Source organism: Capra hircus, chromosome 11, assembly GCF_001704415.2.
Source record: "Capra hircus breed San Clemente chromosome 11, ASM170441v1, whole genome shotgun sequence".
Taxonomy (NCBI): Eukaryota; Metazoa; Chordata; class Mammalia; order Artiodactyla; family Bovidae; genus Capra; species Capra hircus.
Genome location: NC_030818.1, coordinates 93,085,933 through 93,230,111, shown reverse-complemented (window position 1 = coordinate 93,230,111; position 144,179 = coordinate 93,085,933). Strand labels below are relative to the sequence as shown.

The 144,179-nt window shown below is 41.0% G+C and overlaps 11 protein-coding genes and 1 pseudogene across 11 annotated transcripts; 8 read left to right on the top strand and 4 right to left on the bottom strand.

Moving 5' to 3' along the window:
* Nucleotides 9,772-10,713, top strand: LOC102171511 (olfactory receptor 1J4-like). Its single transcript, XM_005701981.2, has one exon. The coding sequence runs from the start codon at nt 9,772-9,774 to the stop codon at nt 10,711-10,713; it is 942 nt and encodes a 313-aa protein (XP_005702038.2).
* Nucleotides 26,673-27,614, top strand: LOC108637118 (olfactory receptor 1J4-like). The gene has a single exon (XM_018054784.1). It carries the CDS (start codon nt 26,673-26,675, stop codon nt 27,612-27,614), a length of 942 nt encoding a protein of 313 aa, XP_017910273.1.
* LOC108637117 (olfactory receptor 1J4-like) lies at nt 36,929-37,870 on the top strand. The gene has a single exon (XM_018054783.1). The coding sequence runs from the start codon at nt 36,929-36,931 to the stop codon at nt 37,868-37,870; it is 942 nt and encodes a 313-aa protein (XP_017910272.1).
* On the top strand, nt 48,552-49,493 carry LOC102177863 (olfactory receptor 1J4-like). Its single transcript, XM_005678990.2, has one exon. It carries the CDS (start codon nt 48,552-48,554, stop codon nt 49,491-49,493), a length of 942 nt encoding a protein of 313 aa, XP_005679047.2.
* Nucleotides 57,848-58,789, top strand: LOC108637116 (olfactory receptor 1J4-like). The gene has a single exon (XM_018054781.1). It carries the CDS (start codon nt 57,848-57,850, stop codon nt 58,787-58,789), a length of 942 nt encoding a protein of 313 aa, XP_017910270.1.
* On the top strand, nt 64,467-65,408 carry LOC106502639 (olfactory receptor 1J4-like). Its single transcript, XM_018054780.1, has one exon. The coding sequence runs from the start codon at nt 64,467-64,469 to the stop codon at nt 65,406-65,408; it is 942 nt and encodes a 313-aa protein (XP_017910269.1).
* LOC102170611 (olfactory receptor 1N1) lies at nt 76,776-77,711 on the bottom strand. Its single transcript, XM_013967778.1, has one exon. It carries the CDS (start codon nt 77,709-77,711, stop codon nt 76,776-76,778), a length of 936 nt encoding a protein of 311 aa, XP_013823232.1.
* Nucleotides 96,490-97,449, top strand: LOC106502638 (olfactory receptor 1N2). The gene has a single exon (XM_013967771.2). It carries the CDS (start codon nt 96,496-96,498, stop codon nt 97,447-97,449), a length of 954 nt encoding a protein of 317 aa, XP_013823225.1. The 5' UTR covers nt 96,490-96,495.
* Nucleotides 102,839-103,780, bottom strand: LOC106502637 (olfactory receptor 1J2-like). The gene has a single exon (XM_013967770.2). The coding sequence runs from the start codon at nt 103,778-103,780 to the stop codon at nt 102,839-102,841; it is 942 nt and encodes a 313-aa protein (XP_013823224.2).
* LOC102170881 (olfactory receptor 1J1) lies at nt 116,997-117,938 on the top strand. Its single transcript, XM_013967769.2, has one exon. It carries the CDS (start codon nt 116,997-116,999, stop codon nt 117,936-117,938), a length of 942 nt encoding a protein of 313 aa, XP_013823223.2.
* On the bottom strand, nt 121,131-122,066 carry LOC102171886 (olfactory receptor 50-like). The gene has a single exon (XM_018054732.1). The coding sequence runs from the start codon at nt 122,064-122,066 to the stop codon at nt 121,131-121,133; it is 936 nt and encodes a 311-aa protein (XP_017910221.1).
* LOC106502636 lies at nt 137,810-138,751 on the bottom strand (annotated as a pseudogene).

The following is a 144,179-nucleotide window of genomic DNA, read 5'->3' as shown; positions in this document are numbered from 1 at the left end:
AACGAAGTAAAGAATTGTGGGAAAGAGTGTTTGCAGGAAGTGTAAACAGGGCAGGAGCACATATATTTGGAGAAGCAGAAGGAAGGCAAGTGGGGCTCAAATATGGTAGGTGGAGAGGGGTAGGGGAGGTGGAGAGGGGTAGGAGAAGGGAGAGAGTTGGGAGAGGGGATGAGGGGTGGGAGGGGCATATAGGGGTAGACAGAGCCTGTACACCATGGAGTAAAGATTCCCGGTAACGTTGGAGACCTGCTGGCATGGGTGGCTCTTTAAACAGCTGCTGCTGCCAAGTCGCTTCAGTCGTGTCCGACTCTGTGTGACCCCATAGACGGCACCCCACCAGGCTCCACCATCCCTGGGATTCTCCAGGCAAGAACACTGGAGTGGGTTGCCATTTCCTTCTCCAATGCAGAAAAATGAAAAGTGAAAGTGAAGCCGCTCAGTTGTGTCCGACTCTTCGTGACCCCATGGACTGCAGCCTACCAGGCTTCTCCATCCATGGGATTTTCCAAGCAAGAGTACTGGAGTCGGGTGCCATTGCCTTCTCTGCAGACGGGATCTATCGTGGGATCTGACTGAGGGTGTGGAAGGATCATTCTGCTACTGTGGGGAGAAGGACTGTAGGGGCAAGAATGACTATATAGTACAAGGAGACCAGTTAGAAAATTCAGGGACTTCCCTGATGGTCCAGCGGTTAAGAATCCACCTTGCAATGCAGGGGACAGTGAATTAGACTGCACATGCCTCAAGACAACTGAGCCCCACACGCTGCAATGAAAGATCTCACATGATGCAGCTAAGATCAGAAGCAGCAATAAATAAATAAATAGAGAAGTTGTTGTTTTTTTCTTAAGAGAAAATTCATATAGGACCCAGCCAGGTATAGAGACAGGATGAAGTAGCTGGATTTGGGTGATGATTTAGGGAGTTTAGTGACTTGCCCAAGAAACCAGAAGTGGTAGACAGAGATATGGAGTAGATTAAGGCTTTTCACTCCTATGGCTGCATTCTTAGAGGTACAAGTAGTAAAATTCTCTAAAGTAAACAGGAAAGGATTAAGGGGATTTCTTTTATCAATGGAATCTGTTTAAAAATTATATAGCTTAAAATATCCAAGAAATGGTCTTTCTTTAGAATATTTCTCAAATGGCAAAAATCCCTGTAATGCCCTGGAAACATTAATGGAAATTACCTGTTAGTTTTCTTTGCCCTTCTTGAGAAAATTATTATTGTTACAGTTTAGCCAGCAATATTTACTCTTTTACTCTGTATTTATTTAGTCTCAGCATTTGTCTTTACTGATTGTATTCTCTGAAGCTTTTTAGTTGTATTACTTCTAGTACTTTCTAGTTTTTTAAGGTGATCATTGACTTGTTTTCAAAGTTTGTTTTTTAATTAAATCTTTTAAAGTAAAAAAAAGAAAGAAAGAAAGAAAGAAAAGCAGAGTGCCAGTGATACAGACAACTCTTAATTATTTCCAGAAGAGGGAGAATTAAAAAGGCAAAGGCTTCAGGGACCATTTGCAGGACTGTGGATATATATAGAAATCATTTCTGATGTGTTTCCTATGTGACAATGACGTCTATCATTTAATCCATACAACCTTTATGCCATGCATCTTTACCCTGCACTTCCAGATCAGGAAAGCTCAGAGAGGCTAAGGGATCAGATTAAGATCACGCAGCAATAAGGGAATAAGTCAGTATTCAAACTAAGATCTCTCTTAAACCAAATCTGGAAATTGGTCCATCATGCAATTCTACCTCCTAAGGCAGGCCTTTATTTTCTCATGGGTACTAGAGAGGGACTAAAGTCCCTGATGCTGTTAAAGATTGAGGGCAGAAGGAGGAGACGGTGTCAGAGGTTGAGACGGCTGGATGGAATGACCGATGCAATGGACATGAACTTGAGCAATCTTTGGGAGATGGTGAGGGACAGGGAGGCCTGGTATGCTGCAGTCCATGGGGTCACAAAGAGTCCGACATGACTGGGTGACTAAACACTCACTAGAGATATTTGTTAACTTTGTAATCATGTGAAATAAATCCAACCTTTAAAATACCTCCACAATGGGTCTGGGGAGCCATGTTTGTAATTTTTCATCTATTCAAATATTTATTGATTGTCTACATTACACTAGAAATGCCTCTGGGCATGAGATATTTAAAGTTATTTGAAGCAGGTACAGTCTCTGCATGTACAGTCTGATTGGAGAGACTGACAACAAGCAAATGAACAAGAAAATACATGGTCAAAACTCTGCTGAGTATGAAAAGGAGAGATACAGGGGTGACACTGAGAACATATAATTAGAGGACCTAATTTAGAGAGGAGTTCAGGGAAAACTTCTTTGAGAAAATCAGGAGTAGAAGAAAGAAGAGGAGGGGATGAAAACTTTCCAGCACATGTGGTGGTCTGGAGGAGGGAAAGGGACTCGTCGGTAGAGGAAAAGCAGTGTGACTGGAGGGTAGTGAGCAGGCAATGAGCTGCATGTAATACAACCTCGTTGGCCACAGGTGGTTGAAACATGGAATTGGATGAGTCAAACTGAGTCAGGAGAATTGTCATTTAAAACTCAGAGTTAGTGATACAGAGACTTGAACCATTGGTTTTGGGCTCTGAAAATATAAGTCTCTGTGTGTTCGTGGGTGTGTAAGTCTCTCAGTCTTGTCTGACTATTTTTAACTCTTTTTACTGTAGCCTGCCAGGCTCCTCTGTCCATGGGATTCTCCAGACGATAATACTGGAGTGGGTTGCCATACCCTCCTCTAGGGGATCTTCCTGACCCAGGGATCGAACCCGCTTCTCCTGCGGTTCCTGCATCAGCAGGCAGGTTCTTTACCACTCGTGCCACCACAGATGACGAATGCCCTTGTTGTTGTTGAATTACTGGACAATGTTCTTGGCAAGTGCCAATTTGTAGTTGACATTACACAACATTGTAAAGTAATTATACTCTCAAGAAATATGTTCATCCATCTGGAATTTTCTAGGAAAGAGTATTGGAGCAGGTTGCCATTTTCCACTCCAGGGAATTTTCCCAACCCAGGAATCAAACACCTGTCTCTTGCATCTCCTGCATTGGTAGGCAGATTATTTACCATGCACCACCTGGGAAGCCCATTATATAGGATTCCTTACACAGGACACTGACCAATGGATGTGAGTTTGAGCAAACTCCAGGAGAGAGTGAAGGACAGGGAAGCCTGTTGTACTGCAGTCCACGGGGTCACCAAGAGTCAGACAAGACTTAGGGACTGAGCACATCATTACACTGGAATCATTGACTTAAATCATTGGCCACTGGCTATTCACTCAACCTCCAGCCCCTCCCCTCCACAGAAGGTCACCTGACAACCAGCATCCTACCTCGCTGCTAAGTCACTTCAGTCGTGTCCGACTCTGTGCAACCCCATAGACGGCAGCCCACCAGGCTCCCCCATCCCTGGGATTCTCCAGGCAAGAGTACTGGAGTGGGGTGCCATTTCCTTCTCCAATGCATGAAAGTGAAAAGTGAAAGTGAAGTCGCTCAGTCGTGTCCGACCCTGAGTGACCTCATGGACTGCAGCCTTCCAGGTTCCTCTGTCCATGGGATTTTCCAGGCAAGAGTACTGGAGTGGGGTGCCATTGCCTTCCCCGATCCTACCTTGGATGAGGTCCAAAATTCACCTCATTGACATAATAAAAACACGTTTTCCCAGAGCAGCTGCTTTCTGATGTTCCAGTTTATTTTCACTCTTCTGAGTCTTTCCCACCCCACCCCAACCCTCAACGGGAGGCAGAATGACTTAGTGCTCAAGAGGGCAGACTCTAGTGTAAAATGGACCTGGCAATCGATTTCTTCTCTCATCTGTGAGCCAGGGATAAATTAAAAATATCTCAATGATCACAACAACAGCAATAGCAAGAATAACAAGTATTGATTCATCCTGCCAGACGTTGAACTAAAAGGGCTTTACTTCTCTCACCATGGTATTTTCACTCTGATTAGATGAACTCTCTATTTTTCAGATGAGGAAACTGAGATGTAAAGAGGTAAAGCAATTTGTCCCAGATGAGGTGGCAGGTGAGCAGTAAAACCCAGACTTGAACTGCAGGGTATCTGATTCAACACTTACCCGGCTGATCTCAAGCCAACCTCAGCTGTTACTCAGCACGGGGTTCTGCACTCAAACACTTTCTCCTTGGACAGTGGCAAATTCACATCACAGCCCCATTAGGAGACTCAGCCTCTTCTCCTTGTGTGATGGAAATGAAACCCAGTGTTGTCGGCAACTATGGAGTAGATTTCTAGAATCACAATAAATGAAACTGAGAGGGCCTGAGGGCACTCATGCTGGGAATATTTTCCAGGTTTGGAGACCCTAGTGACCTCATTAGTGGGAATAGAGACTAAGTGTCTCTGAATCCCTAAAGAGAGGAGGAGCACTGCTCTTTCCAGTTGGGATTCCTGTTCTACATGCATGCTCTTAGAGAGCGTTCCTTTTGTCCATCACCTGGGGAGGCAATATTCTGGGCTTGCTACTGTTGCCCTGTTCTCATATCTGTGGTTCAGAGGAAGAACTTGGGTGAACAGTCTGGGCATAACCTAGTTCTTCATTTGGACTTGACACGGTCTTAGCCCAAGTATCTTGACAAATATTTCAACCCTTCTGTATGTTATTATCCTCATCAAGTGCAACTAGGGTGTCTTTTAAGGAACAGAAATTCTTTAGTTTAATGTAGACCAATTTATCAGTATTATTTTATTTTGTTCACCAAATTTATTTTGTTTGTGAGATTCATCACTGTTTAGTGTGTGTTTTGTTTATTCTCATTCTGTTTAGAATTCCATTATACAAATATACTACAATTTTTAATCCATTGTAACATTGATGAAATGCTCCCTGGTGCTCAGATGGTAAAGAATCTGTCTGTCTGTAGTGCAAGAGACCTGGTTTTGATCCCTGGGTTGGTAACAATCCCTGGAGAAGAGAATGGCTACCCACTCCAGTATTCTGGCCTGGAGAATTCCATGGACAGAAGAGCCTGGTGGGCTATAGTCCATGGGGTCGAAAAGAATTGGACATAACTGAGCAACTAACACACACACACACACACACACACACACAATGTAAATGGACATTTAGGATTTTTTTTCCAGTTTGGGACTATTATAAATAGGGCTGCTGTGACATTCTTATAACTATCTGTTAATATGCATATATATGTAATTCTTTGGGGGCACATACCTAGATATGGAAATGCTAGGTTACAGGGTATACATGAAAAGATACCACCCAATGGTAGTCCAGGACTTCCCTGGTGGCTGAGATGGTAAAGCGTCTGCCTACAATGTGGGAGACCTGGGTTCAATCCCTGGGTTGGGAAGATCTCCTAGAGAAGGAAATGGCAAAGAGTCGGACGTGATTGAGCAACTTCACTTTCACTTTCAATGGTAGTCCAGAGGGTCCAGAGTATGTACTCCCACTTGTGGCATACGATGGTTTTAGTTGCTCCACAACCCCAGGAAGACTCAGATTGCTAGTCTTCTAAATTTTAGTCATTCTGATGGGTGTGTAATAGTATCTCATGGGGGTTTTAATTTGTATTTATTTGACATTAAAAATTGAATTTGAACACCTTTTGTTATGAATGTTGTTCATTTGGATAGCTTAAGTGAAGTAGTCATTCAAATATTTTACTTATTTTTCTATTGCATTTTCTCCCCCTTTTTTTCCACTGATATAAAGAATTTTTTATATAGTCTGAATCTGATTTCTTTGTTGAAGAAAGGTAGGTAGCCAGCTATATAGACATGTGGATAGATAGATAGAATCTTCTCCTACTCTGAGTTGCCTTTTAACTATCTAAATGATATATTTTGATGAACAACCGATCATAAATTTAAGGTAATCAAGTTTGTCGATTTGTTCCTTTATGATTTGTACTTTTTGTGTTTTAAAAAATATGGCCAAATATATAAAAATATCCTTGTATATTATTTCTAAGAAGCTTTTAGTTTTTACCTTTCACTTTTAGATCTATAATCTTCTGGAAGCAATTTTTGTCTATGGTGTGAATTATAATTCATTTTTCTTCTCTATGAATATTCAACTACCCTAGCACCCTTTGTTGAAAATCCATCTTTTCTTTGTGGCATTTCAGGATCACCTTTGTCATATGTATCAATATATGAGTATGTGTATAGCTGTGTGGGCTTCCCTGGTAGCTCAGCCGGTAGAGAGTCTGCCTGCATGCAGGAGACCCCACTTCAATTACTGGAGAAGGGATAGGCTACCCACTCCAGTGTTCATGGGCTCTCTGGTGGGTTAGACAGTGAAAAACCTGCCTGCAATGTGGAAGACCTAGACTCAGTCCCTGGGTTGTGAAGTTCCCCTGGAGGAGTGCATGGCAACCCCCTCCAATATTGTTGCCTAGAGAATCCCCATGGACAGAAGAGCCTGGCGGACTACAGTCCATGGTGCTGCGAAGAGTCAGACACAACTGCCTGACTAAACACAGCACAGTAGCACATAGCTGTACATTCAGATCTTTGTGTGAGAAATTTATATTTCTTTTGCATAAATCCCTAAGAGTGGAATTGCAGGGCCAAGGGTGTATTTACTACAGGAGAAACTGACAAACTATTACCTAAACAGTTCTATATTATGCAATACTGCCTGTAATGTATGAGAGTTCTAACATCCTCACTACCACTAGGAATTGCCATTTATCTGAATTTTGGCCATTCTAGTGGGTTTGTTGTCCTATATCATTGTGGTTTTCATTTCCATTAATCTAACGACTAATGACATTGAGTGTCTTTATATACGCTAATTTGCTATATATCTTCCTTTGGTGAGATATCTGTTTAAATTTTTCACATTTTTTTTCAAATAATTGGATTGCTTGTCTTTTGTATATGTTCTGGATTCAAGTCTTTATCAGAAATACATTTTGAGAATATTTTCTGCCAGTCTGAAGCCTGTCTTTCTGTTTTGAATTTCCTTTGTGTTCAGTTCAGTTCAGTTCAGTCACTCAGTTGTGTCCTACTCTTAGTGACCCCATGGGCTGCAACATGTCAGGCTTCCCTGTCCGTCCCCAAATCCCGCAGCTTACTCAAATGCATGTCCATTGAGTTGGTGGTTCCATCCAACCATCTCATCCTCTGTCATCCCCTTCTCCTCCCACCTTCAATCTTTCCCAACATCAGGGTCTTTTCCGATGAGTCAGTTCTTTGCATCAGGTGGCCAAAGTATTGGAGTTTCACCTTCAGCATCAGTCCTTCCCACTTTTTGTGTTAATATATGATATTTGTTTTTCTCTTTCTGACTTAGTTCACTCTGTATGACAGTCTGTAAGTCCATCCATGTCTCCTCATATGGAACAATTTTGTTCCATTTTATGGCTGATTAATATTCCATTGTATATAAGTGCCAAATCTTTATCTACTCCTCTCTTGATGGACATTTACTACTATGTATAAAAAAGATAACTAATGAGAACATACTGCAGATCATAAGGAACTCAGCTCAGTGCTCTATGGTGACCTAAATGGGGAGGAAATCCAAAAACAGAGGGATGTATGTATGCATATGGCTGATTCATTTTCCTGTATAGCAGAAAATAACACAGCATTGTAAAGCAACTGTAGTCCAATAAAATTTTTTTCAAAAGGGTTTGTTTTGAAGAACAGGTGCATTATGTACTGAAATGCATAGAAGTATATGTACAATTATTATAATAAATTACATTAGGAAAAGAAAACTATAAATTACCATATAAAGTAAAGTTCATTTATGGAAATATGTATACCTATGGCTGATTCATGTTGATGTAAGGTGAAAACCATCACAATATTGTAAAGTAATTACCCTCTAATTAAAATAAATTAATTTAAAAAATCATCTTAGAAGGATAAATAATGGATGGGTGAAGTACTTTGACTTTCTCCTTTGTTTTCATGTCTATGTTATTGTATTTGGATTCCCATCATAAAGCAGAATTAATTTTAAAAGCATCAAATCAAAAAGGAATTCCCACTTGGGAGAAAAAAATCCATCCCTATATCCAAGCTATGACCTAACTAGAGGAAACATTAAGCCGTGGGGAAGGGGCAGTAAGGAGATCTTTCCACATCTCCTTTGGGCGCACACCCACAGGGCATCACCCTAATGTTCTTCCTCAGGACAGTGTTTCCTCAATGTCGGCCCTTAGGATCACATGCCTCAGAATTCCCTGGCCCTGGAGCTCATGAATGAGCATCACTGGAGGTGGAGCTGGGATCTTCATCGTTAACAAGCTCCCAAGGGATTCTGGGGAATGTTGAAGTTTAGGGACCACTGCCTGGGAGCATCTTTCCTGAAGGGCGTATAAAGAAAACTGAGTGATTAATAGATGTTTAATGCATGTCTCTAGCCAAGAACTTGGTGCCCAGTCCCTGTGGTCCCCTCCCTGGTGGGCAGAGCATAGTCTTAATATTTCCACTTCTGAAACTGTGGATTGAGGAGTCTGCTTATTTCGCCCTGATGCTGGTGAGAAGTTTGGGACCACAGAAAGTAAGTGAAAGTGAAGTGAAGTCGCTCAGTCATGTCTGACTCTGTGACCCCATAGACTGTAGCCTATGAGGCTCCTCCATCCATGGGATTTTCCAGGCAATAGTACTGGAGTGGATTGCCATTTCCTTCTCCAGGGGATCTTCCCAACCCAGGGCTCGAACCTGGGTCTCCGGCATTGTAGACAGATGCTTTACCATCTGAGCCACCAAGGAAGTCCCTGGTGAGAGGTTTGGGACCACAGATGTGGTGGCTAAATCTGGTCTTGGAGTATCCTATCGAGAAGCTGAAGCCATTTTGTCTGACTCTCTGTGACCCCACTGGCTGTAGCCACCAGGCTTTTCTGTCCATAGAATTCTCCAGGCAAGAATACTGGAGTGGGTTGCCATTCCCTTCTCCAGGGGGTCTTCCCAACCCAGAAATTGAACCTGGGTCTCCCCCATTGGATTGCAGGCAGGTTCTTTACCATCTGAGCCACCAGGAAAGGCCCAGAGAAGCTGAGAAACCAGTCCTTATTCCCTGCAACTAGATCACTTGAGCATAAAGTTCAGAGTAGAACTTAGTCTCTTTCAACAAAAAGCAAGTGTGTGTGTGTGTGTGTGTGTGTGTGTGTATGTGTACAGGTGGTCATCACCTCTTTGTGTTCTTGGCTTATGTCATTTCTTATTATTAGTTTCTAAAGATGGTGGTGGAGGAAAAGACATATCATGGTTTATCTCTTTGACACCTATTGACAACAGCATTTTTTTACTATGAATTGTGGAAGTTCAAGGGGTCATGGGAACTTGTTGGATCAGGAGGAGACTGGAGACTGAAAAATACGAGTACTAGTAAAAAATATGCAACTGCCAGTAATAAGTTTGCTTCATAAAGCAGTGATATTGCAAGACTGAGCTCTAAGGCACTCTGAGTTCAACCAGCAGATAAGCTTCTTTTTCCTTCAATCTTTATACATAATGGAAACTTTGACTATTTATTTTTGATCCACTTTCCTTTGAGAATTTGTTGAAACTTCCTCACTATACTTACTAAAGGATTTTCAAATTTGAAAAGTTCAATATGTCACAACCTAAAGTTCAAACCTTATGACTGTTTTTAAAGGTAGAGAAACAAAATAGAAATGAGGTAGATTTTAACTTAACATCCCTCTGCTATGCTAGGGATTCATTTTGATGTGCCTGATTGTTCGTTTCTGCTTCTTTCACTGTCCTTTCTCCCCAGCAGACAGGAGAGGAGCATGAGGAAGGAGAACCAGAGCAGTGTGTCCGAGTTCCTCCTCCGGGGGCTCCCCATCCGGCCAGAGCAGCAGGGCGCGTTCTTCACCCTGTTCCTGGCCATGTACCTGACCACAGTGCTGGGCAACCTGCTCATCCTCCTGCTCATCAGACTGGATGCTCGCCTCCACACCCCCATGTACTTCTTCCTCAGCCACTTGGCCCTCACTGATATCTCCTTTTCATCTGTCACCGTCCCTAAAATGCTGATAAACATGCAGATTCAGGATCAATCCATCCCCTATGCAGGATGCATAACACAGATGTATTTTTTCATATTTTTTACCGATTTGGACAATTTCCTGCTCACCTCGATGGCCTATGATCGGTATGTGGCCATCTGCCACCCTCTCCGCTACAGCACCGTCATGGGACAGGGGCTGTGCACCTTACTAGTAACTGTGTCCTGGATTCTCTCCTGTGCCAGTGCCCTGTGTCACACCCTCCTCCTGACCCGGCTGTCCTTTTGTGCTGACCACAGCATCCCCCATTTCTTCTGTGACCTTGATGCCCTGCTGAAGCTCTCCTGCTCAGACACATCCCTCAATGAGCTGGCCATTTTCACAGTAGGAGTGGCCGTCATCGTCCTCCCATTAATATGCATCCTGATCTCTTATGGACACATTGGTGCCACCATCCTGAAGGTCCCCTCCACCAAGGGGATCTGCAAAGCATTGTCCACATGTGGCTCCCACCTCTCTGTGGTGTCTCTGTATTATGGAACAATTATTGGACTGTATTTTTTCCCCTCATCCAACACCTCCAGGGACAAGAGCACCATTGCCTCTGTGATGTACACAGTGGTCACTCCACTGCTGAACCCCTTCATTTATAGCCTAAGGAACAGGGACATGAAGGGGGCCCTGGAGAGACTCTTGCACAGGGCAAAACTGTTATCTCAATGACATTTGCTCATCTTATAACAGGCACATGTGTTAACAGAACCCCAGATCCTGGCATGGAATAAATTCTCAGTTAATATTTTATAACTTGGATTGCATCCTATGACAGTTATTGTCTACTTCCTTACAATTCATTGGCATAAATTGTTAATTTTGAGTTGATATTCTTGATTATAAATTTTGTGTATTAAACTGAGAAATTGCACAGCTGGCAGTACTTATGTTTCTCCTCTCATTTACATATTTTATTTAATTTTGTATTTTATTTATTTTTCTTTTTTTCAGATTTTATTTTATTGTTTTTACTTTACATGGAGGATAATTGCTTTAGAATGTTGTGTCGGTTCTGATGTACAGCAACACGAATCAGCTGTAAGTATACATGTATTCCCTCCCTCTTGAGTCTGCCTCTCAGCACCCAGCCTTCTCACCCATCTAGGTCATCACAGTCACTGAGCTAAGTTCCCTGTGTTATATAGCTGCTTCCCACTAGCTGTCTATGTTACACATGGTAGTGTATATGTGTCAATCCTAATATCCCAATTTGTGCCACCCTCTCCTTCCCTGGTGTGTCCATAGGTCTGTTCTCTGCATCTGTTAGCATCTCTATTCCTGACCTAGAAATAGGTTCATCAGTACTGTTTTCCAGATTCCATATATATGCATTAGCATATGATATATTTTTTCTCTTTCTGACTTACTTCACTCTATATTACAGTCTGTAGGTCAGTCTATGTCTCAGAAAATGGCACAATTTGATCCATTTTTTGGATGTGTAATATTCTATTGTGTATATCTGCCACATCTTCATACCTCAAATCCTCTCCTCCCATCTCCCCTCTCCCCATGTCCATAAATCTGTTCTCCATGTCTGTTTCTCCATTGCTGCCCTGCAAATAAATTTTTGGTACCATCTTTCTAGATTCCATATATATGCATTAGTATGTGATATTTATCTTTCTCTTTATGACTTACTTCACTCTGTATAATACGCTCTAGGTTCATCCACCTCATTAGAACTGACTCAACTGTGTTTCTTTTTATGGCTGAGTAATATTCCATTACTGGCTGAGAGGAGCTACCCCATGTCCGAGGTCAGGGGAGGCGGTTGAGAAGAGCAACCCTATGTCCAAGGAGCGGTGGCTGCATGGGCAAGGAGGGGTGAGAGGAGCTACTCCACGTCGAAGGTCAGGAGGGGTGGCAGTGAGGAGATACCCCTCATCCAAGGTAAGGAGCAGTGGCTGTGCTTTGCTGGAGCAGCCGTGAAGAGATACCCCACGTCCAAGGTAAGAGAAACCCAAGTAAGATGGTAGGTGTTGTGAGAGGGCATCAGAGGGCAGACACACTGAAACCAAAATCACAGAAAACTAGCCAATCTAATCACATGGACCACAGCCTTGTCTAACTCAAAAAGCTAAGCCATGCTGTGGGGGGGCCATCCAAGATGGGAGGGTCATGATGGAGAGGTCTGACAGAATGTGGTCCACTGGAGAAGGGAATGGCAAACCACTTCAATATTCTTGCCTTGAGAACCCCATGAACAGTATGAAAAGTTAAAATGATAGGCTACAGAAAGGGGAACTCCCTGGGTCGGTAGGTGCCCAATATGCTACCGGAGATCAGTGGAGAAATAACTCCAGAAGACATAGGTAAGTGGGTGGTGTTATTAACGTGTAAGAATCACAAGGTTCTAAATTTAAATAATGTCTGGTTGAAGGAAAATGACAAGACTTGTCATAATATGGAAAATATTGTTCATTTATAATAAAATTTGATGGAGTTTTAGTAATGTGTTTAAATTAAAAAAAAAAAAAAAGAATGAAGGGATGGAGCCAAAGCAAAAACAATACCCAGTTATGGATGTGACTGGTGATAGAAGCAAGGTCCGATGCTGTAAAGAGCAATATTTATTGCATAGGAACCTGGAATGTTAGGTCCATGAATCAAGACAAATTGGAAGTGGTCAAACAGGAGATGGCAAGAGTGAACACTGACATTTTAGGAATCAACAAACTAAAAGGGACTGGAATGAGTGAATTTAACTCAGATCATCATCATATCTACTACTGCGGGCAGGAATCCCTCAGAAGAAATGGAGTAGCCATCATGGTTAACAAAAGAGTTCGAAATGCAGTACTTGCATGCAATCTCTAAAACGACAGAGTGGTCTCTGTTCGTTCCAGGGCAAACCATTCAATATCAAGGTAATCCAAGCCTATGCCCCAACCAGTAACACTGAAGAAGCTGAAGTTGAACGGTTCTATGAAGACCTACAAGACTTTTTAGAGCTAACACCCAAAAAAGATGTCCTTTTCATTATAGGGGACTGGAATGCAAAAAAAGGAAGTCAAGAAACACCTGGAATAACAGGCAAATTTGGCCTTGAAGTACGGAATGAAGCAGGGCAAAGGCTAACAGAGTTTTGTCAAGAGAATGCACTGGTCATAAAAAACACTCTCTTCCAACAACACAAGAGAAGACTCTACATGTGGACATCACCAGGTGGTTAACACTGAAATCAGATTGATTATATTCTTTGCAGCCAAAGATGGAGAAACTCTATACAGTCAGCGAAAACAAGACCGAGAGCTGACTGTGGCTCAGATCAGAACTCCTTATTGCCAAATTCAGACTTAAATTGAAGAAGGTGGAGAAAACTTCTAGACCATTCGGGTATGACCTAAATAAAATCCCTTATGATTATACAGTGGAAGTGAGAAATAAATTTAAGGGACTAGATCTGACAGACAGAGTGCCTGATGAACTATGGACAGAAGTTCGTGACATTGTACAGGAGACAAGGATCAAGACCATCCCCATGGAAAAGAAATGCAAAAAAGCAAAATGACTGCCTGGGGAGGCCTTACAAATATCCATGAAAAGAAGAGAAGCAAAAAGCAAAGGAGAAAAGGAAAGATATAAGCATCTGAATGCAGAGTTCCAGAGAATAGCAAGGAGACATAAGAAAGCCTTCTTCAGTGATCAATCCAAAGAAATAGAGGCAAACAACAGAATGGGAAAGGCCTGACTTCAGGCTCTACTACAAAGCCACAGTCATCAAGACAGTATGGTATTGGCACAAAGACAGACATATAGATCAATGGAACAAAATAGAAAGCCCAGAGATAAATCCACACACATATGGACACCTTATCTTTGACAAAGGAGGCAAGAATATACAATGGAGTAAAGACAATCTCTTTAACAAGTGGTGCTGGGAAAACTGGTCAACCACTTGTAAAAGAATGAAACTAGATCACTTTCTAACACCGCACACAAAAATAAACTCAAAATGGATTAAAGATCTAAATGTAAGATCAGAAACTATAAAACTCCTAGAGGAGAACATAGGCAAAACACTCTCCGACATAAATCACAGCAGGATCCTCTATGATCCACCTCCCAGAATTCTGAAAATAAAAGCAAAAATAAACAAATGGGATCTAATTAAAATTAAAAGCTTCTGCGCAACAAAGGAAATTATAAGCAAGGTGAAAAGATAGCCTTCTGAATGGGAGAAAATAATAGCAAATGAAGCAACTGACAAACAACTAATCTCAAAAATATACAAGCAACTTCTGCAGCTCAATTCCAGAAAAATAAACGACCCAATCAAAAAATGGGCCAAAGAACTAAACAGACATTTCTCCAAAGAAGACATACAGATGGCTAACAAACACATGAAAAGATGCTCAACATCACTCATTATTAGAGAAATGCAAATCAAAACCACAATGAGGTACCACTTCACACCAGTCAGAATGTCTGCAATCCAAAAATCTGCAAGCAATAAATGCTGGAGAGGGTGTGGAGAAAAGGGAACCCTCCTACACTGTAGGTGGGAATGCAAACTAGTACAGCCACTATGGAGAACAGTGTGGAGATTCCTTAAAAAATTGCAAATAGAACTACCTTATGACCCAGCAATCCCACTTCTGGGCATACACACCGAGGAAACCAGAATTGAAAGAGACACATGTACCCCAATGTTCATCGCAGCACTGTTTATAATAGCCAGGACATGGAAACAACCTAGATGTCCATCAGCAGATGAATGGATAAGAAAGCTGTGGTACATATACACAATGGAGTATTACTCAGCCGTTAAAAAGAATTCATTTGAATCAGTTCTGATGAGATGGATGAAACTGGAGCCAATTATACAGAGTGAAGTAAGCCAGAAAGAAAAACACCAATACAGTATACTAACACATATATATGGAATTTAAGAAGATGGCAATGACGACCCTGTATGCAAGACAGGGAAAAAAGACACAGATGTGTATAACGGACTTTTGGACTCCGAGGGAGAGGGAGAGGGTGGGATGATTTGGTAGAATGGGAATTCTAACATGTATACTGTCATGTAAGAATTGAATCGCCAGTCCATGTCTGACGTAGGGTGCAGCATGCTTGGGGCTGGTGCATGGGGATGACCCAGAGAGATGCTGTGGGGAGGGAGGTGGGAGGGGGGTTCATGTTTGGGAACGCATGTAAGAATTAAAGATTTTAAAATTTAAAAAATAAAAAAAATAAAAATAAAAAAATAAAAAAAAATTAAAAAAAAAGAAAATTAGAGATACCAAGGGAACATTTCATGCAAAGATGGGCTCGATAAAGGACAGAAATGGTATGGACCTAACCAAAGCAGAAGATATTAAGAAGAGGTGGCAAGAATACACAGAAGTGAAGTGAAGTGAAGTTGCTCAGTTGTGTCCAACTCTTTGCGACCCATAGACTGTAGTGTACCAGGCTCCTTTGTCCATGGGATTTTCCAGGCAACAGTACTGGAGTGGATTGCCATTTCCTTCTCCAGGGGATCTTCCCAATCCAGGGCTCGAACCCAGGTCTCCTGCATTGTAGACAGACGCTTTACCATCTGAGCCACCAGGGAAGTCACAGAAGAACTATACAGAAAAGAGCTTCACGACCCAGATAATCATGATGGTGTGATCACTAATCTAGAGCCAGACATCCTGGAATGTGAAGTCAAGTGGGCCTTAGAAAGCATCATTAGGAACAAAGCTAGTGGAGGTGATGGAATTCCAGTTGAGTTATTTCAAATCCTGAAAGATGATTCTGTGAAAGTGCTGCACTCAATATGCCAGCAAATTTGGAAAACTCAGCAGTGGCCACAGGACTGGAAAAGTTCAGTTTTCATTCCAATCCCAAAGAAAAGCAATGCCAAAGAATACTCAAACTACTGCACAATTGCACTCATCTCACACGCTAGTAAAGTAATGCTCAAAATTCTCCAAGCCAGGCTTCAGCAATACGTGAACCATGAACTTCCAGATGTTCAAGCTGGTTTTAGAAAAGGCAGAGGAACCAAAGGTCAAATTGCCAACATCCACTGGATCATGGAAAAAGCAAGAGAGGTCCAGAAAAACATCTATTTCTGCTTTATTGACCATGCCAAAGCCTTTGACTGTGTGGATCACAATAGACTGTGGAAAATTCTGAAAGAGATGGGAATACCAGACCACCTGACCTGCTTGCAGAAACCTGTATGCAGGTCAGGAAGCAACAGTTACAACTGGACATGAAACAACAGACTGGTTTCAAATAGGAAAAGGAGTGTGTCAAGGCTGTATATTGTCACCCTGCTTATTTAACTTCTATGCAGAGTACATCATGAGAAACACTGGACTGGAAGAAATACAAGCTGGAATCAAGATTGCTGGGAGAAATATCAATAACCTCAGATATGCAGATGACACCATTCTTATGGCAGAAAGTGAAGAGCAGCTAAAAAGCCTCTTGATGAAAGTGAGAGAGGAGAGTGAAAAAAGCTCCAATGCTTTGGTCACCGGATGTGAACAGCTAGCTCACTGGAAAAGACCCTGATGCTGAGAAAGACTGAAGGCAGAAGGAGAAGAGTGAGACAAGGGTAAGATGTTTCAATAGCATCACTGATGCAATGGACATGAACTCTGGAAAACTCCAGGAGATAGTGAGAGACAGGGAGGCCTGACATGCTGCAGTCCATGGGGTCACGAAGAGTCAGACATGACTGGGCAACTGAACGACAACAACAGTAAACGTATATGACAGAGGAATAGATAAAAATGTGGCACATAACTGTTAGTGGGAATGTAAATTGATACAGCCACTATGGAAGGTGGTATGGAGATTCCTTAAAAAACTAGGAATAAAACCACCACATGACCCAGCAATCCCACTCCTAGGCATATACCCAAGGGAAACCAAAATTGAAAAAGACATATGTACCCCCAGTGTTCACTGCAGCACTATTTACAATAGCTAGAACATGGAAGCACCCTAGATGTCCATCAACAGATGAATGGACAAAGATGTGGTACATATACACAATGGAATATTCAGTTCAGTTCAGTTCAGTTGCTCAGTCATGTCTGACTCTTTGCAACCCCATGAATCGCAGCATGCCAGGCTTCCCTGTCCATCACCAACTCCCAGAGTTCACTCAAACTTATGTCCATCAAGTCAGTGATGCCATCCAGCCATCTCATCCTCTGTCGTCCCCTTCTCCTTCTGCCCTCAATCCCTCCCAGCATCAGAGTCTTTTCCAATGAGTCAACTCTTCTCATGAGGTGGCCAAAGTACTGGAGTTTCAGCTTCAACATCAGTCCTTCCAATGAACACCCAGGACTGATCTCCTTTAGAATGGACTGGTTGCAGTCCAAGGGACTCTCAAGAGTCTTCTCCAACACCACAGTTCAAAAGCATCAATTCTTAGCCCTCAGCTTTCTTCACAGTCCAACTCTCACATCCATACATGACTACTGGAAAAACCATAACCTTGACTAGACAGACCTTTGTTGGCAAGGTAGTATCTCTGCTTTTCAATATGCTATCTAGGTTGGTCATAACTTTCCTTCCAAGTAATAAGCGTCTTTTAATTTCATGGCTGCAGTCACTATCTGCAGCAATTTTGGAGCCCCCCCAAAATAAAGTCTGACATGGTTTCCACTGTTTCCCCATCTATTTGTCATGAAGTGATGGGTCCAGATGCCATGATTTTAATTTTCTGAATATCGAGCTTTAAGCCAACTTTTTCACTCTCCTCTTTCACTTTCTTCAAGAGGCTTTTTAGTTCCTCTTCAGTTTCTGCCATAAGGGTGATGTCATCTGCATATCTGAGGTTATTGATATTTCTCCAGGCAATCTTGATCTTAGTTTTTTTTAATATTTAGATTTCATCTGGTTTTTCACTCTCCTCCTTCACCTTCATCAAGAGGTTCTTTTTGTTTCTTTTCATTTTCTGCCATTAGAGTGGTATCATCCTCCTATCTGAAATTATTGATGTTTCTCCCACAAATCTTGATTCTAGCATATAACTCATCCAGCCGGCATTTCTCATGGTGTGCTCAGCCCATAAGTTAAATAAACAGGGTGACAATAAGCAACCTTGTCTTACTCCTTTCCTTTCAAACCACCAGGCATTTGTTCTCATTTCCCATGCTAGTAAGATTATTCTCAAAAACCTGCATGCTAGGCTTCAGCATTACATGAACTGAGAACTTCCAGATGTCCATGCTGGGTTTAGAAAAGGCAGAAGAATCAGAGATCAAAAAACAAAAAAAGCAACCAGACATTTAGTACTATGTATTATAAAGATAACTAGTGAGAACTTACTGTATAGCAGAGGGAACTCTTCTCAGTGCTCCGTGGTGACCTAAATGGAAAGGAAATCCACCGCAGAGCGTTGAGAAGAGTTCTCTGTGCTGTACAGCTCCCTGTGCTAAACTGTTATATTTAAATGGGGAGGGAGGAGGGAGAGGGGTTCAGGATGGGGAACACGTGTATACCTGTGGCGGATTCATGTTGATGTATGGCAAAACCAATACAATATCGTAAAGTAATTAACCTCCAATTAAAATAAATAAATTTATATTAAAAAAGAAAAACAAGGTTGGACATATTAAAAAATAATAAAATAAAATATAGTAGTGTTACATTAAATTGTTGTATTTTAATACATAGCAGTGTTGTGTGTTGGGAGAAGGCGATGGCACCCTACTCCAGTGTTCTTGCCTGGAAAATCCCATGGACAGAAGAGCCTGGTGGGCTGCCGTCTATGGGGTTACACAGAGTCAGAGACAACTGAAGTGGCTTAGCAGCAGCAGCAGCATCAGTAATGGGTTGCTGCTGCTAAGTCATTTCAGTCATGTCCGACTCTGTGCGACCCCATAGACGGCAGCCCACCAGGCTCCACCATCCCTGGGACTCTTCAGGCAATAACACTGGAGTGGGTTGCCATTTCCTTCTCCAATGCATGAAAGTGAAAGTGAAGTCTCTCAGTAGTGTCTGACTCTTCACGACCCCATGGACTGCAGCCCACCAGGCTCCTCCGCCCATGGGATTTTCCAGGCAAGAGTCCTGGAGTGGGATGCCATTGCCTTCTCCAAGTATGGTGTTAAATACTACCATATATTAAATAGAAGAGCACTGAGAGATAATAAAGCCTTCCTAAGTAAACAATGCAAAGAAATAGAGGAAAACTACAGAATGGGAAAGACTAGAGATCTCTTCAAGAAAATTAGAAATACCAATGGAACATGTCATACCAAGATGGGCACAATAAAGAACACAAATGGTATGGACTTAACTGAAGAAGAAGATATTCAGAAGAGATGACAAGAATACACAAGAGAACTATACAAAAAAATCTGAATAACCCAGATAACCATGATGGTGTGGTCACTTACCTAGAGCCAGACATCTTGGAGTGCAAAGTCAAGTGGGTCTTAGGAAGCATCACTACAAACAAAGCTAGTGGAGGTGATGGAATTCCAGCTGAGTTATTTCAAATCCTAAAAGATGACGCTGTTAAAGTGCTGAGCTCCATATACCAGCAAATTTGGAAAACTCAGCAATGGCCATAGGAATGGAAAATGTCCGTTTTAATTCCAATTCCAAAGAAGGGCAATGTCAAAGAATTTTCAAACAACTGCACAGTTGCACTCATTTCACATGCTAGCAAAGTAATTCTCAAGATTCTCCAAGCTAGATTGGTTCAACAGTATGTAAACCAAGAACTTAAAAATGTTCAAACTGGATTTAGAAACTGCAGAGGAACCAGAGATCACATTGCCAACATCCGTTCAATCATAGAAAAAGCAAGAGAATTCCAGAAAAATATCTACTTCTGCTTCATTCCCTGGTGGCTCAGAGAGTAAAGCGTCTGCCTGCAATGTGGGAGACCCGGGTTTGATCCCTGGGTCAGGAAGATCCCCTGGAAAAGGAAATGGCAACCCACTCCAATATTCTTGCTTGGAGAATCCCATGGACATAGGAACCTGATAGGCTACAGTCCACAGGGTCTCATAGAGTCGTACATGTCTGAGCGACTTCACTTTCTTTCTACTTTCTTTTCTGTTTCTTTGACTGCGCTAAGGCCTTTGACTGTGTGGATCACAACAAGCTTTGGAAAGTTCTTCAAGAGATGGGAATACCAGACCACCTGACCTGCCTCCTGAGAAACCTGAATGCAGGTCAAGAGGTAACATTTAGAACTGGACTTGGAAAAATGGACTGGCTCCAAATTGGGAAAGGAGTACCTCAAGGCTGTTTATTGTCACCCTGCTTATTTAACTTCTATGCAGAGTACATCATGAGAAATGCCAGTATGGATGAAGCACAAGCTGGAATCAACATTGCCAAGAGGAATATCAATAACCTCAGATGTGTAGATGACACCACCCTTATGGCAGAAAACCAAGAGGAACTAAAGAGCCTCTTGATGAAGGTGAAAAAGGAAAGTGAAAAAGCTGACTTAAAATTCAACATGCAAAAAACCAAGATCATGGCGTTCGGTCCCACCACTACATGGCAAACAGATGGGAAAACAGTGGAAACCAAAACAGACTTTATTTTCTTGGGCTCAAAAATCACTGCAGGTGGTGATTGCAGCCAGGAAATTAAAAGACCCTTACTCCTTGGAAGAAAAGCTATGACCAGCCTAGACAGCATATTAAAAAGCAGAGACATTACTTTGCCAACAAAGATCCATCCAAAGCTATGGTTTTTCCAGTAGTCATACATGGATGTGAGAGTTGGACCATAAAGAAAGCTGAGCCAAAGAATTGACACTTTTGAACTGTGGTGTTGGAGAAGACTCTTGAGAGTCCCTTGGACTGCAAGGAGATCCAACCAGTCCATCCTAAAGGAAATCAATCCTGAATAATCATTGGAAGGACTGATGCTGAAGCTCCAATACTTTGGCCACCTAATATGAAGAGTTGACTCATTGGAAAAGACCTTGATGCTGGGAAAGATTGAAGGCAGGTGAATGGAACAACAGAGGATGAGATGGTTGGATGGCATCATTGACTCAGTGGACATGAGTTTGAGCAAGCTCTGGGAGATAGTAAGGGACAGGAAAGCCTAGCATGCTGCAGTCCATCGGGTCGCAAAGAGTTGATCATGACTGATCAACTGAACAACAACAGAATTGTATACGTATGGCTAATTCACTTTCCTCAAGAGCAGAAACTAATAAACATTGTAATTATATGCCAATAAAAATTTTTAAAGAAGAGTTTCTTTTGAATTGCAGATGCATTTTATTATTACAAAGTCAAGATTACTTTTTTTTTTAAGAGTTCATGACTTCTGTGTCTTATCTACGGAAATGTTGCTTACACCATGGTTTTATACTTATAGGTTTTACACAATTACTCCGTTTCAAGTTATGTTTTGCATGTAGTGCAGCCAAAAGTCCATGTTCACTTAAGACATATTGATACTGAATCACGCTGACATCATTTTCTGAAACAATATCCTTGCCACATGAAATTGCCTTGGTGCATTCATAAACTATTAATTGACCTTGTCTGTATTGACTGATTTCAAAATTATTCACTGTTCTATTGATCTATATTCCCATTCTCACATCAATATTATTATTTTCCTTGCTATGGATTATAAAAGTTTTGAAATTAGGTAAAGTAAGTCTGGCAGTTTTTTTTCTCATTTTAAATTATTATGGTTTCCCTTTCATGTCTGTGTAAAATTAAGAAGTATCTTCAAAAAGTAGGCTGCTAATGTTTTTGGCTTTGATGGCATTGACCTTGTAGGTCAAGTGGGGGAGAGAACCAGCTCTATGATAATATTGAATTATCCAGTCTGTGTGCAAGGTATATCTCTATTTTCATCCTCTTTATTTCACCATAAATATTTTGTGCTTTTTAATGTACTAGTATTGCAGGTATTTTGGTAAATTCATCCATATGTATTTTTCAGTTTTTATACTGTTATAAATAGCATATTAAAACTTTTCAATTCTCCATGCTAGGATATAAAGTGCCATTGATTTTGGGGTTTTGTTCATCAGCTTTGTAATCCTGCTACCTTGCAAAATCACTTAATGCAAACCGATTTGGAGGGAGATTCTTTTTTGTTTTCTTTTCCCTCTTTTTCTGCCTTTTTAAAGATAAGTTTATTTCTTACTTGTTCATTTTATCTCTATTGTTATCTTATTAGGTATATGTCTTTTTTAGCATTGGTTTTTATCCCAGTTCTTCTATGGTGTCATTTGTGTGTGTGCTGGTGCTATGCAAAATGTAATATCTTTACCAACTTTATACATAAACGTAAGACTAAGCAATATGTAACCAGCATCTGGAGTGACATTTAAGTCTGTGGTATGTCCCCAGCTCTAGTCTGTTTGGGTGTAAAGACGGAAATCAAAATGTTGGAAGGAGTTTGATATTTGATACATGTATAGAATATTACAATAGCAAATTACTTTACTGTTTGTTTATTTCATTCTATAAGCTCTGACTTAAGCAATCCCTTAGGTGAATGAAGACAGTCTGGCTTTATTACCTCTCTTTTCACAGATTTCAATTTAATCTTCCATTCTTCATGTATTTTTCCTGGACATTTCAAAGTTAGGTTCTTCTGTTTTCAAAGGAGCATGAAGTTCCTCACGGGCATGGGGGAATCATGATAATGGAGCCTGTAAAACTGGAAGCTTTGGAGATGTGAAAGTAACCTTGATCAGAAAACTGACACAGAGAAGATTTCAAGGCATTGTATAATATTTAGTAAGGTTTAACTTTATTAAAGAATTCAAGATTTTTTATTAAAGAATCACTGAGTTAATTCAACAATTTTGTTGTTGTTTAGTCATTAAGTTGTGTCCAACTCTTTGTGACTCCATGGACTGCAGCATGCCAGGTTTCCCTATCCTTCACCACCTCCTACAGTTGCTCAAACTCTTCCCTGGTAGCTCAGCTGGTAAAGAATCTGCCTGCAATGCAGGAGACACCCGTTCAACTCCTAGGTCAGGAAGATCCACTGGAGAAGGGATAGGATACCCACTCCAGTGTTCTTGCACTTCCCTGGTGGCTCAGATGGTGAAAAATTCACCTGTAATGCAGGGCACTTGGGTCAATACCTGGGTTGGGAAGATCCCCTGGAGAAGGCAACGGCTACCCACTCTAGTATTCTTGCCTGGAGAATTCCATGGACAGAGGAACCTGGCGGGCTATAGTCCATGGCGTCACAAAGAGTTGGACATGACTGAGGGCTTTCACTTGCTTTCACTTTTCATGTCCATTGAGTTGGTGATGCCATCCAACCATCTAGTCCTCTGTCACCCGTTTCACTTCCTGCCCTCAATCTTTCCCAGCATCAGTGTCTTTTGCAATGAGTTGGTTCATCAGAACTATTCAGCAAGAGTGCAGCTAAAATTTTTAAATTTTAAGTAGATTGACATGTTGATGTTATATGTATTCTTTATGTTTATATGCATAGAAGTAGACATGCAAATATTATTGCAATATATTCTTATAGGGAAAGAAAGCTATAAAATACCATATAAAATAAATCCCATTTATGTAAATATAGAATTTCTTGAATAAAATCCACTTTAGAAGGATAAATGAATAACGGAAGGGTGAAGTTCTTTGATGTACTTCTTTCCATTCGTATCTATGTTATTGTATTTGGGTTTCCATCATGAAGAAGAATTAATTTTAAAAGCAGAAAATCATTTTCATTAGTTTCTATGCATATTTTGATTTCTTTTTTGATCTCTTTAACAAGTGGTGCTGGGAAAACTGGTCAACCACTTGTAAAAGAATGAAACTAGATCACTTTCTAACACCGTACACAAAAATAAACTCAAAATGGATTAAAGATCTAAATGTAAGATCAGAAACTATAAAACTCCTAGAGGAGAACATAGGCAAAACACTCTCAGACATAAATCACAGCAGGATCCTCTATGATCCACCTCCCAGAATTCTGGAAATAAAAGCAAAAATAAACAAATGGGATCTAATTAAAATTAAAAGCTTCTGTACAACAAAGGAAAATATAAGCAAGGTGAAAAGACAGCCTTCTGAATGGGAGAAAATAATAGCAAATGAAACAACTGACAAACAACTAATCTCAAAAATATACAAGCAACTTATGCAGCTCAATTCCAGAAAAATAAACGACCCAATCAAAAAATGGGCCAAAGAACTAAATAGACATTTCTCCAAAGAAGACATACGGATGGCTAACAAACACATGAAAAGATGCTCAACATCACTCATTATTAGAGAAATGCAAATCAAAACCACAATGAGGTACCACTTCACACCAGTCAGAATGGCTGCGATCCAAAAATCTGCAAGCAATAAACGCTGGAGAGGGTGTGGAGAAAAGGGAACCCTCCTACACTGTTGGTGGGAATGCAAACTAGTACAGCCACTATGGAGAACAGTGTGGAGATTCCTTAAAAAATTGCAAATAGAACTACCTTATGACCCAGCAATCCCACTGCTGGGCATACACACGGAGGAAACCAGAATTGAAAGAGACACATGTACCCCAATGTTCATCGCAGCACTGTTTATAATAGCCAGGACATGGAAACAACCTAGATGTCCATCAGCAGATGAATGGATAAGAAAGCTGTGGTACATATACACAATGGAGTATTACTCAGCCGTTAAAAAGAATTCATTTGAATCAGTTCTGATGAGATGGATGAAACTGGAGCCAATTATACAGAGTGAAGTAAGCCAGAAAGAAAAACACCAATACAGTATACTAACACATATATATGGAATTTAGGAAGATGGCAATGACGACCCTGTATGCAAGACAGGAAAAAAGACACAGATGTGTATAACGGACTTTTGGACTCAGAGGGAGAGGGAGAGGGTGGGACGATTTGGGAGAATGGGAATTCTAACATGTATACTGTCATGTAAGAATTGAATCGCCAGTCCATGTCTGACGTAGGGTGCAGCTTGCTTGGGGCAGGTGCATGGGGATGACCCAGAGAGATGTTGGGGGGAGGGAGGTGGGAGGGGGGTTCATGTTTGGGAACGCATGTAAGAATTTAAGATTTTAAAATTTAAAAAAAAAAAAAAATTTAAAAAAAAAAAATAAATAAAGTTTAAAAATTAAGCATGAAAAAAAAAAAAAAATAAAAGCAGAAAATCAAAAGGGAATTTCCAGTTGGAAAATAAATCCCTGCTCACATACCAGGCTATGACTTAATTCAGGGAAACATTAAAGGAAGGGTAAGAAGGTCTTTTACATCTTTTGGGGGGCTCATATCCACAGGGCATCACCATGATGTTCTTCCTAAGGACAATGTTTCCTCAAAATCTGCCCTTAGGACCATGTGCATCAGAATTCCCTGGCTGCAGAGTTCAAGAAAGAGCATCACTGGAGGTGGGGCTGGGATCTGCAACTTTAACAAGCTCCCTAGGGGATTCTGTGGCACATCAAAGTTTAGGAACGGCTTCCCGAGGGCATCTGTCTTGGAGAGAGTAAGAAGAAAACTGAGCAATTAATCTTTGTTTAATGCATGTCTCTAACCAGGAGTTTGGGGTCTGTTCCCTTGAGTCTTCTCCCTGTTGGGCAGATGATAGTGTTCACACTCCATTCTGAACTTGGAGATGAACTCCTTGGAGACGAACTCCAAGGCTCATGGATTTTTTCTCTCTGATGCTGGTAAGAGGTTCAGGACCACAGAATTGGCTACACCTGGTCTCCAGGTGTCCTACAGAGAAACTGAGAAACCTGTCCTTACTCTCAGCAGCCAAATCACTTTAGCATAAAGTTCAGAGTGTAGCTGGTTTCCTTTCCCTATAGCAGGTGTGTTTGTGTGTGTGTGTGTGTATGTATGTATGTATGTACACTAGTGGTCTTATTTATGTCAGTTCTCATGCTAGTACCTAAAGACAAGGGGAGAAGGCATATCATGGCTTACCACTTTGACTCTTGATAACAACTCTTTTTATTATGGGTATGCCTATTCATGAGGCCAGGAGAGTTTGTTGGATCAAGAGAAGATTAGATAATGATAAATATGAGTACTAGTAAAAAAAAATATGTGACTGACAGTAATATTTTTACTTTGTAAAGCAGTGATATTGCAAGGCTGAGGTATACGACCCTCTGAGTTCAATCAAGAGATATGATTCTTTTCTCTTCAGCCTTTATACATAATTTAAACTTTGGCAATGTATTTTTGATCCACTTCCCTGTGAGAATTTATTGTTGAAACTTCCTCCCTATACTTTACTTAGGAAAGGATTTTAAAGTCAGATTTCAGAAAAATCATTTTGTCACAATCTGAAAGTCAAACCATAGGATTGTTCTTAAATGTACAGAAACAGAACAGAAATGAGGGAGATTTTAACTTACTATCTATCCCTCTGCTAAGATGCTGTGACATTTTCTCTTTGTTGAAAAGACACAGCTGCAAATTATGACTTAGAGATGGCCCCTCTCCTAGATGATGGAAAAATGCCACGGAGCCAGTTTCTGTTCTGTATCAAACCTCTTCTTGGTTGGTAAATTCCCTGTTTCACATGGTAACGCCATACATTTAAGGGTTTTGCAGGGACATGGCAATGCAGGCAGACACTGACATTCACCAGCAGAAAGGACTCCTTATTTTCTGCCTCTGTAGTGAAAATGTGCTACTTTACTATCCTTTTGTTCACAGCAGACAGGAGAGGAGCATGAAGAGGGAGGAAAATAGCAGCGTGTCTGAGTTCCTCCTCCGGGCGCTCCCCATCCGGCCAGAGCAGCAGGGCGTGTTCTTCACCCTGTTCCTGGGCGTGTACCTGACCACGGTGCTGGGCAACCTGCTCATCCTCCTGCTCATCAGGCTGGACCCTCGCCTCCACACCCCCATGTACTTCTTCCTCAGCCACTTGGCCCTCACTGACGTCTCCTTTTCATCTGTCACCATCCCTAAAATGCTGATAAACATGCAGACTCAGGATCAATCCATCCCCTATGCAGGATGTGTAACACAGATGTATTTCTTCCTCTTTTTTACTGGTCTGGATGATTTCCTGCTCACCTCGATGGCCTATGATCGGTATGTGGCCATCTGCCACCCTCTCCACTACAGCACCGTCATGGGACAGGGGCTGTGCACCTTACTTGTAACTGTGTCCTGGATTCTCTCCTGTGCCAGTGCCCTGTGTCACACGCTCCTCCTGACCCAGCTGTCCTTTTGTGCTGACCACAGCATCCCCCATTTCTTCTGTGACCTTGATGCCCTGCTGAAGCTCTCCTGCTCAGACACATCCCTCAATGAGCTGGCCATTTTCACAGTAGGAGTGGTCGTCATCATCCTCCCATTAACATGTGTCCTGACCTCTTATGGATGCATTGGGGCCACCATCCTGAAGGTCCCCTCCACCAAGGGGATCTGCAAAGCATTGTCCACATGTGGCTCCCACCTCTCTGTGGTGTCTCTGTATTATGGAACAATTATTGGACTGTATTTTTTCCCCTCATCCAATACCTCCAGGGACAAGAGCACCATTGCCTCTGTGATGTACACAGTGGTCACTCCACTGCTGAACCCCTTCATTTATAGCCTAAGGAACAGGGACATGAAGGGGGCCCTGGAGAGACTCTTGCACAGGGCAAAAGTCTTGTCTCAATGACATTTGCTCGTCTTTATAACAGCCATGTGTGTTCACAAAACCTTAGCTCCTATATCCCTAGATTAGATCCCAGCATGGAATGAATACTCAGTTAATGTTTGATAGTTGAATTGCATTCATTTACAATTATTGTCTATTTCCTAACAGTTCATTAGCATAAATTTGGAATTTTGAGTTCATGTTCTTGATTTTTGATCTTGTCTAATAGGCTGAGAATTTATATAGCTGGTAGTACTTATGTCTCTCCTCTTATTTCCTCAGAATTTATTTCTATTTTAAAATGTATTTGATTATTTATTTATTTTTAATTGGAGGATAATTGCTTTACAATATTTTGTTGGTTTTTGCTATGCAGCAACATGAATAAGCTCTAAGTATATGTATATTCTCTCTCTCTTCATCCTCCCTCCAACCCTCCCCATGCTTTGCAGCCCTCTAGGTCATCACAGAGTACCACACTGCGTTTCCTGTGCTATGGAGCAGTTTCTCATTAGCAATCTAATTTACACATGGTAGTGTATGTATGTCAATGGTACTCTCTTAGTTTTTCCCACCCTCTCCTTCCCCCTGAGCAAACTCTGTGAAGGACAGGGGAGAATGGTGTGCTGCAGTCCACAGGCTTGCAAACAGTCAGACGAGACTTAGCAACTGTAACAACAACTACTCCTCCAACAGTGTGCAGAAATGCATTCTCTATGTCTGCCTCTCTATTCTTGCCTGTCAAATCGGTTCATCACTACCATTTTTCTAGATTCCGTACGTAGACATTAAGATGAAATATTTAGTTTTCTTTTTCTGACTTTTTTCACTCTGTGTGTCCGACCCGGACACCATGTAGACCCGTGCACGTCCCGCAGTGGCACAGTCTTGTTTTGCTCGCGGCTGTGTAGTGCTCCACTGCACGTGTGTGCCACACCTTCTGTATCCATCCCTCTGTCAGTGGACATCTCCTGCTGTGCACAAAATAGATGACAGATGAGAATGTGCTGCATAGCACAGCGAACTCTACTCAAAGCTCTGCGGTGACCTAAATGGGAAGGAGATTTTAAAAAGAGGGGCATACATATGTCTCAGTTCAGTTCAGTTCAGTTCAGTCGCTCAGTCGTATCTGACTCTTTGCGACCCTGTGAACTGCAACATGCCAGGCCTCCCTGTCCATCACCAACTCCCGGAGTTTACCCAAACCCATGTCCATCGAGTCAGTGATGCCATCCAGCCATCTCATCCTCTGTCATCCCCTTCTCCTCCTGCCCCCAATCCCTTCCAGCATCAGGGTCTTTTCCAATGAGTCAGCTCTTCACACGAGGTGGCCAAAGTATTGGAGTTTCAGCTTCAGCATCAGTCCTGGCAATGAACACCCAGGACTGATCTTCTTTAGGATGGACTGGTTGGATCTCCTTGCAGTCCAAGGGACTCTCAAGAGTCTTCTCCAACACCACAGTTCAAAAGCATCAATTCTTTGGCACTCAGCTTTCTTCACAGTCCAGCTCTCACATCCATACATGACCAGTGGAAAAACCATAGCCTTGACGTATGGCAAATTCATTTTACTGAGATCAGAAAATAACAAAACATTGTTAAGCAACTATAGTCCAACAACTTATAAAAAAAGTTCTTTGGAGGAGCAAATGCATTTTATTTTTATGAAATCAAGATTCTATCTTTCCTTTTAGTGTTCATGACTTTTGTGTCCTATTTAAGAAAATATTACCTACTGCTGGTGGCCAGCGTGAGGAACTCTGCTCATGGCAAATGTCATGAGGAAGGAGGCTTGGCATACGCAAAGGCGTGATCAAGCCTCAGGAAACCCCCTGTTTCCGAGCATCTAACCCCAAAACCAGAGTCTGTTTTATGCTCTCACCTACACCTCTGACTTTACGGGGGGCTCTCCCCCATAACCGTTTCTCCCGGAGAAGGAATAAACGTGCAGCTCCAAGGCAATAAAAATTCTTGGGCATGACTAGAGTGTTTCAGCTTACAGACTCCTCTGAAGGTTATCTAGCCCAACTGTATAGGTTCGTCCAGCCACATGTGATTGTTTACAGCTTCCCAACCTAACAAGCATGAGATGTTTTAGACTTACTAAAGGCAAATTCTTTGGGGGAGTTAGAAATTATTAGTACAGTGGGTTGGTTAGGAATTATATTGGTGAAGGGTTTTTTCATTTGTTGCGTCAATAATTGCTGCTAATTCCCTCCCCTGGGTGGGACAAGGATGTTTCAGGTCAAACCTCTCTGCTGACAGACTAGCTTGTGTGACAGGATTATCCATACTCCTGCCACTACACACGTGATTGTTTACTACCTCTTAACCATAAACAGCACAGAGAGTTTTGGAGTATTTTGAGAGTCTTAATTAGCATAGGGCTTTTTCTTCTTGCTGAGTCAATGATTGCCGCCAGGCCTCCATATCCTTAGGCACCTGGGAATATATTAATCAATGTATTTGGAACATAGAAAAGGAAATATAGTCGTTTTTAAGGTTAGCAATACTTGACTTTTGAGTTAATGAATTTTCTCTTTTGTAATAGATCACTGTACTTTGTTATAAATCACTGTGTCCTTGCTATGTAAAAATGTAACTTTATCACTATCTTAAGACTAAATAGATCTTAAGGGGAACATTGGTGAAAGGATTTTCATTTGTTGGGCTGATGTTTGCTGCTAAATCTCCATATTCCCTGCCCTTATAATGAATATAACTAGCATATAGGAGAAATAAGCATTAACCTTTAAGTATATAGGAGAAATAAGTATTAACCTTTAAGATTAATCATGTTAACCTTGGGTTAAATAAATTCCTTTCTTGATTGTAACTCACTACACCATCACCCGATAGGAATGTAACTTTATTTGGAGGGTGGTGCCTGGTTTAAGAAAAAACACCCTTGGAAAAAATAAGTTTTCAATTATCAGAAAGAAAGGATCATAAAATCCCTAAGACCTTTTTATGTGAAGCACCTGATTTTGATAAAGGTCAGGACTGCTGACCCCCACGTGACTCTGTATTCATCCCTATGTGTAACAAAAGGTATATAAGCAAACCTACAAATGAAGAAATCGGATCAGTTTCCGGAAAGACTGATTCCCCCATGTCGTTCTTTCTTGCTCCTCGTTTTTCTGGCTGAATTCCCATCTGGAGCATGGATACTATTCCATGTAGACCAAGTTATTCAGCCTCTTTTTCTACACTATCTCCTACTACACTATCCGTTTCTAATCTCTCTCTATATCTGTAATTAAATATGTATTTTTCCAAAGACGCCGACGCCGTCCCCACCTTCGAATTCCCTGGATCCACCGGGGCTGGACCCCGGCAACCTACCTCACTTTTACCAAGATTTTGTCCAATCTTTTCTTCAAAATAGTCTTATAGCTATAGTTCTTACACATTTGACCCATTTTGAGTTATGCTTTGCATGTCATGCGGCTCAAGAATCCATGTTCACTTAAGCCATATTGATACTGAACCATGCTGGTACCATTTATTGAAACACTATGCTTGCCACATTAAATTGCCTTGGTCCACTGTAAACTATTAATTGACCTTATTTGTATTGATCTATTTAAAAATTATTTGCTGTTCTATTGATCTATATTCCCATTCTCATGCAATTATTTTTAATTTTCCTTTTGATGGATTATAAGAAGTTTTTTAAATTTGATAAATTATGGCATTTTGCTTTTCATTTTAAGATTTTTGTCTTCCTTTTGACTTCCATAGAATATTAAGAATCACCTTCTACAAGTAGGCTACTGATATGTTGCCTTTGATTGCACTGACCCTGTAGATCAATTGGAGGAGAGACTTGGCTCCATAACAATATTGAGCTATCCAGTCTATGTGCAAAGTGTATCCCTATTCATTTTCATCCTCTTTAAATTTACCATGAATGAGTTTGTAGTTTTTAATGTACTGGTATTTTGGTAAATTCATCCATATGTATATTTTGCTTTTTAAACTGTTATAAATAGTATATTAAAATTTTCAATTCTCAGTGCTCACTGTTAGGATATAAAGTATCATTGATTTTTGTTCTTTATTGACCAACTTTGTAATGCTGCTACCTTGGAAAACTCACTTATTGCAAATAGATTTGGACAAAGATTGTTTCTTTACTTTTCCCTCTTTATTGGGCTTTTCCAGATTAGTTTGTACTATTCATTTGATCTCTCTTATCAACATAGATATGTCTCTTTTTGAGCATCAGGTTTCCCCTTTTTTCCATCTTGCCCTTTTGTGTGTGTGTATGCCTGCACTATGCAAAATGTAGTATGTTTACCAATATTATACATAAGCACTAATTAAACTAATTCATATGTAACCAGCAGCTGGAGTGACATGGAAGGCTGTGGTAATGTCACAACTCTAGTCTGTTTGAGGTGTAAAGTTGGAAATCACAATATTTTGAAGGACTTTGATATTTCATACATGTATGAAATATCATGATGCAACTTTCCTTTATTATTCATTTATTTCATTCCATAAGCTCTGACTTAGATGATTCCTTAGGTGAATGAAAACAGTCTGGGTTTATTGCCTCCCTTTCCATGGAGTTCAACCTAGACTTCCATTCTTCAAGTATTTTCATGGACATTTTCAAAGTTCGGTTGTTTTCTCTTCAAAGGAGCAAGCCACAGGCACGGGGGAACTAAGACAATACAGCCGGTTAAAATGGATGCTTTGCAGATAATAAAGTAACCTTGATCAGACGACTGACACAGGAGAAAATTTCAGAGTGTACTGTAATATTTAACAAAATTTTACCTTATTGAAGTTTCAAAGATTCTTTGTTAAAGAATCATTCAGTTAATAAAACAAGAGAGCAACTAAAAATTTGAGATTAATATATTGATGTTATATATACTTTATGCACTGATAAGCAAATATATGCACTGATATTGCAAATATTATTGCAATAAATTTAGAAAAAGCTCTAAGATATCATGCAAAATAAATCCCATTTATGTAAATATATCCTAAAAGATGTTGCTGTTAAACAGCTGCATTCAATATGCTAGCAAATTTGGAAGTCTCACCAGTGGCCCCAGGACTAGAAAAAGGCAGTTTATATTTCAATCCCAAAGAAAGGCAAGCCCAAAGAATGTTAAAACTATAGTACAACTGCACTCATTTCACATGCTAGCAAGATTATACTCAAAGCCATTCAAACTAGGCTTCAGCAGTATGTGAACCAAGAACTTCTGGAAGTCCAAGCTAGATTTCGAAAAGGCAGAGGAACCAGAGATCAAATTGCCAACATCTGTTGGATAATAGAAACATCAAGATAATTACAGAAAAACATCTACTCTTCTTTCACTGAGTATGCTAAAACCTTTGACTGTGTAGATCACAACAAACTGTGGAAAATTCTTCAAGAGATGGAAATACCAGAGCACCTTACCTGCCTCCTGAGAAACCTGTGTGCAGGTCAAGAAGCAATAGTTAGCATGGGACATGGAACAATTGACTGGTTCCAAATTTGGAAAAGAGTATATAAAGGCTGTATGTTGTCATCCTGCTTATTTATTTATATACAGAATGCATCACGCGAAATGCTAGACTGGATGAATCACCAGCTGGAATCAAGATTGCTGGGAGAAATATCAACAACCTCACATAAGCAGATGACACCACTTTAAAGGCAGAAAGTGAAGAGGACTAAAGAGCCTCTTGATGAGGGTGGAAGAGGAGAATGAAAAAGCTGGCTTAAAATTCAACATTCACAAAACAAAGATCATGGCACTCTGTTCCGTTGCTCATGGCAAATAGATTGGGGGAAAGTGGAAACAGTGACGGATTTTATTTTCTTGGGTTCAAAATTACTTCATTTGGTAACTGCAGTCATGAAAATAAAAGACACGACCTTGGAAGAAGAGCTATGACATTTCCACACAACCTGTTAAAAAGCAGAAACATTACTTTTCCAACAAAGGTAATTTAGTTAAAACTGTGGTTTTCCTGTAGTCATGTACGGATGTGAGAGTTGGACCAGAAAGAAGACTGAGTGGCAAAATTGATGCTTTCCAAATGTGGTACTGGAGAAGACTCTTGAGAGTCCCTTGAACAGCAAGGAGATCACACCAGTCAATCCTAAAGGAAATCAACCCTGAATATTCATTGGAAGGACTGATGCTGAAGATGAAACTCCAATAATTTAGCCATCTGATGCGAAGAGTCAACTCACTGGAAAAGACCCTGATGCTGGGAAAGATTGAGGGAAGGATATAGAACTAAATAGACATTTCTCCAAAGAAGACATACGGATGGCTAACAAACACATGAAAAGATGCTCAACATCACTCATTATCAGAGAAATGCAAATCAAAACCACAATGAGGTACCACTTCACACCAGTCAGAATGGCTGCGATCCAAAAATCTGCAAGCAATAAATGCTGGAGAGGGTGTGGAGAAAAGGGAACCCTCCTACACTGTTGGTGGGAATGCAAACTAGTACAGCCACTATGGAGAACAGTGTGGAGATTCCTTAAAAAATTGCAAATAGAACTACCTTATGACCCAGCAATCCCACTGCTGGGCATACACACCGAGGAAATCAGAATTGAAAGAGACACATGTACCCCAATGTTCATCGCAGCACTGTTTATAATAGCCAGGACATGGAAACAACCTAGATGTCCATCAGCAGATGAATGGATAAGAAAGCTGTGGTACATATACACAATGGAGTATTACTCAGCCATTAAAAAGAATTCATTTGAATCAGTTCTGATGAGATGGATGAAACTGGAGCCAATTATACAGAGTGAAGTAAGCCAGAAAGAAAAATACCAATACAGTATACTAACACATATATATGGAATTTAAGAAGATGGCAATGACGACCCTGTATGCAAGACAGGAAAAAAGACACAGATGTGTATAACGGACTTTGGACTCCGAGGGAGAGGGAGAGGGTGGGATGATTTGGGAGAATGGCAATCTAACATGTATACTATCGTAAGAATTGAATCGCCAGTCTATGTCTGACGCAGGGTGCAGCATGCTTGGGGCTGGTGCATGGGGATGACCCAGAGAGATGTTGTGGGGAGGGAGGTGGGAGGGGGGTTCATGTTTGGGAACGCATGTAAGAATTAAAGATTTTAAAATTTAAAAAATTTTAAAAAAAACAGAAAATGTAAAATAAATAAATAAATAAAATAAAGTACAAACAGTAAAAAAAAGAAAAAAGGTGATGACAGAGGATGAGATGGTTGGATGGCATTACTGACTTAATGAACTTGAGTTTGAGCAAACTCTAGAAAATAGCAAAAAACAGTGAAGCCTGGCATGTTGCAGTTCATGGGGTCGCAAAGAGTAAGACATGGCTTAGACAGTGAACAACAGCCACTGGAGCTGAACAGCTCCAGTATTCTTGCCTGGAGAATTCCACTGACAGAGGAGCCTGGTGAGCTACAGTCTGTCGGGTTGCAAAAAGTCAGACGTGACTGAGCGACTAACATTTTCATAGAACAACAAATGTAAAGTTTTATGAAGAAAAACCATTTTATAAGTATAAAAAATGAATAAAAGACAGGGGGAATACTTTGACTTTCTCATATTGTATTTGGATTTCTACCATGAAGCAGATTTATTTAAAAGGCAACAAATTAAGAAGGCATCTTGGCTTGGGAGAAAACTCCATCCTCACATCCCAAGCTTTGGCTTAACTAGGGGAAATTTGAAGCTTGTAGGAAGGCTCAATGAGGAGGTCTTTCCACATCTCCTTCAGGCTCACACCCATGGGGCGTCATCATGACGTTCTTCCTAAGGACACTGTTTTCTTAGTGTTGGCCCTTCGGACCATGTACATCAGAATTCTCTTGCTGCAGAGTTCAAGAATGAGCATCAGTGGAGTTGGAGCTGGGATCTGCCTCTTTAATAAACTCCCCAGGGCATTCTAGGGAACATCAAAGTTTAGGAACCACTGCCCTAGGGCATGTGTCCTGAAGGGAGAAAAAAGAAAACTGAGCAATTAATACATGTTTAATGCATGTCTCTAACCAAGAGCTTGGAGCCCTGTCCCCTTGGATCCCCTCCCTGGTGGACAGAGCAGTCTTCACATCTTCATGTCTGAAGCTGGTGAACTGAAGATCAAGCTCTTTTTTCTCTGTTGCTGGTGAGTGGTTCAGGACCACAGTAGTGGATAAGTCTTGTCTCCAGGTGTCTTACAGAGAAGCTGACAAACCAGTTCTTACTCAAGGCAACTGGATCAATCAAGCATAAAGTTCAGAAAAGTACTGGGAATCCTACGGCAATAGCAGGTGTGTATTTGTGTGTGTGTGTGTGTGTGTGTGTGTGTGTATACAGATGTTCAGCATTTCTCTGTGCTCTGGCTACGATACTTTTTTAAACTAGTTCTTAAAGCTGAGTGGAGAAGGCATATCAGGGCGTATCTCTTTGACATCTCTTGGCAGCAACTGTTTTTATTTTGGATTAGGGAACTCTTCAACAAGAGATTTTGTTGAATCAGGAGGATATTGGTGAATGATTAATATGAGTGTTAGTAAAACTATATATATAACTGCCAGTAATATTTTTACTTCATAGAGCATGATATTACAAGATTGAGCTCTTAGAAAATCTGAGTTCAGTTGACAAGTAAGCTTCCTTTTTTTCCTTCAACCTTTATACATAATGGAATCTGGCTATTTAGTTGCTTATTTATTTTTAAAGAATTTTTTGATGTGGATCATTTAAAAAATTCTTTGCTAAATTTATTACCATGTATTTTTGCTTCATGCTTCAGTTTTTAGCTATAAGGCACGTGATTTCTTTATATGTGGAACAGGGATTGAACCCACAACCCCTGATTTGCTACGTGAAGTATTAAACACAGGACTGTCAGGAAATTCCTTGGCTGTGTATTTTTGACCCACTTCACTTTGAGAATTCATTGTTGAACAATCCTCCTTATACTTTACATATGAAAGGACTTTGAAGTCAGATTTCCATAGGTCAATATGTCACAACCTGAAGATGAAACCTTATGATTGTATGTCCAGAAACAGAAGAGAAATTAGGGAGGTCTTTAACTTACTATTTCTCTGCTAAGAAAGTGTGATACTTTCTCTTTACTGAGGTGATGGAAAAATGCCACTGAGCCAGTTTCTCTTTCATATCAAACTCATTTCTTGGTTGGTAATTCCCTCACTATACATGGTAATACCATTCATCTTAGGGGTTTTTGCAGGGCAATACAGACAGACACTAATATATTCACCAAGAGAAAGGACTCACTTATATATGCCTGCTGCAATCAAAATGTGCTTCTTTCACTGTCCTTTCATTCCCAGCAGACAGGAGAGGAGCATGAAGAGGGAAAACCAGAGCAGCGTGTCTGAGTTCCTCCTCCGGGGGCTCCCCATCCGGCCAGAGCAGCAGGGCGTATTCTGCGCCCTGTTCCTGGGCGTGTACCTGACCACAGTTCTGGGCAACCTACTCATCATCCTGCTTATCAGGCTGGACGCTCGCCTCCACACCCCCATGTACTTCTTCCTCAGCCACTTGGCCCTCACTGACGTCTCCTTTTCATCTGTCACCATCCCTAAAATGCTGATAAACATGCAGACTCAGGATCAATCCATCCCCTATGCAGGGTGCGTAACACAGATGTATTTCTTCCTCTTTTTTACTGGTCTGGATGATTTCCTGCTCACCTCGATGGCCTATGATCGGTATGTGGCCATCTGCCACCCTCTCCACTACAGCACCGTCATGGGACAGGGGCTGTGCACCTTACTAGTAACTGCGTCCTGGATTCTCTCCTGTGCCAATGCCCTGTGTCACACCCTCCTCCTGACCCGGCTGTCCTTTTGTGCTGACCACAGCATCCCCCATTTCTTCTGTGACCTTGATGCCCTGCTGAAGCTCTCCTGCTCAGACACATCCCTCAATGAGCTGGCCATTTTCACAGTAGGAGTGGCCGTCATCGTCCTCCCATTAATATGCATCCTGATCTCTTACGGATGCATCGGTGCCACCATCCTGAAGGTCCCCTCCACCAAGGGGATCTGCAAAGCATTGTCCACATGTGGCTCCCACCTCTCTGTGGTGTCTCTGTATTATGGAACAATTATTGGACTGTATTTTTTCCCCTCATCCAGCACCTCCAGGGACAAGAGCACCATTGCCTCTGTGATGTACACAGTGGTCACTCCACTGCTGAACCCCTTCATTTATAGCCTAAGGAACAGAGACATGAAGGGGGCCCTGGAGAGACTCTTGCACAGGGCAAAAGTCTTGTCTCAATGACATTTGCTCATATTTATAACAGCCATGTGTGTTCACAAAACCTCAGATCTTACATCCCTAGATTAGATCCCAGCATGGAATAAATACTCAGTAAATGTTTGATAGTTGAATTGCATTCCTTTGCAATTATTGTCTATTTCCTAACAGTTCATTAGCATAAATTATGAATTTTGAGTTCATGTTCTTGATTTTTGATCGTGTCTATAAGGCTGAGCATTTATATAGCTTGTAGTACTTCATCTCTCCTCTTATTTCCTAGGAATTTATTTCTTTTTAAAAATGTATTTAATTTTTACTTACTTTTTATTGGAAAATCATTGCTTTACAGTATTTCATTGGTTTTTGCTATATAACAATGTGATTCAGCTCTAAGTATACATATATTCTCTCTCTTGATCCTCCCTCCTTACCCCCCCCCATGCTTTGCAGCCCTCTAGGTCAGTCAATAACCTCAGATATGCAGATGACACCACCCTTATGGCAGAGAGTGAAGAGGGACTAAGAAGTCTCTTGATGAAGGTGAAAGAGGAGAGTGAAAAAGTTGGCTTAAAGCTCAAACATTCAGAAAATGAAGATCATGGCATCCAGTCCCATCATTTCATGGGAAATAGATGGGGAAACAGAGGAAACAGTGTCAGACTTAATTTTTGGGGGCTCCAAAATCACTGCAGATAGTGATTGCAGCCATGAAATTAAAAGACGCTTTCTCCTTGGAAGAAAAGTTATGACCAACCTAGATAGCATATTCAAAAGTGGAGACATTACTTTGCTGACTAAGGTCCGTCTAGTCAAGGCTATGGTTTTTCCTGTGGTCATGTATGGATGTGAGAGTTGGACTGTGAAGAAGGCTGAGTGCCGAACTGATGCTTTTGAACTGTGGTGTTGGAGAAGACTCTTGAGAGTCCCTTGGACTGCAAGGAGATCCAACCAATCCATTCAGATCAGCCCTGGGATTTCTTTGGAAGGAATGATGCTAAAGCTGAAACTCCAAACTTTGGCCACCTCATGCGAAGAGTTGACTCATTGGAAAAGACTCTGATGCTGGGAGGGATTGGGGGCAGGAGGAGAAGGGGACGCCAGAGGATGAGATGGCCGGATGGCATCACTGACTCGATGGACATGAGTCTGAGTGAACTCCGGGAATTGGTGATGGACAGGGAGGCTTGGCGTGCTGCGATTCATGGGGTCACAAAGAGTCGGACATGATTGACGGACTGAACTGAACTGAGGTCAGTCAAGGCTATGGTTTTTCCAGTGGTCATGTATGGATGTGAGAGTTGGACTGTGAAGAAAGCTGAGTGCCAAAGAATTGATGCTTTTCAACTGTGGTGCTGGAGAAGACTCTTGAGAGTTCCTTGGAATGCAAGGAGTTCCAACCAGTCCATCCTAAAGGAGACCAGTGCTGAGTGTTCATTGGAAGGACTGATGCTGAGGCTGAAACTCCAATACTTGGCCCCCTCATGTGAAGAACTGACTCATTGGAAAAGACCCTGATGCTTGGAGGGGTTGGTGGCAGGAGGAGAAGGGGACGCCAGAGGATGAGTTGGCTGGATGGCATCACCAACTCGATGCACATGAGTTTGGGTGAACTCTGGGAGTTGGTGATGGACAGGGAGGCCTGGCATGCTGTGATTCATGGGGTTGCAAAGAGTCAGACACAACTTAGCAACTGAGCTGAACTGAAGTGTATAAATGTCAATGGTACTCTCTCAGTTTGTTCCACCTTCTCCTTCTCCCTTAGCAAACTCTGTGAAGGACAGAGCAGCCTGGTATGCTGCACCATGGGCTTGCAAAAAGTCAGACAAGACCTAGTGACTGAATAACAACAACTCCACCTGCAACTGTGTCTAGAAATTCATTCTCTATGTCTGCCTCTCTATTCTTGCCTGCCAAATCGGTTCATCATTACCATTTTTCTAGACTTCATATATAGACATTAACAAACAATATTATTTTTCTCTTTACTCTGTATGTCAGACCCAGACGATATGTAGACCCATCCATGTCCCGGCAATGGCTCACTTTTGTTACCTTTTGTGGCTGTATAATATTCCATTGTATATATGTGCCACCACTTCTGTATCTATTCCTGTGATTGGACATTTACTACTGTGCATAAAAGAAACAACTAATGAGAATCTACTGTATAGCACAGGGAACCCTACTCAAAGCTCTGCGGTGGCCTAAAGGGGAAGGAAATTAAAAAAGGAGGGGTATATGTATACATATGGCAGATTCAGTTTTCTGAAAAGAGAAAATAACACAACACTGTTAAACAACTATAGTCCAATAACTTTTTAAAAAAAAAGTTTCTTTGGAAGAGCAAATGTTTTTTATTTTTATGAAATCAAGATTCTACTCTTTTCCTTTTAGTGTTCATGACTTTTGTGTCCTATTAAGAAAATATTGCCTACCCCACATTTACCAAGATTTATCCAAGTTTTTCTTGAAGATAGTTTTATAGTTATAGATCTTAAACTATTGATCCACTCTGAGTTATGTTTTGCATGTGGTGTGGCACAAGCATCCATGTTCACTTAAGACATATTGATACTGAACCACACTGGTACCATTTACTGAAACACTATCCTTGCCATGTTAAATTGCCTTGGTGCATTGGTAAACTCTTAACTGACCTTATATGTATTGATGTATTTCAAAATTATTCACTGTTCTATTGGTTTATATTTCTATTCTTATGTAATTATTTTTATTTTCCTTGCTTTGGATTATAAAACAGTTTTGAAATTAGGTAAATTAGCTATGGCATTTTGCTTTTCATCTTATCATTTTTTGTCCTCCCCTTTCAGTTCAGTTTGGTTCAGCCACTCAGTTGTGTCTGACTGTTTGTGACCCCATGTACTATGGCATGCCAGGCCTCCCTGTCCATCACCAGCTCCCAGAGTTTAATCAAACTCATGCCCATTGAGTTAGTGATGCCATCCAACCATCTCATCCTCTGTCATCCCCTTCTCCTCCCACATTCAATCTTTCCCAGCAACAGGGTTTTTTCAAATGAGTCAGTTCTTCGCATCAGGTGGCCAAAGTATTGGAGTTTCAGCCTCAGCATCAGTCCTTCAGCGAATATTCAGGACTGATTTTTTTTAGGATGGACTGATTGGATCTCCTTGCAGACCAGGGGACTCGCAAGAGTCTTCTTCAACACAACAGTTCAAAAGCATAATTTCTTTGGTGCTCAGCTTTCTTTATAGTCCAAGCCTCATATCCATACATAACTACTGGAAAAACCATTGCTTTGACTGGATGGACCTTTGTTGGCAAAGTAATGTCTCTGCTTTTTAATATGCTGTCTAGATTGGTCATAGCTTTTCTTCCAAGGAACAAGCATCTTTTAATTTCATGGCTGCAGTTATCATCTGCAGTGATTTTGGAGCCCCCCCCAAAATAAAGTCTGACATGGTTTCCACTGTTTCCCCATCTATTTGTCATGAAGTGATGGGTCCAGATGCCATGATTTTAGTTTTCTGAATATCGAGCTTTAAGCCAACTTTTTCACCCTCCTCTTCCACTTTCTTCAAGAGGCTTTTTGGTTCTTCTTCACTTTCTGCCATAAGGGTGATGTCATCTGCATATCTGAGGTTATTGATATTTCTCCAGGCAATCTTGATCTTAGTTTTTTTTTAATATTTAGATTTCATCTGGTTTTTCACTCTCCCCCTTCACCTTCATCAAGAGGTTCTTTTTGTTCCTTTTCACTTTCTGCCATTAGAGTGGTATCATCCTCCTATCTGAAATTATTGATGTTTCTCCCACCAAGCTTGATTCTAGCATATAACTCATCCAGCCGGTATTTCTCATGATGTGCTCAGCCCATAAGTTAAATAAACAGGGTGACAATAAGCAACCTTGTCTAACTCCTTTCCTTTCAAACCACCAAACATTTGTTCTCATCTCCCATGTTAGTAAGATTATTCTCAAAATCTTGCATGCTAGGTTTCAGCAATACGTGAACTGAGAACTTCCAGATGTCCAAGCTGAGTCTAGAAAAGGCAGAGGAACCAGAGATCAAAAAAAAGAAAAAAAAGCAACCAGACATTTAGTACTATGTATTATAAAGATAAATAATGAGAACTTACTGTATAGCAGAGGGAACTCTTCTCAGTGCTCTGTGGTGACCTAAATGGAAAGGAAATCCACCACAGAGCATTGAGAAGAGTTCTCTGTGCTGTACAGTTCCCTGTGCTAAACTGTTATATTTAAACGGGGAGGGAGGAGGGAGAGGGGTTCAGTCGGAGACAACTGAAGTGGCTTAGCAGCAGCAGCAGCAGCAGCAGCATCAGTAATGTGTTGCTGCTGCTAAGTCACTTCAGTCATGTCCAACTCTGTGTGACCCCATAGACGGCAGCCCACCAGGCTCCACCATCCCTGGGACTCTCCAGGCAAGAACCCTGGAGTGGGTTGCCATTTCCTTCTCCAATGCATGAAAGTGAAAGTGAGGTCACTCAGTCCTGTCTGACTCTTCACGACCCCATGGACTGCAGCCTACCAGGCTCCTCCGCCCATGGGATTTTCCAGGCAAGAGTCCTGGAGTGGGTTGCCATTGCCTTCTCCAAGTATGGTGTTAAATGCTACCATATATTAAACTGAATAGCACTGAGAGATAATAAAGCCTTCCTAAGGAAACAATGCAAAGAAATAGAGGAAAACTACAGAATGGGAAAGACTAGAGATCGCTTCAAGAAAATTAGAAATACCAATGGAACATGTCACGCCAAGATGGGCACAATAAAGAACACAAATGGTATGGACTTAACTGAAGAAGAAGATATTCAGAAGAGATGACAAGAGTACACAAGAGAACTATACAAAAAAATCTGAATAACCCAGATAACCATGATGGTGTGGTCACTTACCTAGAGCCAGACATCTTGGAGTGCAAAGTCAAGTGGGTCTTAGGAAGCATCACTACAAACAAAACTAGTGGAGGTGATGGAATTCCAGCTGAGTTATTTCAAATCCTAAAAGATGACGCTGTTAAAGTGCTGAGCTCCATATACCAGCAAATTTGGAAAACTCAGCAATGGCCATAGGAATGGAAAATGTCCGTCTTCATTCCAGTTCCAAAGAAGGGCAATGTCATAGAATTTTCAAACAACTGCACAGTTGCACTCATTCCACATGCTAGCAAAGTAATTCTCAAGATTCTCCAAGCTATACTGGTTCAACAGTATGTAAAACAAGAACTTAAAAATGTTCAAACTGGATTTAGAAACTGCAGAGGAACCAGAGATCACATTGCCAACATCCGTTCAATCATAGAAAAAGCAAGAGAATTCCAGAAAAATATCTACTTCTGCTTCATTCCCTGGTGGCCTGCAATGTGGAAGACCCGGGTTTGGTCCATGGGTCAGGAAGATCCCCTGGAAAAGGAAATGGCAACCCACTCCAATATTCTTGCTTGGAGAATCCCATGGACATAGGAACTTGATAGGCTACATTCCACAGGGTCTCATAGAGTTGTACATGTCTGAGCGACTTCACTTTCTTTCTGCTTTCTTTTCTGTTTCTTTGACTGCACTAAGGCCTTTGACTATGTGGATCACAACAAGCTTTGGAAAGTTCTTCAAGAGATGGGAATACCAGACCACCTGACCTGCCTCCTGAGAAACCTGAATGCAGGTCAAGAGGTAACATTTAGAACTGGACTTGGAAAAATGGACTGGCTCCAAATTGGGAAAGGAGTACCTCAAGGCTGTTTATTGTCACCCTGCTTATATAACTTCTATGCAGAGTACATCATGAGAAATGCCAGTATGGATGAAGCACAAGCTGGAATCAACATTGCCAAGAGGAATATCAATAACCTCAGATATGCAGATGACACCACCCTTATGGTAGAAAACCAAGAGGAACTAAGGAGCCTCTTGATGAAGGTGAAAAAGGAAAGTGAAAAAGCTGACTTAAAATTCAACATGCAAAAAACTAAGATCATGGCGTTCAGTCCCGCCACTACATGGCAAACAGATGGGAAAACAATGGAAATCATAACAGACTTTATTTTCTTGGGCTCAAAAATCACTGCAGGTGGTGATTGCAGCCAGGAAATTAAAAGACCCTTACTCCTTGGAAGAAAAGCTATGACCAGCCTAGACTGCATATTAAAAAGCAGAGACATTACTTTGCCAACAAAGATCCATCCAAAGCTATGGTTTTTCCAGTAGTCATACATGGATGTGAGAGTTGGACCATAAAGAAAGCTGAGCCAAAGAATTGACACTTTTGAACTGTGGTGTTGGAGAAGACTCTTGAGAGTCCCTTGGACTGCAAGGAGATCCAACCAGTCCATCCTAAAGGAAATCAATCCTGAATAATCATTGGAAGGACTGATGCTAAAGCTCCAATACTTTGGCCACCTAATATGAAGAGTTGACTCATTGGAAAAGACCTTGATGCTGGGAAAGATTGAAGGCAGGAGAATGGAATAACAGAGGATGAGATGGTTGGGTGGCATCATTGACTCAGTGGACATGAGTTTGAGCAAGCTCTGGGAGATGGTAAGGGACAGGGAAGCCTAGCATGCTGCAGTCCATCGGGTCGCAAAGAGTTGGACGTGACTGATCAATTGAACAACAACAGAATTGTATACGTATGGCTAATTCACTTTCCTCAAGAGCAGAAACTAATAAACATTATAATTATACTCCAATAAAAATTTTTAAAGAAGAGTTTCTTTTGAATTGCAGATGCGTTTTATTATTACAAAGTCAAGATTACGTTTTTTTAAAGAGTTCATGACTACTGTGTCTTATATAAGGAAATGTTGCTTACACCATGGTTTTATACTTATAGGTTTTACACAATTACTCCGTTTCAAGTTATGTTTTGCATGTAGTGCAGCCAAAAGTCCATGTTCACTTAAGACATATTGATACTGAATCATGCTGACATCATTTTCTGAAACAATATCCTTGCCACGTGAAATTGCCTTGGTGCATTCATAAACTATTAATTGACCTTGTCTGTATTGACTGATTTCAAAATTATTCACTGTTCTATTGATCTATATTCCCATTTTCACGTCAATATTATTATTTTCCTTGCTATGGATTATAAAAGTTTTGAAATTAGGTAAAGTAAGTCTGGCAGTTTTTTTCTCATTTTAAATTATTATGGTTTCCCTTTCATGTCTGTGTGAAATTAAGAAGTATCTTCAAAAAGTAGGCTGCTAATGTTTTTAGCTTTGATGGCGTTGACCCTGTAGGTCAAATGGGGGAGAGAACCAGCTCTATGATAATATTGAATTATCCAGTCTGTGTGCAAGGTATATCTCTATTTTCGTCTTGTTTATTTCACCATAAATATTTTGTGCTTTTAATGTACTAGTATTGCAGGTATTTTGGGAAATTCATCCATATGTATTTTTCAGTTTTTATACTGTTATAAATAGTGTATTAAAACTTTTCAATTCTCCATGCTAGGATATAAAGTACCATTGATTTTGGGGTTTTGTTTTGTAATCCTGCTACCTTGCAAAATCACTTAATGCAAACCGATTTGGAGGGAGATTCTTTTTTGTTTTCTTTTCCCTCTTTTTCTGCCTTTTAAAAGATAAGTTTATTTCTTACTTGTTCATTTTATCTCTATTATTATCTTATTAGGTATATGTCTTTTCTAGCATTGGTTTTTATCCTAGTCCTTCTATGGTGTCATTTGTGTGTGTGCTGGTGCTATGCAAAATGTAATATCTTTACCAACTTTATACATAAAAGTAAGACTAAGCAATATGTAACCAGCATCTGGAGTGACATTTAAGTCTGTGGTATGTCCCCAGCTCTAGTCTGTTTGGGTGTAAAGAAGGAAATCAAAATGTTGGAAGGAGTTTGATATTTGATACATGTATAGAATATTACAATAGCAAATTACTTCACTGTTTGTTTATTTCATTCTATAAGCTCTGACTTAAGCAATCCCTTAGGTGAATCAAGACAGTCTGGCTTTATTACCTCTCTTTTCACAGAGTTCAATTTAACCTTCCATTCTTCATGTATTTTCCTGGACATTTCAAAGTTAGGTTCTTCTGTTTTCAAAGGAGCATGAAGTTCCTCACGGGCATGGGGGAATCATGATAATGGAGCCTGTAAAACCGGAAGCTTTGGAGATGTGAAAGTAACCTTGATCAGAAAACTGACACAGAGAAGATTTCAAGGCATTGTATAATATTTAGTAAGGTTTAACTTTATTAAAGAATTCAAGATTTTTTATTAAAGAATCACTGAGTTAATTCAACAATTTTGTTGTTGTTTAGTCATTAAGTTGTGTCCAACTCTTTGTGACTCCATGGACTGCAGCATGCCAGGTTTCCCTGTCCTTCACCACCTCCTACAGTTGCTCAAACTCTTCCCTGGTAGCTCAGCTGGTAAAGAATCTGCCTGCAATGCAGGAGACACCTGTTCAACTCCTAGGTCAGGAAGATCCACTGGAGAAGGGATAGGATACCCACTCCAGTGTTCTTGCACTTCCCTGGTGGCTCAGATGGTGAAAAATTCACCTGTAATGCAGGGCACTTGGGTCAATACCTGGGTTGGGAAGATCCCCTGGAGAAGGCAACGGCTACCCACTCTAGTATTCTTGCCTGGAGAATTCCATGGACAGAGGAAACTGGCGAGCTATAGTCCATGGCGTCACAAAGAGTTGGACATGACTGAGGGCTTTCACTTGCTTTCACTTTTCATGTCCATTGAGTTGGTGATGCCATCCAACCATCTAATGCTCTGTCACCCGTTTCACTTCCTGCCCTCAATCTTTCCCAGCATCAGTGTCTTTTGCAATGAGTTGGTTCATCAGAACTATTCAGCAAGAGTGCAGCTAAAATTTTTAAATTTTAAGTAGATTGACATGTTGATGTTATATGTATTCTTTATGTTTATATGCATAGAAGTAGACATGCAAATATTATTGCAATATATTCTTATAGGGAAAGAAAGCTATAAAATACATATAAAATAAATCCCATTTATGTAAATATAGAATTTCTTGAATAAAATCCACTTTAGAAGGATAAATGAATAACGGAAGGGTGAAGTTCTTTGATGTACTTCTTTCCATTCATATCTATGTTATTGTATTTGGGTTTCCATCATGAAGAAGAATTAATTTTAAAAGCAGAAAATCAAAAGGGAATTTCCAGTTGGAAAATAAATCCCTGCTCACATACCAGGCTATGACTTAATTCAGGGAAACATTAAAGGAAGGGTAAGAAGGTCTTTTACATCTTTTGGGGGGCTCATATCCACAGGGCATCACCATGATGTTCTTCTTAAGGACAATGTTTCCTCAAAATCTGCCCTTAGGACCATGTGCATCAGAATTCCCTGGTTGCAGAGTTCAAGAAAGAGCATCACTGGAGGTGGGGCTGGGATCCGCAACTTTAACAAGCTCCCTAGGGGATTCTGTGGCACATCAAAGTTTAGGAACGACTGCCCGAGGGCGTCTGTCTTGAAGAGAGTAAGAAGAAAACTGAGCAATTAATCTTTGTTTAATGCATGTCTCTAACCAGGAGTTTGGGGTCTGTTCCCTTGAGTCTTCTCCCTGTTGGGCAGATGATAGTGTTCACACTCCATTCTGAACTTGGAGATGAACTCCTTGGAGACGAACTCCAAGGCTCATGGATTTTTTTCTCTCTGATGCTGGTAAGAGGTTCAGGACCACAGAATTGGCTACACCTGGCCTCCAGGTGTCCTACAGAGAAACTGAGAAAACTGTCCTTAGTCTCAGCAGCCAAATCATATTAGCATAAAGTTCAGAGCATAGCTGGTTTCCTTTCCCTATAGCAGGTGTGTTTGTGTGTGTGTGTGTGTGTGTATGTATGTATGTATGTACACTAGTGGTCTTATTTATGTCAGTTCTCATGCTAGTACCTAAAGACAAGGGGAGAAGGCATATCATGGCTTATCACTTTGACTCTTGATGACAACTCTATTTATTATGGGTGTGCCTATTCATGAGGCCAGGAGAGTTTGTTGGATCAAGAGAAGATTAGATAATGATAAATATGAGTACTACTAAAAAAAAATATGTGACTGACAGTAATATTTTTACTTTGTAAAGCAGTGATATTGCAAGGCTGAGATATACGACCCTCTGAGTTCAATCAAGAGATATGATTCTTTTCTCTTCAGCCTTTACACATAATTTACACATAATTTAAACTTTGGCAATGTATTTTTGATCCACTTCCCTGTGAGAATTTATTGTTGAAACTTCCTCCCTATACTTTACTTAGGAAAGGATTTTAAAGTCAGATTTCAGAAAAATCATTATGTCACAATCTGAAAGTCAAACCATAGGATTGTTCTTAAATGTACAGAAACAGAATAGAAATGAGGGAGATTTTAACTTACTATCTATCCCTCTACTAAGATGCTGTGACATTTTCTCTTTGTTGAAAAGACACAGCTGCAAATTATGACTTAGAGATGGCCCCTCTCCTAGATGATGGAAAAATGCCACGGAGCCAGTTTCTGTTCTGTATCAAACCTCTTCTTGGTTGGTAAATTCCCTGTTTCACATGGTAACGCCATACATTTAAGGGTTTTGCAGGGACATGGCAATGCAGGCAGACACTGACATTCACCAGCAGAAAGGACTCCTTATTTTCTGCCTCTGTAGTGAAAATGTGCTACTTTACTATCCTTTTGTTCACAGCAGACAGGAGAGGAGCATGAAGAGGGAGGAAAATAGCAGCGTGTCTGAGTTCCTCCTCCGGGGGCTCCCCATCCGGCCAGAGCAGCAGGGCGTGTTCTTCGCCCTGTTCCTGGGCGTGTACCTGACCACGGTGCTGGGCAACCTGCTCATCCTCCTGCTCATCAGGCTGGACCCTCGCCTCCACACCCCCATGTACTTCTTCCTCAGCCACTTGGCCCTCACTGACGTCTCCTTTTCATCTGTCACCATCCCTAAAATGCTGATAAACATGCAGACTCAGGATCAATCCATCCCCTATGCAGGATGTGTAACACAGATGTATTTCTTCCTCTTTTTTACTGATCTGGATGATTTCCTGCTCACCTCGATGGCCTATGATCGGTATGTGGCCATCTGCCACCCTCTCCACTACAGCACCGTCATGGGACAGGGGCTGTGCACCTTACTAGTAACTGCGTCCTGGATTCTCTCCTGTGCCAGTGCCCTGTGTCACACCCTCCTCCTGACCCGGCTGTCCTTTTGTGCTGACCACAGCATCCCCCATTTCTTCTGTGACCTTGATGCCCTGCTGAAGCTCTCCTGCTCAGACACATCCCTCAATGAGCTGGCCATTTTCACAGTAGGAGTGGTCGTCATCATCCTCCCATTAACATGTGTCCTGACCTCTTATGGATGCATTGGGGCCACCATCCTGAAGGTCCCCTCCACCAAGGGGATCTGCAAAGCATTGTCCACATGTGGCTCCCACCTCTCTGTGGTGTCTCTGTATTATGGAACAATTATTGGACTGTATTTTTTCCCCTCATCCAGCACCTCCAGGGACAAGAGCACCATTGCCTCTGTGATGTACACAGTGGTCACTCCACTGCTGAACCCCTTCATTTATAGCCTAAGGAACAGGGACATGAAGGGGGCCCTGGAGAGACTCTTGTACAAGGCAAAAGTCTTGTCTCAATGACGTTTGCTCGTCTTTATAACAGCCATGTGTGTTCACAAAACCTTAGCTCCTATATCCCTAGATTAGGTCCCAGCATGGAATAAATACTCAGTTTATGTTTGATAGTTGAATTGCATTCCTTTACAATTATTGTCTATTTCCTAACAGTTCATTAGCATAAATTTGGAATTTTGAGTTCATGTTCTTGATTTTTGATCTTGTCTATAAGGCTGAGCATTTATATAGCTCTTAGTACTTATGTCTCTCCTCTTATTTCCTCGGAATTTATTTCTATTTTAAAATGTATTTAATTATTCATTTATTTTTAATTGGAGGATAATTGCTTTACAATGTTTTGTTGGTGTTTGCTATACAGCAACATGAATAAGCTCTAAGTATATGTATATTCTCTCTCTCTTCATCCTCCCTCCAACCCTCCCCATGCTTTGCAGCCCTCTAGGTCATCACAGAGTACCACACTGCGTTTCCTGTGCTATGGAGCAGTTTCTCATTAGCAATCTAATTTACACATGGTAGTGTATGTATGTCAATGGTATTCTCTTAGTTTTTCCCACCCTCTCCTTCTCCCTGAGCAAACTCTGTGAAGGACAGGGGAGAATGGTGTGCTGCAGTCCACAGGCTTGCAAACAGTCAGACAAGACTTAGCAACTGTAACAACAACTACTCCTCCAACAGTGTGCAGAAATGCATTCTCTATGTCTGCCTCTCTATTCTTGCCTGTCAAATAGGTTCATCACTACCGTTTTTCTAGATTCCGTACGTAGATATTAATATGAAATATTTTAGCTTTCTCCTTCTGACTTTTTTCACTCTGTGTGTCCGACCCGGACACCACGTAGACCTGTGCGGGTCCCGCACTGCACGGTCTTGTTTCGCTCGCGGCTGTGTAGTGCTCCACTGCACACGGGTGCCACACCTTCTGTATCCATCCCTCTGTCAGTGGACATCTCCTGCTGTGCATAAAATAGATGACAGATGAGAATATGCTGCATAGCACAGCGAACTCTACTCAAAGCTCTGTGGTGACCTAAATGGGAAGGAGATTTTAAAAAGAGGGGCATACATATGTCTCAGTTCAGTTCAGTTCAGTCTCTCAGTCATATCTGACTCTTTGCGACCCTGTGAACTGCAACATGCCAGGCTTCCCTGTCCATCACCAACTTCGGGAGTTTACCCAAACCCATGTCCATCAAATCGGTGATGCCATCCAGCCATCTCATCCTCTGTTGTCCCCTTCTCCTCCTGCCCCCAATCCCTTCCAGTATCAGGGTCTTTTCCAATGAGTCAGCTCGTCACACGAGGTGGCCAAAGTATTGGAGTTTCAGCTTTACCATCAGTCCTTCCAATGAACACCTAGGACTGATCTTTAGAATGGACTGGTTGGATCTCCTTGCAGTCCAAGGGACTCTCAAGAGTCTTCTCCAACACCACAGTTCAAAAGCATCAATCCTTCAGCACTCAGCTTTCTTCACAGTCCAGCTCTCACATCCATACATGACCACTGGAAAAACCATAGCCTTGACATATAGCAAATTCATTTTACTGAGATCAGAAAATAACAAAACATTGTTAAGCAACTATAGTCCAACAACTTATAAAAAAAAGTTCTTTGGAGGAGCAAATGCATTTTATTTTTATGAAATCAAGATTCTATCTTTTCCTTTTAGTGTTCATGACTTTTGTGTCCTATTTAAGAAAATATTACCTACTGCTGGTGGCCAGCGTGAGGAACTCTGCTCATGGCAAATGTCATGAGGAAGGAGGCTTGGCATACGCAAAGGCGTGATCAAGCCTCAGGAAACCCCCTGTTTCCGAGCATCTAACCCCAAAACCAGAGTCTGTTTTATGCTCTCACCTACACCTCTGACTTTACGGGGGGCTCTCCCCCATAACCGTTTCTCCCGGAGAAGGAATAAACGTGCAGCTCCAAGGCAATAAAAATTCTTGGGCATGACTAGAGTGTTTCAGCTTACAGACTCCTCTGAAGGTTATCTAGCCCAACTGTATAGGTTCGTCCAGCCACATGTGATTGTTTACAGCTTCCCAACCTAAGAGGCACGAGATGTTTTAGACTTACTAAAGGCAAATTCTTTGGGGGAGTTAGAAATTATTAGTACAGTGGGTTGGTTAGGAATTATATTGGTGAAGGGTTTTTTCATTTGTTGCGTCAATAATTGCTGCTAATTCCCTCCCCTGGGTGGGACAAGGATGTTTCAGGTCAAACCTCTCTGCTGACAGACTAGCTTGTGTGACAGGATTATCCATACTCCTGCCACTACACACGTGATTGTTTACTACCTCTTAACCATAAACAGCACAGAGAGTTTTGGAGTATTTTGAGAGTCTTAATTAGCATAGGGCTTTTTCTTCTTGCTGAGTCAATGATTGCCGCCAGGCCTCCATATCCTTAGGCACCTGGGAATATATTAATCAATGTATTTGGAACATAGAAAAGGAAATATAGTCGTTTTTAAGGTTAGCAATACTTGACTTTTGAGTTAATGAATTTTCTCTTTTGTAATAGATCACTGTACTTTGTTATAAATCACTGTGTCCTTGCTATGTAAAAATGTAACTTTATCACTATCTTAAGACTAAATAGATCTTAAGGGGAACATTGGTGAAAGGATTTTCATTTGTTGGGCTGATGTTTGCTGCTAAATCTCCATATTCCCTGCCCTTATAATGAATATAACTAGCATATAGGAGAAATAAGCATTAACCTTTAAGTATATAGGAGAAATAAGTATTAACCTTTAAGATTAATCATGTTAACCTTGGGTTAAATAAATTCCTTTCTTGATTGTAACTCACTACACCCTCACCCGATAGGAATGTAACTTTATTTGGAGGGTGGTGCCTGGTTTAAGAAAAAACACCCTTGGAAAAAATAAGTTTTCGATTATCAGAAAGAAAGGATCATAAAATCCCTAAGACCTTTTTATGTGAAGCACCTGATTTTGATAAAGGTCAGGACTGCTGACCCCCGCGTGACTCTGTATTCATCCCTATGTGTAACAAAAGGTATATAAGCAAACCTACAAATAAAGAAATCGGATCAGTTTCTGGAAAGACTGATTGCCCCATGTCGTTCTTTCTTGCTCCTCATTTTTCTGGCTGAATTCCCATCTGGAGCATGGATGCTATTCCATGTAGACCAAGTTATTCAGCCTCTTTTTCTACACTATCTCCTACTACACTATCCGTTTCTAATCTCTCTCTATATCTGTAATTAAATATGTATTTTTCCAAAGATGCCAACGCTGTCCCCACCTTCAAATTCCCTGGATCCACCAGGGCTGGACCCCGGCAACCTACTTCACTTTTACCAAGATTTTGTCCAATCTTTTCTTCAAAATAGTCTTATAGCTATAGTTCTTACACAATTGACCCATTTTGAGTTATGCTTTGCATGTCATGCGGTTCAAGAATCCATGTTCACTTAAGCCATATTGATACTGAACCATGCTGGTACCTTTTTTTGAAACAGTATGCTTGCCACATTACATTGCCTTGGTCCACTGTAAACTATTAATTGACCTTATTTGTATTGATCTATTTAAAAATTATTTGCTGTTCCATTGATCTATATTCCCATTCTCATGCAATTATTTTTAATTTTCCTTTTGATGGATTATAAAAAGTTTTTTAAATTTGATAAATTATGGCATTTTGCTTTTCATTTTAAGATTTTTGTCTTCCCTTTGACTTCCATATAATATTAAGAATCACCTTCTACAAGTAGGCTGCTGATACATTGCCTTTGATTGCACTGACCCTGTAGATCAACGGGAGGAGAGAATTGGCTCCATAACAATATTGAGCTATCCAGTCTATGTGCAAAGTGTATCTATATTCATTTTCATCCTCTTTAAATTTACCATGAATGAGTTTGTAGTTTTTAATGTACTGGTATTTTGGTAAATTCATCCATATGTATATTTTGCTTTTTAAACTGTTATAAATAGTATATTAAAATTTTCAATTCTCAGTGCTCACTGTTAGGATATAAAGTATCATTGATTTTTGTTCTTTATTGACCAACTTTGTAATGCTGCTACCTTGGAAAACTCACTTATTGCAAATAGATTTGGACAAAGATTGTTTCTTTACTTTTCCCTCTTTATTGGGCTTTTCCAGATTAGTTTGTGCTATTGATTTGATCTCTCTTATCAACATAGATATGTCTCTTTTTGAGCATCAGGTTTTTACCCCTTGTTTCCATCTTGCCCTTTTGTGTGTGTGTATGCCTGCACTATGCAAAATGTGGTATGTTTACCAATATTATACATAAGCACTAATTAAACTAATTCATATGTAACCAGCAGCTGGAGTGACATGGAAGGCTGTGGTAATGTCACAACTCTAGTCTGTTTGAGGTGTAAAGTTGGAAATCACAATATTTTGAAGGACTTTGATATTTCATACATGTATAAAATATCATGATGCAACTTTCCTTTATTATTCATTTATTTCATTCCATAAGCTCTGACTTAGATGATTCCTTAGGTGAATGAAATCAGTCTGGCTTTATTGCCTCCCTTTCCATGGAGTTCAACCTAGACTTCCATTCTTCAAGTATTTTCATGGACATTTTCAAAGTTCGGTTGTTTTCTCTTCAAAGGAGCAAGCCACAGGCACGGGGGAACTAAGACAATACAGCCGGTTAAAATGGATGCTTTGCAGATAATAAAGTAACCTTGATCAGACGACTGACACAGGAGAAAATTTCAGAGTGTACTGTAATATTTAACAAAATTTTACCTTATTGAAGTTTCAAAGATTCTTTGTTAAAGAATCATTCAGTTAATAAAACAAGAGAGCAACTAAAAATTTGAGATTAATATATTGATGTTATATATATTTTATGCACTGATAAGCAAATATATGCACTGATATTGCAAATATTATTGCAATAAATTTAGAAAAAGCTCTAAGATATCATGCAAATTAAATCCCGTTTATGTAAATATATCCTAAAAGATGTTGCTGTTAAACAGCTGCATTCAATATGCTAGCAAATTTGGAAGTCTCACCAGTGGCGCCAGGACTAGAAAAAGGCAGTTTATATTTCAATCCCAAAGAAAGGCAAGCCCAAAGAATGTTAAAACTATAGTACAACTGCACTCATTTCACATGCTAGCAAGATTATACTCAAAGCCATTCAAACTAGGCTTCAGCAGTATGTGAACCAAGAACTTCTGGAAGTCCAAGCTAGATTTCGAAAAGGCAGAGGAACCAGAGATCAAATTGGCAACATCTGTTGGATAATAGAAACATCAAGATAATTACAGAAAAACATCTACTCTTCTTTCACTGAGTATGCTAAAACCTTTGACCGTGTAGATCACAACAAACTGGAAAATTCTTCAAGAGATGGAAATACCAGAGCACCTTACCTGCCTCCTGAGAAACCTGTGTGCAGGTCAAGAAGCAATAGTTAGCATGGGACATGGAACAATTGACTGGTTCCAAATTGGGAAAGAAGTACATAAAGGCTGTATATTGTCATCCTGCTTATTTATTTATATACAGAATGCATCATGCGAAATGCTAGACTGGATGAATCACCAGCTGGAATCAAGATTGCTGGGAGAAATATCAATAACCTCACATAAGCAGATGACACCACTCTAATGGCAGAAAGTGAAGAGGAACTAAAGAGCCTCTTGATGAGGGTGGAAGAGGAGAATGAAAAAGCTGGCTTAAAATTCAACATTCACAAAACAAAGATCATGGCACTCTGTTCCGTTGCTCATGGCAAATAGATTGGGGGAAAGTGGAAACAGTGATGGATTTTATTTTCTTGGGTTCAAAATTACTTCATTTGGTAACTGCAGTCATGAAAATAAAAGACACTTGACCTTGGAAGAACAGCTATGACATTTCCACACAACCTGTTAAAAAGCAGAAACATTACTTTTCCAACAAAGGTAATTTAGTTAAAACTGTGGTTTTCCTGTAGTCATGTACGGATGTGAGAGTTGGACCAGAAAGAAGACTGAGTGGCAAAATTGATACTTTCCAAATGTGGTACTGGAGAAGACTCTTGAGAGTCACTTGAACAGCAAGGAGATCACACCAGTCAATCCTAAAGGAAATCAACCCTGAATACTCATTGGAAGGACTGATGCTGAAGATGAAACTCCAATAATTTAGCCATCTGATGCGAAGTGTCAACTCACTGGAAAAGACCTTGATGCTGGGAAAGATTGAGGGAAGGATATAAAGGTGATGACAGAGGATGAGATGGTTGGATGGCATTACTGACTTAATGAACTTGAGTTTGAGCAAACTCTAGAAAATAGCAAAAAACAGTGAAGCCTGGCATGTTGCAGTTCATGGGGTCGCAAAGAGTAAGACATGGCTTAGACAGTGAACAACAGCCACTGGAGCTGAACAACAGCTCCAGTATTCTTGCCTGGAGAATTCCACTGACAGAGGAGCCTGGTGAGCTACAGTCTGTCGGATTGCAAAAAGTCAGATGTGACTGAGCGACTAACATTTTCATAGAACAACAAATGTAAAGTTTTATGAAGAAAAACCATTTTATAAGTATAAAAAATGAATAAAAGACAGGGGGAATACTTTGACTTTCTCATATTGTATTTGGATTTCTACCATGAAGCAGATTTATTTAAAAGGCAACAAATTAAGAAGGCATCTCGGCTTGGGAGAAAACTCCATCCTCACATCCCAAGCTTTGACTTAACTAGGGGAAATTTGAAGCTTGTAGGAAGGGTCAATGAGGAGGTCTTTCCATATCTCCTTCAGGCTCACACCCATGGGGCGTCATCATGACGTTCTTCCTAAGGACACTGTTTTCTTAGTGTTGGCCCTTCGGACCATGTACATCAGAATTCTCTTGCTGCAGAGTTCAAGAATGAGCATCAGAGGAGTTGGAGCTGGGATCTGCCTCTTTAATAAACTCCCCAGGGCATTCTAGGGAACATCAAAGTTTAGGAACCACTGCCCTAGGGAATGTGTCCTGAAGGGAGAAAAAAGAAAACTGAGCAATTAATACATGTTTAATGCATGTCTCTAACCAAGAGCTTGGAGCCCTGTCCCCTTGGATCCCCTCCCTGGTGGACAGAGCAGTCTTCACATCTTCATGTCTGAAGTTGGTGAATTGAAGATCAAGTTCTTTTTTCTCTGATGCTGGTGAGTGGTCCAGGACCACAGTAGTGGATAAGTCTTGTCTCCAGGTGTCTTACAGAGAAGCTGAGAAACCAGTTCTTACTCAAGGCAACTAGATCAATCAAGCATAAAGTTCAGAAAAGTACTGGGTATCCTACGGCAATAGCAGGTGTGTATTTGTGTGTGTGTGTGTGTGTGTGTGTGTGTGTATACAGATGTTCAGCATTTCTCTGTGCTCTGGCTATGATACTTTTTTAAACTAGTTCTTAAAGCTGAGTGGAGAAGGCATAGCAGGGCGTATCTCTTTGACATCTCTTGGCAGTAACTGTTTTTATTTTGGATTAGGGAACTCTTCAACAAGAGATTTTGTTGAATCAGGAGGATATTGGTGAATGATTAATATGAGTGTTAGTAAAACTATATATATAACTGCCAGTAATATTTTTACTTCATAGAGCATGATATTACAAGATTGAGCTCTTAGAAAATCTGAGTTCAGTTGACAAGTAAGCTTCCTTTTTTTCCTTCAACCTTTATACATAATGGAATCTGGCTATTTAGTTGCTTATTTATTTTTAAAGAATTTTTTGATGTGGATCATTTAAAAAATTCTTCGCTGAATTTATTACCATGTATTTTTGCTTCATGCTTCAGTTTTTAGCTATAAGGCATGTGATTTCTTTATATGTGGAACAGGGATTGAACCCACAACCCCTGACTTGCAACGTGAAGTATTAAACACAGGACTGTCAGGAAATTCCTTGGCTGTGTATTTTTGACCCACTTTACTTCGAGAATTCGTTGTTGAACAATCCTCCTTATACTTTACATATGAAAGGACTTTGAAGTCAGATTTCCATAGGTCAATATGTCACAGCCTGAAGGTCAAACCTTATGATTGTATATCAAGAAACAGAAGAGAAATTAGGGGGGTCTTTAACTTACTATTTCTCTGCTAAGAAAGTGTGATACTTTCTCTTTACTGAGGTGATGGAAAAATGCCACTGAGCAAGTTTTTTTTCTGTATCAAACTCAATTCTTGGTTGGTAATTCCCTCACTATACATGGTAATACCATTCATCTTAGGGGTTTTTGCAGGTCAATACAGACAGACACTAACATATTCACCAAGAGAAAGGACTCACTTATATATGCCTGCTGCAATCAAAATGTGCTTCTTTCACTGTCCTTTCATTCCCAGCAGACAGGAGAGGAGCATGAAGAAGGAAAACCAGAGCAGCGTGTCTGAGTTCCTCCTCCGGGGGCTCCCCATCCGGCCAGAGCAGCAGGGCGTATTCTTCACCCTGTTCCTGGGCGTGTACCTGACCACGGTTCTGGGCAACCTGCTCATCCTCCTGCTCATCAGGCTGGACGCTCGCCTCCACACCCCCATGTACTTCTTCCTCAGCCACTTGGCCCTCACTGACGTCTCCTTTTCATCTGTCACCGTCCCTAAAATGCTGATAAACATGCAGACTCAGGATCAATCCATCCCCTATGCAGGATGCATAACACAGATGTTTTTCTTCCTCTTTTTTACTGGTCTGGATGATTTCCTGCTCACCTTGATGGCCTATGATCGGTATGTGGCCATTTGCCACCCTCTCCACTACAGCACCGTCATGGGACAGGGGCTGTGCACCTTACTAGTAACTGTGTCCTGGATTCTCTCCTGTGCCAGTGCCCTGTGTCACACCCTCCTTCTGACCCGGCTGTCCTTTTGTGCTGACCACAGCATCCCCCATTTCTTCTGTGACCTTGATGCCCTGCTGAAGCTCTCCTGCTCAGACACATCCCTCAACGAGCTGGCCATTTTCACAGTAGGAGTGACCTGCATCGTCCTCCCATTAGTGGGCATCCTGATCTCTTATGGACGTATCGGGGCCACCATCCTGAAGGTCCCCTCCACCAAGGGGATCTGCAAAGCATTGTCCACATGTAGCTCCCACCTCTCTGTGGTGTCTCTGTATTATGGAACAATTATTGGACTGTATTTTTTCCCCTCATCCAGCACCTCCAGGGATAAGAGCACCATTGCCTCTGTGATGTACACAGTGGTCACTCCGCTGCTGAACCCCTTCATTTATAGCCTAAGGAACAGGGACATGAAGGGGGCCCTGGAGAGACTCTTGCACAGGGCAAAACTCTTATCTCAATGACATTTGCTCATCTTTATAACAGCCATGAGTATTCACAAAACCTCAGATTCTACATCCCTAGATTTGATCCCAGCATGGAATAAGTACTCAGTAAATGTTTGATAGTTGAATTGTATTCCTTTACAATTATTGTATATTTCCTATCAGTTCATTAGCATAAATTTGGAATTTTGAGTTCAGGTTCTTGATTTTTGATCTTATCTATAAGGCTGAGCATTTTTATAGCTGGTAGTACTTCATCTCTCCTCTTATTTCCTAGGAATTTATTTCTTTTTAAAAATGTATTTAATTTTTTACTTACTTTTTATTGGAAAATCATTACTTTACAATATTTTGTTGGTTTTTGCTATATAACAATGTGATTCAGCTCTAAGTATACATATATTATCTCTCTTGATCCTCCCTCCCTACCCTCCCCATGCTTTGCAACCCTCTAGGTCAGTCAATAACCTCAGATATGCAGATGACACCACCCTTATGGCAGAAAGTAAAGAGGAACTAAAAAGCCTCTTGATGAAGGTGAAAGTGGAGAGTGGAAAAGTTGGCTTAAAGCTCAACATTCAGAAAATGAAGATCATGGCATCCAGTCCCATCACTTCATGGGAAATAGATGGAGAAACAGTGGAAACAGTGTCAGACTTTATGTTTTGGGGCTCCAAAATCACTGCAGATAGTGATTGCAGCCATGAAATTAAAAGATGCTTACTTCTTGGAAGAAAAGTTATGACCAACCTAGACAGCATATCCAAAAGCGGAGACGTTACTTTGCTGACTAAGATCCATCTAGTCAAGGCTATGGTTTTTCCTGTGGTCATGTATGGATGTGAGAGTTGGACTGTGAAGAAGGCTGAGCACCTAATTGGTGCTTTTGAACTGTGGTGTTGGAGAAAACTCTTGGGAGTCCCTTGGACTGCAAGGGAATTCTGCAGTGCACACAAAGTGAGATGGCCCAAATGGAACATGGACTCAAGATTCCATAAAGCATAAACTATATTCAGATCAGCCCTGGGATTTCTTTGGAAGGAATGATGCTAAAGATGAAATTCCAATACTTTGGCCACCTCATGCAAAGAGTTGACTCATTGGAAAAGACTCTGATGCTGGGAGGGATTAGGGGCAGGAGGAGAAGGGGACGCCAGAGGTTGAGATGGCTGGATGGCATCACTGACTCAATGGATGTGAGTTTGAGTGAACTCCGGGAGTTGGTGATGGACAGGGAGGCTTTTGTGCTGCGATTCATGGGGTCACAAAGAGTCAGACACGATTGACCGACTGAACTGAACTGAGGTCAGTCAAGGCTATGGTTTTTCCAGTGGTCATGTATGGATGTGAGAGTTGAACTGTGAAGAAAGCTGAGTGCCAAAGAATTGACGCTTTTCAACTGTGGTGCTGGAGAAGACTCTTGAGAGTCCCTTGGAATGCAAGGAGACCCAACCAGACCATCCTAACGGAGACCAGTCCTGGGTGTTCATTGGAAGGACTGATGCTGAGGCTGAAACTCCAATACTTGGCCCCCTCATGCGAAGAGTTGACTCATTGGAAAAGACCCTGATGCTGGAAGGGATTGGGGCAGGAGGAAAAGGGGACGCCAGAGGATGAGATGGGTGGATGGCCTCACTGACTCGATGCACATGAGTTTGGGTGAACTCTGGGAGTTGGTGATGGACAGGGAGGCCTGGCATGCTGTGATTCATGGGGTTGCAAAGAGTCAGACACAACTGAGCAACTGAACTGAGCTGAACTGAAGTGTATAAATGTCAATGGTACTCTCTCAGTTTGTTCCACCCTCTCCTTCTCCCTTAGCAAACTCTGTGAAGGACAGAGTAGCCTGGTATGCTGCAGTCCATGGGCTTGCAAAAAGTCAGACAAGACCTAGTGACTGAATAACAACAACTCCACCTCCAACTGTGTCTAGAAAGTCATTCTCTATGTCTGCCTCTCTATTCTTGCCTGTCAAATCGGTTCATCACTACCATTTTTCTAGACTTCATATATAGACATTAACAAACAATATGTATTTTTCTCTTTACTTTGTATGTCAGACCCAGACGATATGTAGACCCATCCATGTCCCGGCAATGGCTCACTTTTGTTACCTTTTGTGGCTGTATAATATTCCATTGTATATATGTGCCACCACTTCTGTATCTATTCCTGTGATTGGACATTTACTACTGTGCATAAAAGAAACAACTAATGAGAATCTACTGTATAGCACAGGGAACCCTACTCAAAGCTCTGCGGTGGCCTAAAGGGGAAGGAAATTAAAAAAGGAGGGGTATATGTATACATATGGCAGATTCAGTTTTCTGAAAAGAGAAAATAACACAACACTGTTATACAACTATAGTTCAGTAACTTTTTAAAAAAATTTTTACTTTATTTTACTTTACAATACTGTATTGGTTTTGCCATACATTGACATGAATCCACCACGGGTGTACATGCGTTCCCAAACATGAACCCCCCTCCCACCTCCCTCCCCATAACATCTCTCTGGGTCATCCCCATGCACCAGCCCCAAGCATGCTGTATCCTGCATCGGACATAGACTGGCGATTCGATTCTTACATGGTAGTATACATGTTTCGATGCAATTCCCCCAAATCATCCCACCCTCTCCCTCTCCCTCTGAGTCCAAAAGTCCGTTATACACATCTGTGTCCTTTTTCCTGTCTTGCATACAGGGTCGTCATTGCCATCTTCCTAAATTCCATATATATGTGTTAGTATACTGTATTGGTGTTTTTCTTTCTGGCTTACTTCACTCTGTATAATTGGCTCCAGTTTCATCCATCTCATCAGCACTGATTCAAATGAATTCTTTTTAACGGCTGAGTAATACTCCATTGTGTATATGTACCACAGCTTTCTTATCCATTCATCTGCTGATGGACATCTAGGTTGTTTCCATGTCCTGGCTATTATAAACAGTGCTGCGATGAACATTGGGGTACATGTGTCTCTTTCAATTCTGGTTTCCTCGGTGTGTATGCCCAGCAGTGGGACTGCTGGGTCATTAAAAGCTTCTGCACAACAAAGGAAAATATAAGCAAGGTAAAAAGACAGCCTTCTGAATGGGAGAAAATAATAGCAAATGAAGCAACTGACAAACAACTAATCTCAAAAATATACAAGCAACTTATGCAACTCAATTCCAGAAAAATAAACGACCCAATCAAAAAATGGGCCAAAGAACTAAATAGACATTTCTCCAAAGAAGACATACAGATGGCTAACAAACACATGAAAAGATGCTCAACATCACTCATTATTAGAGAAATGCAAATCAAAACCACAATGAGGTACCACTTCACACCAGTCAGAATGTCTGCGATCCAAAAATCTGCAAGCAATAAATGCTGGAGAGGGTGTGGAGAAAAGGGAACCCTCCTACACTGTTGGTGGGAATGCAAACTAGTACAGCCACTTTGGAGAACAGTGTGGAGATTCCTTAAAAAATTGAACATCAGATTTTTAACCCTATTTTTTTCATGTTGTCCCTTTGTGTGTGTGTGCCTGCACTATGAAAGATGTAATATGTTTACCAAAGTTATGCAGAAACAGAAGACTAATTAGTATGTAACCAGTAGCTGGAGTGACATGCAAGGCTGTGGTGATGTCCACAACTCTAGTCTGAGGTGTAAAGTTGGAAATCACAATATTTTGAAGGAGTTTGATATTTCATACATGTATAAAATCGTATGATGCAACTTTCCTCATTATTCATTTATTTCATTTCATAAGCTCTGACTTAGATGATTCCTGAGGTGAATGAAAACAGTCTGGCTTCTCTTTCCATGGGCTTCCACCTAGACTTCCATTCTTCATATATTTTCATGGACATTTTCAAAGTTCGGTTGTTCTCTCTTCAAAGGAGCAAGCCACAGGCACGAGGGAACTATGACAATGCCGCCGGTTAAAGGCAGCATCTCAGCTTGGGAGAAAACTCCATCCTCACATCCCAAGCTTTGACTTACCTAGGGGAAACATGAAGCCAGTAGGAAGGGTCGGTAAAGAGTTCTTTCCACATCTCCTTCCTGCTCACACCCACTGGGCATCATCATGACATTCTTCCTAAGGACGCTGTTTTCTCAGTGTCGACTCTTAGGACCACATGTGTCAGAATTCCCTGACCACAGAGTTCAAGAATGAGCATTGCTGGAGCTGGAGCTGGGTCTGCATCTTTAATAAACTCCCCAGGGCATTCTAGGGAACATTAAAGTTTAGGAACCACTGCTCTGGGGCCTGTGTCCTGGAGGGAGAAACAAGAAAACTGAGCAATTAATACATGTTTAACATGTCTCTAACCAAGAGCTTGGAGCCCTGTCCCCTTGAGTCCCCTCCCTGTTGGACAGAGCAGTCTTCACGTCTTCATTTCTTTCTTTCTTTCTTTCTTTCTTTTTTTCACGTCTTCATTTCTGAAGCTGGTGAATTGAAGATCAAGCTTTTTTTTCTCTGTTGCTGGTGAGTGGTTCAGGACCACAGAAGTGGATAAATCTTGTCTCCAGGTGCCCTACAGAGAAGCTGAGAAACCAGTTCTTACTCAAGGCAGGTAGATCATTCAAGCATAAAGTTCAGAGAAGAACTCGGTCTCCTATGCCAACAGCAGGGGTGTGTGTGTGTGTGTGTGTGTGTGTGTGTGTGTGTGTGTGCGTGTGTCTGTATACAGGTGTTCAGCACTTCTCTGTGCCCTTGCTTGTGAAACTTTTATTACTAGTTCTTAAAAATGAGGGGAGAACGCATATCAGGGCATATCTCTTTGACACATCTTGGGAGCAACTGCTTTTATTTTGGATTAGGCAACTCTTCAACAAGAGGATTTTGTTGAATCAGGAGGATATTGGAGAATGATAAATATGAGTACTAGTAAAAATACATATAATTGCCAGTAATATTTTTTACTTTGTAGAGCAGTGATATTGCAAGATTGAACTCTGAGATACTCTGAGTTCAGTTGACAGGTAAGCTTCTTTTTTTCTCCAGCCTTTATACATAATTGAACTGGCTATTTATTTGCTTGTTTATTAAAAAAATTTAATGTCAATCATTTTTTAAAATTCTTTGCTGAATTCATTACCATATTGTATTTATTTCATGTTTTGGTTTTTAGCCATAAGGCATGTGATATCTTTATACCTGGAACAGGGATTGAACCCATACATCCTGACTTGGAAGCTGAAGTCTAAGCAGTGGATCACCAGGAAATTCAGTGGCTGTGTATTTTTGATCCACTTTCCTTCAAGAATTCACTGCTGAAACGTCTTCCTTATCCTTAACATATGAGAGGACTTAAAAGTCAGATTTCCGTAGGTCAAGGTGTCACAACCTGAAGGTCAAATCTTATGATTGTATGTCCAGAAATAGAAAAGAAATTAGGGCAGTTTTTATCTTAGTATTTCTCTGCTAAGACACTGTGATAATTTCTCTTTACTGAGATGATGGACAAATGCCACTGAGCCAGTTTTTTTTTTCTGTATCAAACTCTCTTCTTGGTTGGAAAATTCCCTATATATACATGGTAATACCATTTATCTTAGGGGATTCTGCAGAGACATGGCAATGCAGACAGACACTGACATATTCTTCAAGAGAAAGGACTCACTTATATATGCCTGCTGCAATCAAAATGTGCCTCTTTCACTGTCCTTTCATTCCCAGCAGACAGGAGAAGAGCATGAAGAGGGAAAACCAGAGCAGCGTGTCTGAGTTCCTCCTCCGGGGGCTCCCCATCCGGCCAGAGCAGCAGGGCGTGTTCTTCGCCCTGTTCCTGGGCGTGTACCTGACCACGGTTCTGGGCAACCTGCTCATCCTCCTGCTCATCAGGCTGGACGCTCGCCTCCACACCCCCATGTACTTCTTCCTCAGCCACTTGGCCCTCACTGACGTCTCCTTTTCATCTGTCACCATCCCTAAAATGCTGATAAACATGCAGACTCAGGATCAATCCATCCCCTATGCAGGATGTGTAACACAGATATATTTCTTCCTCTTTTTTACTGGTCTGGATGATTTCCTGCTCACCTCGATGGCCTATGATCGGTATGTGGCCATTTGCCACTCTCTCCACTACAGCACCGTCATGGGACAGGGGCTGTGCACCTTACTAGTAACTGTGTCCTGGCTTCTCTCCTGTGCCAGTGCCCTGTGTCACACGCTCCCCCTGACCCGGCTGTCCTTTTGTGCTGACCACAGCATCCCCCATTTCTTCTGTGACCTTGATGCCCTGCTGAAGCTCTCCTGCTCAGACACATCCCTCAATGAGCTGGCCATTTTCACAGTAGGAGTGACCTGCATCGTCCTCCCATTAGTGGGCATCCTGATCTCTTATGGGCGTATCGGGGCCACCATCCTGAAGGTCCCCTCCACCAAGGGGATCTGCAAAGCATTGTCCACATGTGTCTCCCACCTCTCTGTGGTGTCTCTGTATTATGGAACAATTATTGGACTGTATTTTTTCCCCTCATCCAGCACCTCCAGGGACAAGAGCACCATTGCCTCTGTGATGTACACAGTGGTCACTCCACTGCTGAACCCCTTCATTTATAGCCTAAGGAACAGGGACATGAAGGGGGCCCTGGAGAGACTCTTGCACAGGGCAAAAGTCTTGTCTCAATGACATTTGCTCATCTTTGTAAAAGACACTTGTGTTCACAAAACCTCAGATCTTATATCCCTAGATTTGAACCCAGTATAGAATAAATACTCAGTAAATGTTTGATAGTTGAATTGCATTCCTTTACGAATTTGTCTATTTCCTAATAGTTCATTAGCATAAATTGTGAAATTTGAGTTTAGGTTCTTGAATTTTGATATTGTCTGTAAGGCTGGGCATTTATATAGCTGGTAGCATTTCATCTCTCCTCTTATTTCCCGGGAATTTATTTCTTTTTAAAAATGTAATTAATTAATTATTTATTATTTATTGCAGGATAATTGCTCTGCAATACTTTGTTGACTTTTGCTATACAACAATGAGAATCAGCTATATGTACACTTATTTTCTCTCTCTTGATCCTCCCTCCTACCGTCCCCATGCTTTGCAGCCCTCTAGGTCATCACAGAGCACCACACTGAGTCTCCTGTGCTATGTAGCATTTTCTCATTAACAATCTAATTACACATGGTTGTGTATATATGTCAACAATACTCTCTCAGCTTTTTCCACCCTCTCCTTTCCTCTTAGCAAACTATGTGAAGGACAGGGGAGCCTTGTATGCTGCAGTCCATGGGCTTGCAAAAGTCAGACAACACGACTGAATAACAACAACTCATCTTCCAACTGTGTCCAGAAATTCATTCTCTATATCTGCCTCTCTATTCTTGCCTGTCTAATTGGTTCATCACTACCGTTGTTCTAGACTCCATATGTAGACATTAACATACAGTATTTATTTTTCTCTTTACTCTGTATCAGACCCAGAGAATATGTGGACCCTTCCACATCCCAGGAAATGGCACAATTTTGTTACGTTGTGTGGCTGTATAATATTCTATTGTATATATGTGTCAGATAATCTATATCTATTCCTCTGTCAGGGGACATTTAATACTGTATATAAAATAAACTAATGAGAATCTACTGTGTAGAACAGGGAACTCTACTCAAAGCTCTGCAGTGGCCTAAACGGGACCTCTGTGAGGTATATGTTACAGCCTCACCAGAGCAGACATGTGTATGTACCTTGCCTAATGCCATCGGGGCTTTTTGGAACTGTCTTAAAGTAGGGGGTGGTTGTTTTTTCCCCTCAAAGATAGCGCATGTGGGAGGGGGCCCCCATACATAATTTTAAAAGGGGTTAAGTTCAGCTTATAGGGGGTATTACACGCACGGAAGAGAGTGAAGGGAAGGAGAGTCGCCCAGTCCCTGCCAGTCTCTATTGCCAATTTTGCCAAAATTTCTTTTAGAGTCCAATTTATCTTCTCAACCTGTCTTGAGCTCTGGGGATTGTATTCACAATGGAGCTTTCATTTGGTCCCCAGAGCTAAGGCCAGTCCCTGTACAATCTGACTCATAAAGGCAGGCCCGTTATCAGAGCCAATAGTCACTGGCAGCCCAAACCTAGGTACTATTTTTTTAAAGATCTTTTTAGCTACTATCATTGCTGTTTTTCCCTTAGTAGGGAATGCTTTTACCCACCCAGAAAAAGTGTCCACCAAAACTAACAGATAACGGTACCCATACTTGCCTGGTCTTACTTCTGTAAAATCTATCTCCCAGTGTTGCCCTGGCCTCTTTCCCCGGTACCTCATTTCCGTATGCTGTCTTTTTCCTGGCTTCATCATCTGGCATGCTTTGCAGGCCTGGACTATGTCTTGTACAGTCACCTGTTGTCGGGGAAACCGCAAACGTGCTGCCTGTAAGAGGGTTAGAGTCTTTTTTTTCCCTAGATGGGTGGTCAGATGTAGGTGTGTACAGAGATGTTGACCCAAGTTGGTGGGAAGTATCAAGTTGTCATCTTGGTCCCGATACCATCCGTCTTTGCCCTCCTGAGGGCTGGCATTTTTTTGAATCCAATTGAGATCAGAAGAGGAATACTTGGGGGTTGGGGGCAAGGTTCCCATACCTGGGGGTGGCAGCCCCACAGTTAGTATAGGGGCTGTGCAGTCCCTGTTAGCCGCCTCATGAGCCACCATATCAGCGGCTCGGTTGCCTTGAGCCTTGATGTCTCTTCCCTTTTGATGTCCAGGGACATGTACTATTGACACTGCTCGAGGCTGTTGGATGGCTGTTAAGAGTCTGCGGATTTCAGGCAGGTTTTTAACTTTTTTCCCTCGGCTGTCAAAAATCCCCGCTCTTTATATATTGGGCCCTGGATGTGTACGGTGCTGAATGCATACTGACTGTTGGTATAAATAGTGACTCTTTTTTTTTTTTTTTGCCCTCTCCAGAGCCTGTATTAAGGCTATTAGTTCCGCTTTTTGGGCGGAGGTACCCAGGGGAAGGGCTTCAGCCCATATTATCTTTCTAGAGTCATCAACTATTGCAGCTCCAGCCTTTTTTTGTCCATCTTTTATAAAACTGCTTTTATCTGTAAACCATATCAGCTCACTGTTATTTAAAGGCACATCTGTTAGGTCCTTTCATATTGCCATCGTCTCAGCCAATATCTCAGCACAGTCGTGGAGGGGGCTGTCTTCCTCCGGGTTGGGTAAGAGAGTAGCCGGGCTCAGGAAGCAGGGTGTCTGGAAGTGTATCCATGGGGTGTCCAGCAGCAAAGCCTGATAATGGGTCAAACGGGCGTTAGAGATCCATTTATTTGGTGGCTGCTTCAGAATCCCTTTGATGGTATGAGGAGTGTAGACCAGGAGTTGCTGTCCATAAGTCAGCTTGTCAGCATCATGGACCAGGAGGGCAGTAGCAGCAATGATTTGGAGGCAAGGTGGCCACCCCACAGTCACTGGGTCCAGTCGTTTGGATAGGCAGGCCACTGGTCGCCTCCAAGGCCCCCATTGCTGTGTCAAGACTCCTTTTTCTATTTCCCGTCTTTCATCTACGAACAATTGGAAGGGGTTGGACGGGTCAGGGAGAGCAAGGGCTGGGGCTTCCAGCAGAGCCTGTCTGAGTTCTTGAAAAGCCTGTTTTATTGGCTCAGTCCAAGTCCAGTTTTTATTTTTTTTACTTCCTTTATATAGCGGCTGGGCCTTTTTAGCAAATCTCAAGATCCATAGCCGGCAATACCCAATAGTCTCAAGAAATTTTCTCACTTGTCGAGGAGTTGCTGGCTCCGGGATCTGCAATATGGCCTCTTTCATGGCCTGTGTCAGCCATCTCCGTCCTTGTTTTATTTTATACCCTAGCAATTTGGGCCTTCTTTGCACTAGCCCAGTACCCCAAGATCCCCAAAGTTTGAAGGAGGTTGCCTGTTGCTTCTAGGCATGCTTCCTCAGTGGTTGCGGCTAGCATAAGATCATCAACATACTGCAATAGAACAATGTTGGGGTGATTAACCCGGTACTCATGGAGGTCTTTACCCAAAGCCTCCTTGAATAGCGTTGGTGAATTTTTGAAGCCTTGTGGAAGTCGAGTCCAAGTTAGCTGTCCTGAGGTCTGGCTGCCTTTTTCTATCCATTTGAATGCGAAGATCTCTTGGCTCAAGGGGGCCAAGGGTAAACTGAAAAAGGCATCTTTTAAGACCAGGACAGTATACCAGACATAGTCTGGTGGGAGGCCACTCAAAAGGGTGTACAGGTTAGGGACGGTTGGATGTATATCATTCACCCATTTGTTGACTTCACGAAGATCTTGCACCGGCCTAAAGTCCATTCCCCCTGGCTTTTTTAGAGGTAACAAAGGAGTATTTCATGGAGATCGGCACCTTTTAAGAATTTTTGCCTCCAGAAGCCGTTGTATATGTGGTGCGATTCCTCGCCGGGCTTTTAGGCTCAAAGGGTATTGTTTTACCCTGATAGGGGTGGTGTCTGATTTAAGCTCGACAATGATAGGAGGCTTCTGCTTGGCTAGTCCTACCCCCGCAGTTTTTGCCCAGGCTAGAGGGTATTTTTGGACCCAAGGTTGTACACTGGGGTCAATGGCCATGAGCGGCTTTGGCTGATACAGTCTATATTCGTCCCTCAATGCCAGAGACAAAACTTGTATGGGATGTCCGGTCCCACCTAGAACTGATATCTCTCTGTGGTCAAAGTGAATTTGGGCATTGACTTTAAATAGTAAGTCTCTTTCCAACAAGGGTGCTGGGCATTCTGGTATTACAAGAAAAGAGTGAGTCACCTGCTGGGCCCGCAAGTTCACTTGACGTTTAGTAGTCCATCTATATCGTTTAGTCCCGGTGGCCCCTTGTACCCAGCTAGTCTTTTTAGACATCGGTCTGTCTTTCTGGTTCCCCCTTATGTGCCTACACAGCTAAACCCACAGAGCTAACTGGTATTAGATAGATTATCCCAGAGATGGGGGGATGGTAGATCTGCTCACATACTGGTCTAACCCCTTGTTTACACATCTCAATATTCAATCCTAAAAAAGAGTTCTACATCTTGGTGGCAGTTGTGCCAAAAATCCTGTACCACCCTGAAAAGATAATGTACGACTACTGGGCCCCAAAACAAACACCCAGCCAAGTGATACAAGGCAAAACCAAGAGAGAGCCTATTACAGCCATCACCATAACGACCATGTTTGGCCTTGAGATCGCTGGGGCAGGGACTGAGATAGCAGCCTTGTCCCTCCAAGGCCAGGGATTTACTTCATTGTGGGCGGCCATAGATAAAGATATTACCCGCCTAAAAGAGTCAATTAGTCACCTAAAAAAATCGCTGACCTCCCTGTCCGAGATGGTCTTGCAAAACCGAAGAGGGCTAAATCTAATTTTTCTACAACAAGGGGGCCTCTGCGCGGCCCTGAGAAAAAAATGTTGTTTCTACGCAGACCACACTGAGATAATAAAAAAATCTATGGCAAAGGTAAAAAAGACTAGCCCAACAAAAGAGAGAGCCAAAAGCCCAGCAGGAATGGTTTAAATCTTGGTTTCAACAATCTCCATGGCTGACAACATTAATTTCCACCCTGGTGGGACCTCTTATGGTGCTTTTACTAATACTCACCTTTGGCCCATGCATCCTCAATAGGCTCATTACGTTTATAAAAGAGCATATTAATACAGTTCAACTATTTGTGCTTAGACAGCAATATCAAACTGTACCCCCAAACAAAGAAAAGATTCCTCTATATGATCTAAAGACAGGGGGGAATGTTACAACCTCACCAGAGCCATGACAGGCTCAGAGAGGTGCACTAGGCCAAAAATAATCCCTGAGTCATGCTTCTGGGGCTTCCCGGGATGGTAACTCTGGCCAATCAGAGAGATGGTAACTCTGGCCAATCAGAGAGATGATAACTCTGGCCAATCAGAGGGATGATGACTGGCCAATCAGTAAATACCAGGAAACCCCTGCAGCCAATCAGCCCTTGCCAACTCCCTGTCTTTGTTCTAAACTTATAAATACTGCTGTAAATCTGGGCTCGGGGCTCTCGTCAAGACTCCACTGCGCTGGATGAGATGGGAGCCCTGGCTCGAGCTGGCAATAAAACCCCTTTATGCTTTTGCATTGCTGTGGACGTCTTATTCTCTCAGTTTTGGGGACTCGGACTCTGGGCATAACAGTATACAGTGGTCACTCCACTGATGAACCCCTTCATTTATAGCCTAAGGAACAGGGACATGTAGGGGGCCCTGGAGAGACGCTTGCACAGGGCAAAAGTCTTATCTCAGTGTTTGCTCATCTTTGGAACAGCCACGTGTGTTCACACAAACCCCAGATCCTACACTGCTAGATTTGAGCCTGGCAAGAAATGAATACTCAGTGAATGTTTGACCACTTGATTTCATTCTGTTACAGTTCCCTTACAATTTATTAGTATAAATTATGGATTCTGAGTAGATATTCTTGATTTTTGATCTTGTGTATTAGATTGAGAAATTACACAGCTGGTAATACTTATGCCTCTAGTCTTATTTCTCAGGAATTTATTAGTTCTTTTTAAAACATATCTATTGAGCTAAAATTGTCATATACACATTGTAAATATTTAATGTGTATATGTGATATTTTGATGTATATACATTGTGAAATAATCACTACAATCAAGTTCACATATTCATCATCATTCATTAAGTTATCAGTTTAATCCATTTGTGTGTGTGTGTTTGTTGAGAAGATACAATTTATTATCCCCCCATTAGTAAATATCAAGCATACAGTATGTGCATGTTAAACAGTCATGTCCATCTCTTTGTGACCCCGTGGACTGCAGCCTATCAGATTCCTCTGTCCATGAAATTCTCAGGCAAGAATACTGGAGCGGGTTGTCATTCCCTTCTCCAGGGGATCTCCGCAACCCGAGGGTCAAACCCAGGTCTCCTGCATTGCAGGCAGATTCTTTACCATCTGAGCCACCAGAAAAGCCATACCATATAGTATTTTTAACTATAGTCCTCATGCCATACTTTGGACCTCCCAAGAAGTTATACATCTGCATAACTGGTACTTTGTACATTATGCCAAGTGAAGTAAGTAAAATTCACAAAAAGACCAATATTTCATGATCTCACTTATATATGGAATCTAAAATAGTCAAATTCATAGAAGCAGAGACCAGAATGGTGGGCCCTAGAGGATGGAGAGAAAGAAATGGGGTTCTTATGACCTGCTGGAAGATTCTGTCTAACAAGGCTCCCCAGCATAGAAAGCTTGGGATTTGTAATGTATCTCCTTTCCTTTCCTCACTTCCCCTTCAGTGTTCTTTTCAGTTTTTCTTGGTGGTGGTAATGATGGTGGATCAGGAGAAGAAACTGTATAGTAGCCTTTAATGGCACCCCACTCCAGTACTCTTGCCTGGAAAATCCCATGGACGGAGGAGCCTGGGAGGCTGCAGTCCATGGGGTCACTAGGAGTTGGACACGACTGAGCGACTTCACTTTCACTTTTCACTTTCATGCATTGGAGAAGGAAATGGCAACCCACTCCAGTGTTCTTGCTTGGAGAATCCCGGGGACGGGGGAGCCTGGTGGCCTGCTGTCTATGGGGTTGCGCAGAGTCGGACACGACTGAAGTGACTTAGCAGCAGCAGCAGCAGCTTTTAATGCTCCGGGAAACAATCTACAGATATGAGTTCAGGTCCTTCACCTTAGGACTCAAAGTTTGTTCTTGATTTAGAAACATTGAAACAAAGTCTATGGACTTTTCTGACTGCATGTGTGAGTTTCAAGAAGACACCTGCTCAGTCCAGACAGGGACTGGAGTCTTCTGTTGCCCACACTGAATTTGGAGCATGTCACTTTCAATGTCAAAATCTGTCTCCCAGAAACTCATTTGTACTCAGTTTAGTGAACCTACGTTTGTGTTATAAGCCAAGTAATCTATTGTCTTTGACATCCAGTGAAGGGTCACATGGTTTTCTTTGTTCAGACTGAAGTCATTTAAGGACAAACATGGCCAAATTGGCTTCTGAGGCTCAGCACCACATAAGTGTAAGAGAAGAGTATTTGGGAAAGATAGAGCTCAAGTAAGTTGTATCTGCCATGGGGTATGGCCTCAAACAACTCACTTAACTCCTCTAAATATCAATTTATCCTGTGTAAATTAAAATATTATAAAACATTCAATATATTTTTGATTAAAAAATTAAATGCTAAATTTGGTCAGCATTGCAATTGACCAAGAATAATCAATATTAGCTTTCCATACCAATTCATCAGAGGTGAATTTTGGAGAACTTACATAAATATTCCTGAATTATGCTTACTTGGAATCATGGAATAGAGATTATATTCCCAATACAAAGGTAATCTGCAGTCCTAGGGACACAGTTACACATCTTGGCTGATGAGGCTAGAACCAAATGACTGAGAAGCAATGGATAAGTTGGTGGCTGAGTAGATAAGGAAAGAGATCAGAAGAGTATCTTACTCTGTACTTGTTTTTTTTTTTGTTTGTTTTTTTGCTTCTTTTTATTTATTTATTTTTTATTTAACATTCACTCAGAGAGTGATCCTTGACCTGGAGCTGATGAGCTCATGTTCAGTCGTGTCTGACTCTTTGTGAGTAGCCTATGGACTGTAGTTCACCAGGCTCTGTCCATGGACTTCTCAGGCAAGAATACTGGAGTGGGTTGCCATTTCCTTCTCTGGGGGTCTTCCCAACCCAGGAATCGAACCTGCATCTCCTGTGTCTCCTGCATTGCAGGCAGATTCTTTCCCAGCTGAGCCATCAGGGAAGACCCTGGAGCTGGTGAAGCTGCTATTTAACACCCCAGTTTCCTTTGTGGAAGGACAAAGTTGTCCCCTACCCCAACCCTGAACAATTAAGCTGCAGACATGGAGTTACTGTGTCTGCAGGCTTAGTATCCTCCAGTTCCAGAACCCAAACCTGAACAGAGCTGAAGCCTTTCGTGCTGTCCTAGAGAAAGGATGCTGTGTTTGGCCTAGACACACCCATGAGTGCCTGGCTCAGCATCCCTCTTGGCACTGGGGTTCTGCTTTTGGGTCCCTGACCATCTACCTGGTTGTCTCTGGCCCATTCCCTAAAGAGGTCACTGCTGTTCTTCACATTTTTGGTCATGGGTCAGTGACAGTGCTCTGAATGGATTTTTCTCAACAAATGTCAGAGGCACTTGCTTGTTGGGAAGAGTTTCATCACCACCTGCTATGCTAGATTGGCTTTCCTTGGTTGTGGACAGTCCAACGCAAGCTGGTATGCACCATATTGACTTGGTTATGTATATAAAACTTCTGAAAATCTCTCTGAAAGTATGAACTTTGGAGTATTTTCCCTCAGCCAGGGCTGTCCACACTGTAATAGTCTTAAGTGAGAGACAGAATAAGTTTCTGACTACCTGCTTTTTCACAAAAGGGCTCCAAGCAGGAGGAAGGCAAGTACCCTGAATAGTGAAGGGGTGACCAGAAACTCTTCATCATCCACCCATGAACAGATCCCAATCAGAAGCACTTCTTACTCAGATCACACTACCAAAATGCAGAGTGAGAAATGACTTGTAATCCAGTGTGAATTGTTTTAATGTCAATATCACATTAACCTTATTTGAATTGGGGACCTAAAATAATTGAAGGTTGAACTTAGAGTGGGGTCTGTATGATAGGATGTACCAGGAGATAAATAAGTTTGGAAATTTGAACACAATTATAACTATTCTGGTGTGGGGAACCCAGTCTCATCTCCTAGTCTGTTTGGGGCCTGTAGGATAAATGTAAACTCAGCCACCCAAAAGGGTTCCTATGTGCACTGCGTTGTTACTGGATTAAGATTACCTGAGGGTCAGAATGAGTAGGGAAGGTGAGCTGATGGGGGCCAGTGTGAGCAACAGGTTCAGGGTATCAGAGGGGTCATGGATGGCAAGGTTGGTTGGATGCTGTGTTCAATAATCTCACATCCCAGCCCCTGTCATGTCCATGTGATCTGTCAACATGAGCTTTAGAACCCTGCCAGAGATGCCTTTCCTAAAAGAGCCAATCAGAAGATATTTTCTTGCCAATTTGAAGGACAGAAAGAACGCTAGAGGTTAATAGTTCAGTGAGACTAGACTATCAGTTCCCCACAGTCTGTAAAATAATAGATGTCAAGAGAATGAAAGGAGAGTCATCAGTAAGAAGATGGGACAGGACTCTGGGGCTTCAATAGCTCCAGATCTGATTATTTGAGAAGGTCCCCCTCATATCCAACCTCTGTGTCTGCATCTCTGTTCCTGACCTGAAAATAGGTTCATCTATACCATTTTTCTAGATTCCACATATATGCATTAATATATGAATTTGTTTTTCTCTTTCTGACTTACTTCATTCCATATGACATGACAGACTCTGTGTCCATCCACATCTCTACAAATGAACAATTTTGTTCCGGTTTATGGCTGAGTAGTATTCCATTGTATATATGCACTACATCTTCTTTACCTATAAACCTGTCATTGAACATTAAGGTTGTTTCTGTGTCCTGGCTATTGTAAATTGTGCTGCAATGAATGAATTGGGAGATTAGGATCGACATATATTCACTACCATGTGTAAAATAGGTAGCTGGTGAGAACAGGCTGTGTAGTACAGGGAGCTCAGCTGGGTGCTCTGTGATGAACTAGAGGGGTGGGAGGAAGGTCCAAGAGGGAAGGAATATATGTATACATATGGCTGATACACTTCTTTATATAGCAGAAAGTGACACAGCATTGTAGAGCAATCATGCTTCATCACAAAAAAAGGAAAAACAAGGAAAGCCCCTCTCACTGAGCCAAGGACCCTAGAGAGACTATCCAGAAAGGAGATCTTGAGAGAACAGAAGCCCTGCCTCCAATCAGCAAACAAATGGAATCGTCAAGTACTTGCTTGAAATGATTCACACTTGTGCCTTCCACTGCTGAAGACTGGGAGAGTTTGATTCCACGAAGGATGCTCAGTAACGAAAATTAATTTAAACATATAGGTATTGCAAGACATTTTAAGACCGGCTGAGTATGAGAAACAAACTGCTTTGGGGAGGGGTTTTAGGTAGCCACTGGACTCCTGGTCACACCCGGGGGATGTGAGAAGTCAAAATTTTATGGTCTTTATTTTTAACGATAATATTTTTAATGTGTTTAAGATTCTTAAAGGCAGGAGAAAACTTAGGTGCCCATAAAAATGTTGGGTTTTTTTTTTCTATCTCTGCAATTGTTTAAGCTGTGGTGCCCCTTTCAGCTCTGAAGACAAAGCTGAAAGTAAATAAGGAAAAGTTTGCAGTGTTCACTCCTTCAGGTCACACAAAAGATGCTTGGTATTGAACATTTTGGCCCGTAAGTAGGGTGAAGAGGCAGCCCATGGAACTCAATCATCTTTCCTGGTTGAAATTTTGGCAAACCATGGAATATAAAGTAACCATCATGGAAACCTAAACATTGAATTATCAATCTTCTGTCAGGGAAGTCTTTACCTATTTTGCATCTCCTAGACTGGACTTCTATTCTTTATTTCTTTTGTCCAAACCCTCCACTTAGTGCTATAAACATAGAGATGACCCCCAGGTTTTATGACTGACAAATTAACAACCTGGAATGAAAGTGTCATGAAATCAAAGTCAATGTCTTGTTCAGGGTTTGATTCTCAAAACTTATTAAACCTCCTCCCACATAGTAGGTGTCTGGTGTATATTTGTTTAATGAATGGATCTCTAAGAAAAGATTTTTATACCTTTTCAGTGAAAGAGGGGTGAAGATTGAGAATGATGCTAATAATGATAGCCATCATTTATTAAAAACATCCTATTATAAGCCAGTATATTACACAAATTTTGTAGTTTATCTTAGTTAATCCTCCAAGTCACGTTATTAAATAGAGATTATATTTCCATTTTATTGATGAGAAGTCTAAGGTTCAGCGAGGTTAGGTAACTTTTATGACTATTGTGTGGCAGATCAAAACTGAAGCCAAGTTTGACTCCAAGTCTATGTCTTTTCACTGAAAGTTACTATCACTAATTATTACTAAGAAGCAATAATTCTCCTATGACTGAGGAGCCTCTTAAGGGCCACCTTCATGTCCTTGTTTCGTAGGCTGTAGATGAAGGGGTTCAGCATGGGAGTCACTAGAGTGTACACTGCAGCTGCTGCAATGTCCTTGTCTTCAGAGGCAATGGATGGAGGACACAGATAAGCACTGAAGAGGGTCCCATAGAAGACACAGACGACACAGAGATGGGAACTGCAGGTGGAAAAGGCCTTGCCACCCCCACCCGGCGTTCGGACCCTCAGAACGGCAGGTACAATGTGAATATAGGAGATGACAATGCATACGAAGGGGACCATGAGCACGGTGCCTCCTAAGGCAAAAACCATCAGCTCATTGATGCGGGTGTCAGAACAGGACAGCTTCAGGATGGGAATTATGTCACAGAAAAAGTGAGCTATTTCCCCAACAACACAGAAGGCTAGCCGAGCCATGAGGAGGGTGTGAGTCAAGGCAACGATGTGGGTGAGGATCCAACATAGTGCAAGCAGCAGGGTGCAGACTTGCAGACTCATGACCGTGCAGTAGTGGAGAGGGCGGCAAATGGCCACATAGCGATCATATGCCATCACGGCCAGGAAGAAGCTGTCCAGATCACCGAACATCAGAAAGAAGTACATCTGTGTGAGGCAGCCAACATAGGAGATGGTGTGAAGTTGTGTCTGTACATTTACCAGCATCTTGGTTACTGTGGAGGATGTCAAACCTATGTCAACAAAAGACAGGTTGACCAAAAAGAAGTACATGGGGGTGTGGAGGTGTGGGTCAGAGCCGATGGCCAGGATGATGAGCACATTTCCCGTCAAGGTGACAAGATACATACACAGGAAAATTCCAAAGAATAACTGCTGTTGCTCTGGCGAGCCAGATATTCCTCGCAGGAAAAATTCAGAAATGCTGGTTTGGTTTTCCATGACTCTGCTGCACCTGGAAGGTAGGAAGGAGAGTTAGAATGCTAGATTTCTTCTAGAACTCTGCCTGTGCTGTCTGTCAAGTTTTCCAACTCCCAAATCTCCTTTTTATTTCATTTTCATCCCCAATCTGGACTTCACCTCCAATCTGACCATACTTCTTTCTTTCCTCCTTATGAATATTATAGTTTTTTTCTTTCCTCTCTCTTCCCTCTGGTCAATCTTTTTTACAGATATGATTCTTTTAGGGAGTTTCTGGGCATATTCAGCTTCAGTCTTACAAAATTTTGGTCTACTTCTGTAGCCCTGTATCAGTGTCATCATTTTTTTTTAAATATTAATTTATTTATTTTAATTGGAGGCTAATTACTTTACAATATTGTATTGGTTTTGTCATACATCAACATGAATCCACCACAGGTAAACACGTGTTCCCCATCCTGAACCCCCCTCCCTCCTCCCTCCCTGTACCATCCCTCTGGGTCACCTCAGTGCACCAGCCCCAAGCATCCAGTATCATGCATTGAATTTTTAGTAGCTCAGATCCATGAGTAGGTGGAGATGAGCTAAATCTTATAATCTGTTGATAGCTCCTGAATTCCATAAAAAATTGTTTTTAAAGCCCTCACAATATCTCATTTTAGACTACAGGGCATTATTTTCTTTTTTTTTTTTTTAATGACATCTCTGTTTATTATTGACATGGGAAAAAGTTTAGAGTATGAAACAGCATGAAAAATATGATTGTATTTTTTATTTTTGTTTTTTATTAATTTTTTATTTTTTGTGGTTTAATGTTTGCATTTATTTATTTTAAATATAAATTTATTTATATTTAAATAATTGGAGGTTAATTACTTTACAATATTGTATTGGTTTTGTCATACATCAACATGAATCTGCCACAGGTGTACATGTGTTCCCCATCCTGAACCCCACTCCCTCCTCCCTCCCCGTACCATCTCTCTGGGTTGTCCCAGTGCACCAGCCCCAAGCATCCAGTATCATGCATCAAGCCTGGACTGGTGATTCATTTCATATATGATATTATACATGTTTCAATGCCATTCTCCCAAATCATCCCACCCTTTCCCTCTCCCAGAGTCCAAAAGTCTGTTCTATACATTTGTGTCTCTTTTGCTGTCTCACATACAGGGTTATCGTTCCCATCTCTCTAAATTCCATATATATGCATTAGTATACTATATTGGTGTTTTTCTTTCTGGCTTACTTCACTCTGTATAATAGGCTCCAGTTTCATCCACCTCATTAGAACTGATTCAAATGTGTTCTTTTTAATGGCTGAGTAATACTCCATTGTGTATATGTACCACAGTTTTCTTATCCATTCATCTGCTGATGGACATCTAGATTGCTTCCATGTTCTGGATATTATAAACAGTGCTGCAATGAACATTGGGGTACACGTGTCTCTTTCAATTCTGGTTTCCTCGGTGTGTATACCCAGCAGTGGGATTGCTGGGTCATATGGCAGTTCTATTTCCAGTTTTTTAAGGAATCTCCACACTGTTCTCCATAGTGGCTGTACTAGTTTTCATTCCCACCAACAGTGTAAGAGGGTTCCCTTTGAAACTATGCAGTGCATCTTTTCCCTGTCTTTCAGTTTTTATCATTGGCATAGGGTCATCCTGCAGCTAACATTTGTGTCCACTTGTTACATGTCAGGTGCTCAACTAAGCACTTCATACAGACTGTCTGCTTTAGCCCTTAACCAAAACAAGGAAGGAGAGATTGTTATGCTTAAGACTATGTGTTGAAGAAAACTGAGGCTAAGGATACTTGAATCATTTGCACCAACAATTTGTAAATATTGGAGCTAGAATTCAAACCCATAGCATTAGATGCTAGCATTAGGTAGAAAGTGGTTTTCTATTTATATTTTATTTTATCTCTTTATATTTTATCACCTTTATATTTCATCTCTCAGTATTTCTATTTTAGAATCTTTAACCTCACTTGTGGTTTTTCTATCTTATATACTTATTTTTCATAAAAGAACAATAAAATTTAAGAACTAGACAGAACCTACAGGATCATATGGCATTCCTGGGTGATTCAGTCGTAAAGAATCCACCTGCCAATACAGGAGTCGAAGGAGATGCAGAATCAATCCCTGGGTCAGGAATATCCCCTGGAGGAGGAAATGGTCCCCAATTCTGTATTCTTGTCAGGAAAGTCCCATAGACAGAGGAGCTTGCGGAGCTGCAGTCTGTGGGGTCATGAAGAGTTGGGCATGAATGAGTGACTGAGTGCACACACATACAAGATCATGGGGTCTAGAGACCCCCAAACATTGGTCACAATCATAACCAAATGAGACACTTTAAAAAATACAGACCCTTCAGACTTACCCAGATTTACTGAGTTAAAATTTTTAGGATATAGTCTACCCAGTTTAAATACTGGGTATTATTTAAAAACAAAAACTAAATTCTCCTCAAGTATTTTAATGCTCAGCAGAGACTAAGAAGGGCTTCCCTCGTGGCTCAGATGGTAAGACTTTCCCTGCAATGCAGGAGACCCGGGTTCCATACCAGGGTCCGAAAGGTCCCCTGGAGAAAGAAAGGACAATCCACTCCAGCATTCTTGTCTGAAGAATCCCACGGACAGAGGAGCCTGCCGGGCTACAATCCATGGGTCACAAAAAGTTGGACACAACTGAGTGATTAACACTTTCACTTTTTCAGAGACTGAGAGTAAATAATTTTGCTTAACTCTTCCATTTGATTCACAGATGAATAAGCTAAAGTTCAAAAATAAAGTTATTGAAATAATTTACACTGTGCTTTAGAGGAAGATATGGTATGACAACCAGGATATGCAGCCTCTCTGACCAGTGCCCTTTCTGTTAAGTCAGTTATTTTTTTAATTATTTTTTTTGTTATCAATATCTTGCAGATCTAAATATGTTCCTATTCTTAACTTCTATTCAAACTCCACACTTAAAGAAAAACTTACCTATAGATGGACAAGAAGATTTACTGAAACATTATTCTTATTTTGGAGTTAACACTTCTTGAACATGAAGAATATCTGAACACTATTGCGTATTTATTTATTCCTGAACCCTATACTAATTTAGGAATGTATCTCAGAACTATATAATTTTTCCCAAGAGATCATAAAACCACAAACTAAGTTATTTTTCTCCTACTCCATCTTTCCATGGAGAATACGATGCCTCACAAAGATTGGACTCCCCTGACTGGGCACATTCTAATAACCGTGTTCTAGAAAGTGACAGATTCTTAAGACCCAAATGATTGTGTATCTCATTGAGAGGAGAGTGGTACAGATTGAGTGGCTAGACAATTTTATGCTTTCCTGACTGCAGACCTTGCCTTTAGTGAGAAAGTCTACTCATCCCCACAAAGCTTCTCAAGGGGACTGTAAGTTATCTTAGGATGGAGTTGCATTTGTTTCACTATATCTGTCAGTGTGTAATGCCTGAATCAGGTTATTCCCTTAGTGCTCTCTTCATCAATAGCACTGACCATTTAACATCAGAAAATTTTCAAAATCCTTAACAAACAGTCTAAAAGTCTCCATTGTCAACCCTGCTTTTTACCTTCGTCTTTTTTTTTTTTTTTCTATCAAGGGCCTTATCCTTTGATTCTGTTGTCCTATTCTTTGGTTCTTCTTTCCCTAAAAGAGTTCCTCAGCCTTCATCCTGACTATAATCTCAAAAAACTCTACAGCTCTTAGAGACAAAAATGAGCAGCTCCAGATCCTTGGGCCAACCCTCTGGCTTTGTCACCCCATAGTGATAAATTCCCTTTACTTACTTCTGCCACTTCTTCACCTACTGTGTCTGCCAACAGGTAAAACATGGCTTGGCCTTGATGGAGAGGATTTTTCCAAAGGCAGGGCTTACTAGTTTGCAACTCTTTGTCTCATTTCTCTTCTTACTGCTATACCAGTTACCAGGAAGAAGGCACTATGGTTATCCTTAATTTGGAAGGAAGGAGGAAAGAGCTCAGATTCTTCCTGATGACCTTTGTGGTGGGATTATGTGAAATCAGGATTTAGGATCAAGAATAATAAATACAATTGGCAAATATCCAGAAACATACGTCAGATTGCTCAACTGATGTTATAAACAAGTTTAGGGTGAGGAAAGGAGAGAAAGAAATACCAGAATTCCCAGTAAGGAGCCCAAGAAATCAGCAAAAGATTGCAAAGCCAAGCCATAGCTAGGTGTGAAGGGGAAGTTAGAGCAATCAGAGTTACCTAGGCCAACTGGAACAGAGAAGCCCAGAATGAAGAGTATTTAAGATTTTCTGGGGCGCATGGTACCGGAGAAGACAATGGCACCCTACTCCAGTACTCTTGCCTGGGATGGGGGAGCCTGGTGGGCTGCCGTCTATGCGGTCGCACAGAGTCGGACATGACTGAAGTGACTTAGCAGCAGCAGCGGCACATGGTACACTGACCCCACTCAGGTCTACAGAAATTTTGAAATATTTTCTATTTTGAAACCTGAATAAGGGACTCAGAAATGGAGAGGGCTCATCAGACTATACCAGGAAGAGACTGAACAGGGCTCTACATTGGCCATATGTAGACAGGGCGTCATGGGAAAGAGTTCCCCAGAGCCTTGTTAGAACAGTCATAATTGCCCAGCTTCTCCTCTGTATCTCATATAATAGATCAAATTAGTACAGTGTTGGCCTCATTAAAACAACGTGGAAGCTTTACTTCTCTCTCTTGTTAAATGGTAGAATTAAGGATTGGTGTTATTTGTACTGATTTGTAATAGCAGTTTACAACTAAAATGCCACTTTCTATGTAAAGAAGTCTCCTAGCTGCCCCCTTGCAACAAGATTCCTGCCCCTAAGCTCCTCCTTTCAAAAGCAGAGACATTACTTTGCCAACTAAGGTCCGTCTGGTCAAGGCTATGGTTTTTCCAGTAGTCATGTGTGGATGTGAGAGTTGGACTGTGAAGAAGGCTGAGCGCCGAAGAATTGATGCGTTTGAACTGTGGTATTGGAGAAGACTCTTGAGAGTCCCTTGGACTGCAAGGAGATCCAACCAGTCCATTCTGAAGGAGATCAGCCCTGGGATTTCTTTGGAAGGAATGATGCTAAAGCTGAAACTCCAGTACTTTGGCCACCTCATGCGAAGAGTTGACTCATTGGAAAAGACTTTGATGCTGGGAGGGATTGGGGGCAGGAGGAGAAGGGGATGACCGAGGATGAGATGACTGGATGGCATCACTGACTCGATGGACACGGGTCTGAGTGAACTCCGGGAGTTGGTCATGGACAGGGAGGCCTGGCGTGCTGCGATTCATGGGGTCGCAAAGAGTCGAACACGACTGAGCGACTGAACTGAACTGAACTGAAGCTCCTCCTTTAAAGAAATCCAGAAACTGCCTGTATTCACATGTGCAGTTTAGTGGCATACGACATACTTAAAGAATTCTTGAACTTCTGGTTAAAGATGTTATATTAGAGCCATGCATTCAATTTTATGGTCCCCTCAAACCTACTAAAAGTAAAGTGACTTTTAAAAAAAGACATAAAACCCATGAGGGCAGAGAAGAGTGGAAAGCAAGCAATAGTAAAATTTCAAAAGTTGGAAAGCAAAGGGATGAGTGAGTGGTGATCAAAACGCTCTTTCTTTCCTCAACTTGACTAAATGTTAGACAGTTTTTTCCTGACTATAAACTGCTGACCTCCCATTTCTTAGAACATCTACTTTAGAAAAATTGTGTTTTAAAATTCTTTCTTTGCCCTTTTGGGCTGTAAATCTTCCAGGCTCTTGTCTGTTATACTAGTTCTTATACCTTAGGAATGTCTTTCTCAAGGTTCTGGGAGCTATCTCTTTGAAATGTAATTATCAATAAAGATAACACCCCTGTCTTCCAGTCTCTGTGAAAGGGTAGGAACCTAACTTCAATCGATGCCAATTAGCAAGCATATTAATAGATGGCCTATATCTCTGACCTACCTTCTTTATAACATCCTCCAATACTTTTCCATTAGCTAATCCCAGCTCTTATAAATCCCCCTGCCTTTTGTTTCAGCAGAATTGACTTCAGTCTGTCTCTCCAATTGCAGTATTCTTGAATAAAGTCTTCCTTGCTTCTTTAACTCCACATGTGTAATTTATCTTTGACAATGGTGAGTGGGTTAACAGACATGAAGAAGCTAGATACTAAGCTGGTGGTAGATGAAATAAAATAATCAATTTTGTCAATACTGAAGAATCCACAAAAAATCAGAAACTGGGAGCTCTGGGTATATGAAATAACCTCAGAGGTGATAGCTATTTCAGAAACTGAATCTCTAGATTCTAGTTTTCACTCCTCACTACTGGAATACCGTCTTCTTCTATCCCAGCAGAAGTTGGTAGTTTTATTTTCTGGAGAAGTTGTGACTAGGAGTTGTCACATAAAATTCAGATTAGTGAATCATATACAAAAACAAGAATTATATGACTATGTGCATGCGTGCTAAGTTCAGTCATGTCCAACTCTGTGCAACCCTATGGACTGTAGCCCTCCAGGCTCCTCTGTCTGTGGGGATTCTCCAGGCAAGAATCTGGAGTAAGTTGCCATGCCCTCCTCCAGGGGATCTCCCCCACCCAGGGATAAACCCAACTCTCTTGTGTCTCCTGAATTGGCTGTGCTGTGCTTAGTTGCTCAGTCGTGTCCTACTCTTTGCGACCCCATGGGCTGCACCCACTAGGCTCTTCTGTCCATAGGGATTTTCAGGCAAGAATACTGGAGTGGGTTGCCATGCCCACCTCCAAGGGATTGTCCCAACCCAGAGACTGAACCCAGGTCTCCCGCATTGCAGGCAGATTCTTTACCATCTGAGCCAGGCTTTGGCAGACAGGTTCTTTTCCACTAGCACCACCAGGGAAGCCTTTTGCATGACTCTGTGTGTGTGTGTGTGTGTGTGTGTGTGTGCGCGTGTGTGTGTGCATGCGTGTGCGTGTGCGTGTGCATGTGCATGCTAAGTCCTTCAGTCATGACCGACTGTTTGCAACCCTATGGGCATAGCCTGCCAGGCTCCTCTGTCCATAGGATTCCCCAGGCAAGGATACTGGAGTGGGTTGCCATTTCCTTCCCCAAGGGATCTTCTTGATCCAGGGAGGGAACCCACCTATCTTGCATTGGCAGGCGAGTTTTTTACCACTAGCACCAAGTGGGAAGCCCTTACATGACTATCAGTTCAGTTCACTCTCTCAGTCGTGTCGGACTCTTTGCAACCCCATGAACTGCAGCATGCCAGGCCTCCCTGTCCATCACCAGCTCTTGAAGTCCACCCAAACCCATGTCCATCGAGTCAGTGATGCCATCCAACCATCTCATCCTCTGGCGTCCCCTTCTCCTCCTGCCCTCAATCTTTCCCAGCATCAGGGTCTTTTCCAGTGAGTCAGCTCTTCACATCAGGTGGCCAAAGTATCGGAGTTTCAGCTTCAACATCGGTCCTTCCAATGAACACCCAGGACTGATCTTTAGGATGGACTGGTTGGATCTCCTTGCAGTCCAAGGGACTCTCAAGAGTCTTCTCCAACATCATAGTTCAAACACATCAATTCTTTGGTGCTCAGTTTTCTTTATAGTCCAACTCTCACATCCATACACGACCACTGGAAAAACCATAGCCTTGATTATATGGACCTTTGTTGACAAAGTAATGTCTCTGCTTTTTAATAACATTCCTTCCAAGGAGTAAGCATCTTTTAATTTCATGGCTGCATCACCATCTGCAGTGATTTTGGAGCCCAGAAAAATAAAGCCCAGAAAAATATATACATGACTATAAGTAATACCAAATGATGAATCCTGAAACCTAAAGACCTATATTGTGAATACAGAATACTGTAAAAATTTCTAAGACATTCAAGTAGCTGAGCAGGAAAGAACTAAGGATACTGGCATTGGCCTTCCCCTGAAAGTTTTCCCAGCCAGATAATCCTACAGTGAAACTCAAAATCGACAGCTCCTTCTATAAACACAGGGCTTCCAGGCAGTTCCAGTACAAAATTCATTGTAGTTAGCATTTCAAATTTATATGCTTTTCACAAAATTATCAGTTAATAGGATATTCAAATGAAAAATAATTAATTTACTCCTGACCTCATGCTATATAAAAAATCAGTTCCAACTAGATTCATATACAAACAAAAGACAAAACAACAAAATTTTTTATGAAAACACAAATATCTTCCTAATCAAGAAGTATGCAGCTATCTCTTAAATAGGACATAAACAGAATAACTGAAAGTAAATAAATAAGTGGGACCATATTAAAATTAAGAACTTCTAAAAAAATAATAAAAAAATTAAAATAAAATTAAGAACTTCTATTTTTCAAAAGGCACCAGTAAGAGAGTGAAAATTCAATGCACAGGCAAGAAGGAGACATGTGTCATGCATGCATTTCATGAAATATTGTATACCGGTATGTATATATAAGACCCTTTTCAAATCAAGGAATAGAAAGAAACTCCAAAATACATTAAAAAATATATCAGAATGTAATATCAAATATTTTTTAAAACACATGAAAATGTTTTCAACCTCATTGGTCATCAGGACAGCTTAAATTTAACCTACAATGTGTTACTACTACACATCTATCAGAATAGCTAAAATGAAAAAGACTGTACCAAATGTTAGTGAGATTGGAGCAACCAGAATCTGATAACCACTGTCAACACCATAGAACAATCACTCTGAAAAACTGAAGCTGAACCATGCAAAACCTAGGATTCCCAAATTCTACTATCAAACATATATCCAACTAAAATGTGTATACACATTCCTCAAGAGGTCTGGATAAAAATGTTTATACCAGCACTATTTATAAAATACCAAACTGAAAATCACCTAAATAGCTATCAACAATAGATTAGATGAATTATGGTAATTTCCATTAATGAGTGTCAGCAGCAATGAGAATGAATGAAACACAGGTTTGAGTTTCCCGCTTGCTTCCCTGTCTACTCTCCCACTTCCAGATGATTTCCATTGTAGTTATCCCATGTCTGTATCACTCTTGTATTGGGTATATGTGTAGAGGAAATAAAATCCAAGGTCTTCAGACTGAAAGGAACAATACATAGAGGGGTGCATCTAAGGAGACATTTTTCCACTTGGACCTCATTTAGATGACAAGATCTTGGACCTTGACCTCATGTTGCAATGGAATGAGATTCTGAAGCTTTTTCAGTTCAGTTCAGTCACTCAGTCATGTCTGACTCTTTGCAACCCCATCGACTGCAGCACAACAGGTGTTCATGTCCATCAGCAACTCCAAAGCTTGCTCAAACTCATGTCCATTGAGTCAGTGATGCCATCCAATCATCTCATCTCTGTCGTCCCCTTCTCCTCCTGCCTTCAATCTTTCCCAGCGTCAGAGTCTTTTCCAATGAGTCAGTTCTTCACATCAGATGGCCAAAGTATTGAAGCTTCAGTTTCAGCGTCAGTCCTTCCAATGAATATTCAGAACTGATTTCCTTTAGGATTGACTGGTTTGATCTCCTTGCAGTCCACGGGACTCTCAAGAGTCTACTCCAACACCACAGTTCAAAAGCATCAATTCTTTGGTGTCAGCTTTCTTTATAGTCCAACTCTCAGATCCATACATGATTACTGGAAAAACCATAGCTTTGACTAGATGGGTTGTTGGGGTCCAGACCCGGTGGATCCAGGGTAATTGGAAGCGGGGATGGAGTTGGCTATTAGGAAAGAATTGTTTAGTTAGAGATATAAAGAGAGATTAGGAAAGAATAGTGTAGTGGAGAAAATAGAGGAGAAAAAGAGGCTATATTAATACAGGAGAAAAAGAGGCTGTATTCCTTGGTTTACACAGGAGACCAATAAAGCCCCAAGACAAGGGGCTAGCACTGTCTACATAGGCCACCGGCGCCCGCTTGAATAGCGGAGGGTGCCCCACGTTGGGCTCCCTCTCACGTGGGTCTTAGAAGCCAGGGCAAATAAGCAGACATGGAGAGCCTCTGTACTCCAGATGGGAATTCAGCCTGAAAAGGAGAGAACAAGAAAAGATGACGCGGGGGAAACCAGTCTTTCCAGGAACTGGTCCATCTCTTTATTTTTCAGGAGAGCTTTTATACTTTAAGTTGTACATAGAGATCAATGGATAATACAAAGTCATGCAGGGTCAGCAGTCCTGACCCTTATTGAAACCACACTTTCTTTCTGCATTCCTTCCGATATACAAAGTTCTCAGGTGATTTACATCATCTTTTGGCCAAGAGGCCTGCTAACATTTTATGACCCTTTCTGATGATGATTAGTCAACCAGAAAACTTATTTTCTCCAAAGGTGATTTTTCTTAAGCTAGGTGCCACTCTCTGAAAGTACTAGATAAGATTACATTCCTATAGGGTAAGGGTATAATCAAGAAAAAAATATACTAGCCTAAGGTTTAATGTGATTAATATCAAAGATTATTACTTATTTTTCCTATATGCTGCTGCTAAGTCACTTCAGTCATGTCCAACTCTGTGCGACCCCAGAGATGGCAGCCCACCAGGCTCCCCCGTCCCTGGGATTCTCCAGGCAAGAACACTGGAGTGGGTTGCCATTTCCTTCTCCAATGCATGAAAGTGAAAAGTGAAAGTGAAAAGTGAAAGTGAAGTCACTAAGTCATGTCTGACACTTAGCGACCCCATGGACTGCAGCCTACCAGGCTCCTCCATCCATGGGATTTTCCAGGCAAGAGTACTGGAGTGGGGTGCCATTGCCTTCTCCTCCTATATGCGAGTTATATCAATGTATATAAGGGACAAGGGATATGGAGACTTAGCAGCAAATATTGGCTCAACATTGAAACCCTCCACCAGTATATTTCTAAAAACCCACTAATGCTACACTAATAATTTCTAACTTCTCATAAGACTCTGTATTTAGAAAGTTTTAGAGTGTCTTGTGCCTCTTATGGTTGGGAGGCTGTGAACAATCACATGTGTGGTTGTAAGAGGCTGGACAAACTTGTCAGGCAGGCTAGAGAGCCATCAGGGGAGTTTTTGGACTGAAACACTCTTGTTACACCCAGGAGACTTATTAACTGGAGCTCTAAGTTAACTCCTTTCAGAGAAAGGTGGTGGGGGACAGCCCCTCTGTAATGTCAGAAGAGTAGGTGGAAAGCATAATGCAGTAAGGCAGGTAGACTCTGGTTTTTGGGGATAGATGCTCAAGAAAATCCAGGGGGACCCCTGAGGCCTGATCTCGCCTTTGCGTTTGTCAGGCCCCCTTCCTCATGACCTTTGCCACAGGTGGGATTCCCCATGCTGGCTCCTGGCAATGGGTCTTTGTTGGCAAAGTAATGTCTCTGCTTTTGAATATGCTGTCTAGGTTAGTCATAGCTTTTCTTCCAAGGAACAAGCATCTTTTAATTTCATGGCTGCAATCACCATCTTCAGTGATTATGGAACCCAAGAAAATAGTCCCTCACTGTTTCCATTGTTTCCCCATCTATTTGCCATGAAGTGATGTTTCCGGACGCTATGATCTTCATTTTCTAAATGTTGAGTTTTAAGCCAACTTTTTCCCTCTCCTTTTCCACTTTCATCAAGAGGCTCTTTAGTTCTTCTTTGCTTTCTGCCATAAGGGTGATGTCATCTGTGTATCTAAGGTTATTGATATTTCTCCCAGCAATCTTGATTCCAACTTATGCTTCATCCATCCAACATTTCGCATGATGTGCTCTGCATATAAGTTAAATAAGCAGGGTGATAGTGTATAGCCTTGATGTACTCCTTTCCCAATTTGGAGCCAGTCTGTTGTCCCATGTCCAGTTCTCACTGTGGCTTCTTGAGCTGCATACAGATTTCTCAGAAGGCAGATGAGATGGTCTGGTATTCCCATCTCTTGAAGAATTTTCCACAGTTTGTTGTGATCCACATAGTCAAAGTCTTTGGCATAGTCAATAAAGCAGAAGTAGATGTTTTTCTGGAACTCTCTTGCTTTTTCCATGATCCAACAGATGTTGGCAATCTGATCTCTGGTTCCTCTGCCTTTTCTAAGGCCAGCTTGATGTATGGCAAAACCAATACAATATTATAAAGTAATTAACCTCCAATTAAAATAAATAAATTTATATTTAAAAAACCAGCTTGTACATCTGGAAGTTCATGGTTCATGTACTGTTGAAGTCTGGCTTGGAGAATTTTGAGTATTTATTTGCTAGTGTGTGAGATGAGTGCAATTGTGTGATAGTCTGAACATTATTTGGCATTGCCTTTCTTTGGGACTGGAATGAAAACTGACCTTTTCCAGTCCTGTGGCCACTGCTGAGTTTTCAACATTTGCTGACATATTGAGTGTAGCACTTTCACAGCATCATTTTTTAGGATTTGAAATCACTCAACTGGAATTCCATCACCTCCACTAGCTTTGTTCATAGGACTGCTTCCTAAGTCCTATTTGGCTCTGCATTCCAGGACATCTGGCTATAGGTGAGTGATCACACCATCATGGTTATCACAGTCATGAAGATCTTTTTTGTATAGTTCTTCTGTGTATTCTTGTTACCTCTTCTTAATGTCTTCTGCTTTTGTTAGGTCCATACCATTTCTGTCCTTTATTGTGCCCATCTTTGCATGAAATGTTCCCTTGGTATCTCTAATTTTCTTGAAGAGATCTCTAGAATTTCCCATTCTATTGTTTTCCTCTACTTCTTTGCACTGATCCCTGAGGAAGGCTTTCTTATCTGTCCTTGCTCTTCTTTGGAACTCTGCATTCAAATGGGTATATCTTTCCTTTTCTCCTTTGCTTTTCACTTCTCTTCTTCTCTCAGCTATTTGTAAGGCCTCCTCAGACAACCATTTTGCCTTTTTGCATTTCTTTTTCTTGGGAATGGTCTTGATCACTGCCTCTTGTACAATGTCATGAATCTCTGTCCACAGTTCTTCAGGCACTCTATCAGATCTAATCCCTTGAATGTACTTCTCACTTCCACTGTATAATCATCAGGGATTTGATTTAGGTCATACCTGAATGGTCTAGTGATTTTCCCCACTTTCTTCAATTTTAAGTCTGAATTTGGCATAAGGAGTTCATGACCTGAGCCACAGTCATCTCCCGATCTTGTTTTTGCTGACTGTGTAGAGCTTCTCCATTTTTGGCTGCAAAGAATGCAATCAATCTGATTTCAGTATTGACCATCTGGTGATGTCCATGTATAGAGTCTTCTCTTGTGCTGTAGGAAGAGGGTGTTTGCTATGACCAGTGCGTTCTCTTGGCAACACTCTGTTAACCTTTGCCCTGCTTCCTTTTGTATTCCAAGGCCAAATTTGCTTGTTACTCCAGGTATCTCTTGACTTCCTACTTTTGCATTCCAGTCCACTATGATGAAAAGGACATCTTTTTTGTGTGTTAGTTCTAGAAGGTCTTGTAGGTCTTCATAGAACTGTTCAACCTCAGCTTCTTTAGCATTACTGGTTGGGTCATAGGTGTGGATTACTGTGATATTGAATGGTTTGCCTTGGAAACGAACAGAGATCATTCTGTCGTTTTTCAGGTTACACTCAAGTACTGTATTTTGAACTCTTGTTGACTATGAGGGCTACTCCGTTTCTTCTAAGGGGAAGAAGGAATTTTTCCACAGTAGTAGATATAATGGTCATCTGAGTTAAATTCACCCTTTCCAGTTGATTTAGTTCACTTTACTAAAATGTCAGTGTTCACTCTTGCCATCTCCTGCTTGACCACTTCCAATTTACCTTGATTCATGGATCTACATTCCAGGTTCCTATGCAATATTGTTGTTTACAGCATAGGACTTTACTTCCATCACCAGTCATATGCAAAACTAGGCATTGTTTTGCTTTGGCTCCATCTCTTCATTCTTTCCTGAGTTATTTCTCTACTGTTCTCCAGTAGTATATTGGGCAACTACCGACCTGGGGAGTTCATCTTTCAGTTCCTATCTTTTTGCCTTTTCTTACTGTTCATGGGATTCTCAAGGCAAGAATACTGAAGTGCCTTTCCATTCCCTTCTTCTGTGGGCCATGTTTTATCAGAACTCTCCACCATGACCATCCATCTTGGGTGGCTGTCCATCATGGGTGGCCCTACACTGCATGGCTCATAGTTTCATTGAGTTAGACAAGTCTGTAGTCCATGTGGATTCTGAGGCTTTTTGGAAGGAACAAGTCTATTCTGAATTTGGGAAGAATATAAATAATTTGAGTCAAGAGATCAGGCTGTGCTAAATGAAAGAGGATCCCAAATTCTTTCCTATTCTTCCTATGGAGGGATAAAGCTTAACTTCTTTCGCTTAGTCACTGGGCTGGCCTTAGTGATTGATTGCTCTCTAGAAGACAGTGAAAGCAAGATTCTCAGATTTCCAAAGCTAGGTTTTATGAAGACCTTGCAACTTCCGTCATGACTTCTTAGGTGGTTTGTTCTCAAAATGCCCCATTTCTGAAGCCAGCTGCTGTGCTGTAAGTAGCCCAGATACATATGGAAAGGCCAGGTATAGGTGTTCAGACCTAACAAACAAATGGAGAATGTATGAGTTACTAAAAAGTGATACTGATAAAACTGTTGCTGCTGTTAGTCACTCAGTCATGTCTGCTGACTCTTTGTGACCCCATGAACTGCAGCCGACCAGGCTTCCCTGTCCTTCACTATCTCCCTGAGTTTGCTCAAACTCATGTCCATTGAATCGATGATGCCATCCAATCTCATCCTCTGTCACCTGCTTCTCATGCCCTCAATCAAATTAGCCACATGTGAAAAATTAAAAGTAAAGCTAGGTACTTTTTTCTCACCCCACAGCAACATAAATTGCAAGTAAATGAAAAACGTAGTGTAGTGTTTAAAACTAGAAGAAAGAACTAAATGGAATTTCCTTGATCTACAGGATGGAAAGGACTTTTTAGTATAAAAGCAATGGGGAAAAATACAAAGCTAAATATCTGTCAATTTTGACTAAAAAATAATTTTAAAATCTTCTATAAAAATGGATGAACAAAAGACTGTTCTATACATCTGTGTCTTTTTTGCTGTTTTGCATACAGGGTTATCATTACCATCTTTCTAAATTCCATATATGTGTGTTAGTATACTGTATTGGTGTTTTTCTTTCTGGCTTACTTCACTCTGTATAATAGGCTACAGTTTCATCCACCTCATTAGAACTGATTCAAATGTATTCTTTTTAACGGCTGAGTAATACTCCATTGTGTATATGTACCACAGCTTTCTTATCCATTCATCTGCTGATAGACATCTAGGTTGCTTCCATGTCCTGGCTATTATAAACAGTGCTGTGATGAACATTGGGGTATACGTGTCTCTTTCAATGTGGCAGAGGGAGAGGGTGGGATGATTTGGGAGAATGGCATTGAAACATGTATAATATCATATATGAAATGAATCGCCAGTCCAGGTTCAATGAATGATACTGGATGCTTGGGGCTGGTGCACTGGGATGACCCAGAGGGATGGTACAGGGAGGGAGGAGGGAGGGGGGTTCAGGATGGGGAACACGTGTATACCTGTGGTGGATTCATGTTGATGTATGGCAAAACCAATACAATATTGTAAAGTAATTAACCTCCAATTAAAATAAAAATTTATATTTAAAAAAATAGATGAACAGTCCAAGTTTGATGCATGAAACAGGGACTCAAAGCCAGTGCACTGGGCCAACTCAGAGGTATGGGATGGAGAGGGAGCTGGGAGGGGAATTCAGGATGGGGGACACATGTACACCCATGGCTGATTCATGTCAATGTATGGCAAAAAACACCAGAATATTGTAAAGTAATTAGCCTCCAATTAAAATAAATAAATCAATTTTTAAAAAACTTCTATAAATATTCAATGGCAAGGACATAAAAAACACCCCAAATAAAATGTTTTAATTTTGTTTTACTGTATCTAATATCCATTTTAAAACCACAAACACCCCAATAGGAAAAAGACAAATATATTAACAGGATAATTTGAAGAATAATTACTCATAGTTAAAAATAAAAAAAAAAAGTAGTTGATCTTGCTAGTAACCAAAGGCACACACAGAGAAAATGAGATTTTCACATAGAAAATGAGATTATTCTGTACCAGTGATATTGCTGATGATTAAAATCAGCAATGATACTGGGACAAATTACAGTGGTTAAGAGCATGGACTCAAGCCACTCCATCCTTTCTTCCTTTTTTCCTTCCCCTGTGTGCACTCTTCATCTCTAGGTCTCCATCCAGGTTCTGATTTTCTACTTCTGTCTCCTTTCCAGTCTGCCAACACTACACCCTGCACTATCTGTCTCAAAAAAAAAAAAAAGTGGACTCTAGTGTAGTGGAGACCTAGATTGGAATTCCATCCTCTCCATTTAGTTGGTCAAGTCATTATCTTCACTGGGCCTCAGTATTCTCATCTGTGAAATAGGGATAACAATAGTTTCTTTATCCTAATAAACTTGTATTACTTGAGATCATTAAAGAAAGTGTGCAGTAAGTACTACAGTATTTTTTTAAAGATATTTTATATGGATCATTTTGAAAGTCTTTATAGAATTTTTTACAATATTGTTTCTGTTTCATGCTTTGGTTTTTTGACCCCGAGGCTTGTGGGATCTTAACTCCCCATCCAGGGAGAAACCCATGCCTCCTGCACTGGAAGGTGAAGTTTTAACCACTGAATCACCAGGGAAGTCCCAGTACTACTAGTATTAATGACAATACTGAAGATGTTACATCTTTGCCATGGTTATGGATCAAATATTATGGCTGGTGTGTTCTACATAGGCTGCCTTATGTAACTGAGAGTTTAGGACTTGAGGGAGCTGCTTCTTAGCATTACTCTGTTTAGAGAGGTAATACCTAGGTGTCACTAGTGGTAAAGAACCTGCCTCCCAATGCAGGAGACATAAGAGATGCAGATTCCATCCCTGGATTGGGAAGATCCCCTGGAGGAGGGCATGGCAACCCACTACAGTGTTCTTGCCTAGATAATCCCATGGTCAGAGGAGCCTGGCAGGCTACAGTCCATTTAGAGAAATCACCAGCAGGACCATTATACTTTAAGCTCTTAATGTCTCCCTCAATCCAGTTTAACCTAGAACCTGGTTAAACTGGCATTAAATGGTCCAGGGCAGAGGCAAGAGTTCCCAGGAGGACTGCTGGTCAGGCTGGAGTGCACAGCATCCCAGCTAAAGGCCTCAGAATCTCACCCCCAAGTTCCATCTGAGAGCTTAACCCCTGGGAAAGAGATGCCCTCTATTCTCCCAGGACCTTGGCAAGGATGGCTAGAGAATAGGCTGCAAAGGGACACTGAGGTTGGCTCTAATGAGCACTTTGGGGATGATGTTCTAGGGATCTTTAAAACCCTAAGAAAGGCTCCTGTCTTCCCAGGTCTGAAAAATTCATTATACACTCTAGGTATTCCTGATGACCACTGGACTCAATAGACCCCAGCTTTACAAGGTCAGAAAGGTCTCAGGGAGTTCCTTATTGTGAACTTCCCACACACAAGAGGGAACTGGAGAATCTGAATATGCTTGAAACCAATCCATGCTCTGATAGGTGAGAGAATCTGGATGGGTAGGGGACAAACACACATACTTGTACAAACACCTTCCTTCCCAGCCCAAGGACCAGGCAAAAGTTTCTAGGGTAGCCGATCTGAATGTCTGCCTAAGATTAGAAGTCTCTCTATAAACCAAGAACAAATGGAGTACTAATACAGTGGCAAAATCTAATAAGGTTAGGGAGGACATGAAATGACATCTTATACAAGCTTGCTCTAAATCCTAGGAGAACTGAAGATCAGAGTGGCCATTTTCAAGCCCAGAGAACCAGACACTGATTCCTTCTACCTTCCCTTTGATGAAAAGAAACATCAGAGAGTTAGACTACAAGTGTAGAGGGAAGGCACAGACACTGGAGTCAGACACACCTGCTGCTGAGTCACATTCATTAGCTTTCTGATCTTGAGTACATCAAATATTTCTAAGACTCAATTGCACCATTTGCAGAATTGTGGAGGAGAATAATACCTACCAGACTTGAAAAAACAAAAGAGTGCCATCAAGTTCTCTGGAACATAGCAAGCATCTACAAAGAGGTACTGATCATGCTCATGTCCAAGAGACTAGGGGGAGAGAAATACCAGTTTTCAAATGTCTAGATGTGCAATAGGGGAAGAGTTCAGGGAAAAAGGAGAGAGAGTGATGAGGGTCAAGGGTGGGCAGCCCTGTCCTGTTTGTCTACTGTGGATGCAGAGAATGACACTCCCTGGCCTCAGCCCATATATCCATGTTCCTAGTAAGGTAAGAGTACAGAAAGTGGAGCTAAATAGGTGAGGTCAAGTTCTAGGGATTGAGGAGGCAAGTAGAAATAGATTATCTTGTCTATGGTGTATGTCAAGGGGTGGGTGTTGGGGGAGGGGCAGCAAGGAAGATCATGTATTTCCTTTTTACTTGGTGAGCAAAAGTGACTTTTCCAACCTTGCCTTTAAGGATATGCTCAATTCTTATCTCCTCCAATTGCCAACATGGACTTCTCTGGTCAAACTGATCACTTTCCTGAGGACCCTACTATATACAGCTATGAAGACATGGTTCAGTTTGCATGGGTATTGGTTTGCCTGTTCTCTAAAGTTCCATGTGTATTTTCTCACATCATAATGACATCCAGAGATTCTCATGGGCAAGGTCCACTTCTTTTTTTCCTGGAACAGTTTGGGCTACACAGATATTATCTGTGAATTGATCTAATACTTAAATATTGACACGTGGAAGTGTTTTATCTGCATAGATAGCAAAACTACAAAGGATGGGAAAACGAAGCAGAGTGAACCAAACCACCCTTTCAGACTTCCTCCTTCTAGGGATCTCTGAGCGGCCAGAGGAGCAAACTCTCCTGTTTGTCATCTTCCTGGGCATGTACCTGGTCACTATGATGGGAAACCTGCTCATCATCCTGGCCATCACCTCTGACCCTCACCTCCATACTCCCATGTACTTCTTTCTGGCCAACCTATCAATAACAGATGCCTGCTTCACTTCTGCCTCCATCCCCAAAATGCTGGTCAACATGCATACTCAGAGTCAGACCATCTCCTATTCTGGGTGCTTTGCACAGCTGTATTTTCTCCTTGTGTTTGGTGGCCTTGACAACTTACTTCTGGCAGTGATGGCATATGACCGCTATGTGGCCATCTGTCAGCCACTTCATTACAGCACAGCTATGAGTCCCCAACTCTGTGCATTAATGTTGAGCATATGCTGGGTGCTAACCAACTGTCCTGCACTGACACACACACTGTTGCTGACCCGTGTGGCCTTCTGTGCCCACAAGGCCATTCCCCACTTCTTCTGTGATCCCAGTGCTCTCCTGAAGCTTGCCTGCTCAGACACCCGCCTTAACGAGCTGATGATCATCACCATGGGCCTGATGTTCCTCACTGCTCCCCTCCTGCTGATTGTCCTCTCCTACGTCCGCATTTCCTGGGCTGTGTTTGGCATCTCATCTCCTGGAGGGCGGTGGAAGGCCTTCTCGACATGTGGATCTCACCTCACAGTGGTCCTGCTCTTCTATGGGTCTCTTATGGGTGTGTATTTACTTCCTCCATCAACTCACTCTGCAGAGAGGGAGAGCAGGGCTGCCATTCTCTATATGGTGATTATTCCCATGCTGAACCCTTTCATATACAGCTTGAGGAATAAAGATATGAATGAGGCTTTGAGTAAACTCTTCGGCAGTGGGAAAACCATCTTTATACCATGACAGTGATGGCCAATCTTGGTGAAAAATTAGAATTAAAATTAATTAGAATTAATTAGAATTAAAAAATTAAAAAATTAGAATTAATCCCTGCTCTCCATCATTTGAATGGCTCCATTATTCTCAGGCTGATTTAAGGAAAAGTTATCAAGACATTAAAAAATTAGGTGTTTAACAAAGAAGGCATTTCCATTCTTTCACTGGGCCCCTGGCAACCATCATTCTATTCTCTGCTTCTATGATTTGACCGTGTTAGATGCCACAAGTAAGTTAAATCATACACTATTTGTCTTTCTGTGTCTGACTTATTTCACCTAGCATAATGTACAAAGTTCCAGTTATGCAAGATGAATGAGTTTTTTGAGATCAAATATTTGGCAGGATAACTATAGTGAATGACACTGTATTGTGTGCTTGTCATGTACTATGAAGGTGGCTCTTGAATTAAGTCTTCTTACCAAACACACAAAAATAAAATGGCCATTATATGGAGGTGATAAATACATTAGTCAACTTGACTATGGTGATAATTTCACAACATATACATACCAAAATATCAAGCTGTACATTTTATTTTTTTCATAATATTTAAATACATACAATGTTTATATGTTAAATATACCTCAATAAAGCTGTTTAAAAATGAACTAATAGTTTCTCAGGAAATAAGACTAGAGACTTAAGTTCTACTAGTGATGTTAATTTCTCAATTTAATACACAAGAGCTATCATTAATAGTAAATAGAATTCACAGTTTATATAAAGAATTACTAGGACAAGAGGTTAACTAGAAACAAATGCAATTCAAGCTATCATGTATTTTCTGAGTATTTATTCCAGATTACTGCTTCTCCTAGTTAAGTCACAGCTTGGGAAGTGAAGAGGGATTTTTCTCCTAAGTGGAAATTCCTTTTTGATTTGCTGCTTTTAAAATGAAATCTGCTTTATGATGGCAATCCAAATATATTAACATAGACATGAAAACAAAGGATACAGTCAAAGTACTTCACACTTCTGTTATTCATTTTCTATCCTTCTAAAATGGTTTTTATTCATAAAATTTTATGTTTACATAAATGGGATTTATTTCACATGGTATTTTATAGCTTTCCTTTTCTATAATAATTTAGTTTTATTGTATTGTAATATCTACATTTCTGCTTCTATACATATACATAGAATGTACACAGCATCAATACATCAATCCACTTAAAGTTTTTAAGTTTCAGTTTATCTCTTATTGAATTAACACAATGATTCATTGTGAAACTTTATTAACAATTATACTATACTTGAAATGCCTTGTGTCGGTTGTCTGATCAAGGTTACTTTCGCATCTCCAAAGCATCTATTTTAAAGAGCTCCATTGTCTTAGTTCCCCAGGGCCTGTAGCTTGCTCCTTTGAAAAGAGAAGCATGAACTTTGAAAATACCCATAAAAATACATGAAGAATGGAAGTCTAGGTTGAACCCCATGGAAAGAGAGACAACACAGCCAGATTGTCTTCATTCACCTAAGGGATTGCCTAAGTCAGAGCTTAATGAATGAAATAAATGAATAATAATAGAAAGTTGCTACCAAAATATTCTACATGTGTATCAAATACTAAGCTTCTACCAAAATTTCTAACTTCCATCTTCATACCTCAAACAGACTAGAGTTGGGGACATCACCTTAGCCCTAAATGCCAGTCCAGATGCTGGCTGCATACTAATTAGTCCTATATTTATGTACAAAATTGGATAAACATATTGCATTTTACATAGGGCAGACACATACACACAAAGAGAAAAGGAAAAGATGGGTAAAGTAGCCTCAATGCCCGTAATATTGGATTCAAGACAAGTTCTATCCTTTGTGCTGTGTCAAGAAACATGGCAAGGTAGATGAGGGCTTTTAGACATGAATAGCATCATACAACAAAACGTTTTTAGTGTCCTGTCAAGAACTCAAGTGGGACTTCCCTGGTGGTCCAGTGGATAAGAATTTGCCTGCCAATACAGGGGACACTGGTTTGATCCCTAGTCCGGGAAGATTCCACCTGCCCTGGAGCAGCTAAGCTCCTGAGCCACTAAGCACCTGAGCCACAACTGCTGAAGCCCATGTGTGTAGAGCCTGTACTTTGCAACAAGAGAAGTTACCGCAGTGAGAAACCTGCACACCACAACTACAGCGTAGCCCCTGATTGCTGCACCTAGAGAAAGCCCATGCAAAGCAACGAAGACCCAGCATAGCCAAAAATAATTAATTATTAAAAAAGAACTCAAAGGTCCCTTTGTGGAGGTACAGATGCTCTGAGATCAACTAATTCTTTATAACAGATGTACAGTTTTTGGCAGCATATGTGAAATAACTGTTAGTTGAAAATATTAAAATGGGGGAGGGGAAGGAAGGGATACATGTATAATTATGGCTGATTAGCATTGTTGCACAGCAGAAACGAAAACAACCTTGTAAAGCAATTTTCCTCCAAATGAAAAATAAATTAAAAAATAAAATATTAAAATGTTTTTGAGTGACATTAGCAAAACTGCAAGTCACACTGAAATTCCACATAGCTTAATGTAAACAAGAAGCTACCAGTGAACATACGATGCCATTTTTTTCAAAGCTTTGGGTTTTTTTCATTGAATATACAGTCAGCAGTGTCTGATATGTCTGTAGTGTGTGTGAAAGAGAGAAGAGAATCTGATAGCTCAGGAAAGATCCTCTTCTATTAGAAACTGAAAAAAGGAATTTACTTTAGCTAGAATTAATCTGAAAATATCACCATGAACCACTGATTACTCTATTCCCTAAATAATCCAAGTGTTCTCTGGTTTCACTCTACCCACTCTCCCAGAATTCTTGGAAGGTGTTATAAACCTGCATCCCACCACTTCCATAGTTTAATTTTTCACTGATCTTCAAATTATTGTTCACAAATCTGCAGTGTCCACATCGTGTGGGAGCTCGTTAGAAATGCAAATTCTTGGATCTCGTCCCACAACTGCGGAATTGGAATTCATGGAGATAGATTCAGGAATCTCTGTTTGAACAAGCTTTCCAGGAATTCTTAGGCGTGGTAAGGTCTGAAAAGCCTTGCTTTCATTCTTTATTTGGGAAAGCAAGAAGTCCAGGAAGGATAGAGAGTGCTGAATCTGCAGTGATATTAACAAAAATCAATGACATTTTCAGAGATTATGCACTGGGATAATCTGGTGCATTTCATTATACATACAAAGGAGGCCAGCACTCAGTGAGCTTTCACTGCTGACTGTGTTGGGGGCTAATCAATGTCAAGCACACTGTGCTGGCAAAGGGGAAATACCTGGCCAGTCTGGATCTCCTCCAGGTTCTCCTATCGTCAGAGCTGTTTTTGTAACATTTTATACCACAGGCAGAAAGTTATGCGTTTCCTTTTATTTAAGTGACAGTTTGGATTCTATGATTTAATAGACCCATAAACAAAAAAAGAAAATCCTGCATTGTCTGCATAAGAGTGTAGTGTAATAATATAGGCAATTCTTTAGATTCTCGGAGTGTGAAAGTCTGAGATTATGGGCCTAAAATATATCGGTTTCCAAAATTCTCAAATAAAAGATAACTAAATGACCTGTATATTTTTGTATTAATGCCCTCAAGTTGTAGAAATAAGTAATAAAATTAATTTAGCATTTTCTGATCAAAAGTTGTTTCCAAAGGAGAGCACTGTTTTTTTTTAAATTTTTTATTGAAGTATAGTTGATTTACAATGTCATGTTAATCCCTGCTGTATAGCAAAGTAATTCAGTTATACATAGATACACATTTTTACAATTTTTAAATTTAAATTTATTTATTTTATTTTTATTTTTTAATATAAATTTATTTATTTTAATTGGAGGTTAATTACTTTACAATATTGTATTTGTTTTGCCATACATCAACATGAATCTGCCACAGGTATACACGTGTTCCCCATCCTGAACCCCCCTCCCACTTCCCTCCCCATACCATCCCTCTGGGTCATCCCAGTGCACCAGCCCCAAGCATCCTGTATCCTGCATTGAACCTGGACTGGCGATTCGTTTCTTACCTGATAGTATACATGTTTCAATGCCATTATCCCAAATCATCCCACCTCTCCCTCTCCCAGAGTCCAAAAGTCCGCTCTACACATTTGTGTCTCTTTTGCTGTCTCGCATACAGGGTTATCATTACCATCTTTCTAAATTTCATATATATGTGTTAGTATACTGTATTGGTGTTTTCCTTTCTGGCTTACTTCACTTTGTATAATAAGCTCCAGTTTCACCCACCTCATTAGAACTGATTCAAATGTATTCTTTTTAATGGCTGAGTAATACTCCATTGTGTATATGTACCACAGCTTTCTTATCCATCCATCTGCTGATGGACATCTAGGTTGCTTCCATGTCCTGGCTATTATAAACAGTGCTGCGATGAACATTGGGGTACACGTGTCTCTTTCAATTGTGGTTTCCTCGGTGTGTATACCCAGCAGTGGGATTGCTGGGTCATAAGGCAGTTCTATTTCCAGTTTTTTAAGGACTCTCCACACTGTTCTCCATAGTGGCTGTACTAGTTTGCATTCATTTTAAAAATATTCTTTACTGTATGGTATATCATAAGGTACTGAACATAGTTCTCTGTGCTATACAATAGGACATGGCTGTTTCTCCATTCTATATATAATAGTTTACATCTGCTAACCCTCTTGTCCATCCCTCCCCCATTTCTCTTCTCCTTGGCAACCACAAGTCTGTTCTCTATGTCTGTGAGTCTGTATCTGTTTCATAAATAAGTTCATTTGTGTTATATTTTAGATTTCATGTATAAGAGATAGCATATGTATTTGCCTTTCTCTCTCTGAGTTACTTCATGTAAGTACAATTGATAACCCCTAGGTCCATCCATGTTGCTGTTACTGGTGTTATTTCATTCTTTTTTATGGCTGAGTAGTACTCCATTGTATATATATACCATATCTTCTTTATCCCTTCATCTAAATGTTGGTGGACATTTAGGTTATTTCTATGTCTTGACTATTGTAAATAGTGTTGCTATGAACATAATAGGGGTGCATATATCTTTTTGAATTACAGTTTTGTTTGGGCATATGCCCAGGAGAGGGATTGCTAAATCAGATGGAAATTCTGGGAAACCTCCATCCTGTTTTCCATAGTTACTGAACCAACTTACATTTCTACCAACAGTTTTATCTACACCAGGATAGTACTGCTAATAAGGGAATGAAATTCTGGTCAATGAACATTTGTCAAGTTAATACAACATGCCATCATTTTTCTTAGGGTTTGGAGACATTAAAGTTTTGAGTTATATTCAAATGGAAAGATCAAATACAAGAGATGAATCAAAATGAGGTTCTGATTTAAATAAAAGTTGGGTGTCACTGGAAGAAAAGCATTGCTCTACTGCAGAGTTTCCCCAGGGCCCCTTTTATGTCCTTGTTCCTAAGGCTGTAGATATAGGGATTCAACATGGGTGTGACCACCGTGTACATGAGAGCCACAATGATGTCCTTGTCAATGAAATCGCTCAATGTTGGGAAGAGATACTGCCCAAATATTGACCCATAGTATAGAGTCACTACAGAGAGATGGGAGCTACACGTGGACAATGCTTTGCAGATTCCTTTGGTTGAAGGGACCCTTAGAACGGTGGCCCCGATGTACCCATAAGATAGCAGGATGCATGTGAATGGCAGAGTAATGACCACCACGCCTACTGTGAACATGACCAACTCATTGAGGAAGACGTCTGAGCAGGACAATTTGAGCAGAGCACCAAGGTCACAGAAGAAATGGGGGATGGTGTGGTCAGCACAGAAGGATAGCTGGGTCAGGAGGAGAGTGTGAGAAAGGGAGCTGGCACCAGACAGGATCCAGGATCCAGCCACTAGGGAGGCACACAGCTCCTGCCTCATGATGGTGGTGTAGTGAAGGGGGCGACATACAGCAACATAGCGGTCATACGCCATGGAGGTAATAAGGAAGCTGTCCAGATCAGTAAAAAATATGAAAAAATACATCTGTGCTATGCAGCCTCCATAGGGGATGGATTGGTCCTGGGTGTGCATGCTCACTAGCATCTTAGGGACGGTGACAGATGAGAAGGAGACGTCAGTGAGGGCCAAGTGGCTGAGGAAGAAGTACATGGGGGTATGGAGACGAGGGTCCAGCCTGATGAGCAGGATGATGAGCAGGTTGCCCAGCACCGTGGTCAGGTACACGCCCAGGAACAGGGCAAAGAACGCGCCCTGCTGCTCTGGCCGGATGGGGAGCCCCAGGAGGAGGAATTCAGACACGCTGCTCTGGTTCTCCCTCCTCATTCTCCTCTCCTGTCTGCTGCAGATGAAGAATGATTGAGAATATGAAGGTCTCTGAAATAATTTTAGCAGTCATGTAAAAAAGTATATATTTGATTTTGCGAAGTGGGAAACAACGTATTTCTTATATACTCCTTATATGTTGACACATAAGGGAATTAGAAAAAATTATCAGCGAGGGACTGTGAAAGAGAACCACCTTTTCTTGATTCACTAGCAAAATAGCATTCATTTATTTGTGTCGCGGAGGGTGAGTACATGATGACGCAGCCATTTATTTTACTCCCCCATGAGTGCTCTGTGGTGAGGATCATCAACCATTGCACAGCAACCTTTAGAAGAGTTGATGTCAACAACCATTGTTAGATTTTGTATGGCAGTTATACTTTTCATATGAAACGATAAAAAGTATTGTATTTGCTAAAGAGCACTCATCATATACACATATTTTGTATTTTTTTTTTCAATTCACAGAGGGTCCTTAAGAAACTCTGGATTATGTTAATCCATTCTCCCTCCTGCAGCCAAAGAGAGATTCTTTTAAAAACCTATATTTCTTTTTTGAAAACCTAAATGACTTCCCCTGTTTAAAAATTCTCAAAGGATTCCCATGGATCTTAAGACGAAGTGAAACAACCTTAATATGGTTTAAAGACCCTAAGAAATCTGTGTGTGTCTCCTATGTTTCCAATCTCTTCTTCCTCATCCCCACCATCCTCAATCTTGCTGACATCTCTGTTCCAACTTTCCTGGAAAGACAGATTTCCATTTGATGTTATTTAGACTCCCTCCTCTTTGGTGGTTGTACATTCTCTGGGATCCTATGTTATGTTAAGAAACAAAGACCAATCTGACTCCCAGCAAATATTTCATGCAAATTTATTTATGGTTCATTTTCTACATAGAAGTCTAAGAGATGATGTAACATCTTATATATACAAAGTACTGTCCATGGAATTCTCCAGGCCAGAAAACTGGAATGGGTAGCCTTTCCCTTCTCCAGGGGATCTTCCCAACCCAGGGATCAAACCCATGTCCCCCACATTGCCAGTGAATTCTTTACCAGCTGAGCCACAAGGGAAGCCCAAGAATACTGGAGTGGGTAGCGTATCCCTTCTCCAGCAGATCTTCCCGACCCAGGAATTAAACAGGGTCTCCTGCATTGTAGGTGGATTCTTTACCAACTGAGCTACAGAGGAAGCCTGTATATACAAAGTATATAATTTTTAATACATTCTCTTTCCTCTCTATGCAACATAATAACATCTCATTAAAAAAAAATAAGGACTGTTATCAAAAGATGCCAAAATAAGTGAAATTTTAGCTCTATCCCAAAATTTCATCTCCTTATTGGATCCTACCTTTTAATACACCTGCTAGTTGGTTATGGTAAGCATAAATAGTAACCTGCAAAGATGTCCATGTTCTGATACCCAGAACCTGTGGATATGGCAGGAGAGGAATTCAGCTACAGGTGGAATTGAGGCTGCTAATCATCTGACTTTAATATGAGATTACCTTGGACTATCTCGGTGGGCCCAGTGTAATCACAGGTGTCTTTAGATGTAGAAGTGGAGAGCAGAAGTTTGTCAGAGAGAGATTTTAAGACATTATGCTCCTGGCATAGATGATGGAGGAAGGGGCTACAAGCAATGAGTGCAAGTGTCTTCTGGAAGCTGGAAAAGGCACGGAGACAATTCTCCTTTAGAGTCTTCAGGAGAAGTGCCAACAAGTCAGACTTCTGACCTTCAGAGCTGTAACACAATAAATATGTGGGTTTTTTTAAAGTTACTAAGTTTGTGCAATTTGTTAGAGTGGCAATAAGAAACGGATATACCAATAACGGGGGGATTTCAGGCACATTCAAATACTTTGGTTATTTGGGCACCAATGTGCAACAAAATCCCTGGGTCCTCCCTTAACTTACACCTTGTATACCACAAAAAAACAATAGCTTCCCAGAGCAAACTCCTACCTAATACGTACGGACATGAGGTTACTACCCATTGGAAGCATTTGCTATTGGTCACAACGGTGACTCAAAAATATCCTTTCTGCATTCAGCAATTGGACTCTGTCAGGACCCAAAGCAAGTAGAATTCCTCCTGAAAGACTGCTTCTCTGAATCTCTGTTTTATCTCCTGGTTCACTTTTCTCTCTTTTTGCTTTTTCCTCTCTTCCTGTTCCCACCTTCACTTTATTTTTCTTTCATTTCCTCCTACTTTCTCTCTCAGTCCTCATTCTCTCTGCCTCTGCATCTCCATTCTCTGTCACTCTAAGTCTCTATTCCTTCTCCCTACTCTTTCTTATTTTCTCTTTTTACTTCTCCCTTTTCCATGCCAAAATCAGCTTTCTGATTTTTCCTCTTCCATACCCTATTTTCAGAAAAGGCAATGGCAACCCACTCCAGTACTCTTGCCTGGAAAATTCCATGGACAGAGGAGCCTGGTAGGCAGCAGTCCAAGGGGTCGCGAAGAGTCGGACACGACTGAGCGACTTCACTTTCACTTTTCACTTTCGTGCATTGGAGAAGGAAATGGCAACCTACTCCAGCGTTCTTGCCTGGAGAATTCCAGGGATGGCGGAGCCTGCTGGGCTGCCGTCTATGGGGTCGCAGAGTCGGACACGACTGAAGCGACTTGGCAGCAGCAGCAGCAGCAGCATACCCTACTTTAACTTATATATTGCTGAGAGGAAGAAAAAATCCATTCCATCCCCAATACTGACCTTAAGAGCATTTATGACTCAGTGTGTGGTGGGTAAATATGTCCTGAGATTGTCTTTAGGGGGCCTGAGTATCAGCTTCCAAGGTCATCAACGTTTCTTGAGCGTCAAAAAGAAAAGCTACAAGCTCAGACTCTCATTCCTATCTACCAGCCCCACATCTATGAATGGAGGAGTATAACCAGCCAAGGAAGGAACCCTAGGGGATGGGGAAAAGAACTTGTAATTTACAGTTTAAAGATGTCCATCAGACTTGGGTTAATTGCCCAATTTCCCCCTTGATTCCTCTAGGAAATCTGTCCCATGGGAAGGACGTTTGTGTTGGAACCTTATAGAATGAGCCCACGGAGGAAGAATCTCAGGCACCCTCAATCTTCCTTCTGTTTCAGATTCTGTTTCCCAGGTTTATTCACATTTTGGTGTAAGATAAACTCCAGAGAGTTATTTTTAAAAAATTACTGGTTCCAGTGAGGTCCAGGTAGCCAAATGACCAAGTGGTGTCTGAGAATTTAGGTAGAACTCTATCCCACTCAAAAGACTTTTATTGGGCCATACCCACCAGCTAACCCAAAGGAAATGATTTTGTGTTTTATCTCTCTGGTGGTCATCATGCAATGCAAACTGGCAAGAGGCAGTTTTTTGTTTAGAGGTTTTATTGCTTTCTTGACAAACTTGGGTTTGGTTACATCAGATAAAAACAATTCTCAAGGAAGGAAAAAAAGAAGAAAGAAGGAAGGAGGGGAAGAAGGAAAGAAAATAGATGAAAAATAACCCACAAAGGAAACAAACTTGGAAATGGGAAAGGGTGTTGACACACATGACCCAGAAAAGTTGACTCAAAATTTAACAGCTTCAGATTCTTTCAAATTGACTTTTTGAAGAAAATGATCGTTTGTTGTGCCACTAGTGATTGTTAGCAGTGAGATACACAGGACAAAGTGGTGTTCACAGCTTGAGATAATCTTTGATGGTCTTTTTTTCAACCTACATTTCTCTTCTTTTTTAAAAGAAAATTTTAATTAATTTATTTTTGGCTCTTCTGGGTCCTCATTGCTGCATATGGGCTCTCGCTAGTTGTGGTGAGCAAGGGCTACCCTCTAGTCGCCGTGCCTGGGCTTTTCATGGCAGCGGCTTCTCTTGTTGCAGAGCATGGGCTCTAGAGTACTCGGGCTTCAGTAGTTGTGACTCTCAGACTTAAGTGCATGTTAAGTCTTCCTGGACCAGGGATTGAACCTGTGTGCCCTGTATTGGCAGGTAGATTCTTAACCCCTGGACCACCAGGGAAGTCCCTATCCTCTTCTTAAAGTTTGTCAACCCATGGATTTTTCTTCCTGGACTCTCCCTTTCCCATGACTCAGCAACAGTTCACAGAACTAATACTTTCAATACTTATAAAGGAAAGGCTGCTGCTGCTGCTGCTGCTGCTAAGTCGCTTCAGTCGTGTCCGACTCTGTGCGACCCCATAGACGGCAGCCCACCAGGCTCCCCCGTCCCTGGGATTCTCCAGGCAAGAACACTGGAAAGGCAGAGTTATATAAATATTACAGCCAGAAGTTTTTTAAAAATACATATATGTCTCTGCTCTCAACAACAAAATACTCTCTTTAACATTTTGGAGCACATGACTCTAGGTTTTAAGAAAATCATAATCTGCATCTTTGCAAATTGCTGTAAATATGCCCATATACAAATTTTCTATTACGTTATTTCAAAAATTATATATAAGCTTTTCATAAACATCAGTTTAACAGTTATATAATATTCCAATGGGAGTATACCACAGTGACTTTTACCCCTCCCTCGTTGATAGAAACTAAGCTATAACTACTTATTATCTTTTAAAAAACTATGCCACAATTAGATATTTTCCTAATTATAATTCTAAAGAAAGCTTTTTTTAGTACAAGGCAAACAGTAGAAAAGTGAAAATAATTCAACATGACTTCCAAGGTTCTGCACCATTCATTCATGCTAATTTCTCTTGCCACATCCTGAACTTCTTCCCCTGATGAAGTGTACGTTTCAGCCTTTCAATTTTCCTGAATAGTTTCCTGAATTTCTTGCCTTTTCTCTTTCCCATGACTTTTCCTGTTCCTCTGTTTTTCTCTCTTTCAAGTGCTCTGTCTTCACACTCTCCATGTCACCTTTGACTTGTTTTTTGTCTTCAGTTCAGTCGCTCAGTCGTGTCTGACTCTTTGCAACTCCATGAATCGCAGCACACCAGGCCTCCCTGTCCATCACCAACTCCCGAGTTCACACAGACTCATGTCCATCGAGTTGGTGATGCCATCCAGCCATCTCATCCTCTGTCATCCCCTTTTCTTTTTTGTCTTAGGTCTCTGCTTATCTGTAACTTCCTAAAACCTACCTTACTTGACTCCTTGAATTTGGATTTGGCACCCTTCCTCTGTGCTCCCATAACTCTCATCACTTGCCTTTGTTACAACACTTGACACACACTGTTTTGTCTCTCCTGCTCACTAGATGGGGTACTCTTTTAGAGAAAAGAAATGTTTTCAAATCTTTATTCAAAGTCCCTCACAAAACCCTTGCCACATAGTAGTTAAACAATATTTTTATGAATGAGTAAATAGACACTCTTGGAAAATATTGAGTAAAATGCTATCTCCTCCACTTGATTCTGTATCTCTTTTTTCTTAATTTTGCCAGTCAAAATGGAGTAGATTTCTGACACTGATGGCTTCTCACACTCCTACTTATGGCTAAAGAATATATTTTAAGCCCTAATTATGTGCCAGCTACTGTTTTTGTCACAACTGACCACCGAAAAATCCCTGTATAGATTCAATTATTTCTGTAAGAAGGAAAAAATTCTATTTATGAGAAGAAGAAACCAAATGATTCCTTGTTAAATGTCTTTATTCCCCAGGGACAAGTATTAATAGCAATGGTCCTCCCAGTTCAAGACTGAATTAATAGCAACTTTCCTCCCAGTTCCAGACTGAATGTGGAAGGAAGAAATTCACACTATTCAGAGCCCGCTGTGAAAAGAGAGGCATCATGGTGCAATGGAGCAGGGCTTTAGATGTGAAGTTAGCGTGTTTGTGTTTGAATCCTCATTTGACCATTTTCTTTTGAGCCACTCTTATTGCAATAAAGGGCTACCCGTGTGGCTCAGTGGTAAAGAATCCGCCTGCCAATGCAGGAGACATAAGAGATGCGGGTTTGATCCCTGGGTCGGGAAGATCCCCTGGAGGAAGAAATGGAAACCCACTCCAGTATTCTTGTTTGGAAAATCTCATGGGCAGAGAAGCCTGGTGGACTACAGCCCATGGGGCCGCACAGAGTCAGAAATGACTGAGCGACCGAGAATGTATGCATTGCAATAAAATGGGAAAGCTACTATCTACCTCAAAAGTGATTGAGAAGGTTAAATGAATTCCTAGAAGCAAACATTATTTAAATGAATCTGAAATAATGAGTCCTCATTTGTATTCCCAAAGGAATCGACTATCTGTAGTATCTGGAGAAGATACATCTACTGGGAATGGTTAAGGGAAGTGCATTTATCACTCCCAAGTTGTTCCTTGCCAGAAATTGGTACCCTTGGTCTCCTGGGTCCCAACCTAGCTGCTAAAAATGCATACCTTTGTCATTGCCTTGGATCTGGTGAAAAGAAGAGTGTACCTCCTCCCACTTCAAGACTGAGTGCGTGACTTTTTTCTTTTTCCAGATCAAAGTATTTTGGACATAAAATGAAAAATTAGTTCATATTCATACCCTTGCATGCTGCATGCTAGGTTGCTTCAGTCATGTCATAACTTTGAGCTCAGAGTATCTGAATTCATCACTCCTGAGTTAGGTAAGGGTGGTATTTATAGATTTCACTCAGTAGTGTGTGTGTGTGTGTGTGTGTGTGAATGAATGAATGGTCTGGTACAACATCTGGAAGATGATTATATTGTGCTTAGCACTCTTATAATTTTGTTATGTCATCTCAATAACTTAGTTAGACGTAATAACCATAATTCCCTGGCATTTATACCTTCCCCTTTAATAAACTGTCCTCTTTTTCACAATGGATATCTGGCATGCATGCAAGCTGAGAGCAAAACCTTCTAGGTTTAATAATAATAATATGATCTGTATTTTTTTTTTTGCAAATAGTACTAAACATGTGTGTGTGCTCAGTTACTCATTCATGTCTGACTCTTTGTGACCCCATGGGCTGTACCTTGCCAGACTCCTCTGTCCATGGAATTTTCCAGGCAAGAATACTGGAGTGGGTTATCATTTCCTACTCCAAGGGATCTTCCAACCCAGGAATTGAACCCAAGTGTCCTGTGTCTCTTGCACTGGCAGATGAATTCTTTACCACTGTGCCACCTGGGAAGCTTTCTATTATGTTCCTTCAAAAATCATATTATAAGCTTAATGAATTCATTTTATCAGCTACACAATGTTACTTCCAATAGATGTGAACCATAATTGCCTTAACCTTTCACTTATTGATAGAAATTAGGTAGTCTATGAAAAATACTGATCAGAGTTTGATCTCCTTTTGTACTGGGGCCCTGAGAAATTCATTTTGCAAGCAGTTGTCTTTATAAATTCAGTAGCTGGTCTCCTAGTGTCTCTATTCACTTCTGATTATTTATTTAAGGGCTGATGCAGTACATCCACCCAAAAGCTTTGGAGGAAATAACAGATCTCACATTTTTCTCTTTACTGAGAAATATGTAACCAGATGTCTCCTTTCTGTCAGGAGACTTTTCTGGAGTCAGTGTAGCATGGTGACTGGGAACATGTGCTTGAAACCAGATAAATATGGAATCGAATGATCTGTCCATCATTTTCTTGCTGAATGATTTAGGGCAAATTATTTACACTTGTAAGTCCAACTTTCCAACTGTTTAAGTGAGAATGCCTTTTTGTGGTCCTTTTAGATATAATACGATATAAAGCACATCGCAGCAGCTGACCCATGTTATTCAAACAATAGATATGTGGCTAAAAGATGATTGTTATTATAATTTTATTATCAGTATCGTTGACATGATCATCTAGGCACTTATCTTGAAACCACAAATCTTCCACTCATCCTCAAACTTCCTGATTTCCTTCCCTGTATTTCTGAATGTTCTTAGGCTCCAAAATCATTGCAGATGGTGACTGCAGCCATGAAATTAAAAGACGCTTACTCCTTGGAAGGAAAGTTATGACCAACCTAGATAGCATATTCAAAAGCAGAGACATTACTTTGCCAACAAAGTTCTGTCTAGTCAAGGCTATGGTTTTTCCAGTAGTCATGTATGGATGTGAGAGTTGGACTGTGAAGAAAGGTGGGCGCTGAAGAATTGATGCTTTTGAACTGTGGTGTTGGAGAAGACTCTTGAGAGTCCCTTGGACTGCAAGGAGACCCAACCAGTCCATCCTGAAGGAGATCAGTCCTGGGTGTTCTTTGGAAGTAATGATGCTAAAGCTGAAACTCCAATACTCTGGCCACCTCATGCGAAGAGTTGACTCACTGGAAAAGACTCTGATGCTGGGAGGGATTGGGGGCAGGAGGAGAAGGGGATGACCGAGGATGAGATGGCTGGATGGCAGCACCGACTCAATGGATGTGAGTCTGAGTGGACTCCAGGAGTTGGTGATGGACAGGGAGGCCTGGCGTGCTGCAATTCATGCAGTCGCACAGAGTCGGACACGACTGAGCGACTGAACTGAACTGAGGCAGCAAGTACTGTCTTATCTGAGGATATAGTTAATGAGGGCATGTAATACAGTGGGAAGAATATGATCTTTGAAGCCAGGTAGACGTGGGATCAAATCCCAGGGTCACCATATACTAGTACTATAAGATTGGGCAAGTTTTGTCACTGAGTCTCAATGCTCACCTCCCTAATGAGGATCTGAATACCTATTTTGAAAAGTTTAGGGAAGAAGTAAAGAGGATTTGAAAATTACCTGGTGCAGATCAAGCGCCAAATAAGATTTTGTTAACAACGTGTCTATTTCTAGCCCTATCGTAGTCATTCAGCCAAACTGGAAAGAGAGTAAACTGACCCTCAGCGTCTACAGCCTCCACTCTTCTTCTTCCTATGCTTCTCCACTTTGTCCCTCCTCGCTTTGTCTGAAGAGGTCAGTGCCCTTTTTCAGCCACCCAAATCTGGCCCTAAATATGAACAGTTCCCAGTCATTCTGCCTCAGTGAATCCCTATGGCTCTCTCTCCCAGGATTACTTATTTCTAAACCTAATCTATAATTGGAACCTTTGAGTTTTTATCTAACTGAAAGAATTTTCGGTACCAGCAGGCTGTGGAGGCTGGAATTCTGGGTAGAGATACAGAAGGTTCAATGTGGATCTGCAAATCACACTGCACAGGCATAACTCTGCATGTTCCCCCAAGAAAAGCTGTCCCCCAATACCTGAATCTTGGGGATATTAGAAGAGAGTATTGCATTGCTCATTTCCCACACTCCATGAAGAGTTGGGGGTAGGGGTTGGGTCTGAGGTGCTAGAAATCTGGCCAGAAAAGCTTCTGCCTCTAGGACTAAGTAGCAAACTATCTTTCATCTGTTTCTGGGAGACTTCAGTTCAGTTCAGTTCAGTCGCTCAGTCGTGTCCGACTCTTTGCGACCCCATGAATCACAGCATGCCAGGCCTCCCTGTCCATCACCAACTCTCGGAGTTCACTCAGACTCATGTGCATTGAGTCGGTGATGCCATCATCCTCTGTCATCCCCTTCTCCTCCTGCCCCCAATCCCTCCCAGCAGCAGAGTCTTTTCCAATGAGTCAACTTTTCGCATGAGGTGGCCAAAGTATTGCAGTTTCAGCCTCAGCATCAGTCCTTCCAATGAACACCCAGGACTGGTCTCCTTTAGAATGGACTGGTTGGAACTCCTTGCAGTCCAAGGAACTCTCAAGAGTCTTCTCCAACACCACAGTTCAAAAGCATCAATTCTCTGGCACTCAGCTTTCTTCACAGTCCAACTCTCACATCCATACATGACTACTGGAAAAACCATAGCCTTGGCTAGACAGACCTTTGTTGGCAAAGTAATATTTCTGCTTTTGAATATGCTATCTAGGTTGGTCATAACTTTCCTTCCAAGGAGTAAGCATCTTTTAATTTCATGGCTTCAGTCACCATCTACAGTGATTTTGGAGCCCCCCAAAATAAAGTGTGACACTGTTTCCACTGTTTCCCCATCTATTTCCCATGAAGTGATGGGACCAGATGCCATGATCTTCGTTTTCTGAATGTTGAGCTGTAAGCCAACTTTTTCACTCTCCTCTTTCACTTTCATCAAGAGGCTTTTTAGTTCCTCTTCATTTTCTGCCAAAAGGGTGATTCATCTGTATATCTGAGGTTTTTGATATTTCTCCTGGCAATCTTGATTCCAGCTTGTGCTTCTTCCAGCCTCGCATTTCTCATGATGTGCTCTGCATATAAGTTAAATAAACAGGGTGATAACATACAACCCTGATGTACTCCTTTTCCTATTTGGAACCAGTCTGTTGTTCCATGTCCAGTTCTAACTGTTGCTTCCTGACCCGCATATAGGTTTCTCAAAAGACTTAAAGGTAACAAATTCATAGATATGCTAATCTGATATCTGATTCCCACATTTTTAATATAAATTTATTTATTTTAATTGGAGGTTAATTACTTTACAATATTGTATTGGTTTTGCCATACATCAACATGAATCCGCCACAGGTTCTACACATGTTCCCCATCCTGAACCCCCCTCCCTCCTCCCTCCCCGTACCATGCCTCTGGGTCGTCCCAGTGCACCAGCCCCAAGCATCCAGTATCATTCATCGAACCTGGACTGGGGATTCATTTCATTTATGATATTGTACATGTTTCAATGCCATTCTCACAAATCATCCCACCCTCTCCCTCTCCCACAGAGTCCAAAAGACTGTTCTATACATCTGTGTCTCTTTTGCTGTCTCACATACAGGGTTATCGTTACCATCTTTCTAAATTCCATATATATGCGTTAGTATACTGTATTATTATTCGGAAACCGTTGGCTCCTTTGCTGTAATCTCTGAAATCACATCATTTGACATGGATTTTCAGCTACTAAATTCAGTTGGTTTGTTAATACACTGTTCCTTTCACTCACCTGAGGGTGGGGAAATGGTGGTACATGGTGTCCTCTGGAATCTAGTTGTCAGAGTGATGGTGAGGTCAAGTCCTCATAAATGTGTCTTTGTTTCTAGACTCTCTGTTCCTCTCCACTGCCTTATTGGTCTGTGCTTCTGAAAATATATCATTTGTTGTAACTGGTATAGCTTTATAATAAAGTTTGATAGGTTCTATTGATTTCTTACCTCCTCTTTTTAAAATATTTATAGAAATTTGGATAAATACTGATTTGGGTAAGGAGATAAATATCTCATAGGCTATTTTAGAGACACTGAAAAAGATTAGAATTCATTTTAAAAATTACATTTGGCTTTTTAAATTTATTTTTTAAATTGAAGGATGATTGCTTTACAGAATTTTGTTGTTTTCTGTCAAACCTCAACATGAATCAGACATAGGTATACATATACCCTCTCCCTTTGGAACCTCCCTCCCATCTCCTGCCCCATCCCACCCCTCTAGATTGATACAGAGCCCATGTTTGAATTTCCTGAGCCTTACAGCAAATTCTGGTTGGCTATCTATTTTACATATGGTAATGTAAGTTTTTCCATGTTACTTTTTCCATTCATCTCACCCTTTCCTCCCCTCTCCCCATGTCCATAGGACTATTCTCTATGTCTGTTTATCCATTGCTGCCCTGTAAATAAATTCTTCAGTACCATTTTTCTAGATTCTGTATATATGCATTAGAATACAATAATTATCTTTCTCTTTCTGAGTCACTTCACTCTGTATAATCAGTTCTAGGTTCATCTACCTCATCAGAACTGACTCAGATGTGTTCCTTTTTACGGCTGAGTAATATTCCATTGTGTATATATACCACAAATTTTTAATCCATCCATCCATTCATCCATTTGGCTTTTAGATTGTTCTTATTTGATTGTCATACTGTATAGCAAATAAATAACATGGGGCCCCTGGATGATTAGGATTTAGCCTGGGTCTTGGACAAGACCTGATGTAAGTTTCTGGTTTTTTTTCTTGTCTAACCTTTTAATAGCCTGCTTGTTGTTCCCAAACCACTGTTTATTCTTCCCCCATCACAGCACACTCCTCACCCAGTTCCCCAACAGTGGCAGCCCTATTGCTGATCTGTTTCTTCCTTCACACTAGCATTTTAAAATGTATTTATTATTTTTTAATTGAAGGATAACTGCTTTAAAATGTTGTGTTAGTTTCTGCTCTACAACAACATGAATCACCTGTAAGTGTACATATATCCCATCCTTCCTGATCCTCCTCCCACACCCCATTCCACCTCTCTATCATGGAGTACCAAGCTGAGCTCCCTGTGCCGTATAGCAGCTTCCCACTAGCTATCTATTTTGCACACGCTAATGTATATATGTCAGTTCTACTCTCTCAGTTTCATCCCACCCTCTCCCTCTCCTGCCGTGTTTGCAAGTCGGTTCTCTATATCTGCATCTCACATTGGTCAGAATGGCCATCATCAAAAAATCTACAAACAATAAGTGCTGGAGAGGATATGGGGGAAAAGGGAACACTCCTGCACTGTTGGTGGGAAAATGAATTGATCCAATCACTATGGAAGACAGTATGGAGATTCCTTAAGAAGCTAGTAATAGAACTACCATGTAACTCAGCAATCCCACTACTGGCATATACCCTGAGAAAACCATAATTCAAAAAGACACATGCACTCCAATGATCTTTGATGTAAGTTTCTTAAAGAGGCCACCATAATGATTTTAATTGGATGTGACATCTTGTATTTGATCAACAAACTTACAATGTGTATGCATTAATTTTCTTTGATAGATTCTGGGTCTATAACCAATGAACAAATTAGAAATAATCATGGAGGGTATACAGAAGAAGAGGATGCAGAATTAAACATTATTACACACAAAATTGTGAAGGGCAAAGAGATTTCTGATGTCAAATAATTTGTTTTGCTTCCAGAGAACAAATTCTGAAGTCAACGTGCTTGGGTCCAAATCCCAGCTTCCCTTCTTACTTCAGGGTCTGGAGACTGTCTGCCTCAGGTACCCCATCTGGAAAGTGGAAATAATAATATTAATAGTGCCTACCTAGCTCCCATTCTGAAGAATATTACATCAGTTACTACACAGAAGCTATAAGAATAGTGAATAAGGATAGTATTTAACAAAAATTAACTGTTAATACTGTCATTTGCAGAGTCTGGCACCAGACTGAGAAAGAAACCTACACTTTTGCTACATTTATACAGCAAAATATGGTACAAATGTAAGATAATATCGATGAAGATCTTCCCTAAATCAAAAGAACATCTTTATCATTCTCTGCCACGATGATCACCTTATTAACCCAAGACATTCACCTTTTCCCTTCAACTTTCCCTACTAATCCCCTCCAGCTGATGACCGTGGAGAACCAGAGCAGTGTGTCCGAGTTCCTCCTCCTGGGGCTCCCCATCTGGCCAGAGCAGCAGGGTGTGTTTTTCGCCTTGTTCCTGGGCATGTACCTGACCACGGTGCTGGGTAACCTGCTCATCCTCCTGCTCATCAGGCTAGACTCTCGCCTCCACACCCCCATGTACTTCTTCCTCAGCCACTTGGCCCTCACTGATATTACTTTCTCATCTGTCACTGTCCCTAAGATGCTTATAATCATGCAGACTAAGCGCAAATCCATCCCCTATGCAGGGTGCCTTTCACAGACATATTTTTTCATATTCCTTGCTGATCTGGACAGCTTCCTGATCACTTCGATGGCCTATGACAGGTATGTGGCCATCTGCCACCCTCTGCATTATACCACCATCATGAGCCAGAGTGTCTGTGTCAAGCTGGTGCTTGGATCCTGGGTCATTGCTTGTGCTTGTGCTCTTTTGCACACCCTTCTCCTAGCCCGGCTGTCGTTCTGTGCTGACAACACTATCCCCTACTTCTTCTGTGATCTTGCTGCCCTGCTCAAATTGTCCTGCTCAGACACTTCCCTCAACCAGTTGGTAATCTTCACTGCAGGGTTAACAGCCATTATGCTTCCATTTGTATGCATCCTGGTTTCTTATGGCCATATTGGGGCCACTATCCTCCGGGTACCCTCTGCCAAGGACATCTGCAAAGCCTTGTCCACATGTGGCTCTCATCTCTCAGTAGTGACTCTCTACTACGGGGCAATTATTGGTGTATATTTTCTTCCATCATCCAACAGCACCAATGACAGTAACATAATTGCTTCAGTGATGTACACTGTGGTCACTCCCATGTTGAACCCCTTTATTTATAGCCTGAGAAATAAAGACATGAAAGGGGCCTTGAGAAAACTCTTGAGCAAGAGAACATATTCTTCCAACTGATATTTACCTTTCCTTTAAAAACAGTCCCTGTGATTCTATTTCCTCAATTACAGGCAAATACAAATTATTGAAAATATGGCTCCCTTGTCTTCCTTTCTTAGCTGTCACTCAGAAATCTTTATTGACAGTATTCTTACACTTGTTGGGGGAATAATAAGGTGGGATGTGCTTTATAGAACTTAATTTGCTCTTTTCTTGGATAATGGGGATTGGAAAATACTTTGAGGATGCTATGTCTCTTTGGCTGGTGCCATTAAATGGAAGCTGTCAGGGCTGGCCCTTCCCCAGATTTTAAAGTTTTATAAAATGTGCTTGAATGTTCACATCCCTGTATCTAAAAAATTTTCCATTTTGGTGAGAATATGGTTCCTCCTGCACCCAGACACCTAGGCATCCAGAGACCCTGAGTCCTGTTAGATCGTTCAGGGAAAGAAAAATAATTGTATTTTATTTTATTTTATTGGCCACACTGCAAGGCATGTGGGATCTTTTAAGTTTCCCAACCAGAAATCGAACCTACATCCCCCTCAGTGGAACCACCAGGGAAGTTCCCCAGAACATTTCTCTTCCCACATAATAAATTTACTTCTCTTGTCCTTCAGGAATATAACCCAGACTTACTTTCTCCCACGACCCTTGCAGATAATCAATAACAAAATAAATATCACCTCTATTGTTTCAGGTGCCAGTCAAAGAGTTTACTATGTACAGTATGTACAGTATACTAAAGCATATATATGGAATTTGGAAAGATGGTAACAATAACCCTGTATGTGAGACAGCAGACACAGATGTATAGAACAGTCTTTTGGACTCTGTGGGAGAGGGAGAGGGTGAGATGATTTGGGAGAATGGCATTGAAACATGTGTAATATCATATGTGAAACAAATCGCCAGTCCAGGTTCGATGCATGATACAGGATGCTCAGGGCTGGTGCACTGGGATGACCCAGAGGGATGGTACAGGGAGGAAGGTGGGGGGGGGTTCAGGATGGGGAACACGTGTACACCCGTGGCGGATTCATGTTGATGTATGGCAAAACCAATACAATATTGTAAAGTAAAAAAAAAAAATTTACTATGTGATAAAATCTTCTACTTTAATCCTGACAACAACCCTCAGAGATATGTTGAGAAACTCAGGCTCAAAGAGGTGGAGAACACTTTAGGATCACAATTAGTGAAAAGAAGGATTGAATCTTGGCTGTCTGACTCCAGAGTGGTTTTTGTTATTGTTTAGTAGCTCAGTCATGTCCAACTCTGCAACCCCATGAACTGTAGCCCGCCAGGCTTCTCTGTCCATGGAATTCTCCAGGCAAGAATACTGGAGTGGGTTGCCATTTCCTTCTCCAGGGGATCTTCCCAACCCAGGGATCGAGTCTGCATCTCCTGCACTGGCATTGCCAAGGCCTATAGTCATGTATGCAGAACACTGTGTCCTAGGGAGGAATAGTTAGCTCAGCCTAGTGGCAGAGGATACATGAAAAGCTTCCTAGAGAAGATGTCTCTTTACTTGAGACTTAACAAATCCAAATTATCCAGACATACACATTCTATCTCACCCTGATGATAACTGGTAGAGGGGGCAGTGTGTTTCAGGACAACAAACTCGCTGTTTCAACTGAGGAACCAAGATCTGATAGACACCAGGTACCAAAGTGAGTTGTAAGACATAAAGTGAAGATGTTTATAGGAAATGTCCAATAATCAATTCCGTAACGCCTGAGACTCCCAAACTAGAGGAAGTCTAAAGATTTAGATTGTTAGATCTAAAAAATGCTAAGAGGAGGACATGAGAGGTTTTTGTAAAGATGTTTCTTTTGGAAAAAAATGTTTATGTTACTTACAGTTCTGAGGGTTGGTTGAAGCTTGGCTGATTCAGTTCAGAATGGTGGTTTTTCTGGATGTGGCTGGTCTCACTCATGCTTCTGTGGCCAGCTGCAGTTTGAAAAGTGAAAGTGAAAGTCGTTCAGTCATGTCCGACTTTTTGAGACACGTATAGTCCATGGAATTCTCCAGGCCAGAATACTGGTGTGAGTAGCCTTTCTCTTCTCCAGGGGATCTTTCCAACCCAGGGATTGAACCCAGGTCTCCTGCATTGCAAGGGGATTATTTACCAGCTGAGACACAAGGTTGCTGCTAAGTCATTTCAGTCGTGTCCAACTCTGTGCGACCCCATAGACGACAGCCCACCAGGCTCCCCCGTCCCTGGGATTCTCCAGGCAAGAACACTGGAGTTGGTTGCCATTTCCTTCTCCAATGCATGAAAGTGAAAAGTGAAAGTGATGTCGCTCAGTCGTGTCCGGCTCATTGAGACCCCATGGACTGCAGCCTACCAGGCTCCTCTGTCCATGGGATTTTCCAGGCAAGAGTACTGGAGTGGGGTGCCATCTAGACACAAGGTTAGCTGATCTAAATGGGCTCATTTGGGGTGGTTTTGAATCACACATCCCTCACCTTCTTCCTTCTATTCTCTGTTCCTATGAAATCAGCATTTTAAAAAAGTTTCCACATATAAGTGATACCATATAGCATTTATTGTTGTCTGGTTTATCAAATTTTCACATTGTACACTTTAAATATATACAATTATATTTGTGAAAAAAAGATAGCCACAGAAAAAGAAATGTTTCAATGAAAGCTTAAAAGAGGGATTTTAAAAATGGAACAGGAGGTTGTTTTAAAAGTAAAAATATAGTAACATTTTGAGAAGAAATTACAGATAGAATTAATAATAGATTTCTAATTAAGGTCACTCAAAAGATAACTTTTAAATGTATTATGGAATTAAACTAAAAAATAAAATCATAAGCCAACCAGAAATAATATTTTTGTTATCTTGAGAAGGGAAAAGTGCTTTGTTACATAAGGTCTGTAAATTATCCACACCCCTTCACCAAAATAGTGAGAGTTGTGACTACAAAAACTTTTCTTCAGTGTTTGTGGAACAATGAATATCACAGAAAAAAGGAGGGGGGAAGGAAGTGGTAGTTGTGCAGGTATATTTGTAAAATCTTTCCCTCTCTATAATGAGCAAAAAAATTAAACAGAGAAGAAAGCTATGTGCAAGCTGAAGCAGAGACTGAAGATAGAAGGCCACATCAAGACTCACTAAGAAGTAACTAATCAGAGAGGAAAGGATACTCACATTGTATGTGTGGGATTCAATTAATAGGGAAACAAAGGTTATCCTTATGAAAATGTTCCTCTACTAAGTATGTTTCCCAGAGCTCCTTTCATATCCTGATTTCTCAGACTGTAGATAAAAGGATTTAGCATGGGAGTGATCAGAGTGTACAATATGGCCACAATAACATCCTTGTCATTGGAGTTATTAGATGAGGGAAAAAAGTACAGTCCAATAATTGTTCCATAGTACAGAGCCACTACAGAGAGGTGGGACCCACATGTAGACAAGGCTTTGTAGAGTCCCTTGGTAGAGGGGACCCTAAGGATGGTGGCCCCAATGCAACCATAAGAGACCAATATGCATGCAAATGGGAGGGTAATGACTATCACTCCCACAGTGAGGATAAACAGCTCATTGACTGTGGTATCTGAGGTGGACAGTTCAAGTAAGGTAGCAAGGTCGCAGAAGAAGTGAGGGAGAAGGGTGTCTCCACAGAAAGAGAGACGGGCCAGGAGGAGGGTGTGTAAGATGGCACTAGCAGAGGATAGGACCCAGGACACAATTACTAACAGGAAACACAGGCTCTGACTCATAATTGTGATGTAGTGGAGGGGGTGACAGATGGCCACGTACCTGTCGTAGGCCATTGAGGTGAGAAGAAAGCTGTCAAGACACCCAAGCATTAAGAAAAAATACACCTGGGAAATGCACCCAGCATACGAGATGGATTGACTCTGTGTCTGCATATTCATGAGCATCTTTGGAGTTGTGACTGATGAAAAAGTGATGTCAGTGAAGGCCAAGTGGCTGAGGAAGAAGTACATGGGGTTGTGAAGGTGAGGGTCCAGCCTGATGACCAGGAGGATGAGTAGGTTGCCCAGCACCGTGATCAGGTACATGCCCAGGAACAGGGCAAAGAACACACCCTGCTGCTCTGGCCAGATGGGGAGCCCCAGGAGGAGGAACTCAGACACGCTGCTTTGATTTTCCCTCCCCATGGTCTCTTTTGCTGGAGATGAAAAAAAAGAGATGAAAATGTGGAAGCATGAGAAATCATTATGACTATCACATGATGAAACATACTTTTGAACAAGTTAGTACATGAATCTTGGCCTGAATGGCTCATGCTCTTTGCTCCACTAATGGACTAGTGATGGTCTGGATAAAAATGTCCACCTAGAAACCAGCACTATTTCTTTTGGAGAAACCATGTAACATTAGAATTATTATTATATCAAATCAGGCTCAAACCTGAGGAGTTCAGGAGTTTATAACAGAAATCTGAGATTATTAATAGAATATCAGGCTGCATGGCTATGTCAGTAACCACTTATTAGAAATACTAGTAGAGACTCTACAATTGATCTGCTGGCCTTTCTTAACCTTCCGCATGCCTCTCACACACTTTAGCTTATACTTTGTTTTGTGGATTGGATCAAGATGAGACAACCCAATGGACTGCTCTGTATCCCCCAGAAACTGGGATTTGGAGACTTGGTGAAAACATGTAACTGATCAAATGAAGGCACTAAAGACAGGAGTCTTTGTCAATAACATAAAAGATCTAGTGACATACCATGTAATATGATCAATTCTCTTAAGAGAATGGCTTCCCATTCCTCAGCATTTTCAATCTGCCATCATTCTTCGTAGAGAGATTTTCATGGGACATGGAGGAAAAGAAAGTTTCCCTTTTAAATTCCAAACTTATTCCCTCAATTATAACCAGATCATTTTATTCAAGTTTTCAAAACGCCAGTAAATAAATAAATAAATTTAATTTAATTTAATTAAAAAATCAGTAAATGCTTTGGCTTTTTCCAATCGTGTCCTGGATCTGCCAAAAAAAAAAAAAAAAAAGCTCATCTTAAGTATCTGGCAGATATAATTTACTGAATAACTTTCATAGTCCTAACCTAGGTTTTATGCCAGCAATTCATAACTGATATTTCCTTGTTGTAGTCTAACACTTTGCTGACATTATCATTTTTCTTTCTTCTTCATGTCAATTAGATTTGCTCATGGGAATGTTCATGAAATAATAGAGCAAGAGAACATGGTGGTCTGTTGACTAAAAAATAAAATTCACATACTATATAAGCACATTTACTCTAAAGCTCTCTGTCTCTTTGGGAGCTGAGAAAGTATCTCACAACAGAACTCATCTTTCCTGCTGGGGGTCAACTGAAGTTTGCATTATCTACCAATTCTCCCAATTTGACTCAAGTTATCTCTACAATTTCTATATTCCCCAATTTACTGCATTTAAAAATCCTATTTACTTTATATTATTACCTGAGATGGATTACACATTCAGTGTTGCTAATTATTACTATGCTAATACTAATCAGTTTATCGCAATAAAAGTGCCAACTAGCTGTCTATGGGCATTTAGATTGTTTCTAATGTTTTACCATTTCCAATGATACCTCACTAGTAACATTGCTCAAATGCCTTTTTCACGTTAGCTTATTTATCTGTAGGATAAATTCCTAGAAATGCCATTGGAGGCTATATAAATTCATGATGGCCATCAGTTCAGTTCAGTTCAGTCGCTCGGTCGTGTCCGACTCTTTGTGACTCCATGAATCGCAGCACGCCAGGCCTCCCTGTCCATCACCACCTCCCGGAGTTCACTCAAACTCACGTCCATCAAGTCGGTGATGCCATCCAGCCATCTCATCCTCTGTCATCCCCTTCTCCTCCTGCCCCCAATCCCTCCCAGCATCTGAGTCTTTTCCAATGAGTCAACTCTTCGCATGAGGTGGCCAAAGTACTGCAGTTTCAGCTTTAGCATCATTCCTTCCAAAGAACACCCAGGACTGATCTCCTTTAGAATGGATTACTTGGATCTCCTTGCAGTACAAGGGACTCTCAAGAGTCTTCTCCAACACCACAGTTCAAAAGCATCGATTCTTCAGCGCTCAGCTTTCTTCCCATTCCAACTCTCACATCCATACATGACTACTGGAAAAACCATAGCCTTGACTAGACGGACCTTAGTCGGCAAAGTAATGTCTCTGCTTTTGAATATGCTGTCTAGGTTGGTCATAACTTTCCTTCCAAGGAGTAAGTATCTTTTAACTTCATGGCTGCAATTATCATCTGCAGTGATTTTGTTAAATTAACAAGCTGAGGTGGTGAGGAAGTCTGTTCTTAAGGGTTCTTTAAAGTGAATTCTAGATAATAAAAATCCTGTTGAATAAAGCTTATAAAAACAGGCTTTGTAGTTATGTTGGATAATACAGGATTATGGTGTTTGAGGAATAGGTAAAATTCAGGAGCAATGTAAGCACAGGAAACTTACATGGTTGGAGAATTATCTAGGAGTCAGCTTATTTAAGACCTTTTCAGCTGTAATTGAAAGCTTAGATTCTATTCTCAGAGCAGTAGACAGCTATGAAAATATTTAAGTTAAGGAGTGAATGAAAAATTCTAATTTGTATGCTGGCTACTGGATAGGGAATAGATTACATTAATAGCAAGACAAGAGTGTTAGCAAGAATTTTAATAGGAGGCTATTTATTGCGGTAGTTCAGGTACGAAAGAATACCTGCTTACACCTGGATCATAACAGCAGAGATGAAAATCATCACAAATTTAGGATAAAATTTAGAGGAAAAGCCAAAAAGACAACAATGAGGAAGAAAGATAAGTAAGAAGAGATATAGTTTTCCCTATCCTCTCAAAGATTGGCTAGAGGATCAGTTTGAGATAAATTATTTTACATGGAACTGTCTGTTACATGCTGGTGAGAAAAGTGGCAGAACTACAAGAGGGAGCAATAACACACACTGGACACACACACACAAACATGTGTATCACAGCACTGCATAAATTCCACTCCCACTCTTGCCTCTTAGGTGGTGAGCACATATACCTTCAGCTACAAGGCATGGGAATGTTCTTCCATTTCTCTCTAGAAGACAAAGAGTACACTGAAACAGTGGAGGCTCTAAGGACATCGAAGAAGCCTTGCAAAAGGGAGAATTATAGTTCAAAACCAAATAAGATAGATATACTGACATACATTTTCTTATAACCCCTGAGCAATGGGAGTGGCTTTGAGATTTATGAATAATGGAGAGGACCAGATTGGGGGTGGCAGGGGAACCCCCCCTACTAGTTCCAGGTTAGAGACAAATGGGAAATAATTCCTTCATTGTCTTTGGTTCCCTTGAGGGAAGAACTGTCTGTTGACAGCAGGAAATAGGAGAGTTCACCCCACAGGAATAATGGATAATAACCACAAAGCAACTTTTAAGAACTTGGTGATTCACAAAGCTTTTTGCTTTCTCAGTTGACATTGGGGAAAATGTGTTTCAGAGTCTATAACAAACCAAACTGGAGCTTGAGTGAGTTAACCAAAGTCTCTTGTTTCTGGATTCCATGTTATTTCAAAAACACCAGAAAGACTTTAATACTCTTGTTCTCTGAACAAAAGATTGAGGGATTTTATGTCTCATCACCACAACTGGATCCTGGGGAATGGACTACAGTTTGTTTACACATTATGATTAAGTTGATGATCTCTTAAGTTTGAATACAGTCTAACAACCCTGTATTCTTACTCCCTCCAACTACTTTTAATTTTTTTGCATCATATTTTACATCTTTTTATTTTGTGCATCCCTGAACTACCTATTGTGACTATTGATGATTCTATTGCCTTTTCCTTTACCCTTTCTACCAGCTTTATGTCTGGTGATTTTATTATTTTTATTGGAGTAGAATTGCATTACAATGTTGTGCTAGCCTCTGCTGTACAATGAAGTGAATCAGCTACTTGTATATATCCTCTCCCTCTTGGGCCTCCCTCCCACCCACCTACAGAACACTGGGCTGAGCTTCCTGTGCTTAATGACAGGTTGTCACTAGCTACCCATTTTACATATAATTTTTTTTTTACTTTATGTTTGCCTTTACCAACAAGATTTTCCTTTTGTCATTTTCAATTTTCCAGTTATGGGCTTTTCTGCTTAGAGAAGTCCCTTTATCATTTCTTGAAAGCCATTTTAGTCTTTTAGCTTTTGCTTGTCTGTAAAATTCTTTGTCTCTCCTTCAAATCTGAATGATAGACTTGTTGAATATAGTATTCTTGGTTGCAGTTTTCCCTTTCAGAACTCTGAATATGTCATGTTACTTCCTTTTGGTCTGCAGAGTTCCTGCTGACAAATCAGCTGCTAGTCTTATATACATAACTAGCTGCTTTTCTCTTACTGCTTTTTAAACTAAGATTTATTTATTTTATTATTTTTGACTGTAAGTGGTTCTCCATTGCTGCACGCAGGCTTTCTCTGGTTTCGTTGGGGGAGGCTACTATTCGTTGCAGTACACAGGTCTCATTGCGGTGGCTTCTCTTATTGCAGAGCATGGGCTCTAGCGCACAGGCTCAGTAGTGGTGCATTGGCTTAGTTGCTCTGAGGCATGTGGGATCTTCCCGCACCAGGGATTGAACTGGTGTCACTTGCGTTGCAAGGTGGATTCTTAACAGGACCACCAGGGAAGCCCTCTCTTATTGTTTTTTGCATTCTCTTATTATCTTTTATTCTTGTCACTTTAATTATAATGTGTCTTTGTATATAGTCTCTGTACTTCCTGGATCTAGATATCTGTTTACTTCCCCAGGAAAAAGAAGTTTTCAGAAATTATTTTTTTTAAATAAATTCTCGACTCTTTCTCTCTCTCTTTTCCTTCTGGGACCCCTATAATATGAACGTTAAGTTGTCCCAGAAATCTCTTAACTCATCCACATTTAAAAAAAAATTCTTTTTCTTTTTTTTTCTGTTCACTTTGGTGATTTCCACTTTCTTATATTATCTAATCTATTGATATATTGATTTCTTCTAGTGTATTTTTATTTCAGTTTTGTGCTCTTGAGATCTGTTTTGTATTCTTTTATCTCTTCTTTATATTTTCTAACTCATAAACATCTCACCATGTTCATCTATTCTTTTCTTAATTTCATTGAGCATCTTTAAGATTCCTGGAAGAAATATCAACAACCTCAGATATGCAGATGATACCACCCTAATGGCATAAAGCAAAGAGGAACTAAAGAACCTCTTGATGAAGGTGAAAGAGGAAAGTGAAAAAGTTGGCTTAAGACTCAACATTCAAAAAACTAAGATCATGGCATCCAGTCCCATCGCTTTATGGCCAATAGATGGGGGAAAAGGAAACAGTGACAGACTTTATTTTCTTGGGTTCCAAAATCACTGTCAATGATGACTGCAGCCACAAAACTAAAAGACGTTTGCTCCTTGGAGGAAAAGTATGACAAACCCAGACTGTGTATTAAAAAACAAAGACATCACTTTACTGACAAGGTCCATCCAGTCAAAGCTATGGCACTTCCAATAGTCAGGTATGGATGTGAGAGTTGGGCCATTAAGAAGTCTGAGTGCCTAAAAACTAATGCTTTTGAACTGTGGTGTTAAGAGAAGACTCTTGAGAGTCTCTTGGACTGCAAGGAGATCAAATCAGTCAATCCTCAAGTAAATCAACCTTGAATATTCATTGGAAAGACTGATGCTGAAGCTCCAATACTTTGGCCATCTGATGTGAAAAGATCCTGATGCCAGGAAAGATTAAGGACGGGAGGAGAAGGGGGTGACAAAGGATGAGATGGTTGGATGGTATCACTGACTCAATGGACATGAGTTTAAGAAAACTCTGGGAGATGGTGAAGGACAGGGAAGCCTGGCATGCTGCAGTCCATGGGGTCACAAAGAGTTGGACATGACTTAGCGATTAAATGACAGTGACCATTCCCTTGAACCCTATCTGTTAGATTGCTTATCTCCACTTTCCTTAGTTCTTCTGGGGCTTTGTCTTATTCCTTTTCTGGAATATGTTCTTCTGTCTTCTCTTCTGCCTACTTCTCTGTGTTTGTTTCTATGTATTAGGTACATTGGTTATGTTTCCCAGTATCGGAGAAGTAATCCTACATAGGACTATCCACATGTACTATGTACCTAACAGCATGCTACCCCCTGGCCATCTAAGCTATATGTTCTAGGGATGTCCCCTATCTGGGCTGTGTGAGTCCTTCTGTTATGGAAGGACTGGCTATTGTAGGGAACTTGTGGGTAAGACTGGTCCCTTACCCAGTTGGCTGCCTGGCTCTACTTCATGTGTTGGCTGCTGGCTCCAATTGGGTGGGGCTGGGTGGGGCCAGGTCTGGTGTGACTACTAAGTCATCCCTAGGTTGGTGCTAGCCCACTGGTGAGGGTAACTAGGTCACTGGCTGTTGAGGGACCCAGGACTGGTGGTTGGGTAAACCTCTGGTGCTAATGGACTAGAGGGAGAACCCCTACATGGCACTTGCCAGCAGCGGTCTTCTTATGGTAGAGCAAGCTTCTACGAATGGCTGCTGCCAGCATCTATGCTCCCAGATGGAGTCCTAGTTGGTTGGCTCCTGTCTCTCTGGGAGGTTCTCCAAGATCAGCAAGTGAATCTGAGGGGCTCCTTTCAAATTATTGTCTCTACATGGGGACTCAGAGCGTGTGAGATTTAGCATGTGCCCTTTCAAAGTAGAGTCTCTGTTTCCTACAGCCCTCTCCCTCATGCAAGCCCTGCTGGCTTTCAAAGCCAGACATTCTGGAAACCTGTCTTCCCTGTGCAGAACCTCCAGGCTGGGAAGCCTGATGTGGTGCTTGGACTCCTGGCTTTTAGGCGAGAACTTCTTCAATTGTGATTATTCTTCCTTTTGTGGGTCACCTTTCCAGGGATATGGATTTTGATAGTATCACATGTCTACCCCTCCTACTTGTCTCACTGTTTCCTTCTTTATATATTTAGTTGTGGAAAATCTTTCCTGCTAGTCTTCAGGTCATTATCTTAGATAGTTGCTCTGTAAATAGCTGTAATTTTGGTGTGCTTGTGGGAGACGAGGAGCTCAGGGTCTTCTTACTCTGCCATCTTGGCCACTTTGCATCTTTATTTCTTCTTTTTGTAGATAAGAGCATATCTTAATCTGTTTGGGCTACTATAACAGAATACCAAAGACTGGGTAGTGTAAGCAACAAACATTGTTTTCTCATAGTCCTGGAGGCTGGGGAGTTCAAGACCAAGACACTAACAGACTTGGTGTCTGGTGAGAGCCTGCTTCCTAGTTCATAAACAGTCATCTCTTTGCTGTGTCCTGACTGGGCAGAAGGGGCAAGGGAGCTCTCTGGGGTCTCTTTCAGGGCACTGATACCATTCATGAGGGCTCCACCCTCATAACCTAATTAACATTAAATACCATCATACTGAGGAATAAGTTTCAATGTATGAATTTTGGAGGGACACAAGTAAATACTAATTATGCAGTCAGTCAGTCAGTTCAGTTGCTCAGTCGTGTCCTACTCTTTGCAACCTCATGAACCACAGCAGGCCAGGCCTCCCTGTCCATCACCAACTCCCGCAGTTTACCCAAACTCATGTCCGTTGAGTCGGTGATGCCATCCAACCATCTCATCCTTTGTCGTCCCCTTCTCCTCCTGCCTTCAGTCTTTCCCAACAACAGGGTCTTTTCAAATGAGTCCGTTCTTCACATCAGATGGCCAAAGTATTGGAGTTTCAGCTTCAACATCAGTCGTTCCAATGAACACTCAGGACTGATCTCCTTTAGGATGGACTGGTTGGATCTCCTTGCAGTCCAAGGGACTCTCAAGAGTCTTCTCCAACACCACAGTTCAAAAGTATCAATTTTTCTGTGCTCAGCTTTTTTTATAGTCCAACTTTCACATCCATACATGACTACTGGAAAAACCATAGCCTTGACTAGACGGACCTTTGTTGGCAAAGTAATTTCTCTGCTTTTGAATATGCTGTCTAGGTTGCTCATAACTTTCCTTCCAAGGAGTAGGCGCCTTTTAATTTCATGGCTGCAGTCACCATCTGCAGTGATTTTGGAGCCCCCAAAAATAAAGTCTGACACTGTTTCCACTGTTTCCCTATCTATTTCCCATGAAGTTATGGGACCAGATGCGATGATTTTCATTTTCTGAAAGTTGAGCTTTAAGCCAACGTTTTCACTCTCCTCTTTCACTTTCATCAAGAGGCTTTTTAGCTCCTCTTCACTTTCTGCCATGAGGTGGTGTCACCTGCATATCTGAGCTTATTGATATTTCTCCCAGCAATCTTGATTCCAGCTTGTGCTTCATCCAGTCCAGAGTTTCTCATGATGTACTCTGCATCAAAATTCAGAGAGATGATATGGGGTGGGAGGTGGGAGGGGGGTTCAGGATTGGGAACTCATGTACACCTGTGGCTGATTCATGTCAGTGTATGGCAAAACCAATACAGTATTGTAAAGCAAAATAAAGTAGAAATAAAAATTAAAAAAAATAAGTAGGGTGACAATATACAGCCTAGATGTACTACTTTTCCTATTTGGAACCTGGCTGTTGTTCCATGTCCAGTTCTAACTGTTGCTTCTTGACCTGCACACAGATTTCTCAAGAGTCAAGTCAGGTGGTCTGGTATTCCCATCTCTTTCAGAATTTTCCACAGTTCATTGTGATCCACACAGTCAAAGGCTTTGGCATAGTCAATAAAGCAGAAATAGATGTTCTTCTGGAACTCTCTTGCTTTTTCCATGATCCAGCGGATGTTTGCAATTTGATCTCTGTTTCCTCTGCCTTTTCTAAAACCAGCTTGAACATCTGGAAGTTCACGGTTTATGTACTGCTAAAGCCTGGCTTGGAGAATTTTGAGCATTACTTTACTAGCATGTGAGATGAGTGCAATTGTGTGGTAGTTTGAGCATTCTTTGGCATTGCCTTTCTTTATACAGTAAAGAAGTGAAGTCACTCACTTGTGTCTGACTCTTTGTGACCCCATGGACTGTAGCCTACTATGCCCCTCCGTCCATGGGATTTTCCAGGCAAGAGTACTGGAGTGGGTTGCCATTTCCTTCTCCAGGGGATCTTCCTGGTGCAGGGATCGAACCCAGGTCTCCCGCACTGTAGGCAGATGTTTTATTGTCTAAGCCACCACAACTGGGCATTCCTTTGTGTCTCAGTTGGTAAAGAATCCACCTGCAATGCAGGAGACCTGAGTTGGATTCCTGGGTTTGTAAGATTCCCTGGAGAAGGGAACGGCTACCCATTCCAGTATTCTGACCTAGAGAATTCCATGAACTGTATAGTCCATGGAGTTGCAAAGAGTCAGATACAACTGAGCGACTTTCACTTGATGCAGTAGATTGTAACAATTCCCTCTGAACATTTCACTTTATTTCACTTGCTTTGACTGGTTTTCCAACTCAAGTTAAACTATTTAACACTGCTACCAAGGTGACTTGGGGGCTTCCCAGGTGGCTCAGTGGTAAGGAATCCTCCTGCAATGCAGGAGTCATGGGAGATACAGGTTTAAATCCTGGATTGGGAAGATTCCCTGGAGGAGGGCATGGCAAACCACTCCAGTATTCTTGCTTGGAGAATTCCATAGACAAAGGAACCTAGCGGGCTATAGTCCATAGTGTTGCAAAGAGTCAGATACAACTGAAGCTACTTAGTATGCTTGCCCCAAGGTGACTTACCTATTTTTCTTTTCTCTGAGTTTTTGGGTATATATTTGAAGGTTATTTTCTATATTTTTCAAAACAATAACATTTAGGATTATTTCCTCAGTGTAATTTCAAACCTAGGTTTTTTTGTTTCTGATACTCTTGGGCCTCTGACTTCTTGTAGGGTTAAGCCATGGGAGGAGATTTGAGGTCGAGATTTCCTCTTTTCTGCCAGACTAGGGTTTGTTTTGCCTTTGTCCCTGTACCTATAGGTTGTAGTTCATCTCAAGTAGCCTCTTGCCCACAGCTAGAATACTCATGCTTATACTGAGTGGTGTTGTAGTAAAGAATCTTCCTGCCAATGCAGGAGATACAAGAGATACAGGTTCGATCCCTGGGTAAGGGAGATCCCTGGGTAGGAAATGGCTACCCACTCCAGTATTCTTGCTGAAAAATTCCATGGATAGAGGAGCCTGACAGGTTACAGTTCATGGGGTCATGAAGAGTCGGATATGACTGAGCATGTTAACTATGCTGACAGTGCTTTCATATCTTCTGTGTTCATAACTATGAATGGTATCTCCTTCTCACCATCTGAGCGTATAATTGTTTGTTGTCAGGACGCTACATAAAATAGTAATTGATAGCAGGCATTGTCCTTGCTAAAGGACAGACAGACTAAAACCAGAATTCTGAGATTGGGTTGCTCATATATTTGAAAAGTACCTGAGTCACCTTCATGACAATGAGTGGTAGATAACATTTGGGATATGGTAGCATCCTGATTGTTCAAATTATCACTGGTGGTGGCTGGATACCAACAGTAATAGAGATGGAGGACAAAGCATTGGGAGATCAAATCACTATGGCATAGAGTCATTAATGTAACACAATAATCACAATATTTGTGGGGTGGGATTGCTGATTCTGACTACCCAAAGAGTATGTACAAGCAAGCAAAAGACCCACAGACCCAAATATAAGTACAAGCATCAGAGTGCCCCTAGAGCACCCTAAATAGAAGCATTTCTCTTTACCTCGGGTGTTTGCAGAGTAGCCGTGACTGATAATCTGACCAAAACAATGTTATGGCAGAAAGTGAAGAGGAGCTAAAAAGTCTCTTGATGAAAGTGAAAGAGGAGAGTGAAAATGTTGGCTTAAAGCTCAACATTCAGAAAACGAAGATCATGGCATCCGGTCCCATCACTTCATCGGAAATAGATGGGGAAACAGTGGAAACAGTGTCACACTTTATTTTCTTGGCCTCCAAAATCACTGTAGATGGTGATTGCAGCCATGAAATTAAAAGATGCTTACTCCTTGGAAGAAAAGTTATGACCAACCTAGACAGCATATTCAAAAGCAGAGACATTACTTTGCCGATTAAGGTCCGTCTAGTCAAGGCTATGGTTTTTCCAGTAGTCATGTATGGATGTGAGAGTTGGACTGTGAAGAAGGCTGAGCGCCGAAGAATTGATGCTTTTGAACTGTGGTGTTGGAGAAGACTCTTGAGAGTCCCTTGGACTGCAGGGAGATCCAACCAGTCCATTCTGCAGGAGATCAACCCTGGGATTTCTTTGGAAGGAATGATGCTAAAGCTGAAGCTCCAGTACTTTGGCCACCTCATTCGAAGAGTTGACTCATTGGAAAAGACTCTGATGCTGGGAGGGATTGGGGGCAGGAGGAGAAGGGGACGACCAAGGATGAGATGGCTGGATGACATCACTGACTCAATGGACGTGAGTGTGAGTGAACTCCGGGAGATGGTGATGGACAGGGAGGCCTGGCGTGCTGCGATTCATGGGGTTGCAAAGAGTGGGACACGACTGAGTGACTGAATTGAACTGAAAGATTGTAATGTTCATAGATTAAGTTCTTAACACTGCCAGTTTTATCATACTAGTATAAAGGCTCTGGTTGGAAAGTAGAGTAAAAATTATTCATCTTTGTCTCATTAAAAATCTTGGTTCAGTTCAGTCACTCAGTCGTGTCCAACTCTTTGCAACCCCATGAACCACAGCACGCCAGGCCTCCCTGTCCATCATCAACTCCTGGAGTCCACCCAAACCCATGTCCATCGAGTCAATGATGCCATCCAACCATCTCATCCTTTGTCGTCCCCTTCTCATCCTGCCCTCAATCTTTCCCAGCATTGGGCACCTACTAACCTGGGGAGTTCATCTTTCAGTGTCCTATCTTTTTGTCTTTTCGTACTGTTCATGGGGTTCTCAAGGCAAGCTTAAAAATGTTACCATGAAATATAATGTGCTCTTTAGGTTTTTAAAAAGAGATGTTCTTTATCAGAAGTGTTTTATTCTTTTATAAGAGTTGTTAGAATTAGGGTATAATGACATGTAATATTATATTGGCTTTAGGTGTATAACATAATGATTTGATATTTGATATTTATATATTATAAAATAATCACCACAATAAGTCTAGTTAACATTTTTCCTCATACATAGTTCTAAAATATTTTTTCTTGTGATGTGGACATTTAAGATCTACAGTCTTAGCAACTTTTGAATATGCAAATAGTATTATTATTAATAACTATAGTCACCATGCTGTACATTACACCCTCAGGACTTCTTTATTTTAAAACTGGAAAATTACACCTTTGGACTTCTTCTGCCCATTTCACCCACGTATATATATACAATTATCTTCTTTATCCATTCACTCACTGATGGACACTTAGGTTGCTTCCATATCTTGGCTATTGTAAATAATGCTGTAATGAATATTTGGATGTGTATATCTCTTTTTAAATTACTGTTTTCATTTTCTCTGAAATAAATTTGTATAATTTTTTTCAAATAAATATTGCTTGGATAACACCCCAGATGTGAAATTACTGGATTATATGGTAGCTTTATTTTTAATTTTTTGAGGAACCTCCATACTGATTTCCACAGCGGCTGCACCAATTTATATTCCCACCAACAGTACACAACCATTTCCTTTTCTCGGCATTCTTGCCAGCACTTATTACTGTTGTCTTTTTGATGATAACCATTCTAATAGGAGTGAGGTGATACTCATTATGGTTTGATTTGCATTTTCTCAATGTCCACCTGCAATGCAGGAGACCCAGGTCCTATCCCTGAGTCAGGAAGATCCCCTGGAGAAGGAAATGGAAACCCACTCCAATATTCTTGCCTGAGAAATCCCATGGACAGAGGATCCTGGTGGGCTACAGTCCATGGGGTCACAAGAGTTGGACACTACTTAGCGAGGAAACCAATGATTAGTGATGTTGAGCATCATTTCATGTGCCTATTGGCCACCTGTGTGTCTTCTTTGGAAAAATATCCATTTCATATCCTCTGCTCATTTTTTTTATTGGATTGTCTGATTGTTTGTCATCGAGTTGTATAAATTCTTTATAATTTGGGGGGATAGTAATCCCTTATCAGATACATTATTTGCAAATATTTTCTCCCATTGTTGGGTTGCCTTTTCATTTTGTGGAGGTTTCCTTTGCTGTGCAGAAGCTTTATACATTTATGTAGTACCACTTGCTTACTTTTGCTTTGGTTGCCTTTGTGTTTGGTGTCAAAATTTTAAAAAATCACCACCAAAAACAGTGTCTAGGAGATTGTTGCTTATGTCTTTTTCTAGGATTTTTATGGTTTCAAGTCTATGTTCAAGTCTTTAATCCAGTTTGAGTTAATTTTTGTACTTGTTTTAGGAGTATAAGATAGTAGCCCAGTTTCACTTTTTCATTTGGCTGTCCAGTTTTCCTAACACTATTTATTGAAGAGACTGTCCTTTCCCCATTGTATATTATTGGTACTTTTTTGGTAAATTTAATTGACCATATACATGTCGGTTTATAAATACTTCCAGTCTCTCTATCCTGTTTCACTAATCTATGCATCTGTTTTAAGCTAATGTCATACTGTTTTGATTACTATAACTTTGTAATATAGTTAGAAATCATGATATGTGCTGCTTCAAGTGTTTTTCTTCCTTCAAGATTACTTCACCTATTCAGGGTCTTTTGTGAATCCAAAACCCAAAGTAGGCAAAACAAAGAAAATGACAATAAAAAAGCAGAAATATGTGAAAGAGAAAACAGAAAAGGCAATACACAATACAATAAAACCAAAAATTGGTTCTTTGAAGAAAATAATAAAGTTTGTCAACCAAGCTGATTAAGAAAAAAGATACAAATTAAAATATTAAGTATAAGTGAAGGGAGGGCAGGCTTACAAAAGCATGTGAGGAAACTGTTCAGGGTGACCTTTGAGGATTATAAATATGATCGTTATCTTGATTATGATAATTGTTCCACGTGTGGATGTCAAGATACCTTCAGTTGAACATTTAAAAACTATATGTCAATTACACCCCAATAAAACTGTAAATGAAAATGAACAAATAAGACATGCAGGAGTCTTATTTGGACAACAGAGAAATTTTCCATTGAGACCCCCCTCCCCCATTATTTTAATTAACACAATTTTCATATCAGGGAATACTTTCACACAAATGTATTTCACAAAAAAATTAACATGGAAATATCTTTTTCTCCATCTTCATTTTCCAAGAAGATTCCTTTGGAAAAAATAACCTTTTTTTTCCATCCAGCTAACTGTCTAAAGGATGGGAGATCAGAGTTACATCTGCCATATTGTAATGTCTAATCAAGGGATGATTCTTTGTGTTTGGTTTTGGTCCACATTTCATTATCTACAAGGCTCCCAAGGATAATTGCAAAACTTTGGCAAAATTTTACTCTCATGTTCTACCATATACATTCTTTATAGCAATTCCCAGTATAGGTACAAAAGTGAAAGTGTTAGTTGCTCAGTTGTGTCTGACTCTTTGTGACCACATGAACTGTAGCCCACCAGGCTCCTCTGTTCATGGAATTCTCCAGGCAAGAATACTGGTCAGTCCAGGTTTGATGCATGATACAGGGTGCTCAGGGCTGGTGCACTGGGATGACCCAGAGGGATGGGATGGGGAGGGAGGTGGGAGAGGGGTTCAGGATGGGGAACACATGTACACCTGTGGTGGATTCATGTCAATGTATGGCAAAACCAATACAATATTGTAAAGTAATTAGCCTCCAATTAAAAAATATATATATATATATATAAAAGAATACTGCAGTGGGTTGCCATTTCCTTCTCCAGGGAATCTTCCCTACACAGGGATCATAACTAGGTCTCTGGCATTGCAGGCAGATTCTTTACCATCTGAGCCACCAGGAAAGTATAGTGTAGGTACAGGTGTTTTTAAGACATGAATCTTGACTTAGTTTTATGTGCTTCTCTTAATCATTTAGTCCAAGTGTCCTCAACCTCTACTGTGCATTAGAATCAACTGCCAGAAGTTTAGTATTGTGTTTAGACTTTGAAAACCCATAAGAAGCATTTAATTGATCAGCTGAACCTTTAGCTAAACCAGCATTTTGAATGTTCTTACCTTTGAATGTTCTTAAACTTTGAAGTTAAGTTGAGACAGCTATAGAAAAAAATATGATAAAAATTGAGAGTGAAACTAAGCAGCTGATTGCTAAAATATAGATTATTATTAATTTTATACAGCCATTTTAAGAGTGATCTAATTACCAACACGACTAAGTTTCACAAACATTGATACAAACTCATACAAGAGATTCACATAAGCACTACAAAAGATAACCATTTCCAAACCACAGCACATCTGACATTTCTAATATTCTCAACATAGGCATCAGAAACGTAAAGAATGAGAAGACACAGCTATTTAAAATGCCTAACAAATCTAAATAGCAAATAAATTAGCAGGCAAAATTTCTTTTTCTTTAAAGAGGAAACATATGTATCGAAGTAAGGATTTTTTTGGTCTATCCATAACTATAAGTCAATAGTGTAATTGTAAAGGATGACATTTTCTACTCATGACTTAAAAGACATTTGGTTCTTTGAAGACAACTAAGATGATGGTGCTCTAGTGTTGCCAGATCCCAAGGCTTATGAAATAGAGACATAAAATAAAGTTAAAACAAAAAGAAGTTGGTTCAAAAGAACACAGATGATTACAACAAATAGCACTTGGTGTGTCTATTCCTGGAATTCACTGGTTTCAGGAGGAGCAAACAGAAAAGAAAAAGCAAAGCAAGTGGCTGGAAACAGGGAAACGGGGTGGATACCAGCAACAGCGATGGTCTTCGGCATGATTTTCCATGGAGGAATGTCTGATGCTGGTGCCATTCGTTGAAGGAAGAACTGACTCGGTGAGGTATTGCTACTTAGAGAAGGATATCTCTCTCCTGGAAAGTCTCCTGAGAGCCCCCTTCATGTCTCTGTTCCTCAGGCTGTAGATGAAAGGGTTCAGCATGGGTGTGACCACTGTGTACATCACTGAAGCTATTATGTTCTTGTCATTAGAGGTGCTGGATGAAGGGAAAGTATACAGTCCAATAATTGTTCCATAAAATAGGACAACCACAGAGAGGTGGGAGCCACATGTGGACAATGCTTTGCAGATCCCCTTGGTGGAGGGGACCTTCAGGATGGTGGCCCCAATGCGGCCATAAGAGATCAGGATGCATACTAGTGGGAGGACGATGACAGCCACTCCTGCCGTGAAAATGGCCAGCTCATTGAGAGATGTGTCTGAGCAGGAGAGCTTCAGCAGGGCATCAAGGTCACAGAAGAAATGGGGGATGCTGTGGTCAGCACAAAAGGACAGCCGGGTCAGGGGGAGTGTGTGACACAGGGCACTGGCACAGGAGAGAATCCAGGACGCAGTTACTAGTAAGGTGCACAGCCCCTGTCCCATGACGGTGCTGTAGTGGAGAGGGTGGCAGATGGCCACATACCGATCATAGGCCATCGAGGTGAGCAGGAAATCATCCAGATCAGTTAAAAAGAGGAAGAAATATGTCTGTGTTACACACCCTACATAAGAGATGGATTAATGCTGAGTCTGCATGTTGATGAGCATCTTAGGGACGGTGACAGATGAGAAGGAGACATCAGTGAAGGCCAAGTGGCTGAGGAAGAAGTACATGGGGGTGTGGAGGTGAGGGTCCAGCCTGATGAGCAGGAGGATGAGCAGGTTGCTCAGCACCGTGGTCAGGTACACACCCAGGAACAGGGCGAAGAACACACCCTGCTGTTCTGGCCAGATGGGGAGCCCCAAGAGGAGGAATTCAGAAACGCTGCTCTGGTTCTCCCTCCTCATGCTCCTTGTCTCTGCTTAGATTAGAAATGTCCCAGATGACAAATCATGATAATGACAATCACTGTAGGACTATCTACTTTCCACTGAGGAATTCCTCAGGATATTCCTCACATGCTATCACCTCAGTCCCCACCCTCCCCCAGTGGAGCAGGAGGAAGTTATCAAAACTCCAACGAGCAAAAATTGTCCTTCAGTGTAAACCAGGGAAAACTTATTTACTCGTTTAACAATATGAGAGACACTGTACTCTTTGCTGGAGAAACCAAAGACAGAGAAAGACCCTTCCTTCAGGGAGCTCATATGCTCAGGAGTAGCCTCTTCAGAAACGTGCTCAATTCATTATATTTGTGACGAGACTTCTAATGGGTTCTGACTCCAACACTTTCTAGTTATTTGCATCAACTTACTCTCTCCCAGCTTCATTCTGAACCTATACCAATACTCACAGTAACACCTACACATAGGGATTGTAGAAGAATTAAATGATTCAATTTGAGTTATGATATTAGAACAACATAGTAAGGGCACAGATATGTCATTTAATATCTTCACACCAGTGTGAGTATCCAGATACATCCTGGATTAATCTTCAGAAACCCATTCATTACACCAGGAATGAGAGGAGACCAGGTAGCTGATCTCAAAGCTGTGTTAATCTACATGGTCTCCCAATGCCCCAAGGGAGATGCAGGGACATACACACCCTAGACCCTATGGTTAATTTCCTGACAGAACTTAACTTGATGCATTTTGCAACTTAGCATGCATGATGCATGCCTAGAATAGGAAAGTGACATTAACACACAGGACTGCATATCCGATAGTAGTAGATTCTTATTCCAGACCAAGATGATTCTCAGGAACACAAGGACACTAGGAGGAAGGAGGTGACCTCCCACTCTATGGGGCCTGGATGCTTATTGACAATTTTGGGGTGAAACCTCAACCAAGAGCTCTGGCTTCTCTGGAAAAGAGTGTGAGGGATGGGGTAACCAGGAAGCCTGAAGTAGGCACAGAGCTGAATCAAGAGGTGAACCAGAAGAAAGGAAGCATTCATCTAGTGCTTAAATGGCAACATGAGAGATACTCAGGACTGAAGCTGTAACCTAATGTTTGGGAGAGAATCTTTGCATGAACTTTCTGTTTTAACTGGCATGACATATTCTCTCATGTTAGAGTTACCCGAAGAAGAGTCAGGGACATTAGCCTCCATTTGGGAAATAATATACAGCTGTCTAGGTCTTACTATATGCTTGAAATTCAGACAATATCTCATAGCATATTATTACCTTATTTTACACTTAAGGCTGTGGACCTCAGAGAGATCAAATGTAAACCCAGAAAACTATTGCATGGCACCACCAGATTCCTAGGGCACCAGAACCTGGACACTGAACCAGGTTACCATGCTCCTAAAGTGTCAGTATGAACAATATGGAAGGCCAGAGTGGGACATATTTAGGGCTCTGGGTACATTATAGGAAAAGTCAACTCACCAAGTCCAATGGCAGCAATAGGTCTTGAGGAGGATCCAATTTGAAAGTGCCTTGGTGGGTTCTGGTCTGAGTCAAGAGGAACACTCGAAAGACTGTCCTATACACAGGCACACATGTGCGTGTATACACAAACACATCTACACACACACACACAGCTTTATTAGAATTTAAGCCCTCACATTTCCCCTATCACTTCTAGGTGAATTTAGTAGAGATGTGAATTTGTTAAACATAGTACAGACACCTCTACACCTGTAATTTCTCTCTTTCTCCCACACATATACTTCACAACACACATACTGTTAAATGATAATTTCCTATTCTCTCTGACATATGCATGCCATAGATGAAGATGATCAGGGTCCAAATCTGTTTCACAGAAAGCTCATAAATAGGCATTCTCTCATAGAGGCAAAGCACACATAACATACACAGAGTCCCACAAAGAACTGACCCCCAAAAATGTAATAGAAATGCATATGTACAGGCACTCCCAGACAATCATAAATATTCAAATCACGACAACACAAAGAGTCACACAAACATTACACAGGCAACATAGACTTAACCACTAAAGCACATATACTGCTCATAGATTTCTAGCCATGCCTGGTCAATGCACATCCCAGGTGGAGATTTTCCATACATGAGTCAGCAACACACATATAGAAAACACAGAACATGCACACCCAGTCTCATAATCACATACACACATCCGTTTACATGAGCCCCTTCTGACCTATGTTTGTTATCAATATGCTCAAATACCTTCTGCTCTGGGATATTACCTTAGTCCTCGCTTTCTTTCCAACAGACCCAGGAGCCAAAGGACAAGATACAGTCTCTGTGGTTCAGGGACTGACACAGACTTGCATGTCTGTTTATCAGTAACAGAACAACTGGCAGGAGGCTTTTATTTTATAGCAGAAGGAAGACACGAGGGGAAAACACCCAGGATCATCAATAAAGAAATAGTCAATGTGGGCTATTGAACAACATTCCTGCTGGCCTCCAGGGGAGGAGCCTGTGCAGGGGCCAGAGGGGCTGAAACCCTGGAGTCCCTGGGGACAGTGTTTCTGATGCTAGTGATACCTTGGTCTCCTTTCTGTCTGATCTGCTTGTTTCAGGTAGGTGGCAAAAGGACCAAAATAAGTCTTGGGCCTCATAAGTATTCATGGAGATAAAGTAAGCCTGCTCTCATGTCAGAGCAAGGCTCCTGGACCTCTGACACAAGCCATGCCTAGAGTTCACTGGTCTCTCCACTGCCTGGAGAGGCTCCTATAGAGCAAGGGCTGAGCCTAGCTCAGAAGATTGAAGAACAGAAGAATGGACCCCATAGGTCATGACAAAGACACTGTTGGAATTGATTTTGGACTCTGCCACTTACTGTGAGCTCCTAAACAATATAATTCAGTTCTACAGTATTGAGTCTGAAATGTAACTTGGGGTTATGAATCATACCTTCCTCAAGAGGTTGTTGTGAAGATTAAAATGAGATAATACACATTAGCATTCTTATTGCAGAGCCTGGTATATGAAAATGTATAGTAACTGTTAGGGGATATCAGCAATAATTTTTATTTATTTATTTATTTTTATTTTTTTTATAATAAAACCTATTTTATTTATCTGTTTATAATTAAAAGTGTAATTGACATACAATATCATATTAATATCAGGGGTACAGCATAGTGACTTATATGCAGTTCAAAATGGTCATCATGATAAGGTACCATCTGTCACCTTACACAGTCATCACAGTATTATTGTCTATATTCCCTCTGCTGTACCTTATGTCACCATGACTTGTTTATTTTACAACTGAGAGTTTGTGCCTCTTAAGATCCTTCACCCGCACACCCCTCAAACCATTTCTTCTCCGGCAATTATCAGTTTTTTTTTTTTCTTTAAAATCTTTAATTCTTACATGCGTTCCCAAACATGAACCCCCCTCCCACCTCCCGAGCAATAATTTTTAAATCTCAGGACATTTAATTAACTTCATGTATTCATTTCTTCTTTCTGATACATATTGACTAAAGACTTTATAAACGTGACAAGCTAGGCTGTGGAACACAGAGTGAATAAAATACAAGCATACTGGAGTTGGTAACCTTTCCCATCTCCAGAGGATCTTCCCAACCTAGGGATCGAACACAGGTCTCCTGCATTGCAGGCAGATTCTTTACCACCTGAGCCACCAGGGAAGTCCATGTTATCTGGTATAGCTTACAGTTTAAGGGGAGGAAACAAACAAAAACTCAAAACAAAACAAGTCTACACAGTAAAACAATAACACAAACAATCAAAATAGTACAGTCTATGACTTGGCAGTTCGTAAAAAGCATCATGGTGTTAACAGATCAGGACAGGGATATGAGAAGTAACTATAAATACACTTAAGCAAAGTGGTCAGAGTAGGTGTCCTGAGAAAGTTAGATATGAATAAAAAATAGTTGATTCAAATGAGAATGTTTTCATAACCTTTAAGGAAAGGAAGAGGAAACTTCTTTCTGAGGAGGAAACTTCACACTCCAACAAATAATTTATTATATCTGTAGAGAATAGACTAATATACTAAATCTACATTTTGCCTTGCCATTCTCAATTAACCCACAGTCACAGTTGCCACCAACATAATTGTTGGGATGGCTGCCTCCAGTGTTCTCCATCTCTCAAAAATGCATTATTTTCTAGGTCCTGATCAGGCTGTGTATCAGTTTAAGAAGCTTCCCAAATCATCAGCCTTGAGGCACACATATTTGCCTTCAAATAGGATGAGGTTCATTTATTCTGACCATAAAAAGTTGTATTTATGCCAAAGACCCTTTGGTTGATGTTTTTCTTTGTCCAACTGCCTAACACAGGCCTGCCCACATAGAAGGGTCTTAGTAGTTGTTATAATCAGTAGATCAGTTCCCTTTCTACAGACAAAGGAGTAACAAAGCTAAGACAAAATCCAAAACACTGACAATGCTAAATGCCGGTGAGGATGTGAAGCAACAAGAACCCTGGTTCAGTGCTAGTAGGAACACAAATTGGTACAGCCACTTTGGTAGACCCCTCTGTCACAGGTCTAGAGGCTAGGAAGTAAAAGATCAAGGTGCCATCTTTTCATGTGTATGTTAAAGTATCTTCAATTGAACTTTTAAAGACTGTATGTCAATTACACCCCAATAAAACTGTAAATGAAAATGAAGAAATAAGAAATAAGCCAGAGCCCCCAAACAACAGAAATATTTTCCAATGAGACCTCCCCCTGCCATTATCTTAATTAACACAATTTTCTCACTAGGGAATATTTTCCACACAAAGACATTACACAAAAATATTAAACATGGAAATGTATTTTTATCCATCTTCATTTTTCAAACCAGATTCTTTTGGAAGCCTGTCTTTTGCACTCAGCCATCTAGTCAAAGTGATGGTTTTCCCAGTAGTTGTATATGGATGTGAGAGTTGGACCATAAAGAAAGCTGAGCGCTGAAGAATTGATGCTGTGGTGTTGGAGAAGACTCTTGAAAGTCCCTTGGACTGCAAGGAGATCCAACCAGTCCATCCTAAAGGAAATCAGTCCTGAATATTCATTGAAAGGACTGATGCTAAAGCTGAAACTCCAATTCTTTGGCCACCTGATGTGAAGAACTGACTCACTGGAAAAGATCCTGATGCTGGGAGGGATTGGGGGCAGGAGGAGAAGGGGATGATAGAGGATGAGATGGTTGGATGGCATCACCAACTCAAAGGACTCAAAGTTTGAGTAAACTCTGGGAGTTGGTGATGGACAGGTGTGCTGCACTCCATGGGGTCGCAAAGAGTTAAACATGACTGAGCGACTGAACTGAACTGAACTATCTAAGGAGTTCAGTTATATCTGCTGTATTGTAATGTCTCATTAAGCTATTATTCTTTGTATTTGGTTTTGGTCTACA

Coding starts and splice junctions, on each gene's coding strand:
- LOC102171511 (XM_005701981.2), top strand. CDS start 9,772: ATGAGGAAGGAGAACCAGAGCAGTGTGTCCGAGTTCCTCCTCCGGGGG.
- LOC108637118 (XM_018054784.1), top strand. CDS start 26,673: ATGAAGAGGGAGGAAAATAGCAGCGTGTCTGAGTTCCTCCTCCGGGCG.
- LOC108637117 (XM_018054783.1), top strand. CDS start 36,929: ATGAAGAGGGAAAACCAGAGCAGCGTGTCTGAGTTCCTCCTCCGGGGG.
- LOC102177863 (XM_005678990.2), top strand. CDS start 48,552: ATGAAGAGGGAGGAAAATAGCAGCGTGTCTGAGTTCCTCCTCCGGGGG.
- LOC108637116 (XM_018054781.1), top strand. CDS start 57,848: ATGAAGAAGGAAAACCAGAGCAGCGTGTCTGAGTTCCTCCTCCGGGGG.
- LOC106502639 (XM_018054780.1), top strand. CDS start 64,467: ATGAAGAGGGAAAACCAGAGCAGCGTGTCTGAGTTCCTCCTCCGGGGG.
- LOC102170611 (XM_013967778.1), bottom strand. CDS start 77,711: ATGGAAAACCAAACCAGCATTTCTGAATTTTTCCTGCGAGGAATATCT.
- LOC106502638 (XM_013967771.2), top strand. CDS start 96,496: ATGGGAAAACGAAGCAGAGTGAACCAAACCACCCTTTCAGACTTCCTC.
- LOC106502637 (XM_013967770.2), bottom strand. CDS start 103,780: ATGAGGAGGGAGAACCAGAGCAGCGTGTCTGAATTCCTCCTCCTGGGG.
- LOC102170881 (XM_013967769.2), top strand. CDS start 116,997: ATGACCGTGGAGAACCAGAGCAGTGTGTCCGAGTTCCTCCTCCTGGGG.
- LOC102171886 (XM_018054732.1), bottom strand. CDS start 122,066: ATGGGGAGGGAAAATCAAAGCAGCGTGTCTGAGTTCCTCCTCCTGGGG.